The following is a 144,179-nucleotide window of genomic DNA, read 5'->3' as shown; positions in this document are numbered from 1 at the left end:
CTCCACATATTTTTAAATGTTTCAAAAGTTAGTTAACTATTATTAGTTAATTATTTTTAAAACATTGATAAATAGGATTATATCCATACTCTCTAAGCGTCATGTTTTTCTCAAGAAAAATAAGTTAAGTAAAGTAAAGTAAATAAACGGAAAAAAGTTTCTTGGTTACAAATTTTATACGTTATGGAAACAGAAATCCAAAAATATCTTCAGTTTTAGAGACATTTTGAAAAGAACAGTTTTTTAAGTAAATTTGGATTTATCTGCTTAACCTCAAATTTGAAAATATTTTTTTTCAAAGCTAATAAATTTAAATATTAAATTGTTATTTTTGAATGAATAACTAAAAGAAACCTGGCCTTAATGATCTTTTGAGCAATAAAATTCAATTTGCTCACTTTCAGGCTGACATATGTAAGAAGCACAGTGACCGGCACATTGTTTTTTTAAATGACAATTTTAATCGAAACATTTTTTTTGTTTTTTTTTTTTTTAAGACGTACATGGACATCACGCCATCGCTAAAGGAGCTTATTATTGCAAATCAATGTATCTAAACAATTTCTTCGTGGAAAGGACGCTTAAGATTTCCTTTTCAAATATCTGTGACAAGGAAAATATTTTACCCTGGATATTTTTAATTTATTTTAATTTTAAAATTTTTTATACTTCAAAAAGGAGGTTTACGATACTTTGTGAAACCTCAAACGAAGCTTTATGAATGATCTCGCGCCTCCATCAAAATATATGAAAAAACTTAAAATATAATAAAAAACAAATATACACAAGTAAAATATTTTCTAGGTCACAAATATTTCATTTTTTTAAGGTACAATGATATGTAATGATTATCACTTTCCGTCATATTGGCGTGGGACATACAGTATGAGAAAATTCATACCAGTTAATTATATATAGATTTAGTTTTTTTGTAATATTTGAAAAATAAATTAAAATCCTATATTTTGTTCTATACATTTTTTATTAGTTTATTTTTGTACTGAATTCTTGAGATTTGTTCAACGATAATTTGCAACGATATCAAAATAGTTTACCTAAAATCAACACCAACAATCAATGATTATTTCAAAATTTGTTGCAACTTCTTTTGATATTTTTTGATAGTTTCAATTATTTGAAATGCAACACTTTGATTTTCTTCTACTCACACCCAAACGGCAGTCGCATGATTTTGATTCATGGCGGCATGAAAGTATATCAGAATCTGCATGAAAACTGTCCTCTTGTATTTTTTGCGATATAGGGGTATTACATTTTTGCCCGTTACCGACAATTATCGACATTACCGACGGCTTTTTGGTTGTATTTCACAAAAAAAAACCTTATCAAAACGAGGATTGAACCACCAACTTCTTGGTTATTGATCCGACACACTACCACAGCGCCATGGACGCTAGATGAAAAGTGAGTGGAAGAGCACCAACATATGTTTCTCTTTGGAGTGTTGCTCGGGGATGGGCCAGCATTATATGTGTTGGTGGGAACTGCAGATCGCTGAAATGTTTACACGCGGGCAAAAATAATCTACGGGCTTGCTGCAATTTTTTTTAATAAAATGTGACATTTTCTGCAGCAATCCACTGTTGCAGATTTTGAGATATATTTTTCCTTTGGGTGTGATTATAGTGTAATAACACTGTTCAATGGAAAGGTCGTCAAAGTGCGAAAGATCGGTGGCAGTCAAACACAATTTCCGTAGGCGATGGATAAAGAAAAGCGCGACACAATTTAGTTTCAGAGAACGAAAACGGAGAAAATGATAAAATGCGTGGTTTCGGTTCGAACGATATATTTGTACTGATTGGTGATCTTGACCTTGTCGTAGATCTTCATGGGCACGATAGGTAGTAAATCTTCGTTCTCTTGCCGAACACAGTGAAGTTGTGCAAGTGATCTGATAATACGATAGTGTGAGAAAAGTAGGTAGCCAAATTCAAATAGTATCTTAAATCTAACACTCGTGCTTCTTAAGGCACTAGGGTGGTGCCTTAACAAACACAATTAGAGCTTTTCAATCACAATAAAAGGCTTCAAAAACATAATGGCATCTGATAAATCAATTAACAATATAAGATATTTTTTAAATTAAGCTGTTCTATAGGAAATACAGAACATTTAAAAAATCATATTTTTTGTTGAATTTAAGATAACTCCGGCTCCGACTCCGACTCCGGGTTATCAGAAATCTTCGGCTCCGACTCCGACTCCGACTCCAGCTCCTAAAATTTAGCCGACTCCGACTCTAGCTGTTCGAGTTTTGACGACTCCGACTCCGACTCCGACTCCAGGTCCCCAAAAAGACCCGACTCCACCGACTCCGGCTCCGACTCCGACTCCGACTCCACAGCCCTGCTTGTGCTATCTTGTGACATGTCTGCTGTAAAAAGATAGGACATGTCACAAGATAGCACACAAGCGACGATTTATGTTTACTTTCACAACTACTGACATACCTTTGGAGTACAGCCACGCAACCAATTATGTTGGAATTTATGCACCATGTAACAGATAAGCAGTAGGGTGCCCAGAATATGGGACTTGTGATCAAAACTCCGCTCCACAATTTCCGGGTATCAATCTTTACCAAATTTGCTAAAAATTTGCACAGGAGCTTAAATAACCCAGAAACCATTCTTTGCTTGTGAAGTAAGGGGTTGGGCAAGCACCATGCGTTTCCAGGAAAGCAGTTCTCTACGGAATCGGTCTTTTTGCCTTCCTCACCTTACTGAGGAAAGGCTATAAAATCACTTGGAAAATGAACTTTTTAATTAGACCTCCTAGACCTATCTTCATTTGTACATATCGACTCAGAATCACCAGCTGAGCAAAGGTCTGTGTGTTTGGCTGTATGTAGACATGTGTACCAAATCAATGTCACTGGAATATCTCGTCACAGGCTCAACAGATTTTGGCCGGAATGGTTTTAATCGATCCGTCTTAACTTCCCTTAAGTTGCTATTTAAATTCATGCAGTTTTATCATGTATTTGAAAAGTTATGTTAAAAAACTGTTTCATATTAAATTAAAATTATGGTAAAAAGGGTGGTTTTTTCATGAAACCCTCAGATGTTATACATTTCTTGAAAGCATATGAGAAGACCTTTCAGGTGGAGTAACAATTTTCAAGATCTGACTTACCTATCTTAAATTACAAGCAGTTTAAAAAATAGTCTGAATTCACATAACCTCAACTGGTCGGGTCTGATCGCCACGAAAAAGCCGTGTAGAGGGATGCCATTTTCCTCAAAGGCCGTGTCTGTATAATCTTGACTAAAAGCCTGTAGGTAGTCTGTTTTTTTACTCATCGTTTATTTTTATTAGGACCTCTTAGGTGCTGCGAACGTTAGGGGAGATCCATAAACATGTGGACACTTTAGACGGGTTGCTCACTATAAATGAGAGGAAGGTACCAACCACCTAAAGGTGGATTAAGTAACGTTTTTTCTTTAATTTTAATTTTTGTTTTTTTTTTAATCCAGCTGAAACATTTTTGGTGCCTTCGGTATGCCCAAAGAAGACATTTTGCATCGTTTGTCCATATAATTTTCCATACAAATTTGGCAGCTGTCCATAAAAAAATGATATATGAAAATTCAAAAATCTGTATCTTTTGAAGGAATTTTCTGATCGATTTGGTGTCTTGAGCAACGTTGTAGGTTGTAGGATATGGACTAAAATGTAAAAAAAATGATACGGGGTAAAAAAATTGGTGATTTTTATTTTCACTTTTTGTCACTAAAACTTCATTTGCAAAAAAAACACTTTTTTTTCATGTGTTTTAGAGGAAATAAAAGGCCAACTTTTCAGAAATTTCCAGAATGGGCATCTTTGACCGAGTTATGGTTTTTTTGAATAAATACAATTTTTTTCAAAAAATCGAAATATTGGTCACAAACATTGTTCAATTTCATTTTTCGATGTAAAATTGAATTAGCAATCAAAAAGTATTTTAGTGATTTTTTATAAAGTTCACCGTTTTCAAGTTATAGCCATTTTTATGGAACTTTTTTCAAAAAAGTCACAGTTATTGATTTAAAAAAAAATAGTTCCCATGTTTGCCCACTTTTGAAAAAAATATTTTTGAAAAGCTGCGCTGAGTTCTCTATGTTTTGCTTTTACGGACTTTGTTGATACGACCCTTAGAAAATGGATGATTTCCAAGTCTCACCCAAACAACCCACCATTATCTTATGTCGATATCTCAGCAACAAATGGTCCGATTTACAATGTTAAAATATGAAACATTTGTGAAATTTTCCGTTCTTTTCAAAAAAAATACTTTCAGGAATTTTAAATCAAGACTAACATATCAAAAGGGCTTAATATTGAATGTTTGGTCCTTTTGAAATGTTAGTCTTGATTTAAATTTTTTGTGAATATTTTTTTCGAAGAGATCGGAAAATTTCACGAATGTTTCATATTTTAACATTGTAAATTGGACCATTAGTTGCCTAGATATCGACATTAGAAAATGGTGGGTTGTTTTGGTGAGATTCAGAAAACATCAATTTTCTTGTTTTTAAACCTTTGCATGGCAATATCTCATCAACTAACGGTCGTTTCAACAAAGTCCGAAAAAGCAAAATATAGAGAATTTTCTCAGCTTTTCAAAAATATTTTTTTTCAAAAGTGGGCAAACATGGGCACTATTTTTAAAAATCAATAACTGTGACTATTTTGAAAAAAAGTTCCATAAAAATGGCTATAACTTGAAAATGGTGCACTTTATTAAAATTTCGCTGAAGTACTTTTTGATTGCAAATTTAATTTTACATCGAAAAATGAAATTGAAAAATGTTTGCGACCAATATTTCGATTATTTGAAAAAAAAAATGCATTGATTCAAAAAATCATAACTTGGTCAAAGATTTTTTGCCCATTCTGGAAATTTCTGAAAAGTTGGCATTTAATGTCCTCTAAAACATATCAAAAAATAAAAAAAATAAAATAGTGTTTTTTTTGCAAATCAAGTTTTAGTGACAAAAAGTGAAATTAAAAATCACCATTTTTTTACCGTGTATAATTTTTTTCCAGTGTAGTCCGTATCCATACCTACAACTTTGCCGAAGACACCAAATCAATCAAAAAATTCCTTCAAAATATACAGACTTTTAAATTTTCATACATCTTTTTTGTATGGACAGCTGCCAAATTTATATGGAAAATTATATGGACAAACTAATGATGCAAAATGGCTTCTTTGGGCATACCGAAGGCACCAAAAAAGTTTCAGCCGGATTAAAATATACAAAAAAACGAATGACCGAAATCTCAGAGAATTGCTCAGTAATTTGTGAGAAAAATATATATTTAAATATATACAATATATTATATCGATATTTTTTATGATTTTAAGTACCATTCAGACTTATGGACTCTGTATTAAAGTCTCCCATGTGGTCACCGTTTAAATAAAGTAAAAAGTAAATCTTTCCCAGTTCCTGAGGGGAACGCCCTTGAAGAGTATCGGGGCCGGCATTTACAAAGCGGATTCAGTGGCAGTTTCATTCTCAACTTAATGTTAACATGTTAGGGTTAATGATAACATTCCATAGGTCGCCTCCCTAAGGTGTCGTGATAAGGTCCAGTTTGTGACGATACACTACCTTCCCTTTACTAAGCAATCGATTCCAGAAGGGAAAAGATCACCAGTTGTATTGGTGCGAGCCGGGATTTGAACCCCGATCTACCGCTTACGAGGCGGAAGCGTTACCACTGGGCTACGTGGCTCGGTCACCGTTTAAATAGCATTCAACATTTCTAGAGTACGTGTCTTGATAAGACTATTTGTAAAAGAAATCTAGATTTAAGAAGCAAAATCTTAAATAAGAACAATAAAAGAAAATCAACAAAACCCACATCTTCGGTAGGTGTTAAAATTTCTCCTCAGATGGATTCATTCTGAAGGTCCAAAGTACACAATAAGCCCCCGTCGTCACATCGCGAACCCAAACAAAACATCACCCGACCAAGGTCAATGACAGCGCGCGAGCGTTCCGTCGTTCCGAGAACCAGCACCACCCACGCCCATTGATTGTGGATCGTACCACGTATTGCATAACTAATAAACAAAACCCCGAACCGTATTGAACGGCTAATTGATTGCTGCTTCTTCTTCTTCATCTTTGAGGGAATTTCGATTTATGCAAATCGCTGTTGTTGGCGCACTGTCACTTGCTTTGCATTGATCCATGGGGAGAATCTAACATTTGCTTTGCGGACGCATGGCGCGGAATAACTGTAAAAAAGATGTTCAATCTTTCTCTCAGTTATTCACACACTCGGGGAGATGCGTGCTGCCCCATACCAATAAGTCGGTTTGGTTGATCGAGGAAGATCTTTTTGTTTGGCCAGAATGACACCCTCTCGTATAAAACGGCCTCCGGGAGACCTCGAGTGCGTTAGTTGTGGGAGGACAATACTAGGAGATGGATCTTTGGAAGGCGGTAATCTGGCTGGTGGTTCTATCCATCGACAGCAGATGTGTGTTCAGTGAAGAAGCTCGCTATGACAACTACCGGGTTTATCAGGTGACCGCGAAGACGAACCAACATCTGGCCACGCTGGATCAGCTAAAGTTCTCGAGTGATAGTTACATTTATTTGGAGAGTGGCCACAAGGTGGGCGATAAGTTCAACATCGTGGTGGCTCCGCACAAGTTGTCCGACTTTGTTGAGACGCTGGAAACGGAAGGAATGTGCGGTCGGCTGCTGTCCACGAACCTGCAGGAGTTGATTGACGAAGAGAAGAACCGAATCAAGTCGAAGCGAAACAATCAAGTGTTTGATTGGAATGAGTTCCACGACCTGGACGCGATCCATGGGTGGCTAGACAAACTGGCTACGGAGTACAAGCAAGTGGAAGTGATCGAAGCTGGACGATCTTACGAGAATCGTACGCTGAAGGGTGTCAAAGTGTCGTACAAGTCTGGCAATCCCGGCATCTTCATCGAGGGAGGCATTCACGCTCGCGAGTGGATCTCCCCGGCCACGGTGACCTACATCTTGAACCAACTCCTCGTCAGTGAAGACCCGAGTGTTCGCAAGATCGCCGAAAACTACGACTGGTACATCTTCCCGAGTGTCAACCCCGATGGATACGCTTACAGTCACCGGAGAGACCGTCTCTGGCGCAAGACACGAACCCCGTACTCTGGTGGTTGCTACGGAGCCGATCCCAACCGCAACTGGGACTTTTACTGGGCCGAAAAGGGAGCCAGCCATCGCTGCACGTCGGAATCCTTCGCCGGACCGTACCCATTCTCCGAAAGTGAAACCAAAGGTCTGTCCGAGTACCTAGATTCCCTAAAAGGCAAAATCCAAGCCTACATCGCGTTCCACTCGTACTCGCAGCTCTTGCTCTTCCCGTACGGACACACCACCGAGCACACGCCCAACCACAAAGACCTGAGTGAGATCGCAAAGGCAACGGTCACCTCGCTGGCCAAGCGTTACGGCACCAAGTACCGGTACGGAAATGTCTACGACGCAATCTATCCGGCCAGCGGAGGAAGTGGGGAGTGGGCGTACGGAGTGCAGAACATCAAGATCGTGTACACGTACGAGCTGCGACCGGCCGGAGGTTGGGTCGGATTTGTGCTGCCCCCGGAGCAGATTGTCCCGACCGGGGAGGAAACGCTGGACTCGTTGGTGACGCTGGTGGAGGAGACCGAACAGAGGGGTTACTTTAAGGTGTAATGAGGTGAGGAAGGGGAATGTGTGATGACAAAAAATGTTGATGGTACAATAAATAATTTTTTAACCTATTTTTTGAGCAATTTATTTTAAACCTTATTCGACATGATTACCACAATTTGCTGAGAGGGGAGCGTTGAATCTGAATTTCGGATAAAATGCTATTTGGTAGAATGTTTATGTTTAGCTAAATTACTCCGTTACTGCACGGAGAAAAAAGAGTTCCCAAAATCGTGAACAAGTGTTCATGAAAACGGGAACCACGAACAAAGTGTTCAAATTTCATGGCACGTTTTTCAAAATCGTACCATGGGATTTGAACACTTTGTTCGAGGTTCCCATTTTCATGCACGCTTGTTCACAATTTTGGGAACTCTTTTTTCTCCGTGTCAGTGTTTATGGGCTTTTTTAAATGCTTAGGCTGACTTGAAAATTTTGACAATATTTTTTTCGAAAGATAGGAAAGTTTAACGATACTATCATTTTTGAAAATAAACATTCGATTATCGCGTTTTATGAGTTCTGATAACGCTATTATGACTAATTTATAGAAACCATTATTTTACTGTTAGCTTTGTTTATAAGAAACAATTGATCCATTCTTAAATGGCATTGTAGAATATGTAAAGGAAATTTTCTGATCTTTTAGACAAAATATTTTCAGAGATTGTCAATCATAGTCATATTTAAAAGGCAAAACAAGTCACGTTCTCAACAAAAAATCAATTGAAGGTGGCTATAACTTGAAAACGCGGCACGATATCGAAATTTATGTAAAGTACATCTCGGCTGCAAATTTGTTTTTACACCAATAAAGTACATGTTCTTTACTTTTTTTTGAAAAAAATTAAAAAAATAATGTTTTTTTGACCAAATAGTGCCCTAGCCGAGGGGCGTGACATTGGCCTTAATGTATTAATTTTTCGCATTTAATACATTAAGGAATTAAATTCCTCTTGTCGTTTGACATTTGACAACGTACACCTGCTTTGTTGAAAACATTGGTTTTCTTTGAGTCACTCCGCGCGCTCGACTGTCAGTTTTGTTATGATTGTTTTTTTTTTGTAGCAAACAAAGTTTAATTACCTATCTCATTTCTATAAAGCTTTGGAAAAGGTGCGGACGACGGAGTTTTTAACACCTGTAAATTCCGGAACGATGACCTTTCTGTGGTACACAAATGGTTGGATTTGGAAGAGCGAGTAGTTTCCGTTGAGGCTGGACAATTATCGGGACCAGCTGCGGTTGCTAAACCAGATCGAGAACGGCGTTTGTCGGGAGTGCCGTTTCGAAGCGGCGGGTGTGGTGGCGAGAGGAAGTTCTGGAACAATAAAAAAGCGACCAAAGGGCATATCCAACAGGAAGCATCTGCCGTCTCGAATCCCCCTTGATTAGTATGCATCGTCTCGGCACCCTCTCCAGCGACACCCTATAAGTGCGCTGGTCACTTGGCGTTCCCTATCTGAGCCCATCCGACATCATCGTGTGGACCCACTTCTACCTGACGCACATACACCTCGGAGATTAACGTCCGGCCGCTCTCATCCGTTGACGCTGATGACATGCAGATCATCCTCAACAAAACCATCCTCGTGACTCACCGCAACAATCCCCAGCTCAAACACCGTGGCCAGCACTCAGTGTACCGCAATTTCGACGCCGTGCGCGGAATTAACTACCAGATGCTCCTGAGCTTCTGCGATCGTGGCCATCTCGAGCACGTCTTCAATAGCATCGAAGTGGTCAAACCGACGTCCTACCCGGTGCCGTACTTGCTGCTTGGACTACCCAGAATGGGCTAAACGACAACCCTGGTTGTGGGCATTGGGCAAATCTCCGTGTTCAAACCGAACTCAAAAATCTCTCGCCAAGCCCACTTAAAATGCGGCTGCGAACGAATTTATCGTTTGACTTTTGCGAAACCTAACGGAACAACAACTCCTGCACTTCCTCCCCCTTACGACAACGATGCCATCGACAATCTCCAACTCGCTCTTGGCAAGACAGCTGGCCGGCAAGTACAAGCAGGTTTTGGCCAAGAAACCGGTTAGTCCAGATATGTTAATGATATCCCCGCGTTCAACAAATCAGCCAACAAGAAAACCACCCTGTATTGGTGTACTCGGATGCAGACATCCGGCTAGGCGAGCGATCCGGATAGCTAGCGGACTCGAGTGTCCATACGGTTACCATTTCGATGCTGACGGCGGTCCATGCGGTTGGAACGCCAGAAAGAGACTGCGTTCCCAACGACTTCATTCGGTGCTAAATCGCGATTATGACACAGGAAGGACCGATGCCATAGGTACCGCTGCATTTTCAAATTGTTATCAAAAAGCTGAAAGTTTTAAACCACGGGGCGAGGTACAATTTACTGCACAAAGATAAATTCAGGCTGTGGCACATAATTTGATTGTAAATAACATAAATTGAGAAATTCAAGTTTTTGAAATCGTTTAATAAACATTTGTATGGTTATTTTATTGCATTCCAAGGTGTATTACTCTAGCGAAATTTATCGCAATAACCGGCAAGTTCACGGAATGCTTTTCTGGAGCTGATTATTTCCTTGAATCCGCACGACGTCACCGTCACTTTCCGGTCTTTCCAGTTCATTTCAGGTGCTTTCCGGTCCCGGAAGAGTTCTTTTTTTAATGGTTGCTGTCCCGTCGTACCGATGAAGCCGGTCGTTGCTGGAATGTAGTACGGGTGTAAACGCCTTCGAAGAAAACAACCAACAATGGGAACCACTTCTAGCAGGCCGCGTTGAACTTGTCCAGCTTCCGGGGGAAGATTGCCGTTGATTAGACAGACAGGAACGGTAACAGGAACGTTTTGATTGAAACCTGCGCATGGGAAAATACAAAACTAATATCTGCCTTTTCAACAGTTTATGAATCGTCTTACCTCGTTGTTACTGGCTCGGTTCTTTGCCAGGTAGCACCAGCCGCCGAGTTTTTGTTGACCGCTATCCAAACTTCCAGCTGATAGAAGAACCGGATGATGTTCTGGACTGGTCAGCTGCTACAGGTCCCCTGAACTCGATGGCCTTTGAACTTGTTTACGGGCCAGCGACTTTCTTTTCGATTTTTTTTTCACCAAACAACAACAACAATCACGCGAAATGTCGAACTGTCAAACGTCGTCGGTCAAACCAATGTGATGTAAAGAGAGGTGGCGATGTTATGATCGTAAACAAAAGTTAATTTGTTAATTCCTGCAGTTAATTAATTAATTTATTAAATTTTTTACTATTGTCACGCCCCTCGGCCCTAGCCCAAAGCTGTAATTATGTGCCATTTAAAAATATCCAAAAAAGAGAATTTTCAAAAATGATCAAAAGATGTAAATATGTGTCATTTAAAAAAATGTTCGAAAATGATTATTTAGCGCATTTTTTTTGGGAAAGTCCATAAAAATATTTAGGCCGTGGCAAATATTTTTCAAAATTTGTCTCTCCCCTCTCTTCGTTGGTTCGAAAAATAAGGGTTTTTTTCAAAAAAGCTTTGAAATGTTGATGGAGATAGAAGCCAAATCAACTGAAAAGAATTTGAAGCGAATTTTCCTGTGTTGGTAATTTTATTTTATATTTGCAAAAAGTTTTTTGTTTCGCGAAATTTTTGTTTCCATCATTAGAGAAAATGTTTGGAAACTGATGAGTGCAAAACAAAAGGAAATCTTACATTTCTTGTTTCCATTCAAATGTTCAGATCGATCATTTTTGGAATTTTTGAAAAAAAAAAACACTTTGCGATTTATATTATAACTCAAAATTTTGTGCGTTTAAAAAGAATTCAATCCAGAGGTTTAGTTTAAAAATAAACTCAAATGATTTTCTTCAATATAGAAAATCTAGCCAAGTTAACGTTCTTACAAGGCTTAGGGCAGTTTCTTTTATTAATTTTTTGATACGAACTGGGTATTTGGAGTGAAACTAGATTTATATCTCAAACTTAAACAATTCGGATAGTTTTCCGATAGATTCTATCCAATCACAAATCATGTCTAAAAGAACAATCGTGGTTTTTTTTTCGAAATTGTTGAAAATATTTTATTTCTACTTAGAGTTTGATTAGAAACTCAAATTTAAGCAAGTAGATGTTATTTAATTTGTTTATGGTTTAATCAGTGCTGTAAGTATTCGGATATCATGAATCTTAAAAAGTGCAAGGGACGCACAAAAAACCCGGATGGTTTAGAAGTCGAAAGTTGGAGTCGAATCGGTGTCGCTACATCTTTAGAAACTGAAGTGTGAGTCAGACCCACTAAAAAGATACCGGTCCGAAGCTCTGAAAAACATACAGTGGACACTCTGGCTGTCGATTTTTTCGATATCAATATTGCTCCAGCTGTCAATAAATTTGTCAGTCCCTTCAAATAGATTGCTTTGATTTTTCGTTCTATAATTTGATAACTCCCGCTCTCGACGGTCCCTTCAATATCGCCAACTAGTGTGTCCACTGTATTAACATTTTTACATATCTGTAGAACAGCGAAGTGGAGACGCATGGTTAAGCTTATAACGAATAACATTTTATAAGTTTCGGTTTGGCAGATTGATTCTAAAACTGCATGAAAGCCGACAGAAGATTCTACCCGCAACACGATCCTAGTCGTGACGGCAAAACATTCATTCATTGCATCAACGTTGTTGTTCGACTTTCAATGCTTTCCCGATTTGACCCCCGGTCCTCGTGTATGTGGTGTTGATGTTTTGATTGAGATTTCCGTCTGCGCTTTCACCCAGCCAAACTAATCCAGTTTTCCAGCTGCACTGAAGCGTCACAACCGAAACTACTAAACTACAATCTAATCACCGCCTACCGCGGACCGCTGACGATCCGGTTCGATCCGGATCGCGAGAGATCCGACACCGGCAGCGTGGTCTTATTATGCAAACAGAGCGTTACTCTGTGTCGAGTGGCACCAATTACGAAGGGCCTCTAATCACTTACACCAACTGAGTAGCGAGCTGCTGCTGCTTCCGAAACCGGTTCAAACTTGGATCGGAAATTTGCTTACCCGATTGATTGGTGTCGTCGGTCCAAGTCTCACGTCGAGTGGATGCTGAACGAAACAGCTGTTTGTGGCATGGTCACGAGCCCTCGAACTGATAGAGTGATAGTGGCTTCTTAGACAATGCATCTCGCTTAGTTTGGTTTGTTTACATGACGTCGTGTGCTGTGTAGTGGTTCGGATTAGCTGATAATAATCGTTGAATCCATCGGATGTAACCGGTTCGCAGGATGACCGACTGTTGTCCGATTGGATCGAGTTGTTGTTGTTTTTACTTTTGTCGCGAAACTGGTTTAGCTACAGGACTCAGCTCCTAGGGTCAGCAATTAAAAGGAAATTTCCAGTAGAGCTCGATCCAGATTTCATGACATTAAATGTTTTTTAGTAAATAGGATGACTTACAAAAGGCGGAGATCTGATAAATTGTGAAACGCATTCTTTTTAGTCTAATGAGATATCTTAATAGGTACCTAGTATGAATGCTTTAATTTGATGATGAAGCAATTTCTAGGATCGCAGTAAATTCAACAATTTTGTGCTTTTTCTATCATATTAGAACTTTTGAAAAAAAAACTGCTTCTCTTGTTTTGTGTTCTTTTTTAGTCTTCAGATATTTAAGATTATTCTGTAAAACTCAATGAAATCCTCGTCCTTGAAGGATTCAGGCTGAATCGACCCTCCTTAATCTGAATTCCGAATCTACCGGTTGTTTTTCCCGATTATCAAAGAAAACGGAGATATTCAAGATGGCCTCCAGTATGGTAGCAGAATGGTAAAAACCAACTGTAAAGGAATTATATATTCAATCAACTTGGGACTCAACGTTTACTTATTTGGGATTGATGAACTTAATATATGGCTTCTAGTATCAGGGTTGTCAGGTAGCCAAACAGAATAAAATTAAACCATGCAAAATAAATAAATAAACAATAACTCTATTCAGGAACTTGAAAGATTTTAAGATGAGTGCTTCCTATCGACCGGATCAAAAATTTTAGGTTAGGTTATCGGTTTTTCGGTCTCGTACGAGAAAATAAGCGTTGTTTCGAATTTTCCCGCCAAGACCGAAAAGCCGATAACCTGAGGTAAAGAGATAGAAACTTGGTGTCAAGTAGAGGGTGACGATTCTCGAGATTTTGAATTTCCCGGGAATCGAGAGTTGAATTTGGGAATTTTCCGGGAATTCCCGGGACCCGGGAGTTTTTTTTAACTATGCCAATAGTGCCAGTAATTTAAAAAGGAAAAGTCATACAAGATCGTTTCTGAGCTTTTTGGGACTCAAAATTGTAGTTTAAAGTGTTTACGAGTCTTAATTCGCACACAGTGATTTTTCAAAAGTTGTTGCATGCACTTGTTATTAGATTTTTGTGAAATAAAAAATAGCAAATATAAAATTTCACAGTATACACGTTTTGATACTGCGGATCACAGCAGCCATTTTTTCTAGTTCAAAGAAAAGCGCAGTTTCCACCAAATTGGAAGCGTCATTTACGATTGCGATTTTGAAGAAAATTGAAAAAATGGCTTCTTTTTGCGATGTAGATGCAACTGTAAGTTTTATTTTCCAATGGTAACATCTTATACTGACAAATATTTTCTAATTCCTAAAAAGACGAGTGTCCTTGAAGAAAATTTTGAAGACGGCGTGGAAGTTTGTCCAACAAACGACAACATCGATTATGATCCCTTTTCTCCTGAACCGGCTGTTGAGGAACAGGCAGCACCACGAGTTAAGCGTCGCAGAATCCAAAACAGTGCAGGCCATGTTGTGGACCAAAACCTGACACTCAACGCTGTTTTCTTCAAGCGTAGATTTGTTGGGGAGTCCTCCGGCAGCCAGGTCGCTAATCAGTTCATAACTGGCGACACAGTTAAGGACATCGTTCTGAAACTGTGGGATGTGGCTAAGCCATTCGTCCACCGAGAAGTGGTGATTAAAGAAGAAGATGGAGTCCAGAAAGCGGCTTGGGCTGAAAACGAGCCCAGGTTTGAGGACAACAGCAAGTTTCTTGTTCTGCAAGACTCTTCCCAGAAACGACGCGTGAAGGTGGACAAGCTGGACAGTAGGACATTGATCAACTGGCGGGACAGAGAAATCAGAGTACACATTCATGTGTATTCCAGCTCAGTATCGTGCAAGTCGCTGTGGGAGGTTGTTGAAAAACAATTGATTTCCCCTCAGCTACCAGATCGTGCGGGAGCCCAGAGTAACCAGTCATTGACAGCTCTCGCCGAAGAGCTTCGCGAGAAGCATGGCCATTCTTTCAACGCCCATACCAGTGCATGGAAGCTGTGGGCAAATCACATTCAAGCGTTGCCGGCTCATGAGAAGGAGAGGCAAATGGAATCGTTGCCACCCAACGATCTCTTGAAGTTTTTTCGTTCTGTGCCATTGAGAGAAGAAGTTCGAATGGCCAATATCCGACGTGGTCTTGGAGTGGCCAACGTTGTCAACGAAGGGTATGCTGTAGATCTAGAGCTGCTTGAAGAAGAGGTCGATCAGATGATCGCAATGGGACAACGGGTGAAGGCCAGGATTGCTGCAATGCGCGCCAAGTATGCCATCAATTCAAGTTTGGTGTCCACCATGGCAGAAGCTATGAGACCTGAGGAGAGTGAATTAAGCCAATCTCTTAGTTCACAGGTTACTGACCTTTTGGATCACGAGCACGCGCCTCGTTGATGGTCTTCATTTTTTTCTTGTTTTATCATAAATCTCGATTATTTTGTAAAATAAAAAAACTAAGACGTAGATGACAACTGATGTTTATTCAATTGATCCGACTCCAAAGTTATTTTTGTTTTTTTCCGAAAGTCCAACTGAAGGGTCAAATACTCCTCCTGGCAAATATCCACAGTGCTTGAAAAGCTTCTTACAGTTAAAGTTAGCAAAGCTTGAGAAAATTTCTGTGGCAAAGTACGAGAGGTTGACGTTTGCATTTTCTTGGTAGTTCTTCGTCATGCGTTTCTTTGCTAGCCCAAAAACGATCTCGATGGGATTAAAAAAAGGGCAGTACGGGGGGAGGAATACCGGGAGAATGCCTATAGATCGGAGGTACTTGATGATGTTGGCATCGCAGTGAATCCGCGCGCCGTCCATGATCCAGACAGAGTTGAAACCGGGGTACCTTTGCACTTGCGGATGTTTCAGCGCGAACGATCGACAGGCTTCGAAGAAGATTTTTCGTGTGAATGTACCCTCGGTTTCAAAACTGTCTAGCATTCCGTCGAGCCCCAAGAAACAGAGAAATGATGCTCTGGGACGACGCACGAATTCACCGTGAAATATGAGCCGCTCCCCCCGTACGCCATATCCACGTGTCCTCAAGATATCGCGACTGTCGACAGCCACCTCGTCGAGGAAAACGAGATGGTAAAGGTCCCATTCTATGGCCTTCAGTTCCGCGTAATATCGAAAAATCTCGTCTTCTCGAATCTGCAGCGCTCTTCGTTCGATCGCCTTCCAGCTTAGGCCCTCAGCGTGCAGGATCCGGCAGATGCTACTTTCGCTTATCTGCTTCCCAAATTGCCTGAAGAAAAGGTCCCGACATTCGCCCAAGAACAGAACCGGTTTTGCTTTGTATGTCTCGACAATCCAACGCCTGTGCTCAGCTTTGACTTCCGGAAGACCTGTTCCCGCTGCTTCCGAGATAGCAAACCGTTCTGCTCATAGCTAGTAATCCAACTGCTTATGGTAGACTTCGATTTCTTGAAAAGAATGGCCAAATCCGCTCGAGAGATTCCAAGGAAATAGTAGCCATACAAACAATGATATTTGGTGTTCAGCGACGCTTGGGTGTTCATAACGTTGTGGAGAATAACGTTAGACATGTCCTGAAATGTGTTCAATAAGTATGACAATGGGAGAGACGAAGGATAAACTGAATCGTTACACTTACGAAGAGTAGATAAACAGTAGAGGAGTAGATAAAATGAAGAAATAACTGGAACCGATCACACAGATAAATTGAATCGCCAAAAAACACCGTGATAGCATCGAGAAGCTCTCAGAAAAGTTTTTCAGTTAAACGAATTGACGTTAACGAAAAAAGTTAGTTTAAACATGCTACGATCAAAATTCATCTATGTTTCTTAAGCGTTTGACAAGTCGCAATAGTGCGATCGGTAGCAATAATTTAGTGCGAAGTCCAAGTTAGTGGGAATTGCGCAATATCGCAATATGATACATAACAGCCCAAAACAACATTTTGAAATTGATTTTTTTTCTTGTTTAAGGTCAACTGAAAATATTCATTGAAGAAATATTTACAATTATCAGGAAAACTCGAATTGCTACGCTTGAGAGACGATATGGAAATCGAACATTTTGAAAAGGTTTTTCCCTATTACAAATAATGAAACAAGAATAAAAAAAAAAACTTGGTTTGATTTCTAGGATGTAACTACTAAGTATACTTTAAGGTAAATTTTTTGGGCACATTTTTTCGGCTTGTCTCAATTATAGTTATTGGAACGTACGACAAGTTAACATCCAATGTTCTAAACCATTTCGATTTTTTCAAATGTTTCTGATTAGTTTATAACATTTTGCTTCAATTTTTATAAGTATAAAATTTCCCGGAACTCTCGACCAAATTTCCCGGGAATCGAGAGGTCTAAAAATGGTCGATTTCCCGGGAATTCCCGCACGTCACCTTCTAGTGTCGAGTGGACTTTTTGTAAAATTATCATTTACAATATTTTTCTATCGACATATTGAGGACATTTTAATTGTAATAAATCACATTTTGGCTTCAAATAAGAGATAAAATTTTAGATTTGTTCAACTTTCAAAAACTGTTAAATTAACCACACAAAAATAGCGACATCTCATACCCTTAAGGTAAGAACAAGATTGTCCGTCAGACCTGGACGCAAACGCAAAATTTTGCGCCTGTCATCATAGCCTGCCAGCCATCGACCATTGAACAAAGCAACCCCTGTATATTGTTCGACTGACAGTTGTTGGAAAAATCAAACTGGCACAGCGTTCTGCGTTCACCACTGCGTCAAACGGACAATCTTGTTCTTAGCTTTAATGTCGTGACGGTTGAACAAGGGCGTCTGTGTGATTGTGTGATTGTCCCTACACCCGTTCCAAACTTCCGTTGCTGAGGGGGGTTGGGAAATTTCTTTTGATATATGCACACGCACAGGTATTTGTAACAACAAAATTCGTACAAAAAACATATGTGCGAGGGTGTACAGATTACTGAATATAAGATGACGATTTGTTTGATCAAGCGAACGCCTGTGAACTGGACCAAGCCGCCGGCGGGTATGAGAATTATTCATTCATTTCATTCATTCATTCACACAAAAATAGCAATCATATAGCTTATATTTCTATAACAATGTAACGTAAAGAATAACAAAAAAATATGTCCATGCAAAAGAAAGTAAATTTTACAATAATTCTTTAGCAAACAGTTTTGTAATATTGAGAATATTGGAATTTAATCATCAATTAAGTAAAAAAGTACAACTTTCCCAGGTCCTGAGGGGAACATCCGTGAAGAGAATCGAGGCCGGCATTTACAAAGCGGATTCAGTGACAGTTTATTAATTAACTTAATGTTAGCATTCCCTAGGTTGTCTTCCTAAGGTGTCTTGATAAGAGTCCAGTTTGTACCATGATCTACCGCTTTCGAAACGAATTAAGAAGTTTAAAAAATGCAGAAAAAAACCTTTTCATCGTTAATTTTTGAACTTCTAACTGTTAACAAGCAATTTAAATTTGTAATTTTTTGTCGGTAAAAGAAGTGTTGATAGTGTGATCCTGCAAAAGTGATTTTAATACATTTTGATTGATACTAGAGTGTAACAAAAATGACTTTTTGGTGGGCATTCAAGGGTTTGTAACGGTGGGCATACTAAGCCCAAATCCAAAATATGAGCTTGATTGGACGTAACAGGAGCTGGCGCTTTGCATTTGAATTTTAAATAGAGTTTAACCCGCAAAAAAGATTTTTTTCTAAAAATTCACTTTTTGAGGCATTTTGGCCACTAACGTGTTTATTTTTAACATCATTGGTGTGTAGGCCAGATCCTTGCGCATCTTTTGGTATATATAACATTGAAATTTGGAGCACCCTGGAGCTCGGTACAGGCCTTCAAACTTTGGCATTTTTTCGAAAAATCGGTCCCGGCAAAAAAGATATGCGTCGCGCCTCGCGACGCCCTAGACGCCATTTGATTTTGCCGGGGCCGATTTTTCGAAAAAATGCCAAAGTTTGAAGGCCTGTACCGAGCTCCAGGGTGCTCCAAATTTCAATGTTATATATACCAAAAGATGCGCAAGGATCTGGCCAACACGCCAATGATGTTGAAAATAAACGCTTCAGTGGCCAAAATGCCTCAAAAAGTGACATTTTTGAAAAAATATTTTTTTACGGGTTAAATCCCATTTAAAATTGAAGGGCGGAGCGCCAGCTCCTGTTACGTCCAATCAAGCTCATATTTTGGATTTGGGCTTAGTATGCCCACCGGGACAAACCCTTGAATGCCCGCCAAAAAGTCATTTTTGTTACATCCTAGTATGTATACATTGAGAATTGATAGAAGTCAAATTCAATACTGTTTGAATGTTGATTTGAGGTTTTGGGACCAAATCAAGATTGGGCAATATTTTATTACATTATTTCGATTTAATTCTTAAGGGGAAGTCCATTAGGCATCATCCATAAAGTACGTCACGTTCTGAGGGAAGAGGGGGGTTTTGAGAAAAAGTGACGTTGCGTGTTAAAAGCATAGAGAAATCGTGACAAAGGGGGGTGGAATAAATTTTGGCTGATTTTAATGTGACGTACTTAATGGATGACACTTTATCCACATCCACGTAGACACTTTTTTGAAAATTCTGGACCCACCCACCTCCCTTGCTGACAATTTTTCATGCAAAAAATGTGTTTATGGAGCATAGACAATCGCTAAGGGAGCGTTATTTTATTACGTAACGCAAAAATTTGGATTTTTAGACCCCCCCTCGAAACAAAATTTCCATATTTTTTTTCCATAATTTTAAAAAAAAATTTATGGAGCTTAACACGGCGATCAGTAGTGCGGTGCCTGTGTGGACGCGCAGTCCTGTTTTTTCGTGTTATTTTCCGTCTCTTTTGTGTCGCTATTTGTGTACATGGGGTGATTGGATTTCTTCTTCTTCTTTTTTCATTTATTTTTTGTTCGCGCGTTCGTTGGCCGATGAATTTTATTTTTTTTCTCTTTATATAGTTTTCGATAGAAACGATCCGATTTTTGTTTTTTGAGACAAGCAAGTCGTATTGCTGGATTAAGTTCTTTCCATATCATCGAGGATCGGAAGGCACGTCGACGGATATGTTTTAAGGCTTATGATATAAAATAATTTTAATGAGTGAAGCCCTTCCTACATGACCGTTGATCGGAAGGCACGCCGACGGAGAATTTCTGGAGAATCGCGGTCGAATTAATACTATATTTAAATCCCTAGATAGGTATCTTTCCGCAGCCGGCTGCCTTAGATTTTTAAAATTTCAACCGATAAACAAATTGCTCATGGTCGCATCACCTACCACAGTGAATCCTGACCTCATACCCATCTTACTAACCCCTCAAAACTCATGTGATACTTTGTCGGAGACGCAGTCGATTTGGCGGTCCCATCACTCAAGTATCGGCCAACATTCCCATCCACTTCCCCGTGTCTTACCACTGGTCGTGGCCGGCGTCGGTATTGACCAGCACGATAGGGACCTTTGAAAATTGCGAAGGGGTGATGATTGGTTCCTACTTTTCATCTGTGGTCCACGGAGCAATGTTTGGGGGTCCTGGTCAATAACGAAGTAGCAGCTACGGGTAGACACCAATGCTATGCTATGCTAATTGTATGGAGCTTAACACGGCCTCCGACCCCCCTCCCCCCAACTGCGTTACGTAATAAAAGAACGCTCCCTAATACCCTCCCCCCCTTAAAGTTTCCACGTGGACAATGCATTACGGGATTCACTCAGCTATCAAAATAGCTGGCACAAAAAATAAAGCCAGCTTTGATCGAGCAATGTATACATACATCATTGGAAAGGAAAAGTAGTGATTTTTTATTGCTATTTTTACGGCCAAATGATGTTTGTGGTTTAAAATCGTAGAAAATAGGAAAAAACAAGAAATTTTGTAGGGGCCACATTTTTATTGTACTTTTTAACAGTTTCTACAGAGCAGACCTCAAATTAGTAATTTTAAATTGAAAAAATGAACAAAAACAGAAAATCGTGTCTACAGCAAAATCACCTCAATGGCGTATACATCATATCGCCGTAAAACGGCAGTATATTATATATATAAAAAAAATTCGTCGGTTTTGTTCGAACGCGAATCAGTTCAATACGGAGCGTCGGATCGAGGAGCTCTTTGTTGCGTTGGGTTCGTATAAGTCCAAGGAAGGTTCTTACGCTAACTAATTGATACTTTGGCCACTGTGGAACCGATTCCGGAGCATCGGTAAATTGTATGGGAAAAGCTGCGTAAAATCAAATTTTGATCACAGGAGGCTGAAAAAGCAAACAAGCTAAAAACGTCAGGAAACCTAAAAAGGGCAGGATGAAGTTTGCCGGGAAAAACTTGTTTTTTTAGAAAAATTGATCCCAGCAAAATCAAATGGCGTCGCAACGCATATGTTTTTTGCCGGGGCCGAGTTCGGTAGTTGGAAAAATCTGTAAAGTTTGGAACGGTAAACTATCTGTCAAAATGATCAAAATATAACTGAATATTGGTTGTACGATTAACTATAATGAACTTCATTACCGAATTTTGGTAAGTTTTTACCGAGTTCGGTAATTCACTTTACCGGACTGTACTGCCCATGATCGCATAAATGTCCCATATGCATTTTGATCGTTTTTGAGTTGATGATGCAGTTTGGTTCAAAATCGTGTGCTCTTTCAGAAAAGCCTATAATTTCCAGTACTTTGTTCTAGAAATCAGGAGGAAATCCAGTTTTTTCACGAAAACTTAACACGTAGCCTTATGTTTGGGACAAACTTCAAATGCGTTTTTCTCAGCATGTTGTTTTTGCATATGGGACATTTATGCGAACATGGTCAGTGTACAGCTGCTAAATAATTTTTAAACTATACCGAAAAATCTAAGGGTGTTTATTTGCCGCTAACTTTTAAACATTAAAAATGTATACTTAACAGAACATAAATAATAAAAACCGAGCAGAAAAAATCATAATTTGATATGAACATCCAAGAGAGTAAAATGTATTTCATATATTCTAAAATTTATAATTTAACGCATAACAAAAATGCTTTCTTCAGAACTTCAACCCAACTGATACGAGGCGTCGTCATTTCAAAATACGCCGTAAATATGATCCCCCAGACAGTGTTTATTCTTTCGCCGAAAAAAAAAGTCACCACCTCACACAAGTCCTTCCAGCAAACGACGACTACAACAACAAACCCCAAAACATTTGAACAAAAACTGACCGGCACCGATCGGAGGGGGATAGATGTTTGTAACGACTGAGACTCTGTATGGCTGCCACATAATACGTTTGCCGGTTGTTGATAAGGTGTCGTATATACGGGTGTGATCCCCATCGTACCGAAAGGAAGCTGTATAAATGACGGTCTACCGCTGGGTCAGTGGATCAGTCGTCGGACAGGTCTACAGTTGACCGGATCGTGCAAGTGCCCCCTCCCTGGGAAGAAAGCAAACTCTAATTGGACACTGGGAATGAAGTTTTTTGTGTGTTAATCAAGGAGGTTCTATTCGGGGGCAGTTTATGCTCTTCATTCAGTGATTAACGAGTGTACAAAGAGACAGTTCTAGAAGATGAGTGCGGCAAGTGTATCAGCAGTGGCAGCCGAAGCTAAAACCAATGGACATGTTAGTATATTGGATTTAGTGCGAAAAGCGTCATAATTATACCAAACATTAGTGAAATTGATTGCATTTTCCAAAAAGTTGAAGAACAAACGTCTGGAATTTGTTCCCAAAATTTAACCGTAAAAAAACGACATTATGAAGCCTCAAAAGAGACGTTACGCGTTGCATTCATCCAATGTCATGGAGATGTAACCTGATCCGGTATTCCGGCGGCAGCAGCAGAAGTGATCGTAAACATGGTGGCACGTTTCGTATAAAACAGTTTGTGAAAAAAAACTTCTTTTGATGATGGTTACGACTGTTAAAATAACATTTTAAGTGGGTGGTGATTAGCAAAGTTCAAATGTGTGATAATATTGGGAGTGTAAAGTGAAGCAGAGTGAAAAGAACAAAAAATAACAAGAATTTAGAACATTTATGTCTATTATATTCATTGAAGATTTACAAAATTTAGTTAAGTTAGAATTATTATAATTCGCATACACTATTTGATATTGACGCACTGAAAAAATGCTTATTGATCTTGAAATGAACGAAATGAGCATTGAAACATATTTTTCCTAATTTGACAAGAAATTGCTAGTTCCGATCTTTTTCGACTCAAGACTATTCTAACTTTTTAGATAATCGAACATTTCCGTGCCAGCCAAAAGTCAATTTCTGGAGTTTTTTTTTAAAAAAGGTCCAAAAAACCAAATTTTCAGTTTTTTGCTTTTTGGGTGTTTTAAGACCCCTGCCTCAAGGCGGTTTCAAAAACACCCAAAAAGCAAAAACTGAAAATTTGATTTATTGGACCTTTTTTTTTTTAAAAAAAACTCCAGATTTTAGTTTCGAGCGAATGTTAGAAATGCCCTGATTTGGGATAAATAAAATTGCATTTTTCTCTTCCTGGCTTGAACATTACACAATTAACGTCAAATCTCTGGCTTTCGATCTTCTCGATATCAATATTGCATCTGCTGTCAATATATTTTTTAGTCCCTCCAAGAAGCATGCTTTGATTTTTCGTTCTATAATTTGATACCTCCCGCTCTCGACGGTCCCTTCAATATCGACAACGAGGGAGTCCACATGAAATTAAACATGTGCTGTGAATATTCCGACTTTGATTTGTGTATTTTTAACATAACGTTTCCGAAAAACTATATTGAAATATAATGAACTCAGCATTGCCTTGCTGGATAAATGTACGACTTTTAAAGAGGATTTTTCAGTGTGGTTAATGGGTTACATACATGTAAATTGACAAAAAAAGTCAGAGTTTGGTGTGAACACAAATTAATTTTATTTAAAATCTGCATTCAGGGCCTTTACATATACATTTTCACCTATTATCAAAACAAATTTAAAAACATTTGGTTGTATCATTGCCGAGATATAGATATTTGAAGTTAACAGTTTCAAAAAAACGGGTGCCACGATATCACTACTTGATACAGCCTTGACCAAATCGGCTCAAAATTTTTGGTGAAGACTCGTTAAACCGGTCCTGTGTGCATGACAAAGGCCGATTTCCTAAAAAAAACTCATTTAAAAAAAAAAAAGATAAAAAAATATTTTTGTGTTTTTTCATATAAAAAATCGGCAGTTTTTAATATTTGTATTTTGTAAAAAAAAAGCAAAACTTCACATTCGAACTTCTTCATGCAAACGGAATATGTCTTGAGAGTCTTCATCCCGAATTTCAGCCAATTTTGTCCATCCTATCTCGAGATATCGTGGCACCCATAAATCAACTCGGTGTTTCGAGAAAAACGCTCAGATAGTTTGACAGTCCGCTTTGCGCCCGGGAAAATGTTGAGCTTAAAAATCGTATCTGCCTCAGTTAAATCATGTAATATCTTCATGAAACTTTCAGGAGTGATTGAAAATCATCTTTTTACTGGATTCAATAAATTTTCTGTAATATGAAATTTTGTGATTTTCTACATGTACACAGCTAAAAAAGTAGTAATCCAGCTGCGTGTAAAAGGCCTGAGTGTAAAATAAAGATTGCATTATTTTATGCAATTTTATGTGATTATACACCCTGAAATGTTCTACATATTTCAGTATGGGAAACCTACTTGACCAAAATGTCATGCTCATATATGCGTTTTTCATTGGTCTGGAGGCCGAGTGGGCTAAGGCGCCAGTTCTTACTATTGGTGCTGGGTTTGAACCCGTCGTTTGCAACTTTTTTTTGTGTCTGCAAAAATTGTACATGCAATGTGCAATATTAGGTGTTTGATGTGCATACTTTTGCATGCGATTTTACCATCGGATTTTTTGCTGTGTATGTAACCCTTTAATTCATGAACCAAATAGTGTTGATAAGAATTACTATTTCGTCGCCGTCGTGCTAACTTTTCGTACGTGCATTTTGGGCCAAATTGAGTTAAGAACGCCATTTTGTGCAGTTCACAGTGCCTCACCTTCACAGACCCCAAAATTCGATTTCAATCTTGAGATATTCAACGAAATCCGAAAAAAAACTCCCAGCATTTTTGTCACTTTTCATATGAAAGTAGTTTCAAACTTGGCGTACTATCTTGACACTCCCTGAAAATTGATGTCAGTGCGACAACTGGCCAAAGGGATTTCAGGCCAGAACGCGTTTGACACACGTACAAGTTAGACTACCGTAAACATTTGTAATTATAACTCTGGACTCCGGCAACCAAATTCAACCAAACTTCGGGACAATGCACAAAATGGTCAGCCACACAAAACGTGTTTGTTACTGTTTACATTGCGTGTTTTCGTTTTTGTTTATTCAAGGTCACACATTAAAACGCGTTTTTCTCGGAACGCCGCAATGGCGGGTGCGACAAGATAGCACGACGACGTCGATTTGTAACAAGTGCTGAATAGGTGATCTTTTCGGCACTCAAATGAGTGCTTTAATGATAATTCAGTTTGTTTCATTTTGGTGATGATTAGTATGTCATTTCGTCACTAACAAAATATATTTTCTCAATTTAGCAGATGACTATTTCGACGTGTATCTTGTCGTATGCCGTTTTTGACGTTTCTAGAAAATGCGTTTTAAGGTTTGGCATTTGATATAAATATCTTAAGCAGGCAATGTAAACAATAACGAACATGTTTTGTTTGGCTGACCGTTCTGCGCATTGTTTATATATTTTGTTGGAATTGATGGATGGAGTTACAATAAATGGCATCTGACTAAAATTTCCTTTAGCAAGTTGTCGCACTTGCAGGGTGTGTCAGGATAGCACGATCTGATCGAAACAACATTTCATATGAGAAGTGTCAACATTGCAAGGAGTTTTTGCGATTTTTGTTACAAAAAAAGATGTTTCATGGTCTTTCCCTTTTTGCACAATATTTCTATATAGAAACGTCTGAATACGTCTCTCAATAACAATAAAAAATGCAATCCAACTCGATTCAACCATTACGCAACATAATTCAACCTTGACCGAAAGGTCATTCCTCCACTTTGATTACCACCCAGACATGCTCTTATCGCTCCTCTCCACTCCAATTCCAGCACAATGGTAGCGATCGCGTAGAAGACCTCAAAATAGCCATCATCGGCCAGAGCAACTTCGCGGCCGAGGTGCTGGAAGTGCTGCTCGAGCGGCACCACATGGTGGTGGGTGTGTTCACGATCGCCGATAAAGGCTCCCGCGAGGACGTGCTGGCCACTACGGCCCGCCATTACGACATTCCTGTGTTCAAGGTCGCGGCATGGCGCCGAAAGGGCGTCCCAATTCCGGAGGTGTTGGAGAAGTACCAGTCGGTGGGGGCGAACTTGAACGTGCTGCCATTCTGCAGTCAGTTCATCCCGATGGAGGTCATTGACGGGGCCAAGTTTGGCAGCATCTGCTACCATCCGTCGATCCTGCCGAGGCATCGCGGGGCGAGCGCCATTTCGTGGACGTTGATCGAGGGTGATGACACGGCTGGGTTTTCGATTTTTTGGGCTGACGACGGATTGGACACGGGTCCGATTCTGCTGCAGAAGCAGTGTCCGGTGGTTGGGGATGACACGCTGGATACGCTGTACAAGCGATTTTTGTACCCGGAAGGAGTGACTTCGATGGCTGAGGCTGTGGACGCGATCGCCGAGGGAACTGCTCCAAAGATTCCGCAGACGGAGATTGGAGCGACGTACGATCCGGCGCTGTTCCGCGAGGAGAACCAATACATCAACTTGAACCAGCCGGCGCTGAAGATTTTCAACTTTATCCGGGGGTTGGACTCCGTCCCGGGAGCGCTAGCGATCATCGAAGAAGACGATGGATCGGAAAGTCCGGTGCGGCTGCACGGTGCTTCACTGTGTGGTCCGGCAGCGCTGGAGAATGCCAGGCCGGTTCGTTTCAAGGGAGCGGCGGGTCCAGCGTTCGTCGATCGAGAAGGTATCTTTATCACTGGAGTCGATGGACGGTTGGTTAAGGTGAAGCGACTCAAGAAGGGCAGCAAGATGATTCAGGCGAGTCAATGGTTTGCGCAGGTTGGGAAGAAGATCGTTCCGTTGGAGTTGAATGAGCGGGAGCAGGAGATGGAGGGGATATTGAAGGACATCTGGAAGTCGATCCTGAAAGTGGACATTGAGTCAGATACGGATTTCTTCGCGTGTGGAGCTGGATCAATGGATGTGGTTCGATTGGTCGAGGAAGTGAAAGATGCTTTGGAGGTACCGTTGGAAAACGAACACCTGTTCATGGCTCCTAGCTTTGTAGAGTTTCTAAATGAAGTAATCAGTAGGATTCGAAACGGTGCTGGAGAAGCGAGTGCTGGTCCAGCTTACGACGGAGTTGTTCTACGCGAAAACAAGAAGGTGATCTCCGTTCCAACGCAGATGTTTGTCAACGGACAGTTTATCGATGCAGAGAACAAGAAAACGTTGGACATTGTGAATCCGACGACTGAACAAGTAATCTGCAAGGTAGCAGCTGCATCCGCATCGGATGTAGATAACGCGATCAGGTGTGCTCACGAAGCGTTCAAAGGTAGCTGGAACCAAGTGTCCGCACGGGAGCGAGGTCTGTTGATGTACAAGCTGGCGGATCTAATGGAACAGCACAAGGAAGAACTTGCCACGATCGAGTCTATTGATTCTGGAGCAGTGTACACGCTGGCGCTGAAGACGCACGTCGGCATGTCGATCGATGCGTGGAGGTATTACGCCGGATGGGCTGACAAGATCGAAGGTTCAACGATTCCGGTGAATCCGGCGAAACCGAACAACGTACTAACGTTTACGAAGCGGGAACCGATCGGGGTTTGTGGACTGATCACCCCCTGGAACTACCCGCTGATGATGTTGTCCTGGAAGATGGCAGCCTGCATCGCGGCTGGCAATACCGTGGTCATTAAACCTGCCCAAGTATGTCCGCTGACGGCGTTGAAGTTCGCTGAACTAACGGTGAAGGCAGGATTCCCAGCGGGGGTAATTAACGTAGTCACGGGAAGCGGATCGATCACGGGGCAAGCGATATCCGAACATCCGCTGGTACGGAAGCTCGGCTTCACTGGATCTACCCCGATCGGGAAGAAGATCATGGCGGCATGCGCAGAGTCAAACATCAAAAAGTGCTCGATGGAGCTGGGTGGAAAGAGCCCGCTGGTTATCTTTGCCGATTGTGACCTGGACAAGGCGGTTCGGTTGGGAATGTCTTCGGTGTTCTTCAACAAGGGTGAAAATTGTATTGCCGCTGGTCGGCTGTTTGTGGAGGACGCCATTCACGACGAGTTTGTGCGGAAGGTGGTGAAGAACATCAAGACTATGGCAATTGGAGATCCGTTGAACCGAGGTACTGCACATGGTCCACAGAACCACAAGGCTCACATGGACAAGCTGATCGAGTACTGTGAGATCGGAGTCAAGGAAGGAGCCAAGCTGGTGTACGGAGGCAAGCGAGTTCCGAACAAGAAGGGATTCTTCTTCGAACCAACGGTGTTTACGGATGTTGAAGATCGCATGTTCATCGCCAAGGAGGAATCGTTCGGACCGATCATGGTGATCTCCAAGTTCCACAGCAGTGACTTTGACGCGTTGGTTCAGCGGGCGAATAGCACCGAGTACGGACTGGCCAGTGGAGTGTTTACCAAGGACATCCGGAAGGCGCTGCTGTTCGCGGAGAAGGTGGAAGCCGGAACGGTGTTTGTCAATACTTACAACAAAACAGACGTGGCTGCGCCGTTTGGCGGGTTCAAGCAGAGTGGGTTTGGGAAGGATCTTGGTGAGTTGCATAAGATTTTTTTTGTGCTACAGTTGTTTATTTTGTTCTCTTTTCATTGTAGGAAAGGAAGCTCTTAACGAATACCTCAAGACAAAGTGCGTTACTATTGAATACTAGAAAGAGGACTACTTTCCAATACCAAATAATGAGTTTCACCAAGTATTGCTTAGGAGACGTGCATTTATTACATTAAGTCGCTTTTCGTGTGAACAAATAAATTATAGAATATCACTGTTGTCCAAACATTTAGTAAAGAAAGCCTCTCCCTCGTTTTCAACTTGTTCGGTATCAGCCGGTAATTCTTCTTCAGCCGGTTTCGACTCGGCGTCTTCCAACTCCGCGTTCAAATCACCAGCTTGTTCCGGCTCAATCGCATCTTCGTCCAACTGGTTCGGCTCACCATCCCCACCGCCAGTCTCATCCCAAGCCGTCACCTTGTTCAGCGCCTCGACTAGCTCTTCCGTAACGCCCTCGTCGACCTCGATCAGCTCCAACTCGTTCGCGCTGGACTCTCCGTTAGTGGCGATACTGACCTTCCGACTCAGAATCAAGTACTCGTCAAACAAACTGTTCGACAGACGGCGCTCCAGCTTGCGGCAGGCCTTGTCCAGGTTTGAGGCCGTTTCCTGCTGATCCTGCTCGCAGTGACAGCGGATAAACTGACGGAACTTCTGGATGATGGGATGCGAGTCCAGGTTGATGTTCTTGCGGAAATCGTCAATGTTGTCGTACTGCTTCCAGTATTGGTCCACTTCGGTGTTCAGGCACTGGGTAATCGCTGAGTCACCGGACAACTCGCCGGCGGCTTCGGTTACAATGTTGTACAGCTCATCCTCGGTGATTTGGTCGATTTCCTCTTGGATCTCGATGAACTTTTGGTAGACTGGATCCTGGGCTAGCCCTTCAATCTCGGGTTCTTGAATTGGAATCGGTTTTGGGGAGGATAAAATGTCTAGAACGGTGCGTTTCGGGAGTAACAAGGCGGCCATATCATCGTCAGTTAAATCTTCTGAAGAGTCTATTGAGCTGTCTAGTATCGGAGTTGGTGCACGGAGAATCTCATTCTCGCATCTATTTATGATGTGCTCTATCATTTGCTGGGCCACTTCTTTGGCTTCTTCTGCGGCGTCGCTCTCGTCAGAGGTCTCTTCTACCTCCAACTCTTCCGGAATCTCTTCAATCTCTTCAGCAAAATCAAGTTTCTTTCCCGTTTTGGGGAGGTCATCGTTTATGTTCTGAATCAAATCATCAACCTTCCGAAGCTTCTCGCTAATTTGCTCGTAATCATCCATAATATTTGCCATCTGGTCGTGAATCTGATCAATGTGGGCGTTGTAGCGATCCTTCTGGGCGGTCACCCGATCAATCAGCACTTGCAGCTTGTCCTGATCCTTGCGGAAGGCATCCAGACGGTACTTTTTGAAGTTGTGAACCTCTCCACCGATTGAGAAATCCTGCTCATCCAAATCTAGATCGACCTGCTCTTGTTGAGCGATCAACCGATCAATGATCTTCTCCTTTGACTCGTTCGCCTCAACACGCGCTTCGTTGATCTTCGCTTCGTTGGAGTTCTTCTCCATCGTCTTCAATACCCCTTCGTATATAATGGGCTCAGTTCGCTTATTCTTCGCCGTCTGTGGTCGATCCATACGGGTTTTGTTCGGCGGACTATCAAAGACATTCGCAGCACGGAAGAACTTCTTGTACTCGTCAATGTACTGAGCGATAGACTTGTCCCGCCGCACGTTATCCGGGTAATTTGGAGGCGCCTCTTCTTCCTCCGAGTCGGTAGAAGTCGTTGAATCCGGTTGGTAGCGAGTCGCCAACTTGCGGTTTTTAACCGGAACGATCTTATCGAACATGTCTTCGTCTTCAGATGAGTCTGTACCTGAGGTCACCGATAGGCTGCTGCTCTTGCCGTCCCGATCGTCGTTGGTTATTTCCGTGGGTTCAGAGTCGGAAGCGTTCACATCAACGACGGTGTACGTTTTGCCTTGGGACGACGATGGGCGCGATTCGACCTTGCTGATGAGTTCGCCTTCCTTGGTCTCCAGCGAGATCGAAATGTCTTCTTTGTTCTCGATCACCACGTTCAGCGTGTCGTCTTCCAGCTCCGTAGACTTGACCTTGTCCATGTTCTTCGGGATGGGAGCTACGGGTGGATCATGCTCAATCTCTTGCTGCGGCGAAGATTCCTCGCTTCCCTCGGTATGAATCTCTTCAACGAGCGTCTTTGGCTCATTCTGATATTCACTTTCGGTTGGAAAATCGGAACAATCTTGATCAAGATCGTCATTAGACTTGTCATCATCGTCAAACTGCTTTTCATCATCTGTAGGAATCTCCTCGATCAAATTCTTCTTTGGCAGGTCACCAATCCCGTTGATCGAAGTAAATGTCTCCTGAACAACGTTTTCTTCCTCTTGATCACAATCTCGATCTTCCTCCCCACCCTTCTCATCATCAATGCCACAGACGCCTCCAGGGCGGTTCGGCTTGAAGCGTTGGAAGATGTTCATCGAGCCTTCGCTGCTCGGGGTCTTGCAAAACAGCTTCTCCACGTCATCCCAGGCTTGCTCGTTGCTCACCTCGTTGATTTCCAGCACTGGTTCGGCAGCCGGTTTGCTCTTTTTTGCCGGGTTCTCATCCTCTTCGTCGCTGCTTGTTTTGAGCTAAAATGGATTTTCTTTACTTTATAGATATTTTCGAGAAAATTGTGAAAGTAAATCCTTACCAACTCCGGTTCTCCATCGCCCTTGTGTCGCATTCTTAGTGTTGCTGAAATCAATTCGATCAAAACTATACTCGAAAAACCACTTCCAACTAGAAACTCACCGTTAATGCTGCGTCGAATCTTCCGTTGCTCTTCCTTCTGCCAGCGTTTCAGCTCCTTGCGCTCTTCTTCGAATCCGCCTCGTTTCCTGTGGAAATATCATCAAGAATCAACTTGATTTTTATTCCATAAAAAAAGATGATCTCACCAAGCTTCGGCACAAGCGCGATCGCGATCAAACACGGGACGTGAGTCCAGATAGGTTAGAGATTTCTGAAAAGAATTTAGATTTTTGGCTATTTTTATCGTAAAGCATGAAGTTCCAAATTACACATTCCAAAATCAGCGTCTTTCTGTACGAAGGTATTTCATTGACCACCGGATTTCCGGTTAGGGTAAGTACGCGGAGTGATTTCATGTCGCTCAAAATCTAGAACAAAAATTGACGGTAAATAAATAAAAACAATTCAAGTACATAAATCAAGAACCGCACCTTGACGATGGCGATGTCTTCGATTCGGTTATGGGAAATGTCCAGCACCGAAACAAAGTGGCAATCTCTAAGCTGGTCCAGGCTGTCGGCCGTTTTAAGATAATTATGTGATATGTTCAGAGTGTTGAGAACGGGAAGGATCTCTGGAAATTTCAAAATAACGAAAATATTGTTGATTTTTTCATAATAATAATAATTTACCAAAAATTGAACAAATTTCAGCAAAAAATTTAAAAAAGGGTAAATTAGCCTAGCCTAGTAAACAACCCTGATTTTCAAAATCTTCAGTCGAAAAGTATTACAAAATCATCAAAGTTATACTTCTGTATCAATATTAGCAAAGTATCAAAGGATTTATGATAATATTATTTTTATATTTTTAGCGTTTTCAACTCGAAATTTAAAATCATAAAATAGATTAAGGGGTTACATACATATAGAAAATCACTAAATTTTATATTACAGATTATTTGATAAATCCACTCAAAACATGATTTTTAATCACTCCTGAAAGATTCATGAAGATATTTAATGATTAAACTGAGTAAGAGACGATTTAAGTTCAAAATTTTGCCATGCGCAAAGCGGGCTGTCAAACTTTGTTGGCGTTTTTTTCTAAACCCCGAGTTGATTTACGGGTGCCACGATATCTCGATATGGGATGGACCAAATTGGCTGAAATTTTAGGTGAAGACTCTTAAGATGTATCCCGTATGCATGATGAAGCCCAATTTTTAAAATTAGCTTTTTTAAAAAATACAAAAATCAGAAAAAAACGGTTTTTTAATATGAAAAACACAAAAATATTTTTATCTTTTTTTATAATAAACTTTTTAAAAATCGGGCTTCGTCATGCACACGGAATCGGTTTAACGAGTATTCACCAAAATTTTGAGCCGATTTGGTTAAGATATCGTGGCACCCGTTTTTTGAAACTGCTAACTTAAAATTGCTATACCTCGGCAACGATGCAACCAAATATCTTCAAATTTGTTTTGAAAGTAGGTGAAAATGTATATTTTAATGCCATGAAAAAAGAATTTGAATAAAGTTGAAGTGTGTGCTCATACTAACCTCTGACTTTTTTGCCAATATACATGTATGTAACCTCTTAACAAAGACTTGTTTGAATAAAATACTTAAATAGGCATCACAGTAAAATAGTGTGTTAATTTGCAAACTGTAATTTTGGAAGGTTTAATATTTCCTATTTCATGATGTAATTTAGAATGAAAAAGTGGCAGTACACCAAAAGAGTGTTAAAAATACATATTTTCAGAGGAAAAATTACACATTTTTTTCTGATGCAGAACTAGACTGTCAATCGAGAAATAAAATAAATGCAAGACGTTTAAATGGAATTAACCTTCCAGCTGTTTAAATAAATTTCAGAAAACCTTGTTTAGTGTAACTCCAAGTTGCCGATTTATCACCACGATGATTTTTAAGATTACATAAAATGCTTACCATTTCCGCAATTTTCAATCTTGTTGATGTAGTTGTGAGACAAGTTCAGTGTATCGAGCTGCTTGCAGCTATCCAAGTTTTCAATTTTCTAAAAAAAATAATTTTAAATTTGATTTCCATATCCAAAACTCCATTTCTATTAATCTCTCACCGTAATCAAATTATTCTGTAGATACAGACACTTGAGCTGACTTTGGTTGTCCAGCCCGCTGATGGCCGAAATGGCGTTACACTCCAGCCAGAGGCACTTTAGTCCGACGTACTCTTCGAGCGATTCTATTGCGTTGTAGCCTGGAAAGGGAAAAAAACTTAAAATATCACCTCCATCGGCACCCGGCAACAAACTGATTGAACCAAAATAATGCAAAAAAAAAGACGGTGCAAATTAATTGATTTTTTCCTTCCGTTACCCGAATAGTGCAGATAGAGGATGTCGTTGAGGTGGGGGGTGATGTAGAGTTTGTTCTTCTTGCACGAATCCACGATGGACTTTTTGGTCATTCTGGAAAGAATAAGTTATTGAGTAGAATTCTAAACCGTTCAAGGATCTACTTACTTTTTAGGTCCAAAGGACGACTCTTCGGCACTTTCTCGGACCATTTTTGAGGTAAAATTTTCCCTCTAATAGAAGAGCACTGGCCGTCACCTTCCAAGTGCAACGAATTCACGGTGAAAATAAATAGAACGGTGAAAAATAACAACATGCTTGGTTGCCCTAGCAATGCCATTGTGGCGGTGACTCCGCAACGTGGCACGTGTGCGCTTGTGATTATGGCACGAGGCTGCGATGCGCTGGGGTGGTAGGTTTGGCGCCAAAACAGAAACCGGCCCGTGCGGTAGAGCTTTCTCAGCTTCGACGACGTTGTTGCAGAACGGTTATAGCAAGTTTTGTAGAGGAGAGCTTGCTATCGATGAATGGGAAAAAGCTTCATGGTATAATATGGCAAAGCTCGAGTGTTTCGTCGAGTTTAACATTTGATTTTAATTACACATGGCATTGGTAAGAGCGATATTTTTAAGTACCACCTAGTCATGAAATAGCAAGCAGATCTGGGTCTGTCTGAATCCTGTAAGAATGGTGGAACTAGAGGGTGACGATTCTCGAGATTTTCAATTTCCCGGGAATCGAGAGTTGAATTTGGCCATTTCCCGGGAATTCCCGGGACCCAGGATTTTTTTGACTTTACCAAGAGTGCCAATAATTTTATAAGGAATGGTCATACATTTGTATCTTTTCAAATAATTCAGTTACAATAAATTCACATTTATTCAAAGAAATGTTAATTTAAGAAGCCTCATTATTTTAAGGAACTAGTTCAACCTTTAGATTTTTCTTAGAATCTGTAAATACAAGTTCGTTTTTTGAGCTTTTGGGGACTCAAAACTGCAGTTTAAAATTTTACGAATCTTAATTCGCACAGAGTGATTTTTCAAAAGTTGCACAAGCTTGTTGCATGAACTTGTTATTAGTTTTCCGTGAAGTTAAAAAATAGCAAAAATATGATTTCCCAGTATCGAGATTTTTTCAATGTGATACATAACGACTCAAAACAACTATTTGAACTTGTTTTTTTTTCTTTTTAAGGTAAACTGGAAATATTCATTGAAGAAATATTTACATTTATCAGGAAATGCGAATGTTCACAAATATCGGACCTTAACAAAGATTAAGACAATCTTTACAGAATGCTAGAGTTTTTTCTTCTAATATATAATCTAATATTGAGGTTGAAGAGAAACACAAAATGACTTAATGAGGATACGGAAATTGAACTTATTGAAAAGGGTGTTCCCTCTTAGAAATTACAAATAAAAAAAAATAACAAAAAAACTTTATGCAACAAAATTTCACTTCGAATAAATAAAACTTCAGATAATCGAATCTCGACAAAAAAAAAATTCATTGTCTTATTTTTGATTTTTGAGCTTTAAACTACTCCAAACTACTCTAAGATTATTAGGAAATTTTTAAATTCAAGATTCAAATTTGACTAAAGTGTTGTTGCAGAACACGAATTTGATGTTGAAATACGAAAAAAAAAATTTTTTGTTCCTGATTCGATTATCCGAAGACCCATACAAACCTTCACATAATCGAACTTCGGATAATCGAGTCTGGACTGTATTTCATTTCTGAGATTTAACTGCTACTTTAAGGTAAATTTTGGGCTCCACATTTTTTTGGGCTTCTCTGAATTATAGTTATTGGAATTTTCGACAAGTTAAAATTTACACTTTCTGAATAACAAGATTAGAGAAGCAAAGGTTTATTCGAACTTGAACATTGAACATCCAATGTTCTAAACCATTTCGAATTTTTAAATGTTTTTTTTTTCTGATTAGTTTATAACATTTTGCTTCGATATTTATAAGTAGAAAATTTCCCGGGACTCTCGACCAAATTTCCCGGGAATCGAGAGGTCCAAAAATTGTTGATTTCCCGGGAAATTTTTCTCGGGAATTCCCGCTCGTCACCCTCTAGGTGGAACATTTATGCTAGAATACTGTTAGAATATATCCTCCTCTGTTAGAACTCTGCTAGAATCTTGCTAAAATCCTTTAGCTTTGCATTAGTAACATGGAATCAATCCACAGTACTGGTCAATACAATAAAGCAATAAATGTATGTTTTTGTTTCTGAAAATATGACCAAAAATGTTAGCTCAGATTTCGGTTATACACGCTATGGAATCAGACAAAGAAACAAAGCGCTTCCAGGGATTTTTGGCATTTACAGAGAGATTCAATGGAGACGCTTAGTTTTTCAGAATGTTGTTATTTATTTCACTATTCATAGAATATTGTAATGGCTTTTTGTCTGAAATTTGATCGATTGGATTTCATTTCATTCTGTTTCAACATCCGAAACATTTCAATATTTTCGGGGAGGCCAATTCTTTTTCTAACCGATTTTAAGATTTTAGTTTATTTCATTCCATTTATGTTGAACTTTCACAAGACTTTATTGTAACCCAAGCAAACGTTAGCTAATTGATTTAATGTGAGGTATGCAAAATCAACCTATATATGAAACACATTTGACAGGAACTGAGCAAAGTTGTCTTTTAACATCAATCCTTTTCCCAACTAACCCCGAGTAGGGCGCGGGTAAACGGCTCCCTTCCCACTACACACATTTACACACAAGATCCTCTGTAATTACTCTTAGCTTTAAGAGAAATGTAATTAGAAAAGGCGACTTGGTCCTAACTAGCTCACAGTACCGAAAAAGACCTAATAAAAATAATTTTATGAAAAAAAACTGAGCAAAGTTTGTGTGAATTTAACTATATCTGTCCTGTAGGTATATTAGGATGTGTGTGTGTGTGTGTGTGTGTGTGTGTGTGTGCAACCAACCAAACGGGACCACGCGGTCGCTTCTTACAAATTGAGTTGTTTCCATGTATTTTTAGATCTACATTCTATACATGCAAATAACTCGCATAGGCATTTGGAAGGTGTTAGCTCTGCCGAGCTTCGGTGACCCATTTCTACGCTGGCTAGCCGAGCGCGAGGTACTTCAGCTTTATCGACAAGCCCCGCCCTGAAGAACGTTTGGACCAATCGGATTCAAACGTTATTTAGAACTTCCGAACCCTTGTCAAATGGACAAGGACCCAGCGCGTATATAGTTGATAGTAACAGTATTCCTAATTCCATTCATAGCTCACCAAGTCGCGACGGCCTAGTGGTTAGCATTTTTGCTTACCAATCCAAAGGACGGGGGATCGAACCCCAACTCGTGCGACTTTGATTTTTTCGTTCATGTTCAGAGTTTCAAGATTCATATTTCCTATACTTTCTCGTTGGGAGCAGATGGGAATCGAACCCAGGACCATTCGCTTACAAAGCGAACACCGTAACCAGTCAGCCACGGCCGCTCCTTGTCCTGTAGGTATATTAGGATGTAACAAAAATGACTTTTTGGCGGGCATTCAGGGGTTTGTTCCGGTGGGCATACTGAGCCTAAATACCAAATATGAGCTTGATTGGACGTAACAGGAGCTGGCGCTCCGCCCTTCAATTTTAAATGGGATTTAACCCGTAAAAAAAGATTTTTTCAAAAATGTCACTTTTTGAGGCATTTTGGCCACCAATGCGTTTACCAAAAACATCACTGGCGTATAGGCCAGATCCTTGCGCATCTTTTGGTATATATAACATTGAAGTTTGGAGCATCCTGGTGCTCGGTACAGACCTTCAAAGTTTGGCATATTTTCGAAAAATCGGTCTCAGCAAAATCAAATGGCGTCTCGGGCGTCGCGAGGTGCGACGCATATCTTTTTTTTATGGTGTCGTTTTTTTCGATAAGTCACTATTTTTCAAGAATTTTCGGTAACTTTTTACCCATTCTTTTGAGTTTAGTTTTTGTGGAGTAAGGCTTCTACAAATTTCATTTAAACTTCTTGACCCCCGGCTCAAAATTTTATTGAAATAAAAATTCAAGCCTAATTTCCATTCTTATTATTATTATAGTTTATTTTTGGCACTTTACCATTCGCATTCGTGTCAAGATGCCTTTCTAAATGTATTTGAATGTTGGTTGATATTTAATGATAACGATTATGGATTTGGGGACAGCTCTCTTAGTCATAAAAAGAATTAAATCAAGCGATTTTTTTCTTCAAAGCTTCCCGACATTTCGACTGGTTTAGTCGGACTTCTTCAAAAGAATCTGCAATTTATTTAAAAACAGGTTTGAGAGACAATTGGATTTTTCTTCATTAAACTATTCAAAATCCATGGCAATATTCCAAAAAGTGCATTGGAGGCAATGTTTGGCGCATTTATCGAGTTTTGAATTCACAGAAAATTTACTGAATCCACTAACAAGATGATTTTCAATCACTCCTGAAAGTTTCATGAAGATAGAACATGATTAAACTGAGTTAGAGATGATTTAAAGCTCAACATTTTGCCGTGCGCAAAGCGAACTGTCAAACTTTCTTAGCGTTTTTCTCGAAACACAGAGTTGATTTACGGGTGCCACGATATCTAGAGATGGGATAGACCAAATCGGCGAAAACAATAATATTAAGATTGATTTCCATGACCTTATGCTGAACTCTTAACTAAATATTAAACAAGAAAATTTTAATTAAATGGTTTTAACTTTCAATCATGAAATAATTGATTATTTTTCACGAAAAAACTAACTTAATCCACCTATGTGGTTGATGCCTTCCTCACTTTTACCAACAATCGGTAATATTAGAGAGCCTGGACCTTTTTATTAAAGGTCCAGGCTCTCTAGGTAATATGAGTGGTTTGGACACATATTTCAGCTATTTTTTTAGATCCAGAAAAATAGGTACACATATAAAACTTAAATGGTCATAACTCGAGACAGGGTTGCCAGATTATCAATGTTGTGGACTCGTTGGAAAAGGTTTTCGATTACCTAACCAACGATGGGTCGGATGATGGATCCGGCCTTCGTTTGCATACATGTAATTGAGATCCGGCTTCAAAAAAGTACATAAATATTACTTAAGTGGTCATAACTCGAGACAGGGTTGCCAGATCTTCAATGTTGTGGACTCGTTGGAAAGGTCTCTCAATTACCTAACTGCCGTTTTACGGCGATATGATGTATACGCCATTGAGGTGATTTTGCTGTAGACACGATTTTCTGTTTTTGTTCATATTTTCAATTTTAAATGACTAATTTAAGGTCTGCTCTGTAGAAACTGTTAATAAGTACAATAAAAATGTGACCCCTACAAAATTTCTTGTTTTTTCCTTTTCTCTACGATTTTAAACCACAAACATCATTTTGCCGTAAAAATAGCAATAAAAAATCACTACTTTTCCTTCCCAGTGATGTAGTTATGTATACATTGCTCGATTAAAGCTGGCTATATTTTTTGTGCCAGCTATTTTGACAGCTGAGCGGATCCCTCAATGAATTGTCCACGTGGATACTATAAGGGGGCGGGGGTATTAGGGAGCGTTCTTTTATTACGTAACTCAGCTGGAGGGAGGTGGGGGTGTTGGAGGCCGTGTTACGCTCCATACAATTTTTTAAAAAATTGAATGGAAATTAGGGAAGGGGTCTCAAAATCCGATTTTTTGTGTTACGTAATAAAAGAACGCTCCCTTAGTGATTATCTACGCTACATAAACATATTTTTTGCATGAACAGTTGTCCGCAAGGGTGGGTCTAGAATTTTCAAAAAAGTGTCTACGTGGATGTGGATAAGAGTTCATCCATTAAGTACGTCACATTTAATACGTCAGCCGAAATTTAATCAACCCCCTTTGCCACGATCTCCCTATGCTTTTAACACGCAATGTCACGCTTGCTCAAAACCCCCCTCTTCCCTCAGAACGTGACGTACTTTATGGATGACGCCAAATGGACGTCCCCTTAATAATTAAGTCGAAATAATGTAATAAAATATTGCCCAGTCTTGATTTGGTCCATAATTTCAACATTCAAACAGTATTGAATTTAACTTCTATCAATTCTCAATGTACACATACATCATGGTGAGTAAAATTGGCGTATACATCATTGTTTATTTGCTTAATAAAATGGGCCCCAGAGCAGTTATTTGAAAAATTCTTTCGTCAGGAGGTTGCTTTTAAGATTATTTATCAGGCTGTACAATAAAATTGAAAATGTCCAAAATGGCGTATACATCATATCGCCGTAAAACGGCAGCTAACCAACGATGGGTTGGGTGTTGGATCCGGACATCGTTTGCATGCATTTAATTGAGATCCGGCTTCAAAAAAGTACATAAATATTACTTAAGTGGTCATAACTCGAGACAGTTCGTAATTGAAAGACGCAACTTTTGGTACCCAGACATGTATAGGTCATCGCTGATTTTTTTAAGTTATCGCAGTTTTAGTGAAAAAAGTTGATTTTTTGCCGATTTCGTCATTTTCCTGTTTTTGCGCGTGGCGCGTCGAAAAACGCAGTTTTTATTTTCAAAAAATCATATCTTGGAAACGTACGGTTCGACATCGCCAATTTTTTGATATGTTATGTGAAATTTTCCGAGAAATCCGATAAAAATATTTTCAGACATAAGCTCTTTGGTCCAGACACGGTCAAAACGCCATTTTAAGTTTTCATACGACTTTTTCATTAGTTAAGCTAGATTTTTGGTACTTCTTACTATTTTTCTCAAATAGCCAAACTCATCACCTTTCTTTTGCGTCTAAGACAGCTAAAATCGGATGAAATGGCGCGGAGATATGATTTTTCGAAAAAAGTGGTTTTTGCGAAAAATGACGAAAATTGCCATTTTTCGAACCACCCTAGCACGATGTAGGTCACCCTAATGGCCAAACAAAAAAATACGGGTCTAATTGTTTTGGCCAAGGAACCCCCAGAAAAAATTTGAGCCCGATTGGAGAACTTTTTTTTCGGTTTAGGCTCTTTTCAAATGGAATTGCTGTATATAAAACTTATGATTTATAAATTTTTTAACCTCATTTTATGGCACAAATATGTTATAAATTTTTCTAATTGAAATAATTTCACACGTTTTATGTAAGTGTCAAATTATTCAACGAACATTTTTTGAAATGTTTATTTTGAGCAATTCTATGTTAACATATTGACATTTAAAAATATATTATGTTTACTAGAATATAAACATATTATGTTTACTTCCACTCCAACTCAAAGATCAATTCTCCCGACACGCGACTTTGTTGCGAAACCAAACCTCCGTAACGAGGGGCGTAAATATTTTGCCCGACTTCAAACTTTTGAAAACCAGTGAGCAACAAGCAGAATTTCCAAGATCGCCCGGTTTTGCAGTGCATTTCACAACTGGATATACTGGGCCGGTGATGACAGAACTGTTCAATTAGCATCGCAAACCCCTCGATTGGACGCTAATTAAAGGTGCGCCCGCCTTACGGAGTCGGTGGCAACAAAATCATTTGCATAGAGCTTAGAAGTGCTTGGATAAGGTGCTTTTTTCGCGAACAACGGTGATAATTGGTGCCGTGCTCGAGATCGCTCCAATTAGCGGGGAATTAATTTGAAATTTCTTGTTTTTTATTGTTGCATTCTTTGCATTATGTGTTATTGATTGTGAAATTTTGCACCTTCCACAAGAAAATTCTCACTGCTCGTTGGAGCAGAACATACCTGCTATCATTCCATCAATTGCCCTTAAGTCACATTCCATCATTCGTTCGTCGATTTATTTCCAATTTATTTTTCTTCCACATTGGCACTCTTTTCTTAACCCTCTACAACCAATTATTGGAATTCGAAAAAAAAAAATCATTAGAGATAAGAAAATCTAAAACAAAATCCTTTTTTACAGATTGAGAAAAAATACAAAAAGTGACAAATTTCCCAAACAACAATTTTTGACCAAAATGGGGTTAAGCTCCCTCCCCTCCCCTGACCTCGATGGTGGAATAATCCTGGCTAATTTCCTGTTCCAATTTCATCTCTTTCGATTCCCCTTTTTTTTGCTTCCTCTTCCTGCAAACAGACACGAACCGAGGCCAGACCAACCCGCGCCACTGTGACTGGCTGTGAGGAGCAGTGTGAAGTGGGTGCTTATCGATTCCCGGGTGGGTAGGCAACCATGTTGCTGGTTTTTTCTACCATTGTCGGACCTGCTGCACTTTTAATTGAATTGCACAGATTTATCCAGTCAGGCGGAAAATGAGAGGAAGGACTGGTGAGGGGTTTTTTTTGGAAAATTTCTCATTCTAACGGGATTTTGAGTGGTGGGATAGTTCTTTTGTTATTTTCATATATGCAAGTTTGATGTTGATATCGAGTTGAAGTTCATGGAATGCCATAACTTAAAACCAAAAGGCTAATGGGTCAACGTGTACGACTTTTGGCACATTTTCGAAAAACCTTATCAATTTTGGTTACTTATCTACCATCATACTTGCAATTTTATGGTAAATTTTATGGGCAAATGCAGCTCCCAAATTAGTATAGAGAAACCAAAATGGCTTATTTGAATTATGCGAATCAATAGAAAAAGTTTCACCCAAATAACAAAATTGGTAAATATTTGGCGAATAATTTAAAAAAAAATGGTCAAACACTCTTTTTACTAAGCAATACGGAATTGTTTCAATAAAAATTTAAAACATGTCGACACTTTAAAGTATTTTATTATGTGCTTTTGCTAAACGTTGCATTATATGATATTTTTTGTGTAAACAAAGTTATTTTAGAAAATTTCACAAATCGAAAATTAATTATCATTTTTATGTGTCATACGATTCTTTATATCAGAGCAATTCTCTACGAAATCGTTTTTTTTCTTAAAATTTATTTTTTTGTATTTTTAATCCGACTGAAACATTTTTGGTGCCTTCGGTATGCCCAAAGGAGCCACTTTGCATCATTAGTTCGTCCATATAATTTTCCATACAAATTTGGCAGCTGGCCATATAAAAATGATGTATGAAAATTTAAAAATCTGTATCTTTTGAAAGAATTCGGCAAAGTTGTAGGTATGGATATGGACTACACTGAAAAAAAAATGATACACGGTAAAAATTTTTTTGGTGATTTTTATTTATCTTTTTGTCACTAAAAGTTGACTTGCAAAAAAACTCAATTTTTATTATTTTTTTATTTTTTTATATGTTTTAGAGGACATTGGTCGCAAAAATTTTTTTACTTCATTTTTCGATGTAAAATCAAATTTGCAATCAAAAAGTACTTCAGTGAAATTTTGATAAAGTGCACCGTTTTCAAGTTAAATCCATTTTTAGGTGACTTTTTTGAAAATAGTCGCAGTTTTTAATTTTTTTAAATTAGTGCACATGTTTGCCCACTTTTGAAAAAATATTTTTGAAAAGCTGAGAAAATTCTCTATATTTAGCTTTTTCAAACTTTGTTTATACGACCTTTAGTTGCTGAGATATTGCCATGCAAAGGTTAAAAAAACAGGAAAATTGATGTTTTCTAAGTCTCACCCAAACAACACACCATTTTCTATTGTCGATATCTCAGCAACTAATGGTCCGATTTACAATGTTGAAATATGAAATATTCGTGAAATTTTCCGATCTTATCGAAAAAAAATTTTTTCAAAATTTTTAAACCAAGACTTACATTTCAAAAATGCGAAACATTCAATATTACGGTGATACTCGAAGGTGAAGTTTGTTTTAGGCTCGAGTAACGTTATGACTCGAAATCCGGACATATGTCTTTTTTAACAATTTTTCATCAGAATTTTAAAATTAAAATGACTTGTTGTGCTTCGAATTCCGGACACTGATAAAAGGTGATTCGAAATCCGGACACTTTTGCTTCGAATTCCGGACACTTGATTTTGCTTATAAATCGCACAAATTTGGACTGAAAGGTTAGTGATTATCAATCTTTAGGTCTCAAACAAAGCTGTTTACATCACAATAATCGATATTTTATATACAAATTTGCCATAAATTCCTGCTTTGTCATCCCGGTGCTTCGGACGCCTATGGAATATTTTAGTGAAATGTTTCACATTTTTAGTAATCTTATCATTTAATTTAATTTAATTGTTTTGGCTTTAACTACAGCGTTCAAACAAACAATAAATGTAAGTTGATGTTAGAATTCATCTAATAACACAGTTTTGACATTTATAATGTGAACCTTGATGTGAACTTATATTCAAATAATTGATAAAACAAGATGAGGTGTCCGAGTTTCAAAGCGTCCGTTGATTCGAATCAATGGGTTAATCTCAATCAATTTCGCTCAAAATTTGCACAGATGCTTAAAATAACCCCATAAATCGTCAAAAATCAAAATGGGTCATTCCTTCCCAAGTGACCACGCGTCCAACATCGACCTTCACCAAATCTGCTCATATTTGACATGGGGGTTGTTTTTGCCCCAAAAACAAAGAATCCCAAGTTTGGTGACATTTGGTCCACCCCCGCGTCCGTGGCACCCCCCTCTTTTTCTGAGATTTTTGAAAAACCTCATTTTTAAAATGCATTTTGCTAAGAGAAAAGTTTACATAAAGTGAACTTTTGGGTATGCATATTTGAAGATTTTTTGATGTAGAATCGAATGGCGTGCTCAAAATTTACGTACAGTGTTGCCAGATATGAAAATTTTGCGCTTTAAGTTTTAAAATGCATTTTAAACCCTTTGGACGAGCACTTACGTGAAAACTGACAATTGCATTCGATTGCTGAGAGTTTTTTACATTAAATTCAATCAAAACCCCAGGGTAAAATGAATATTTCTTGAGATATCACATTTTTAAGTTGGAAAGCTCTGTATTGCACAGCAAATGTTTCATATCTGGCAACACTGTACGTAAATTTTGAGCACGCCATTCGATTCTACATCAAAAAATCTTCAAATATGCATACCCAAAAGTTCACTTTATGTAAACTTTTCTCTTAGCAAAATGCATTTTAAAAATGAGGTTTTTCAAAAATCTCAGAAAAAGAGGGGGGTGCCACGGGCGTGGGGGTGGACCAAATGTCACCAAACTTGGGATTCTTTGTTTTTGGGGCAAAAACAACCCCCATGCCAAATATGAGCAGATTTGGTGAAGGTCGATGTTGGACGCGTGGTCACTTGGGAAGGAATGACCCAAATATTGGTCGCAAACATTTTTCATTTTCATTTTTCGATGTCAAATCGAATTTGCAATCAAAAAATACCATTTTCCCACCATTTTCTAATATGATATCTAAGCAACTAATGGTCCGATTTGCAATATTAAAATATGAAACATTCGTGAAATTTCCCGCTCTTTGTTTTAATTTTTTTTAAATCAAGACTAACATTTCAAAAGGGTCCAATATTGAAAGTTCGGCCTTTTTGAAATGTTAGTCTTTATTTTAAAAAAACCTTCAAAAGATACAAATTTTTGAATTATTATTTATCATTTTTGTATGGAATATTATATGGACAAGCTAATGATGCAAAATAGCTTCCTTGGGGATACCGAAGGCATCAAAAAAGTTTCAGACGGATTAAAAAAATAAAAAAAAGATTTCGTAGAGTATTGCTCAGCTTACAAAATTCTTTGGAGACCTCTATTGATGAGTGACTGAGGCATAATGGCATGACATTGATATTAACACTCAAATGCTCGGGTAGTAATTTGACCCTTTTTTCTTAAAAATCTCATAGCTTTTGGTAGAATTTATCAATTTGGATGCTTCCTGGGGGAAAAATATGGTCAACTTCTACCGGAGATATTCCACATTCCATTGGGGTACCTCGGTTCTCCTATATGGGTTTTTGGTCAATATAACAAATATTTTTCCACATAACAATTCCAGAAATGATGCAAAACTTTAAGGCATCATCCCAATACATCATCCTGCATAGATACATTACATGGTCAAGATCTCCGGGCACCGGAACAGGTTCCAACGGTTCACTGAGCTGATGTCGATTGGTGCCCAACTGGAACAGGCTCCGGTGCCCCGTAGTACTTAACCATGTCAAAAAAATTGCAGGATGATGTATTAGAATGATGCCTTGAAGTTTTGCATCATTTCTGGTATTGTTCTGTGAAATAATTTTTGTTATATTAAAAAAAACCATATCGGAGGTTCGAGGTACCCCAACGGAATCCAGAATATCTCCGGTAAATTGGACGATATTTGTCCCCCCTTACGACAGTCAAAAATATAGACAAATCTGGATCTTTTGCAACCGGAAGCATCCAAAATGGTCAATTCTACCAAAAGTTATGAGATTTGTATGAAAAAGATAGGGGTAAAATGACTACCCGAGCGTTTGAGTGTTCAAACAATCCACGTTTCACGCTCTATCAAACCCGAACACAAATTCGGTTGCTCTGAAATATGCTCTACATTGTTCTCGAAGAGAGTGTGGTGCTCTAATGCTACCTAAAAAAGATACAGCGTCCTCAAAACTGGTACAAAACTTGTTGTTGCTAAAAATATAGCGTGAAACGTGGATTTTATAATTATTAAAACCCAAAAAAGGGTTCACGCATACAAATTCCCTTACTAAATTGAATCGCTTTGCGCAAAGTGGGGATTGAACCAATCGTTCCCAGTTTTTGGGAAGTTGTTTAGGACCCCAAAACAATCTGGAAAATAACTGTGCTCACTAAAAATTGACAATTTTATTTTTTTTCCTTACAACCTTAAAACCATTATGAACTTTTTTTTCAAAAATAACTGCAAATTAAAAACATTGAGCATGAGCATGGTTGGTTACTGCAAATCGAAAAATCTTTCACGATGGTATTTACCCACCGTTCCAACTCAAACTCCTCATTTTGCACTCCCTTTTAGTTTCCTGATTTCCTCAGAATGAAAAAAAACCTGAAGAAGGGCCGTTGCCAACCCATTGCAATTGCGATTATGTAATTTCCTTTGAGTGCAGTGCACTTCAGCATCAGAGCCCCCCAGAGCCAGAGAAATCCTGCTGATGCATAAAAGATGTCAAAGCTCAAAAACCCTTCAGCAGAATTAATCAGGAAATAATTATGAATCACCACGAGTTCAACATCGAACGGGACGGACACGGTGTGACCGGAAGCCGACAGGTGGCCCGGCCCCGGAAACACTACCGAGGAGGAGGTCAAAAGTGGGATGAGGCTCGTTCGTTCCGTTTCGGGTTGGACCTGTGTGTGTGTGTGTGTGCGCGCGAGTTTGTCCTCCAGCAGCTGGAGGAAGGACGTGAGCGAGTGTCCTGCCACCGTTGCCGTCGTCGTCGTCGTCCCCTGAACTAATGGCGTAACAGCTGAGGTATGACGTAATAGATTCCAGCTTGGAAGGAGGCTGGAACGACCCGCGGAATCGGTTACACAATCGTGAGGCTGGAAAATGAGAGTGCGGGTGGTGAGTTCCGTGAGCTGGGAAAGCGTGACTTTTGCAAAAGAGATTGGGAGAGAGTGAGAGTGAGATGCCAGAAGTCGTGATGGCCAGCGGAGTTGTCCCTCGGAGAAGATTCCACTTGCATAGAGAAGTCGGTTCTATGTGGTCATAGTGAACGCGTTGGTCCTTTCTTCGTCGTGTGCTCTTTTCAGTGTGGTGTGGTTCTCTGGCAGTGCTTTTCTGGTGGAAAATTTAGTGATCCAGCACCGTAAGCCGTAAGAATCCGTTCCGGGGACGATCTCGACCCCACTGGGGGGAATCTACCAGCAAGTCTCCAAACTCGCATCGCACGGAAAAGGATTTCCCTGGAAAAGAAATGCGTGTGGACCTGTGTGTGAGTGCGCGCTCGGAGGACACCATTTTCTACCCCATGCTCTAATGACCTCCAATGGTTTCAGGAAAACTCGGAAAATTGCTAGTCTTCCACCCAAAAAATCACCAAAAATCGATTCAGTTCAAAGTGTGCACTTGATGATCCTCAACGGCGCCAAAGTCCTCCTCGAAAAAAAAAAACCCCAATCGAAGATTTCCCAAACCTCCCCCCTTTCAATCTTCCTGCAATCCGGAACGAGGACATTTCCACCCTCCCGTTTTCCGGTTGTCCCCAATTTCTCCAACAGAGGACGGTTTCCGTCCGTTGTATCTGCAGCGTCGATCGAAGTGGGGGCGCATGCGGTCTGCGGTCCCTTTTTGCGCAACACACACCAAACGCCTTGGAAAAGTCAGTGCTGGAAAATGTGCTCCCGCGCGGATTCTAATGTGTGAGAGTGAGAGAGGAAGAAAGTGCTTGTTTGGTGAGAGCGAGAGCTGAAAATATCCAGTGAGAGAGTGAGTGATTTGAGTGAGTGTGGATTTTCCAGTGGTGCGCTCGCACAGTGGGATCAAACAGAAGTTGACAGCGGTCAAAAGAGACAATATTTATTAGTGGTTGGATGAGAACTGTGCGAAACAGAGAGAGGGAGCGTGAGTGTGTTTGATGAGATCGGAAAGAAGAGAAGAAAAAGGTTGGATGCAGTTTTATGCAATTTTTCCTGTTAAAATTGATTGGACGGATTGAATAGAGGGATTGTCACCGGAAGGTACGGCAATGTAATCGAGTTATGATACAAGGATACAATTTTTGATGACCTCATTGTGAACACTTGAGATAACAGTTGAAAACAACTAACGAAATGCTTCATAGCATCGAAACATGGGTAAATTGCATGACAATTAATGAATTAATACAAGGATGGGACGTGGTTCTATGAATAAGACGAAAGTTGTACTTTTTTATGAATCAACTGTAATTTTGCTGTACTTTGACTACAGCAGATAACCTACAAAATAAGGCTGATGATCAAATTTTAATAATTGATAATCACACTTGCCCGTTGGGACTCTCACGCAAAATCTCAGTTCATTTGAAATGGAATTTTTTGAAAAGCATTTTTCCCAAAGCAAGCATTGCGTTTTATTGGACCTGGTTCGAGCTCAACGACAAAAGGTCCAGCGTAGTTGAAATCAACGGGTTTTCCATGAACACAAAAAACTTTCAAATTTTCCTAAGCATGCTATGAAAGCTTGATGAACACCGGGACGGTCTATACAGAGGTCCAGAATGCTTCAATGATTTATATTCTAAAAAGTGAGTACGTATGGAAAATTATATTGAAGATTTATGGCCTATCTACAATCACTTAGCTTAGAACATCTAAGTAAAGTAGTTACTTAGGAAAGTCTGCAACTTACGTTCGTCATCCACAATCAACTTAGAAAACTTGCTGGGCTGATATACGTTGCTATGCAGTTGTTTGTTTACCTTTGATATGGAAACGTCAACTTACCGTAGATTTTGAAATTTTCCAAACCAAACGTCAGTTTCTAATTTGATTACTTTTCCATTGTAGAAACTCAGATTCATTTCCATTGATTCAAATTCCTAAGCTAAGTGAAATTTTCTAAGCTAAGTGATTGTAGATAGGCCATTAGTCCAGTACAGAAAAGTTAAATATAAATTACTCTTCTGTTTACAATTATTTTAATTAGATATCTGATCCATTACGGTTACGGTTATACCAAAATAATCATATTTTTTTCGTTTTTTTTCGTGACCATTCAGTTACAACACATTAGTGTCCAATAGGATGACAATAAAAAAACGACTTCAGGGATACCCCCTGTTTCAATTCCTCAAGCAAAAATAAGTAACTGTTAAATTTTTTTAGCGGAATCGGTTAAGGTTTAAAGATCATTTTTTATCGATAAAGTTGGTGAAACAAAAACTTTTAATACAAAAACGATTTTTTTAAATTGCTTATGACTCGTCAGGGTTAACTCGAATCATTTTGCCGTCTTCGACATAGTTGGTTGTTATAAAATTTTAATCAAGAATCTCGCACTTGACAATGATCCGACATAATTAACGCCATCTTTTGGTGGAGTTTTGGAATTTTTGCTTTTCCCCATATTTTTTTGCGGTTTATCGCATACAAATTTCAACGATAAAAAAGCGACCCTTATAGTTTTACCGATTTTGCTCAAAATTTGCAGTTACTTATTTTTATCTAAAGAATCGACCCAAGGTGTATCTCTAAAGATTTACAAAATTTTTATTTTTTCTTGTCACCCTAGTGCCCAATCACAATAGGTGACTTTTCACCTCAATTTTAAATACTAGCATTTTCAATTTATTAATACAATATTGTAGCTTTTGCTATTCAGTAATTTCCAATGTAGGCGCACCTACATTTACAAAGGGATTATATACCTTATAACTAACTTATAAACTATATAAAGAGCGGATCAATGCAGCTGAAGACTGCAATGATTTTTTGTCGAAATGCAACAATTATCATACTAGCATAGCACCAATTATCAACTAGCATAGAGCATGAAAATATGTTTATAAATTAACAGTTTATTCTTGAGACAAAGTTAAGAATACCTGTTTATAAGTGGATACGATTATCAAAGAGCAAACCCAAGATATTTCACTTGATCCTCAAACTTTAAAATCACCTCATTCATCATTATAATGTGATGACTTTATGGTTCATGAAATTCAGCCCTTGGTAAATGAGGGAAAACAATACGTTGAGTTTTTGAATCATTTGTCCATTATTTCAAATAAGAATTGAAAATATCCAAGCTTTTTGTAAAATACTTTTGATGACACGAAAGCCTTAGGCGGAGATGCTTGTGCGACAGCAAAACATGATTTCTGACATCCTGAGGGCAAATCAGGCAAGTCAGGAGTAAAAATATTGTATAAAATTGGAACCAAAATGTTACCTTGAGCTTGAGGGACGCCAGGCGTCGCCAGCACGCATTGGTAGTTGATCAGATTTGCTGTTCTGATAACATACCTGTCGAGTGCTATCAGTCAAGTAATTTTGAATAGTTTTCACGATATAAATCGTGAAATTAAACTTTTTCATTTCAAATCTTTATGCCAAACACTGTCATTTGCTTTTTTAAGTCCAAAAGTGTAGCGCCAGTAGAATAGCCCACAGATTTATTGCCACGAATTAAATTTAAAACTCTCAACTACTGATGAGTAATTAAAGGCCCAACGTGAAATCCAAACTGCCCATCAGCGAAAATTGAATTTTAATCAATGTACGATATCATTTTATTAAAAAATGTTCTTTCAAATAATTTACAAATAGATGAAAGCAAACTAATGGGTCGATAGCAAAAAGCTTCAGTTGGATTTTTGTCCGGTTTCAGAATCGGTATTACTTTGGGCAAATCAAAACATTTGTTGAACATTTCGGCCATCTACTTGAAGTCTGGTATTTATTTAATTAAAATGTTAAAAATATCATGCTCACCAGTGACTTACATATTTTTATTTCTTTGATTATAGATTTAATTTCATTCAGATTCTTAAATATTCATATTTCAAAATATATCAAAATATATTTTGGGGTTTGCCCTATTTCCTTCCCTTATAGGCTCACTTCCACTTTTCAGATTTGATCTTCTATAATTGGCTATTGCAATTATCATGGACAGCAAGCATTCATACCTCTACAAGGAGTAGATAATTTGAAATAAATTGATTAAAGGTGTAAATGTTTTAGTTTAGTAATCATCGAATATCAGATTGAGTTTAGTTGGGCAAGTGTAAAAGCCAAGGAAATAAACAATCTCATAAAAACTTAAAAAATCAATCAGATTTTTTTTTATATACTGTTTATTTAAGTTTTGACTGTCGCCTTGTATTCAATAAGGCTGATACACATATTTTTAAAAGTTTTAGTCACTCCCCCCCCCCTCAAAATTGGCCCGAAAAATCAGGGGGCAAAAAAATATTTTTACAATAAAGTTCGAAATTTCAATGAAAATTCAAGTGCAACCCGCTGAATTCAAATTAAAATACATTCTCCTGCGTTTAAAATCATTTTTAGCATGTTTGAGTTTATTAAAAAATCTTAAGATTTTTTGAAAATTTTCGATGCAAAATCTTTTTTTTCGATACAATTTTTGTTTTTGACAGATCTTAGATTTTTTGAAAACTAATGATTGCAAAACAACTGAACTAGTGTAAAATGCATTTTAAAACACTGCTTTCATTTAAATGTGAAGACTATGGCTTGTTATTTAAATTTTTATTTTTTTTTATTTTTTGCCCCCCCCCCCCCCTTGACCTCGGCCAGGGCCGAGGGACAAAAACTTTTTTAAATATTTGCATCGGCCTAACAACGCAAAAACCCGATTTAGTATCACCAGAGGTGAAATAGAGCCATTCTTACAAAATGATGAAAGTCCGAAAAATATATTAGTGCAATCAATTTTTCAGAAACATAATGATACCACCCAGTGAGAATTTGACCTAAAGCTTCGAATCTTTTTAGACTAAACCTCGAATGCATTTTTTTTAAATTTCAGAAGTACATTATGGGTCGCAAGATAATTATATTTAATTTAGAAAAACTTATTGGATTGACATTATTAGATAAACAAATAAATAGGAACTCAGTCTTTAATGTTAGTCTATGATTAGCATGAGCATGAGCATGAGAGATCACCCATGGTTGCCCCTCCGTTGCTGAACAGAACCGTAATATCCTTTCAGCACTACTGATTATATGCTTCGACGATCTAGTGGTTTTTCCCTTATCAACAGCATGTATGAATGCGCTGAAAAGATAAAACACCATGATTGCTAAAGCTAGATCAGTTGCGAATAGGTAACAGTCATTGGCCACCAACGGCGCCCGCCATGTCAGTTTGTAGATCTCGATTTTAAGGGACGGGAATGTTAGTTAGCGCAGGTTGCTACTAGGGCAGCTGATTTACTCTGTGCTTACACCCCACAAGCGCCAGGAACCTGAAAATTTGTTAGTAGGATAAGGTGTTTGGTCAGGATTCACCATAGAAGATGATGATGCGACCCAAAATCATAGTGTTTGTTGAAAGGTATTATGTTTTAATCTCAAGGCAAGCAATCGGATGCTGCGGATGAGTCATTTCCCGTTTATCGGCTGTTAACTTTTAATTGAAATGGATTTATCTTAGACAGCCGGCTGTGGAAAGATAGAACCAAAATTATTTGTAATTAAATGATGAAGAATTTAACAGTCTGACTTTTTAATTGAGATGTTTTTACGAGTTTTACATGATTCATGTTTAGTGGGGTACTGATTAACGAAGCGAACGACGAGTTACGATGTTTATCGAGCTGAAATGGTATGATAAGGTTTTGTTGTTATTGCACACCGACGACGAACGCGAAAAACCCTGCGACCCGACCGAAAGGCATCGCAAATAAGACTGGCTCAATTGTCATCGATGACAACCAGAACCAGCCGCACTTTTACACACATACACGCACGCGAAAAAAACAAAAACACACCGACGACGAACGCGAAAAAACACGACCCGACGGAAAGGCATCGCAAATCAAACTGAGGAAATGGAGAGAAAGAAAATAACATAAAAAATAAAACCTAATCACATAAAACCTACTCACATAAAACCAATCACCCCATGCACACAAATAGCAACACAAAAGAGACGAAAATTATCACGAAAAAACAGAACTGCGCGTCCCAAGAAGCACTGCACTTTTGATGGCATTATTCAATTATTATGCCCAATCACCCCATGCACACAAAGAGCGACACAAAAGAGACGAAAATTATCACAAAAAACTAACTTAATCCACCTATGTGGTTGGAGCCTTCCTCACTCATTACCAACAATGACTGATTTGATGGGGTAATACACAAATTTCATCTATTTTTTAGATTCGGATTAAGAAAGTACATAAATATCACTTAAATGGCCATATCTCGAGACAGGGTTGCCAGATCTTCAATGTTTTGAACTTGTTGGAAAGGTCTTTTGATAACCTATCCAACGATGGGTCGGATGATGGATCCGGACATAGTTTACATACATTTAAGTGAGATCCGGCTACAAAAAAGTACATAAATATCACTTAAATGGGCATATCTCGAGACAGGGTTGCCAGATCTTCAATGTTTTGAACTCGTTGGAAAGGTCTTTTGATAACCTATCCAACGATGGGTCGGATGGTGGATCCAGACATAGTTTACATACATTTAAGTGAGATCCGGCTTCCAAAAAGTACATAAATATCACTTAAATGGCCATATCTCGAGACAGGGTTGCCAGATCTTCAATGTTTTGGACTCGTTGGAAAGGTCTTTTGATAACCTAACCAACGATGGGTCGGATGGTGGATCCGGACATAGTTTACATACATTTAAGTGAGATCCGGCTTCCAAAAGTGCATAAATATCACTTAAGTGGACATATCTCGAAACAGGGTTGCCAGATCTTCAATGTTTTAGACTCGTTGGAAAGGTCTTTTGATAACCTAACCAACGATGGGTCGGATGGTGGATCCGAACATAGTTTACATACATTTAAATGAGACCCGGCTACAAAAAGTACATAAATATCACTTAAGTGGACATATCTCGAGACAGGGTTGCCAGATCTTTAATGTTGTGGACTCGTTGGAAAGGTCTTTTGATAACCTATCCAACGATGGGTTGGATGGTGGATCCGGACATAGTTTACATACATTTAAGTGAGATCCAGATATATGTGAAAACACATTTTTATACATTACTTTTGAACTACTTATCGAAACTTCAATCTTTATAAAACTCGATCTATGGGACCCTTAACCAAGTCGAATGCAACAGGTGCGGGTCAAATCGGTTCAGCCAGTGCCGAGAAACATGAGCTAGTTTGTTGGTCACATACATACATACACACACACATACACACACACATACACACACACATACACACACACATACACACAGACATTTGTTCAGTTTTCGATTCTGAGTCGATATGTATACATGAAGGTGGGTCTACGACGTTTTTATACAAAGTTCATTTTTTGAGCAGGATTATAGCCTTACCTCAGTGAGGAAGGCAAAAACAGGACTGCGCGTCCACCGAAGCACCGCACTTCTGATGGCATTATTCAATTATTATGCCCAATCACCCCATGCACACAAAGAGCGACACAAAAGAGACAAAAATTATCACGAAAAAACAGGACTGCGCGTCCACCGAAGCACCGCACTTCTGATGGCATTATTCAATTATTATGCCCAATCACCCCATGCACACAAAGAGCGACACAAAAGAGACAAAAATTATCACAAAAAAACAGGACTGCGCGTCCACCGAAGCACCGCACTTCTGATGGCATTATTCAATTCAACTTTAATGTTAGTCTATGATTAACTTAAAAACATATGTATCGATATTGCACTTTGACGATCTATTATGAGAAGCCAGAAAGAACACTTTCACGCGCAGCGTAAAACGCGCAAGCGTAAATGTGCTGGCGTTTATGCTTCGACTTGACGACTTGTCGATCTTTCGTGCGAGAACGAGTTGGGACTTCGAATTTGATGTTCAGTATATGATTCTGAATAAAACCATAAAAATACTGGGAAAAATAGGGTGAAAATAAGACGAAAAACACTAATATGGCTATATCGCTGGAAATACATTTTAGAAAAAAATTAAAATTTGGGCCCAAGAAGTTTATGGCGCATGTTTTCGAATGGCTTTTTGTTTGAAACTGAATTTTTTTAGTTTGATAGTGTTATTCTTAAAATAGTCCAAAAAATACCCATAAAAATGGCTTTCACCACATTTACTGGTCGAAAATTGTGAATCGAAAAATAAAATGTTCGTCTCCGACCCCACGGCTACAAATCTGAATTATAAAAAATGTGGGTTTCACGAGCGGTTTTCCAATGATGGAAGACTGACATTTTTAAGAGCGGATACAGACATTGCACTAGTATTTCAGAAAAAAGAGCTCTCAAAAATCAGGCTTCAAGTTCCGGGTTTAGGGCTAAAATTCAATCGAAAGAGCGCATCATAACCTTCAAATTAGTAATAGCAAACCTTAAACCTTTCTTTTGTAAGAAAGGCAAAAAAGAAATTGAAAATTAATGATTTTGAGCACGATCAACAGCTAGGTGGAGCAAGACAATAAAAACCGTTGAGTTAAAGCAAATGGGTCATTCTCCGCCAACTCACACGGCAGTTGCATCAACCCCTCTTCGATTTCCTTGAAATTGTGCTCTAAGGGTAATTTTGGTTCTTGATCACGAATCCGAGTTTCATTTTTTGAAATCTCATGGCGGTGGGGCGGTACGACCCCTTCTATTTGTACTAAAACACGTTTTTCCGGTGACTTGTCGCTCGAAACTGTGAGGAGATAGACATTTCGTCGCCATCGTGCTAACTTGTCGTACGTGCATTTTGGGCCAAATTGAGTTAAGAACGCCATTTTGTGCAGCTCGCAATGCCTCACCTTTTGACCTTCACAGATCCCCAAAATTCGATTTCAATCCTGAGATATTCAACAAAAACCGAAAAAACTCCGTGCATTTTTGTCACTTTACATATGAAAGTAGTTTCAATCTTGTCGTGCTATCTTGTCACTCCATGAAAATTGATGTAAGTGCGACAAAAGGCCAAAGGGATTTCAGGTCAGGATGCGTTTGTCGCACGTACAAGCTAGACTATCGTAAACATTTGTAATTATAACTCGGAACTCCAGCAACCAACTTCAACCAAACTTCGGGACAATGCACAGAATGGTCAGCCAAACAAAACGTGTTTGTTATTGTTTACATTGCGTGCTTTCGTTTTTGTTTATTCAAGGTCAAACATTAAAACGCGTTTTTCTCGGAACGTCAAAATGGCGGGTGCGACAAGATAGCACGACGACGTCGATTTGGTCTCAAAGAGACTTTTGTGTAAAATTGGCGCATTCAAAATAAAAAAAAACGTCTTTTACATATTTTTTTAACAAATAGTGTTTAATTTCCAGTTACTCAACTCTAATCTATCGCAGAGACATGGTTCCTTGAAGTGGAATGATTTGGGTTTTTCGAGCACCATGCTAAGAAGGTTAGGTACTACAGGACCCTTCTTGGATGGGACGCCACAACTCGCTCTCTGTAACAGTATTCCTGATTCCAGTCCAAGCACGCCAATTCGTCATGGCCTAGTGGTTAGCCTTTTTGCTTACCAATCCAAAGGACTGGGGATTGTGTTCCGTCTCGAGTGACTTCGATTTTTCGTTCATATATTCATTATTTAAAATTTCTGTGTTTGAACTCAGAACCATTCGCTTACAAAGTGAACACCGTAACCAGTCAGCCAAGGCCGCTCCTCGTTTAATTTCCCGTTACTCAACTGTAAAAAAAGAACGTAATTCTACTAAGTTTTAGAGTAGACAAGGGGTTGAGGGGTTTGTCATGTATTCTTCGCAAATTATCTGAATTTTACGATTTTTTAAGCTTGATGATATTAATCGTTTTTGGCCAGTTTTTCGAAGTTTTAACCCCTAAAACTCAATCGTATGCTTTTGAAATTATTTTTTTCGGAAGGTTCAGCAATTTTGCAAAAGACTGATTTTTGTCGTTTGTTGTGGCTAAAATGTCCTAAAATGTACGGAATGTACGCAGTTTTTCGCACGGTGTGTCTGTAAGCTCTTCTTAAAGAAAAAAAAAACAACAAAATTTTATGTTAAAAAACGTTGATTTAATTTGTTAAATAAGGTTGTGAATCTTATTAAGTCATTTGCACTTGATTGTAGCATAAAAAGTGGCTAGCATGCTTGCAGCTCGTCATAAAGCGTCTCTAAAATCAATATTTGCACAAACATACCCACTTACACAATACTCACACAATGTCCTACCCCGCCTCGGGCATCAACTAATGAATCACTCCGCGCTCAGGTACAGACATTCGGACGACTTAATCACTCGCTGGCCCTGTCAGGCCATTTCACCAATCCCCCTTTTTCCGTCCCAAAATCGTCCAATTCAGACGAAGTACCGTCCTTCTCCATGCCTTCCACCGATTTCCTCTCACCACAATTCACCATTGGAAAAACTCTCTCACATTCTTTCCGCTCATGAGACTTCTCGCGTGAGAACCTCGCTAGAGCACGCGTTCAGGATCTCTGGAAGAGAGGGTTCTCCCTCTTCTTCTTGAGAGAGAGAGAGAGAGAGCGTGAGAGGGCGAGCGCGTGTGTTATAACTGGCAGACCGTTGAAGGCAACGCGGTTAGTCAGCGCCGATCGCCCACCGGAGTATACGCCGTGAAGTGCTGGAGAGCGGACATCGCGCACGAGTCGAGTTCGCCCCCCAAGTCTGAAGTTGTTGGAGCACTTTTTTTTGGAGGGTGATTGAAAGGAGTTGTAAGGAGGTACGGCGTTGAGGATTTTCTTCGATATTTTTTACTGCTTTTTGGTGAAAATTGTGAAGAGTACAAGGTTTTGTGTGAAAAACTGGAGAAAATCTAAGGATTATAAGACTGTGAAAGATGATTGAAGTTGTGGCAAGGCAGACTTTTTGAGGACTCTGGAAAAGTGAGCAGGAAAATTTGCTGGAAAATGTGTGAGTGAGTGAGTGTGTGTGAGTGTGAAAACAAATTTCCTGGAGAGAGCACGAACGGTTCGAATGTGTGAGTGTGAGGACTTTTCATTACTGGCAGATTGTTACATAAAATTTCGTGGAAATTCTGCGTGAAAATTGCGTGCAGTTGCGAGTTTGGACGACGTGCAAGGACTTTTCACTGGCCAAAGTGTTCCAACCTGGTTTTTTTCTACTTTCAGTCTCGGATGCTGGCTCCGGAAGTGTGAACATAGCTTAAACAAAGAAGAAAAAACGGAAGGTCTCAAAATTTCGAGAGTTCGGTAATACACAGTCAAAAACAAGCAACAACAAAAAAACACATCAAGGGGAAAATTCGGAAAATTTTCTTCTCGCCTAGCTCTTAGTGGTTCATTTTCGGAAAACGCGCCACCGCCAGTGTGTGTGAAAGGGCACAGCCATGGCCGACAAAAAAGTAGCGGAACAATATTACACCCCGCCCGAAAAACTGGGAAAATGGGAAGGATTCAGCAAGTTCCTCTGGAACGGCGAAACGAGCCAATGCATGGGCCGAACTGGCTCCAGTTGGGGTAAGTACCGAAAATTCCCACGTCCAGATGACTCACGACAAAACCCTCGAAGAAAATCGTCCCCCAAAAAATCGTCCTTTCCACCAGGGAAATATCGACGATTTTCCGGAGAGCGGCAGCCATCTTGTTTTTTGCCCACCAACCTCCCTTAGTTGGGGGTGCGCGCCATCTTCTCTCCCACTCTGAACCCGCTTTTCCAGAGAGTTACTCGCGCTCTCTCCCGCTCTTGTTTTGAAGGGGGCGAATCAGGTTAAGGAAAACCACTTTGACTAGCTTTCCTCCTCATCGTCGTCGTCGTCGTCGTCGATGCCATCCTTCAGCATATCCTTGAAAGTTTTCTCTCAAATTTTTAGTTCGCTCTCTTTCTCTGAGAAGCACCACTACCTTTCATACGCGAGGAGAAAACTGATTACATAAATTTTTCGATGAAGTAACATTCGATCTTTTTTCCTAACTTTGGCCTAATGAAATTTGCCCGAATTGGTTGAATTTATCAAATTCCTGTTGCGAATTTCCCCTCCCTTCCAAGAATCTTTCCAAAGGGAAGCAAATTTCTAACCATTTTTGCTCATTTAAAAATCGATACTTAAAGGTGGAACCCGCAATCGTAAATTTCCCCCCTCACCACCCCTATTTCCCCCCTTGTTTCAAATTGAATGACTTTGAATATTAGACATTCAAATTTTAGGACCTACAATCAAACCATTAATTACCCACAAACAAAAATGAATAACAATATTAACCCTTTCGATCAAGAGTAGACCAATCGCAACAACAACAACAACAAGCAGCGAAAAGCAATTTTCCAGTTACATAACCCTTTTTCTGCGGCATTTTTCGCGACGTTCGGACGCAATGGAGAGTGGGGAGTACGGGGGAAAAAATATCGAGAGAAGCTAGGATGGGGATATGTTCTGGCGGGGGCAAAGCTGGGGAACCGGGGAGACAGAACGTAATACACCTTCAAAAACTAGATTGACAACGTTGTCGAACTGTTACTATGCTGCGGAAAAGGGATGGGATTACGTATGAGTAGACGATAGTTGAAGTTTGACATCATTTTGTTTAATTTGTACTGTGAACTCGTTTTAAGCTTAACGACTGTTCAATGACAATCTATTTTAACACAAAAGTAAAAAAGCTACAACAGTAAACTTTTATAGAATGATTGAGAAGTATGCATAAGCTTCATCACAAATAATGTTTCTTCAAATTATGGAACAATACATTAAATCGTTGCGTCAGTATTTTAAACATGATCCTGCTTTGAATGTGCAATAGGGCGTCCCAAAAAAATTAAAAGTTGTCAAATCTTTGGTGCTCACCCCTAGAACGATAGGATGTCGGGAACAATGGTTTCATACAACACAAAATTCGAGCATTTTCGAGTATTTTTCAGAAATGCGCGTAACAATCATACTAACGTTATTCAAATGTGGTCGCCTAGAGCTTCAAGTTATAGCTTAATGTCCCCTGAACAAATTCCTGTACAGACATAGTCCATAAAAACTTGTGTTTGAGCATAGCAGAACGTTTTAGGGAGAAAAAAATTGTATTTTTTTGCTTAAAAAAAATCCAGAATCACTCCCCAAAACGAGTCAAAAAAAATTGTAGCCAAAACTAATGCATTCAGCTTATTGGAAATTTTACAGAGATCATTTTGCCTTTTTTAACGTTAAAGTTATGTCCACGCAAAGCCGAGATATTTGCATTTTAGTGAACAAAAAGTGACGAATTTTCAAAATTCTTAGTGTATATGCGTTTTTAGCATTGAACATGGGCAACCATGATTACAAACGAGAAGGCATATATTTTGGATCTTATTATTTCGCTAAAAAACGATATTTGTTGATAAAATTTCATGAAAAAATTAGATTTTCTCACAATGTGACGTAATATATAATATAATAAATATTATGTGTTTTTGAAACGTAGTTAAAAAAAATCTCCAAATTTACCGGCATTTTCAGTAAAACATATTTCATGTAAAATGTGAAAGCTTTTGATTCGAAGCACGAAAGATAAAGTTTAAAATGCAATATAAATCGTTATTTTATAAACAACACTTTTATCAAATTTCATGCAAACATTTTTTAAATTTTACCTAAAAATTATACGGATTTTATACGGAGCTTATAAAATTAGTTAACTTAATATTAACATTGATTTTTTTTTCTAAAAACTATATCAACGACCTTAGTGATAAAAATAAAGTTTGAACGTTATTGAAAAAAACTTTTTTTTTTAAATTCCCTGCCAGACGGTAATAACAAAATTCATGCCATTTGAATAACAAATACTGTTAAAATAACAGTTGACAGTTGATTAACAGTTTATGTTATCATAACAAAATTTGTTACTGGTCTGATATTGGTTGAAAGCCAAAACAACATGGGAATAACATTTTTTGCTATGGAAGAATACCGCCAACTGTTATTGGGATAATCGGATTAGCTGTTAAAATAACAAAAATTAATAACAAAGATTTGTTCGAAGAATAACTAAAAATGTTATGAGTCTGTTATTACAATAACAATCCAATAACAAAAAATTCATAACGACGAATAACAAATCCTGTTACAAATAACATAAAATGTTATTGGCCTAGTATTTTCAAATATACAAAAATGTTATTCCCAAGTTATTTCTGTCTGCTCGGGATGTGCATGGACTTTGTACGGCCATGTTTTAAAAATGAAAATCTTGATACAAACCATACCAGTTAGAAAATATTCCAAAAATAAATTGAAATACTATCAATGTCACCCTGATTTACGGTATTAAATATCAACATAATCAAATCATTGCCGAGAAACAGCTTGCCAAAAATAAAAGCTTAGAATTCGTTCAGGACAGGACAGGACAGGAAAACAGGATTTTTTAAAAACTCGTTCTATCAAAGGTTTTAGTCAAGACCTGGAACAAGATGATTATTAAAAAATCCGACAGATTTTTAACGTTTTTTATGGGTTATAACAAGCATTTCCTTAGCTTGTTATACTTGCCCCACTTTCCCCTATATTTTGCTTGGGTCTGATAAGTTTTGATAAGTGGTTTCAGAGAATTGTATTTTCTTGTAACAAATATCAGAAAATAACAGAAGTTACAGAATCATTTTTTAAGTTAAGCCATTAATGTAACTAATTTTAGATATTTAAAACGTGAAATTACATTACACAATTTTCTGTATTAATTCCTTTTAGTACATACAAGTAAGCCAATTACTTTTATGATAAAAAATAGAAATGTGTTCGTTACATATAATAAGACGCTCTAGTTCAAGAAAAATATTACAGTCGGCTCTCTGGTTGTCAATATCCAAGGGACCGTCGAGAAAAAGAAGCCCCAGTTTGCAGAACGATGCAAAATGAAGACTCGATTGAAATTTGTTTTTTCTTGCCAACCAGCTATGGGAGAGAATCATGGCAACGTCCAGCAAACAAAAACAAAGAAATGTCAATCACCCTGCATAGTTTCGTAAATCAAAAAAATGTCTATGCAAACCATGAGAAAGTGAAATTATTGACAACCGGAATAAATGTTTAAAGCAAATAGAATCCAAGTGACCGTCGAGGAAGAGATCCTTCAAGCAAGAGAAAATATCGAGGAATAAAGGCAATTGAAGTATGCAATTTGAAGGGACTGAAGAATTCATCGGTAAATGGACCAATATTGATATCGAGAAGATCGACAGCCAGAGAGTCGAATGTATACAATTGGATTTTTTTGTCCTTTTGTTCAACTCAAATTTGTGCAACAACTAACGCAAAAGTTCAATTGTAGGCTTTTAGGATACTTAAAAAATCCCTTCAACCAGCACGTGTCGCACGACCTCCCATTCGTCATAATCTCAGTTCAAAGTTCTAAGTTGCACGCTTGAAAAAAAGTACCGATCCTCACCCTTGCTGATCGGTAACGACTATCGTTGAACTTGACCAGCCTTTGCTGCTGCCAGGGGACCAGTTCAACTGGTTTTTCAACAACTTGGGAGCTTTCTCGTTTTGCTGCATGCAAATCTATTTACCCTGTGCTGTCACTATTTATTCTAGCACTGCAAAGCTGTACCAACCAATTGGCGCTGTCTGTCTGGTATGCTGAACAAACTGGGATCGACTCCTAGGTGAATTCTATTGAGTTGAGTAAAATAATCTTGGAAAGCATAACTTGCAAGTTCAGATAATACTTCGGGTTACTTTTCAATAACATTTCATTAATTAAATTTAGCTTTAACATTTTATTGAAACAATTAAACTGACAATTATTTGCATAATAATTCTCTTGAGAACACACATGCTTAATAGCCATCACACACGGTCAACGAGTCGTGTCGAGTCTTAACCACGAAATAAATTTGTCGCTTTTAATTGAGGCGAATTGAAATTCAATGCTGGACGGCTGGTGGTGGTGCGCCGCCGTCTTCTAGTAGAGTCTACCCGGCAACAACACGCGCCAAGTGGGACAAAGTCATAAATTTCTCGGAACGCCACCAGAAGTTTGCCACGGAAAGGATGACTTCATAACGACGGTGGTGGTTTTTGGAGGAGAGTTGTGCGGAACTTTAAGATTATGTAATTATTAAGAACAAGACATTTGTTACAAATGTTTTTTTTGCAGAAATATTTGATAAAATAAGGAAAAATGCTCCTGGCACTATTTACATATTTTAAGGTGTGTCTGCCAGTAGTCGCCACCTTTAGTTTTACGATCGATTCAACCAAAGTGCTTTTGCAATATAGTTGTTTACCGTTCATCAAGTCGTAAAAACATCACCATAAGGCTCCCGTTTTGGATCTATGCCCACGTGGAAAACTTTTTCCCCGACCCCCCTCCCCCACCGCTCAGTTATGTAACGAAAATCGACGACGAACGCTTTCCCACCCGCAGCGAAAAATTGTGGAACTTCTTTTCCACGAACCCGAGAAGGCATCAGGCTTAGGCAGGGAGCAGGGAAAGGAAAATCGATATCAGGAAAAAAAGAAGCACAAAGTCTTGGGTGTTGGTGGACTTAACATGAGTTTTTTTTCTCTGAACAACCTGGTGTATTGCCGAATGCGTGTTCTAATGCCATTAGTGTGCATCAAAGGGCAACCGGAAAACTGGGCTTAGGGGTGGAGGTACTTAGTGGAGTAAAGTGTGTCCCCGCAACATGTTCAGTCTGCAATGCGTGCTTTCTAAGCAGGGAGAGAAAATTGAGCCAGGTGGTAACTGAACCGTCTGGATCGATAAAAGGATAATTTGAGCATGATAATTTATAATCACATTAATTTTGATTGTCATTAATAGTATGATAAGTTTTACAGATTTATCAATAACATAATGAGTTTGAGATAGTTTTGGACACAAATAGAGGAATTTCAGTTAGAATTTAGCAACTAATAATCGAGATTATAATTTGTAAAATATTCGATTTTCATACATCTTTTAGCTAACAGTTCATGACCATGCCCAAGCGCATTCAATCATTTATAGATAGAATATGCATAAAAAAGTAAAACTTAAGTGCATTTACTTTTTACCAAATTTATCAAAATTGGACAAAAAATATGCGTAAAAAAACAAGCATCTCAAAAGTTTAGTAACCAGATATTTTAAGACTAAATCGTGAAATGATAGATTTTTTTTTAAAGATTCAGCACATCATGCAAATTTAAGTTTGCAATCATCACTTTAGCTGAAATTAGGCAACGAAACAAAATCATTGCTGAAAAATCAGTAAACAGCAAGGTAAGCTGTAAATCTGTAAAACTGATATGTCACTTATGACTAGGGTTAGTGAAATTTCACGATTTCGCGGACAGCGTGAAATCCGTGAAAATTGGCTTTTTCCGCGAAATTCCGTGAAATTTTATGCTTGTGTGAAACTGTAACGATTTTTCTCAAAATGATTTATCAAGTTCAAATAGGAATAAACAAAATCTTATGAACTACTGTAGAATCAAACGAATGAATACCCTTGTTTAATTACTAATATAGTGTTAGCGTTTTTTGACGTATTCGTGGACGACGTGACATTCTTGAAATTTATCAATTTTCTCGAAACATTTTTTTTTTGAAAATAACAACATAATGAATATTTTACCCATACAGACAATTCAAGTAAATTTTATTAGTTTTCAATTGGAAAGGTTAATATGAACCATTTGATGAATTCATCATATTTTTCATTTTTTTACTAACTAAGTTTAGTAATATTTTCATTTCCTGTTATAAAAACATTACAGATTTTTTTCTGTTTCCTGGTTAATTTTAACGATATTTAATTATTTGGGTGGACGATTCCCGTGAAAGATAAAATACTACTTTTTGTTTTTATTTAAAATTAAAATGTCGGTTTCGTATCAAATTATATTATTTTTGCCTTTTGATTTAAAATTTGAATTTTGAAAAAGGAGATAAAAATGTTAATGTGCCAAATTTTGCAAAAAAAATCAAATTAATTTACTCATTTTTTACTGGACAAGTTCTTGCTTTGATATGAAATTCAATTAAGTAAAGCAAATCAGCGAAAACTTTTTGATTTTATTAGTCGAATATTCAAAAAAGCAGTACAATAAATGAGACTACGAATGTCCTAGATTTTATTTCAAAATGTATGTAGAGTAGAGCCCACCCATATACTAGATGGAATCTTTATTGAAAATTTGGAGATTTTTTGTGTCACCTTCCAATTTATTAAAGATTTTTTAGTTTATTGAAGAATAATATATATTGAAGCATAAAAAGTAGTTTCTGTGATTTAAACATAAGATTTTCAGAGTTATTTTAACATTTTTATCGTTCCGTGAAATTTGCGTGATTTGCGTTTTGAAATTGAGGTCCCCATGAAATTTGCAATTTTCGAGCGTGAAAAATCACTAAGCCTACTTATGACTTACTGTTTGGATGCTGCGGAGCGAAAATCAACTTTTAATATGTTGTGATATCAAAAACAAATAACTCGATGCTAATCAGAGGTTTTTCATAGAATTTGGTATAAAATGGCATAAAAATCATGATAATTGAAAAATCAGCTACGTCCTGTTAAACTGACAAAAAATGTTACTGAAGTTTCAGCTAAATAAACTGACTGCTGAAATTTCAAATGTTTTGACAACCGTTTATTGAAATTTTAATTAATCAAAATAACAAATATCTATGAGCTGAGAATTCAGTAAAATATAAATTGTCGTTTACTGAAATTTCAGTTTATAAAAATCTAGTAAAACTATACTGAATTACGGCGAAAGAAAATTTCGCGTGTTATTAAACATTTATCAGATTGCAACAGAACCTAATAAACATCTGTAAAGAAAGTCATTTTCGATCTGACCAAGATCAACTCACAAATGATTAATTTCAAAAAAAAAATTGTTCATTTACTCGTCCTTCGGATGCTCACAACTCCAGAAAGTTGGTTTGACCCAGGGAAAAGCAATTTACGTCATCTTTTTTTTCATTTTTGTGCAAAGTGCAAAGTGATTCTAAACCTCTACAACCCAACCCCGCCTTAAGGTGGCCTTCGATCTGAAAATTCGGCAAAAAATCAATTTTCAACAAATTTTTGATCTTTAAAAACCCTAGGAAAGAACTCTTCAAATTTAAGAAAAATTTTGGGTTGGAAGTTTGGCTCGTTTTATGTAATTTTGTCAATGTTTTGAAAAATTTGTATTTTTTTGTGAATCTTTCCTTTTTTTCATTTCCTATATTTTATGTGAAAATAGGTAGGCAGTAATTTGTGTTACGTCACAGACTGTGTCTCTACGCATTTTTGTTGCAATTCAAATGATAATTGTATCTTTCTTCACAAAAAAATGAGGGGCGAGTAAAAAGTTGAAAAAGGTGCTGTTAAACCTCAAAATACCAAAAAGGTAACAAGTGGTGATAGGAGGTGGTAATGTAAGCCTAATACTAACAGAAACAAACATAATCTAAACAAGATTAATGCAAATAAAAGTATTAAAAATTTTACACTTAAAACATAAAACATGAGAAGTAAAGCTTTTCTTAGAACAAATTTGCTACAAATGATCTTCAGAACACGAAAAAAAAAGACTTAGAATAAACTTTTGGGCATTAGAGGTTCAACAAAACCATTTTTTTTTGCAATTCCGTCGTGTAAATATTTACTTTTCTTTCTTTTCTGTACAAACAATAACATAATCAAATAGTAACCCTTTTTCAAAACAAATGCTGAAAAGTTCTACTTTTCAGTACTAAAATGGATGCCGACATGTTTTATTACTCAGCACTTGTTTGGAAAAGTTATACTTTTCAACATATTTTTTTTATTTTAGCGATTTATTGACTCAATGCATGGACATTTGTTTCATAATTCTGTTCAAATGGTGCTTTTCGGAATGCAAAAAACGTTGTATGGAACTCATTGCGAAATTGATTTTTTTGCAATTCCGTCGTGAAACTACTTACTTTTCCTGTCATTCTTGAACGACGAAATAGCCTACTTTTCTGTACCAAAAATAACAGAATCGAATAGCAACACTTTTCAAAATAAATGCTGAAAAGTTCTACTTTTCAGCACTCAAATGGGTGCTGAAAAGTTGAACTTTTCAGCACTTGTTTCAAAAAGTAACACTTTTCACCATTTTTTTGATTTAAACGATTTATTGACAAAATACTTGAAAATTTGACATAAAATTTCACTCAGTGTGTGTTTTTTGGAATTTCAAAAAATGTTGTATGGAACTCTTTGCAAAACTTGATTTTTTCAGCACTTTTCGTATTTATCCAACTCGGTGAACCTCGTTGAATAAATGTACTACTCGTGCTGAAAAAAAATTTCTTTTGCAACTTGGTGCATAAACGAATATTTCCAAACAAGCTCTGCATACAAAAAAGTTTAATCGGGTTAGTATTGAAAAGTATGGTTGAATTATTTCTTTTTTTTTGTTGCTACCATTTTTTCAGACACTTGAATTGTCCACATTCCTTGATGTGTTGCAAACATTTTTTATTTACTGAGAAAATGGTACGGCGTAAATGTATTCTTAATTTTTTTTATTGACTTTTAGCGTTCATTCAAATATTTCTCAGCTTGATTATTAACATTTACATTTTGAATTCACATGAATAATATTTCTGATTTTGATTTCTGATATCACATATAATGTCATAGTAAATCTACATCAGAGATGTTGACAAGTTTGCGTCAGAAAAAATGTGTAAGTTTAACATAACATCAAAATAGAAGAACCATCAATTTTTGAACAACAGTCTGAATAGGGACAGCAGTTTTTAGAGCATCCAGAAGCTTCTTATATAGAAACCGATTTACCGATGCTTTTATATGTCTATTTTGATCACAGCCAATACAAATGTCAAAATATTGTGTTAAAACATATTTTTATAAAAAACGGACGTAACAATTCACCCCATGTGTCCCGATTCTCTCTAAATGATGGTATTTTTTATTCAAGCAAATTTAAACTTTTTTTTTAACTGTGTCCAACACATGAGATTTCCCCTTACATAGCTTCCGTATAACTGAACAATTCTAGCCTGCAATTGTCGCAAAAAATGTAAAAGTGATGGCTTACATCATATTGGATAGGCGTTTTGCATGTTGGAACTTCGTTTTGACAAATAAAAAGTAAAAAACCAAAACATGGGAATTAAATATAAAATAGATTTATCATTTTTGACTTGTATCTTCAAAGTATTGGTCCTCCACTGAGGGTTCAATTTCGTTTCATTCAGCTTGTCAATTTCGATTGCGTTCGCGTTCGTGATACAATCCAAAATTCGCCAGCTTGACCAGCGTTTTTATCGCCACGAAGGTATTAATATTAAACAGCTGTTTTATTTAGCGATTCAATGCTCCTCGATCGGATACTGAAGTTGCCGTTGAATGAATACACACACGTACACAGCACACTCATGTTTTATGTGTTTTATTTTATTTTGCCAATGTTCGTTTTCGTTCCGAAGGTTAGTAGACATATTCCAAACTACTCCATCATACTTCACCAGGGGGCGAGGAAACGGAAATGGAAGCTATTTTTAGTGCGTGAAGGCGCAGGCGCTTCCAAGTGCTTTTTTTTGTTGGTGAATGTCTGTGCTCGACCAACACCTTTTGCCAAAAACGGTACATCTGCAGCGAAATTCGATGCCTCCACAAGAATGTCACCAAGATATTTCGAAACGACCAAACGGACTTTTTCAGCGAACGTCGTGTGTCTTCAAGAAAAGCGAATTTGGAAGTGGTGGTAAAGTGTTAGTGTGAAAATTGTTGTCAGAGTATTGACGATGGAGGAGGAAAATTGGAAAAACTCATTAAAATTTAAATTTTTCGATCGTTATAACCGTTTGCGCTGGTTCCAAGCGTCGTCGTTCCAAAAGAGATGTGATCTAATTTTCGGCTGAGAACCTGCTTGATGGGGCAAGAAACCGGTCCCCTCAAAAATATGTGGGGGCGGTAGCGATATCCATTACGAGCTCAGAACATTTATTCCGAATATATTGGCAATGTGGTGGTGGTGCTATCAGAACGCACACACTCGCTTGTGCTTGCGGTGTGAATGTTTAGATAAATGATATTTTAATTGGATATGCGGACCAACTGGGGCGCGAAAAAGTGCTCGTACTACGACAATGAACTTGAAAGAGCACGCTTTATTAATCGCGGTACTTGCTATGCTAGGCACGTGAATCTTGAGGTTATGACACATGGGATACGATAAAATATATGAAATTGATGAAAGCCATTGACTTCATCTAGTTTATTTATAAAATACGAAGTGTTTCAAATTTGATGGAAAAAACTACAAAGTTTCCCATAATAGAATACCACCTTCAGTTGTCATTAATAATTTTATTATGACTATTTCAGTCAATGACTTCGAGATCATTCTCCAAACACATGGTCATTCATTGGAAATTTATTGTTTAGGTTAGATTTAAATGACAATTATTTAAGTTGCCCATTGTTTTTCATCCTTCCAAACTCAAGCACTTCAAGTTGAAGCTAACCAAAATCTGGGAGTTCTTTTTATCCTCATGAAAAGTCAAACACATAAGCATTTTTTCACAAATAGAATGAGACGATAAATAATATCACTAAAATCTCCCTGTAAACTTTCAAAACCACAACTGCACGTGTCACAATTATTCCATTTATGACACAATGCGATAATTATTACCAGGTCGTTCAATATCATAGAGTTCTCCTCTCCCAAACGGCCCTGCGATAATATCCCAATGAGTTGCTAAACACATTGCGCATTACGTCGCAAAGCCGACAGATCAGCCTCGATGTCGGTGTCGCTAATGACTTTGTTTATGACTTTTTTTTTCTCTCTGCGCAAACAGGGAAAAATCCGCCCTCGAAGCGCCAATTTTAACGGCTCGCAGAAACAAAAAGTAAAACAACAAAAGGAGGGTGGAGAAAAGTTGCACCCCATCCCCAAGAGTTGACTGATTAGGATCATTAACGGGGGAAAATTCCTCGCAGCTGAGGCGGTTTTGCGACTGTTTATTGCGAAATATTGTTAGCACTTGCTAGGTGACACCTGGGACACGACTTGAGGGTTTTTTTTTAAAAAGAATTCCAGACAGGGGATAAATATAGTGATCACGATGTTGATTCTACTGAAATAAACTAGAAAAATTAAAACGACTTTAAGCTATAGAAAGATTTGTACACCAAAAGCAGTGCAGCATCCATTTGAGAGGAAACGTCTACCGTTTGGGAGTACAAAGGTTCAATGAAAGAACAGAGTGCATAAAACAAACAATTTTAGTTTTAATCCATGCAAAGGAATCTGATCTTCTACAACGGAGCAGTAACCAAATTAGAGACTTGCCGCATGGTTTGGAAAATTTCCAAATTCTATGATAGGTTGACGTTTCCATATCTAAGCAACAAGGTTGTTGATCGATAAAATTATCGTCTAACGATAACGATAATCTATCGTTACCGTTTTTGTTATTACGATAATTGTATCGGCCATAATATTATCGCCGATAATTGACGATAACTCATTTTTAAAATCATTTTGAAATCGACTTAACTCAACCATATCATGTTAAATTTTCAATATTTCACTAAAATATATTTTTGGAAATTTGAGATAGTTTAAAATTTAAAATACTCCAAATTGTTCACAAAATAGCGTTTTTTTATTCGAAAGTACTAACATTTTCATAATTTGCAATATGAGTATTAAACGCAACGAAATTTTAGGTACTTTTTCACTTTTTATGGTCCTTCTTAAATACTAACTTTTTCACAAAATACCAGCTTTTTCCGAAAATATCCAAAATTTGAAAATTTGCAACATAGATATCAAACGAAGCGAGTTTTTTGCTTTCCTCGCATTACTGAGGAAAGGCTATAAAATCACTCGAAAAATGAACTTCTCAATTAAACCTTAAACCGATTTTGATGAAACTTTCAGCGTTTGTTGGTCTACAAAAAATATGAACTCATGCCAAATATGAGCCCTCTACGATACGAGGAAGTGAGGTAGAATATCAATTCAAAATTTTGCAAAAATGTTCAAAAATAATAGGCCAAATTTTTAAAACTCTCATAACTCAAGTTTGGCAATACGTAAACCTGCTCGCTTGTTTTCATTTGAAAGGTCTTTACATGCACTACAACTTCGACTTTGAATAACATCTGTCGGATACTTACCTCCAGAGATATTTACTAATTACTGAAAAGTCATGATTTTTTAAAAAATTGTCGTATCTTTCTTTAAAACGGAGATACCACCATACCCTATGTGGCAAAATTGAGGCATGGCTAGTACTCTAAGTCTACAATAATAACTTTTTGGTATCTCAGATTTTGGTAAAAAAAATCGATAATTCTTTGAAAATCCTTTTTTTTTAATTAAATTTTACAATTCCATCAAACCCAAAACAATGTTTCGATATGAAATCGTTCTTGTTGAGTCTCAATTTTATCACCGAATATGTTTATACGCTGGAGATGTTAAATATGGCATAATTTGACATATCTTTAAGCTTTTTATGCCAAGCTTATTCCAATAACTGAATTGAAAAAATCAAGAAAAAATAAAAAAAAAAATGCTTGTGAATACAAGCTTAAACTATTTAAAAAAACTATTATCTTTATTGCTGTTGTAACAAGCAATGCATTCGAAAAGAGATGCTGTAACTGGAGAAAAAGAGTTTTCCACACAAAAATATATTACTACAGAGCAAATTAAATCACTATTTGCTAGATTTGCAATGCTCTACAAACAAAACATACTGAAATTGTCTGATGTACGTGATGAACACATCCAAATGATTGAAAATTCTGATGATTTATACACGGTGAATTGAAATATTTCTTTATATGGTAATATTAATAACATCTATTCAAAACTATTGAATTATATATATATATATATATATATATATATATATATATATATATATATATATATATATATATATATATATATATATATATATATATATATATATATCAAACATTTCATTAGGGCACAAAACCAAAAAGTAAACATTCGGGATTATTCCACTATTCCATTCATTAGTACACTCCCTAAATGCCCTCCAAGAATCAGATTGATAACAAACAATTTCCTAATTTTTCAAAAACACAAAAGGGCACATAACCATGTTCACTGCAAACCAAAAAAAAAGTTCAAATGTGCCCTTTTATTTTCCGTTAGGTTCTCGTACTTGAGGAACTTTTTGTGTCATAATGTGAACTTTTCATACATTCTTAACACTAATTCACTTCAAAAAAAAAGTTTGGTTTACTTTTCCCCAAGGATTTCTGCAGAGAAAAACTTCGTCAAAAAACAATATTTTAAATAGTCCCGCGGCTGCTGTTCAGTACACTTTTGAAGAATTTTTATGTTTCACATACATTATCTACACCATTCAATCACAAAACTTCACCAATAATCAAAATTTCTACTGAATTACTCATTATTTCTAACTATCAGCGCTTCAGTGCCCTTTCAGCTCTCTTCGAAATTACATTTAGAAAGGGCCCATTATAAACAACAGTTGGAAAGTTAAAAGGGCCCAATAACGGAAAAAAATTAAATTATGAGTTTAATTGCGAAAAACAACAAAAATTAAAGAGCATTTAAGCAGAGTTGAGGATAATGATGTGTTTTATCGTATCATCAGTAAAAGTACCATCATTTAAGCTTATTTTTTAAATAGGAATTGAAACAAGTTGTCCACTTTTTGCAAGCGATTTTCTCGAATCGCGGTTTTTGGTTTTGTGCCCTAATGAAATGTTTGGCTCGATATATCATATTTTTTTCAGGAAACGGCAGAAAAACAAAGTGGGCTCTGGAATTACACTTTATCTTATTATATAATGGAACAATATTGAATTTATCATAATTATTTTCTATGTAGATATGTTTAATGATATGTCCTAATGAAATGTTTGGCTCGATATATCATACAGTCGACTCTCTGGCTGTCGATCTTCTCGATATCAATATTGCTCCATCTATCGAAGAATTCTTCAGTCCCTTCAAACTGCATACTTCGATTGGCTTTATTCCTCGATATTTTCTCTTGCTTGAAGGATCTCTTCCTCGACGGTCCCTTGGATTCTGTTTGCTTTAAAAATTTCTTCCGGATATCAATATTATCACTATCTCATGGCTTGCATAGACATTTTTCTTTGCGAAACGAAGCTTTGAAGGGTGTTTGACATTAGTTTGTTTTTGTTTGCTGGACGTTGCCATGATTCTCTCCCATAGCTGGGTATCAAGAAAAAAAAATTCAATCGCGTCTTCATTTTGCATCGTTCTGTACACTGATGATTCTCTTCCTCGACGGTCCCTTGGATATTGACAACCAGAGAGTCGACTGTATTTTTTTAGGAAACGGCAGAAAAACAAAGTGGGCTCTGGAATTACACTTTATCTTATTATATAATGGAACAATATTGAATTTATCATAATTATTTTCTGTGTAGATATGTTTCCTAGAACAGAATAATTGCTTAGAAAAAGTACGTAACTTACTGCTGTCATCTACAATCAACTTAAGGAGCCATTACACTGCCGCAAACACACAAACAAACTCGCAAACTTGTTTACGGAAAACTCTCAAACAAGGCAAAATGTATGCAGGCTGGCGTTTGTAAAAACAAATACAGTCAAACTGGCAAATTGTCAAAAAGTGCGAGATTGTTTGTTTGTTTGCCCTAGTGTAATAGCTCGTTTAGAAAACTTGCTGGGCTGGTTGCTATGCGTCAACTAACCGTAGATTTTGATAATTTCCAAACCATACGTCAAGTTCCTAATTTGCTAACTTTTCCATTTTAGATGATCAGATTCAGTTGCATGGATACAATTTTCTACGCTTTGTCTCCGAAGGGGTAATTATAGTCAATGATCATGAATCCGAGGTAGGGGGCGGTACGACTACTTTCATTTTGGAACTATCGCAAAAATACGTGTTTTTTCAATGATTTGCAGCCTGAAATGGTGATGATTCGGAAATTTGGTGTCAAAGTAACATTAAAGTAAATTATGACGCCCGATTTGATGGGTTTTTCAAAATTCCGAAAAAAACTTTCAATCATCAAGAAGGATAATTTTCTAATCTGGAACAAAATTTTCCATTTTTAAATTTTGTGTGTTGTGTACCTTTGCAGGGATATTGTTAAGAGTAAGAGTATAATTATGTTCAACAAAGTTGGACAGGGTTGCCCGAACTTCAAAATCCTAAAGTTGATTATTTGTAAATAGTTCTCTGGAGTTTACAAAATAACCTTTCAGGATTCATGTGACATTCGACAGTAGCTCACTTATCAATTTTTAAATCATATCTTTACCAGACTGTCTGCAAATGAATTATTTCGTTGAATAATTCTCAGAACAGGGTAATTTCCCGCAAAACACTTGATCGGTTCTTCCCAACAAAGTGGTGTACCAGAACAGTATACAGTAGCAACCATACAAACCACATTTCAACCAGCTTCGTCAAGCGCCCCGGGTTGCGGTCGTGGCTCAATTACCCGCGACAAACTTGACTGCCGAGAAGGGGGAGTTTTGTTTGTTTTTGAATAATTGATTAGCTCTGCCTGCGTTGCGATAATTTTCCTCCACAGAAAACGGCGGCGATCCGATCTGACTTTCGTCATCGATACCCGTTCCGGGCCGCCAATTTCGCGACGTCGTCGGTCGGTTGGAATTCATATTCTGACGTGAATTGACAGCATGACGAACGTTGCCGCGGGACGTGCGGTTCTGTTCCAACCAATTTGCTGCGACGGCCGCGGCTCAATTAATTCAATGGAGAAACAATCAATATGTATTACTATCAATTGAACTTGATACGCCGGCATGGGACGCATAAATGTTTGTCTCATCAGCTGGGCGGAGCTGGTGTGCTCGAGAGAAAGGGAGCTCATCTGGAAGCGCCAGCATAAACCGACTTTAACTGAATGTCTTGGATGCTAAAATTGGAACGAGGTCGAAAGGTTGATAGATTAACAAGCTATAGAGAAATATTACAGCTTATAAGCTTATAAGATTCACATTCATGTTTAGAATACTATGTCATGACACTGAAATTTTAAGTTTAATTTCATAAACGCACCCTCAAATTCTAAGTGTAAATATAAGTATTGCGCGCCTTTGCCCCGTGCCATACTTTCATACACATAGGAGACCAAGGCGGCGAAGTCCTTGTAGATAAAAGTAAAAAAAAAAAAAAAACTAAGAGACTAGTGGTTGGTACTAGCAATGGGTGACGACAGCTATAAAGTCAACATCGTTTTTTCATCAAAGTTTAATAGCCGTCGGCGTGCCTACCGATCAGGGATCATGTGAGAGGAGATTGTTTTTACTTATAAAACACGTTCGATCTTGTAAGCTGTACCCCAGCTTACCAAACCAAAAGTATTACTAAACTAGCGCAGCGCAATCAAAAATTACACATTTGCAATTGTTATCAGTCAAGCACATCTCGTCTGTGCAACGACCCCACTCAGAACGATTCGAAAAAAAGCATAACAATGTGACCCCGGCCCCACTTTTCCCAAGAGCCCATATGCACAGCACGTACGTGTTATCCTGATGAATGGCACCGTAGAGGTATGAAGTGTCATTCATTAGATACTGCACCTCTTGCGAGTAGGGTTAAGTCTATTGAAAAATGGGACATTTGTAAGGTATTTGAGTTTTTAGCCTTTTGCAAATATTTTTCATAGTTCATGTCGAACCCTCTTAAAGGTGGTCTAAAACCGATAGCTGGAATCGATTCTCTGGACAATTTCACATCACTTCCTCCACATTGATCATTGTTCTAAGTTTAATCCTTGTGACGATACAGTTGTTTTAAATTAAAAAGAGTTGAGAAAAAACAGGGATTTTGGTCATTTCTTATGTCGTTTTTGGTCGTTTCTAAAACAAAGACTTGATTTTTCAGTCTCAAAAATATTTTTTTAACCGGATATTTCGTTAAATTTCCTATGGGTAATTCTCCGCCAACTCACGCAGCAGTTGCCCCGACCCCTCTTCGATTTGCGTGAAACTTTGTCCTAAGGGGTAACTTTTGTCCCTGATCACGAATCCGAGGTCCTTTTTTTGATATCTCGTGACGGAGGGGCGGTACGACCCCTTCCACTTTTGAACATGCGAAAAATGAGAAGTTTTTCAAAAAAATGTAGCCTTAAACGGTGAAGAGATAGAAATTTGGTGTCAAAGGGACTATTATGTAAAATTAGACGCCCGATTGATGGCGTACTCAGAATTCCGAAAAAACGTATATTTTCATCGAAAAAACACTAAAAATGTTCAAAAAATTCTCCCATTTTTCGTTACTCGACTGTAACAAATTTTGGAACATTCATTTTTTCATTCAATTTATGGTAAATTTAATGTTCTTTTCGATTCTACATTGACCCAGAAGGGTCATTTTTTCATTTAGAACAAAAATTTTCATTTTAAAATTTCGTGTTTTTTCTAACTTTGCAGGATTATTTTTTATCGCGATTTTACGAAAAAAAGTTTTGAAAAAGTTACTTTTTGCGTTTCTCTTGGTTTCGTCGTCCGTTTCTGTTGCGGGTGACGATGAACGGCCATGATCAACGACGACCAACATTTTCAAAACTTTTTTTTGTAAAATCGCTATAACTCGTGATGTTTTTTAACAAACCCCTTATGTCTATTAGGGTGGGTACGTTTTTCAAAAAGTTCTCGGATCAAGTTTAAGTATGGTTCCCCTTGTAGGGCATGCCCATAGGGACTTTCATCACATGGTTTGAACTCCATACATCCTGTTAGCCCAAAAAGTGGGACGATTGTTGAGCTCTGTACCTGGTATAGGGTAAACTTGTCCAAGCTAGTCACAGCCTACTCAGCAAAAAATTTGAATCTCTTATACCACTCGCAGATTGACAGATAGACGTCGTCGGATAGACCTTGTTTTTGTTTTATCTACCAATTCTGCGTAATTCAAGTAATGTTTCCAAACATGATCGACTTGTGGAGATTATGTTGCTTTAGTGGCGCGAAATCTTTGCCAACCCTTCATTTTGTATGCTCACCCTCGTTATTTCACTGATGGGTGATAAAATCGTGGTTTTAAAAAGGAAAGGAGAAGATTTTGATGTTGCGAATGTGGGATTGGAGGAAGACGCCTCCCTTTTTTTTGTTCGATGTCATAGAATTCAAGCCATTTTAACAGCACTAGCTAAATACCTGTTCCCAAAGGAATAGAATGATTATTGAACATGCAATTTTTAACTGCACAGATTTTTCGGCATTTTGGAGCATGAAAAGTAGATAAACTGCAAAAACAAGCGGCTGACACGAAAGGCACGCGAGAAGAAAAATGAAAATTCAAATCATGGCATGCTGCGATTTTGTTTACTTGAGGCATCTTCTCAGTATACTAGTTTTGATCGGACGAGGGGTCAATGCATATTTCATGTAACCGGTATCAGTTTACGATTAAATGACATTATACAAATCAACCAAAATTTTGTAAAAAAATATTAATTTAAAAATTGAACGAAACATAGGATGTTGTCATTTGAGTAACTTTTGAAAATGTTGAATATAGGGAAACTTACTAGAAATTATGTTAAATTTTGGTTTTAAGTAAGTAAGTAGTAAAATAAAAACACATAGGTTACATATTGTTACAGTATCATTATCTAAAACATCTCAAGTTAGAAAAAAATATGTTTTGCACTATTTGAGTGTTATTATGAGATTTTATTACAGCAAAAAATTATAATTGAAGCAAAATTATGATCATCAAGTGAGAACGGTTCAAATTAAAATAAGGTTTACTAATTAGTTACATCTACTAGCAATTATTAGAATCTACTTGACAATGATACCTTGTAACAGATTGTCGAAGGCATAAAAGGCACATTAAAATCAACCATTATAATCGTCTATCAGTATAAGAAAAACATAACCAGGTTTTTTTTTTGGCCAATTTTAGCGTAATTTTGGCGGTCGGAGCGACCGTGGCTGACTGGTTACGGTGTTCGCTTGGTAAGCGAATGGTCCTGGGTTCGATTCCCATCTGCTCCCAACGAGAAAGTATAGGAAATATAAATCTTGAAACTCTGAACATGAACGAAAAATCACAGACGCTCGAGTCGGGGTTCGATCCCCCGTCCTTTGGATTGGTAGGCAAAATTGCTAACCACTAGGCCATCACGGCTTGTTTGAGCTACGACTGGAATTAGGAATAATGTTACTATATACGCGCTGGGTCCTTGTCCATTTGTCAAGGGTTCGGAAGTTCTAAATAACGTTTGAATCCGATTGGTGCAAACGTTCTTCAGGGCGGGGCTTGTCGACAAAGCTGAAGTACCTCGCGCTCGGCTAGCCAGCGTAGAAATGGGTCACCGAAGCTCGGCAGAGCTAACACCTTCCAAATGCCTATGCGAGTTATTTGCATGTATAGAATGTAGATCTAAAAATACATGGAAACAAATCAATTTGTAAGAAGCGACCGCGTGGTCCCGTTTGGTTGGTTGCACACACACACACACACACACACATTTTAGCGTAATTTTGGCGGTCATTTCTGTCCCTTCAAAAGTTTCCGAGTTTTATTACAAGAGTTCAGTCAAAAATGATGAAGTTAAATTGCACGCCGAAGTGCCGTTAAGTCAACATCATGTGCTGGATGGAAATACATGCTGTTATCCAAAACTAACGATACATAATTTGCTACTTTAAATAATTTTATAAAATTCAAAATATATTTACTACACGCACTATGGACGACCCATCGGTGCAAAACTGCCATAAAAACTGGTAGAAAAGTTGCAGCTCTCCACCGCGAGAGGCAGCACCTGTACTGTCCCCGTTTTTGAACCTAAAGTTCCACATATGTGCTTTCATGCCAAATATCAGCTCATTTGGTTGTAAACTGGCTGCGCGCATAAGGGTTAAAGTTTACATGGGAATTACTATGGGAAATTGGAACTTTTTGTTCAAACGCTCCTACAGGTCTGGGAAAAACGCGCCAACTTCTGGTATGGTCAGGCCTAAGGAGAATGGTCTGGAGAACACTTTTCTCGAAGAGAGTATATGGATTCGTTGTCCCTAGACCTGGCGCATCGGCAAACAATCCGATGTCTCCGGAATCAACAGTTTTCCCTGAAAAAGCATCAAATTTTCCTTAGCAGTTCCTCAGTTTCCTTAGTTTTCAAACGATCCAATTTTTAGTAAAAATATATTATTTCATTTAAAAACGAATGAATCGTTTCAAATACATTCTAAGTTGATGTGTCTAACTGATAACAGTTCAATTGTTAGCAAATTAACTTGTTGTTTCATGCATTGTTTCTCTTGCCCCACTAGTTGAGTAGAACATATGGAAAATATAAAACTTTAAAATCAATTTTCTACATTGACTGTTTTTCAATTTTTAGAGCAGGCCTACCCAACGTCCGGCTCGCTGGCCGGATCCGGCCCGTGAAGCCATTTCATCTGGCCCACGACGGCTGTTCAAAATAAGTCTGTGACTTTCCCTTAAGGCTTTTAATGGAATATTCGATGAATAACTTGAGTGTCTAAATTAAAACAAAGTAGTTTATTTGTTGTTTTTTTCAGCTTCAGCTATGTTTTTGTTTCAAATTCAAATATTCTTTATGTTTGAGAGCGAGTTGTGGCGCTATAACCACGGCAAAAAGTGTCCAGGGCATTCGTGGAAATACAATGTCCCATCCCAGAGGGTCCCGGAGTACCAAACCTTCTTAGCATGGTGCTCCCAACGAATACAACCAAAATCTCGGAGCATATGGTGGTGTGTCCCCACGCTTCTTCCTCCCCTGTCGATTCAGAATTGTGTTGTTGTTCGAACACTCAGTGCTCAAACTCAACCCAATTATGAGTCATCTCTGCGATACGGCTTTACGCAGTAGGCCTGGCCGCTTTAACGCTTGTGATGTTTCAATGCATTTCAATGCAATGGCCCACTACAAATGTTAATAAATGACAAGAAGAGTGCTAGGCGTCATCTAACCTAAGGCACTCTCCAGGATCCCTTCGAAAGATTGGCTGCGCTAGGGTCTGATTAGATTAGATTAGATTAGAATTCAAATATTCTTTATTTTTGAATTTAATTTTTCAAATTTTTATATTGATTTTTAATGTTTTACTTCAAATTCAAGTTTTTTTTTTAGAATTTAAGTAAAATTGTTTGTCTAATAAATGAGCAAACTAAAAATGTTTTATTTAACATTCCAACTCCCAAGGCTCCAAAAAAGTTGGAACGGTAACTTCAACTCAATGGTTCTCGGGCATTACTCAACCAATCCAGATGATTCTTCTTCACAGTGATTTGTTAGGATGTCTAGATGATTCTAGAATTTTGCAGAACTTAATTTGATCAAATCTGTATTTTTGCGATCAAAAACATCGTTCCAACTATTTTTTTAAGTATAAAAAAAATCGCCAAAAAATCCGCGGAGGCAGTCATTTTAAAAAAGGTGGAACGATGTTTTCGGTCGCAGAAATTACAGATTTGTTCATACAAGTTCTTCAAAATTTTAGAATCATCTAGATATTCTTACAAATCACTGGAAACAAGAATCGTTCCGATTGGTTGAGTAACGACCGAGAACCAGCGGGTTGAAGATACCGTTCCACCTTTTTTGGGAGGCTTGGGCGTCCGTGTAAGTTGGACATGCGTTGGGCATTCCAGTGTTAAAATAAAATTTTCAGTTATAAATTTTGTTAGGAAAATAGCATAAAAAAGCAAACTATTTATACTTTTAACAAAGTTTGCTGCAAATAGTTTCAAAATATAAAAAGAAGTCTGAAAATGAGTCAAGAAATCAGCAATCAACATTTCTTTCAAGAATAAACTTTAATAAATAAAAAAAACTCGAAGAGTAACTTTTTAAATTTTATGTGTTAATAAAGTTGCACAATTACGCAAAAAGTGGAAAAAAGTGAAAAAAGAAGATTTGAATAAAAATTTACTTTTATAAGTTTCATGATGTCTCATAAATTTTTGAATTGAGGAAATTAAACTTTAAAAAAAATTCTGCGACCATTTGTTCAATACAATTTTAATCTAAACGAACAAAAAAAAGCAAATTTACACACATTTGAATGTAACCTTTGTTTTATTTCTTAAAATCCAGGTAAATAGTTTTAAACTTACAACATTAGAATAATATGATTATCAAAAAATCCGACAGATTTTCTAACGTTTTAGTGGGTTTCAACGTGCATTTCTTTAGCTTGTTATAAAGTGCCTAATAAAAAGTGGGGACACGAGAAACTGAGAACCCAGCGATTTTCTGTCAAAAAATTGAGCACCCCCAAGATCTTACACTTAAGGTGAACACCTTCACTCAGAAAAATAAGGCATATTTGAATCAACAAAACGTTTCGTTGGTTTGAAAATCAAGTTTTTTGTTGAATCAACGCTGAACTTCAAAACAACTTTTTCAAAACAACAAAATATTTTTTGTGGAATTGAGAAAATCAAGGTTTGTTTCAACGCAAAATCGGCGTTGATTATATTCAACAAAAATTTTGTTGAATCAAACCTTGTACAGGCTGATTCTACAAAATATTTTTCTGCGTGTTCCATTTATACGCTTGGTAAAATTTGAGTGACCAACTGTGAGTGGCATTGCATTTTGAGTGCCTTGTCCCCACATTCTATTAGGCACTTTAGCTTGTTACACATGCCCCACTTTCCCCTACATTTGTACTCCCATTCTGAGAGCCGTTTCCTCTCGGATGGCGCAGCCTTACTGTGGGTGAAGTTTTTCCACAATAACAGGGGAGGATCGAACGCTTATCGCAAATCACCTGCAACCATATCGATAGGCATGCATAAGTCCCGATAATATCGATCGATTGGCTCGCCCTTAATCCGCTCCAAATCGTTCCGAGGCTCACAGCTGTAATTGTATAGCTCAATCCAGAGCCCTGATAGGGCAGTAGTTATGAAACATGTCTTCCGAGCGTGGCTAGTCCTGATAACGGCAGTCAACTCTCCTTCCGGCATTCCCACTGCTGACGTTTCCAAGAGCAACACGAGGAAACACACGGAGGGAAGGAACTTTGAGATTTTGTTATCAACTTTTACAAAGATGACCGACTGGTGCGCGTGGCCCGCTTCAATTAATTGTTGACGAATCATTGACTGATTAAGAGGTGTTTTCTCTCGCAGTTTCAGCATGTTCAGATTACACAACATTATTAATCTAGTACCAGCCTTTACAATTTTGAGACGAGGGGAGGAGGGATTTTACAGCTGTTTGTTTCGCAACCGATAAACCATCGTCATTCATTACGTTTGCTCAACTGGCAAGAAGAGTAAGAAGCTGTTTCACGATTTGTTGCTGTGCCGGACTTGTTCACATATTTGCTGACAGTGTGCATAACACAGACACCCGTTCACTGGAATGTTTCTCTGAGTGTGTGCCTGTATATACATATCAGTGATTCTTAGTAGAACCACATGGTGGCAGAATTGTTGAATGTTCAGCGGTTTTTGCACTGCCAGAAGGAAAAATCCCGCTGATGCAGGGAGTTCTCTGAAGTGCCGCTTGAGTTGTAACCTAATTAGAAATATAATGATAAACGGAAACTTTAAGTCAAATTGATGTTTAAAAGAAATTATAACTGTTAAAATTTCAAACGCCTCATTTGAATGTTATTTTTTTCTAGGCTTAAACAATTATACCTTCAATTATTGCTCGATTTAGACGAACCTTGCATAGTTTATGAATGATTACGCATTTAGTTAAATCAGCATGCAAATGAATCGTCGATGTCATTGTAGAAAAGAGTATGACACACAGCAGTTCAGTTGCTGTGGTGATGGTTGAGGTTCAAGAACAGATAAGCCACGTAAAATAAGAACGACCGCTCTCGCAAATGAGCTGATGTGTGTTCTGTTCTACATTCGAACGCATGAGTGATGTGTGCCAAATTCACGTGGTCGAAGGGTTTTCAGCAAGTTTTAAAAATTGTAGGAATGCCTTTTTCAGTTATTAGTTTTGAAATGAACCCTGCACTCACCTGGACTGAACTCGTAAGGATTTTTTTTATATGTTTTAGATGACCAATCATTCTATCTTTTGAGCTAAGGCACACATTTATCTGAATTCTTTTCACAAAATTAGGCCATTGCAAATATTTTTCAAAGTGGGGGAGGGGGGGGGGGGGGAGCCTTAAAAATTTGTAAATCCAGATCTAGAACATTAACTTGAATCAAACAAAAATCATAACAATAAAAGGAAACATGTGAGCAATTCTCTACGAAATCAGTCATTTTTTTAGAATTTAAATGTTTGTATTTTTTAATCCGACTGAAACTTTTTTGGTGTCTTCGATATGCCCAAAGAAGCCATGTTGCATCATTTGTTTGTCCATATAATTATCCATACAAATTTGGCAGCTGTCCATACAACAAGAATGCATGATAATTCAAAATTCTTTATCTTTTGAAGAAGTTTATTGATCGATTTGGTGTCTCCGACAATGTTGTAGGTATAGATACGAGCAATTCTCTACGAAATCGGTCTTTTTTCTTCAATTTTAATTTTTGTATTTTTTAATCCGGCTGAAACTTTTTTGGTGCCTTCGGTATGCCCAAAGAAGCCATTTTGCATCATTAGTTTGTCCATATAATTTTCCATACAAATTCGGCAGCTGTCCATACAAAAATGATGTATGAAAATTCAAAAATCTGTATCTTTTGAAGGAATTTTTTGATCGATTTGGTGTCTTCGGCAAAGTTGTAGGTATGGATACGGACTACACTGGAAAAAATAATACACGGTAAAAAAAAATTTGGTGATTTTTTTATTTAACTTTTTATCACTAAAACTTGATTTACAAAAAAACACTATTTTTAATTTTTTTTATTTTTTGATATGTTTTAGAAGACATAAAATGCCAACTTTTCAGAAATTTCCAGGTTGTGCAAAAAATCACTGACCGAGTTATGAATTTTTTAATCAATACTGATTTTTTCAAAAAATCGAAATTTTGGTCGTAAAAATTTTTCAACTTCATTTTTCGATGTAAAATCAAATTTGCAATCAAAAGTACTTTACTAAAATTTTGATAAAGTGCACCGTTTTCAAGTTATAGCCATATTTAAGTGACTTTTTGAAAATAGTCGCAGTTTTCATTTTTAAATTAGTGCACATGTTTGCCCAGTTTTGAAAAAATATTTTTGAAAAGCTGAGAAAATTCTCTATATTTTGCTTATTCGGACTATGTTGATACGACCTTTAGTTGCTGAGATATTGCAATGCAAAGGTTTAAAAACAGGAAAATTGATGTTTTCTAAGTTTCACCCAAACAACCCACCATTTTCTATCGTCAATATCTCAGCAACTAATGGTCCGATTTTCAATGTTAATATATGAAACAATTGTGAAATTTTCCGATCTTTTCGAAAAAATATTTTGGAATTTTCAAATCAAGACAAACATTTTAAAAGGGCGTAATATTGAATGTTTGGCCTTTGTGAAATGTTAGTCTTGATTTGAAAATTCCAAAATATTTTTCGAAGAGATCGGAAAATTTCACAAATGTTTCATATATTAACATTGAAAATCGGACCATTAGTTGCTGAGATATTGACGATAGAAAATGGTGGGTTGTTTGGGTGAAACAGAAAACATCAATTTTTGTTTTTAAACCTTTGCAATATCTCAGCAACTAAAGGTCGTATCAACAAAGTCCAAATAAGCAAAATATAGAGAATTTTCTCAGCTTTTCAAAAATATTTTTCAAAACTGGGCAAACATGTGCACTAATTTAAAAATGAAAACTGCGACTATTTTCAAAAAGTCACTTAAATATGGCTATAACTTGAAAACGGTGCACTTTATCAAAATTTTAGTAAAGTACGATTGCAAATTTGATTTTACATCGAAAATGAAGTTGAAATTTTACGACAAAATTTCGATTTTTGAAAAATCAGTATTGATTAAAAATTCATAACTCGGTCAGTGATTTTTGCAACCTGAAATTTCTGAAAAGTTGGCATTTTATGCCTTCTAAAACATATCAAAAAAATTAAAAATAGTGTTTTTGTAAATCAAGTTTTAGTGATAAAAGTTAAATAAAAAATCACCAAATTTTACCGTGTATTATTTTCCAGTGTAGTCCGTATCCATACAACTTTGCCGAAGACACCAAATCGATCAAAAATTCCTTCAAAAGATACAGATTTTGAATTTTCATACATCATTTTTGTATGGACAGCTGCCGAATTTGTATGGAAAATTATATGGACAAACTAATGATGCAAAATGGCTTCTTTGGGCATACCGAAGGCACCAAAAAAGTTTCAGTCGGATTAAAAAATACAAAAAAAATCGAATGACCGAAATCCTAGAGAACTGCTCATACGGACTACACTGAAAAAAATGATGCGCGGTAAAACATTTTTTGGTAATTTTGCCTTCCTCACTGAGGTAAGGCTATAATCCTGCTCTAAAAATGAACTTTGCATAAAAACGTCGTAGACCCACCTTCATGTATACATATCGACTCAGAATCGAAAACTGAACAAATGTCTGTGTGTATGTGTGTGTGTATGTGTGTGCGTATGTGTGTGTGTGTATGTGTGTGTGTATGTATGTATGTGACCAACAAACTAGCTCATGTTTCTCGGCACTGGCTGAACCGATTTGACCCGAACCTGTTGCATTCGACTTGGTTTAGGGTCCCATAGATCGAGTTTTATACAGATTGAAGTTTCGATAAGTAGTTCAAAAGTTATATATAAAAATGTGTTTTCACATATATCCGGATCTCACTTAAATGTATGTAAACTATGTCCGGATCCACCATCCGACCCATCGTTAGTTAGGTTATCAAAAAACCTTTCCAACGAGTTCAAAACATTTAAGATCTGGCAACCCCGTCTGGAGATATCCCGACTTAAGTGATATTGATGTACTTTTTGGAAGCCAGATCTCTCTTAAATGTATGTAAACTATGTCCGGATCCACCATCCAACCCATCGTTGATTAGGTTATCAAAGGACCTTTCCCATGAGTCCAAAACATTTAAGATCTGGCAACCCTGTCTCGAGATATATCCACTTTAGTGATATTTATGTACTTTTTGGATGCCGAATCTCACTTAAATGTATGTAAACTATGTGTGGATCCACCATCCAATCCATCGTTGGTTGGGTTATCAAAAGACCTTTCCAACGAGTCCAAAACATTAAAGATCTGGCAACCCTGTGTAGAGATATGGCCACTTAAGTGATATTTATGTACTTTTTTATTCCGGATCTCAAAAATATATGAAATTTTTGTTCAATTCCATCATATCAGCCATTGTTGATAATAAGTGAGGAAGGCTCCAACCACATAGGTGGATTAAGTTAGTTTTTTATTTAACTTTTTGTCCTAAAACTTGATTTGAAAAAAAACTCTATTATTATTATTTTTATTTTTTGATATTTTTTAGAAGACATCAAATGCCATCTTTTCAGAAATTTCCAGGTGGTGCAAAAAATCTTTGACCGAGTTATAATTTTTTCAACCAATACTGATTTAAAAAAAACGAAATATTATTTGCAAAAATTTTTCAACTTCATTTTTCGATGTAAAATCAAATTTGCTTTCAAAAAGTACTTTAGTGAAATTTTGATAATGTGCATCGTTTTCAAGTTGAAGCCATTTTTAGAATACTTTTTTGAAAATAGTCGCAGTTTGTTTTTTTTTTATATTAGTGTACATGTTTGCCCACTTTTGAAAAAATATATTTTTATTGTGTTGAGAAAATTCTCTATATTTTGCTTTTTGAACTTTGTTGATACGACCCTTAGGGTACGTTATCCATTAGTGGACCCCTTTCCTATAGTGGACCCTCTGAAGGGTTTTTGATGAAAAATTCAATAAAATCACAATTTCAAGCGTGTTGTTGTCTACAAATCTTTTATTTGGCATGTTCAGCATCATTTAAAACAATGTTGACTACCATTGAATTGTCCTTTTTACCAAAATAAGTGTTTTGAGTTCGACATCTGAAATCAGCCATGGCCACTAGCATTTTCACAACAAAACTGCATTTATATTTAATGATTGAATTAACCATCCAATCATTTTTTGACTGATTATTTAACTTCAGCAAGTCGGAGTAATGTAAATTAAAGGATCTTTACTAAAATATAGCGAAGAACTGCCATTTTCGAGCAAAAATTAGGAGGGTCCAATATAGGACAACTAAAATTCAAACTTTTCCAAAAGTGGACCCCTGTTAATTTAACTTTCAAAAATGAAGAAAACTGTGTATCCAAGCAAAAGTTTCTCTGAAACATACAATAAATGCTTGTTTTTATCAACCTAAACGCATATTTGTTTTCATGTTAATAGTACCAAAAAAGCTGAAGCCGTAAGAATTTATAATTAATCAAAACTATAGTTAATTGTACTTAACTGAAGCATCATAATTGCAGTTTGAAATGACATTTTATAATAATAAATCAATAAAAAAAACATTTTTTTACATAAACATGCGTGGTTTTATCAGCAACTGTAAACAAATCTAATGTTTAGTTTCGGTCAACCATTTATGTAATTAATATGGAAAAATTTGCATCAAGATGACTTTTTTTTTATTATTTTTATGATTGCAGTGGTTTTTGAATCGTTATCTCTGATCTTTTTCGGAAATAAATGTGTTTAAATATCTGTAAGGTTTTTTTGTTGTTTAAAGCCAAATTTGTTAACAAAACATATTTGTTTATGATGAAAAGTGAGCAAAATCCATCTTTTATTCAGTATAACTATCATTAGACCTACACCATGCATCAAAACATCAAATATCGGTTAAATTTGATATAAAAATAACAGTTTGCCTATAGTGGACCCGGGTCCACAATCGGATTATGGACCCGGGTCCACTATAGGAAAAGGGGGTCCATAACAGGCAAAAAATTTTTTTTTTCAAATGACTATTTTTCTGCTCAAAAACAAGTAACTGATGAAACAAATAGTCAAAATTGTTCAAAAGACTTCAGATTTAATTGTTTTGTACAAAAGGTTATGAAAAAGTGCTTAAAATATTGAAAATTTGTAAAAAATGTGCTTCGGCTCTACTAGGGGGTCCACTAATGGTTAAAATACCCTAGTTGCTGAGATATTGCCATGCAAAGGTTTAAAAATATGAAAATTGATGTTTTCCAAGTCTCACCCAAACAATTCAATTTTCTAATGTCGATATCTCAGCAACTAATGGTCCGATTCACAATATTAAAACATGAAACATGCGTCAAATTTTCCGATTTTTTCAAAAACAATATTTTCAAAAATTTTAAATCAAGGCAATTGTTTTCAAAATTAATTTATTTAAGTTAAGTGAAATTGAATAACTCCATCACTAAGTGAATTACCGCCACAATGTAATGAATTAAAAGGCACGTGCCTTATATTACATGAATAAATAAACAAATAATAATAATAATAAAAAAAAAAACGTATGACCGATATCTAAGAGAACTGCTCATGTTTCGTTTTTTCAATCTCTTTTCTGTAGTATTTATATATTTGTAGGTTTTATCGCAATTCATGCTTTAACATGATTCATGCTGCCACAAACTGCACCGAGCCTTCCGTTTGGACGGGTTTGCAGAGATACTGGATATAACCATGTAAAACAAACAGACCTGGCACCGAAGTTGGCTGTTTTCCCTTCGCTTCCGTTTGTGGAAAACGGAAACCGGTGGCATGGCTTCACCACACCCCCCGCAACGCACAGTGGGTTGTGTGTTTTGGCACTGTGTGTTTTGAGTTGAGTTTTTGATTTTGATTTTTGTCAAATATATTTATAATTATAAATAACAAAATGTGATAAAATTTTTATCGAAATAAACCCACCGTGCAACGAGAAAAACGAGTAGTTTTCCCACACTACGAAAAATTTACGAAGCACTGCACTATGGCGTCGTGAACGAGCTCTCCTGTTTCGAGTAAGGACACAGACAAATTGGGGCAGGGTAAGAGAGGGTGGCACGAAATGGATGGCACTCGTGTCCTTTCTGTCAAGGTTTCTGATTTCACGTCAGCCGGAAGGGGGGAGGCTCATATACGTGGAATCACGAAAAATGATGACAACGTCAACGAATTATTCATTGTCGTCGCTTGGCTCGGCTCAATGTCGGTTGGTTACGGTGTATGAAGGAAATCTTAGGAAATTTTGTACACGAAATTTGGGAAAATTTCAACTCGACTGACACATAACATTTGTTTGTTGTTTAAACTCTTCGATATTTTTTTTATAGTCACGTTAAAAATACTTCTTGCAAAGTGTGAGTTTCTTTTCCAGAGAATTTTTCTTTCAGAAAAATGAGTGGTCATTCAAGTGACAGGACTATTCCCTCGAATGAACAAAAACCAGTTTTAGGATTTCCGGAAATGTGATACAGGATATCACTTCCATCGAGGGAAATGGATAAGGGAAAGTAATGGACTTATTTTCTTGTGTTCTCTCCATATCGACATGAACCAAAACTCGAGGTTAACTTCGAACAATGTCCAGAGTCAACGGGGGGGGAGCTGAATATTTGTGAGCGTTTCTTTGTCTGCGGGTGAAATCGTTACCAAATATTTGCCCACAATCAAGTCTCAATGCCGGCAGCACTTAAACCGATCAAACCGTGCAATGACAAAACCGAGATGACCGACGTGATGGTCAACTGTGGACAGAGAGTTGAATGAACAGTAGAGTAGTAAAAGTGCTGTCAGTGAATTTGAACTGAATTGGAATATCAAAGAGATATAATTTATCTGCATTGGATTTGTCAACGCATTGACTGACTTCAAAAGTCATGAAAAGTCCAGTACTATTTTTACTGATATAGACAGAATTAGATTTTCACGTAAAACTCATCAATGGTAAAACCCAACTATGTGGGACATTCTCCGACACCTTCTGTGTCGGTTAATGGAAGACCCCTAAAAAGCTAGTTCAACCAAATATTACACTTAGAATGAATGGCCCTTAGCTTCTTCACCTCCTTTCCCCTTATAACTGCCAGCGCCCTGTCTGGATCTATCCACCATGTGACAAAAGGTTTGAAAAAACTGTTGCCGCGATCTTTAATTCTGTCTCTCCTCTTTCTGTCCTAGGTTAGCTTAATATTTCTCGCCGCAAATTGCCAATATAAGCAAATAATTATAAATGAAGATATCTAATTCAAGCCTTTGGCGCAGTACCGACGACGATACGGCGTTGACGTCAAGTACATGTCCTATTAAATTACCAACAAATTTCACCGTCACCACCTCGTGGAAACTTATCATATTTTCTCACGTGAAGTGAAAATCATCAACATGAAAAAAAAAGCAAAAACAAAAACTAAACTCATCAACGACGACACCGGCTTCGTTTTCCTCCATGACGTCGGTGATCCACAGAGCGGTTGCAAATGGATTGGAAGGTTGCTAAAAATAGATTTTGCCACTCCGGCGGCCTGGCTCACATGTGCGTTCCGAAATGTTCCGAAAGCAAGAGCGCATTAATATGTATTACACAGTTAACCAGACGTATACGTTCAAGGGTGCTTCTCTGCTCCTCACTCAGGGGAGGTACTTTTCGAATGAGGCCTGTCATGAGTGTACGTCAAAGATTTCGCTTTTTTTCTACCACCGTATGAAGTTATTCTCGGGAAGTGACAGCTATAGCGAAATGTTGTTCAACACATTAAATATAGAAGAAAAGCATTACACTCGGCTCGTAACAGGGCAGTACTAGCAGATAAGGTTCAGCCTTGGCTTGCCACCCTCCTGACGACCATTAATCATCCGAAACATCGATACCTCGAACGCTACTGGTTTTGCTTTGGTCATTAATTTTAATTGACGGCACTTGAAGTGTTCCCCTGAAGCAGAAAAGTCCTTTGAAAATCATCAGCAGGTTCTCAAGGTCGCACATTAACCAGGTTATCCCACCTAAAGTGGAGGAAAATCTCACTCTCCAGCATCCGTGGATTCACACACAAACACACACTGGAGCAAAAGTACACGTGAGCATCACGTGTGCTGTCTTCTGAGAAAATGCCCCACATGCGCAATGCGAACCCTGGTCAGCTAGATAAACTCTTCATGTTTGCAAAACAATACTTCAATGAAAACTCAAGTGGCTATTCAAAAATGTATGAGACACATGATAAAAATAATCTAAAGTCCAACAAATTCAAAAAGAATGTAATTCAAATTGCATACGCCAGAAAACTTTAAACTTGTCAATTAATTACTTGTGGATTTTGTAAAAAAATAAAAGTGATTGTTAATGAACAACATTTTGAACTTAATTCACGGAAAAATGACTTTGTTTAGCTACTTTATACAATAAAAGTTAAACTGAATAGGGGATTTCAACAACCAAACGCTGCATTATAACACGAGCAAACGGACAATCACAACTGTTGTTAAACCGGTTTCAAGCAGAATCGATGGTCTGTGTTTTCCCTAATTATTAGTCAAATGTATAATTGCTGTTATAAACAAAGCTTGTACCGTCAGCTAGGTTAACAATAAACATTTGAAAAATCTAAAAAAAGTCCAAAGAAAATATGTTCTCGTGTTTCTTATTTCCGATTATTTATTAAATCCACTACATAGATGATTTCCAATCACTCCTGAAAATGTCATGATTAATGTGAGTAAAAGACGATTCAAGCTTGAAATTTTGCCATGCGCAATGCGACCTGTTAAATTTTCGAAACACCGAGTTAATTTACGGGTGCCACGATATCTCGAGATTGGATGGAACATATTGGCTGAAACTTTGGGTATAGACTCTGAATGCATGGCGTGTTTGCAAGGCAAAGCCTGATTTTAAAATTTCTTTTAACCCTCTACAACCCAACCCCGCCTTTAGACGGGCTTCGATTAAAAAAAAATCGCCAAAAATCCAGTATTAAACCAATTCTTTTAAAAAGCATTGGAATTTCATATTTTTTTATTTTGGTGGTCCATTCTTCCACCACCCGGACGCCTCATCTTGAATTTTCAATTATTTGAGTATTAGTTCGCATAATAAATGTCAAACCTGTATTATTTGATAAATTCTAACACAAACTTTCATTTAAAGTTTGTTTGAACGCTACAGTTTATAATGCCAAAACAATTAAATAAAATAAAATTATAAGTTAATAAAAAATGTGAAACATTTCGCGTGAAATATTTCATAGGCGTCCGAAGCACCGGAAAGGCAAAGCAGAAATTTATGGTTTTGATTCCCTTGAATTCTAGCAAATTTTTACATAAAATATCGATTGTTTTGATGTCAACACGTTATTTGAGACCTTAAGAATGCCATTCACTAACATTTCAGTCCAAATTTGTGCGATTCATAAGCAAAATTGAGTGTCCGGAATTCAAAGCAAAAGTGTCCGGATTTTGAATCAGCTTTTATCAGTGTCCGGGATTCGAAGTACAAAAAATAATTTTAATTTCAAATTCTGATGAAATATTGTTAGAAAAGATATATTTTTCATTCATTCTCCTAAAACTGACTGTTTATACTACATCCTGATGATATTTCTACATTTCTAACTTGTTACATGATTTTTGCTACTAAGTGTCCGGATTTCATGACGTTTTCTAGTTACGTTATAAGCATTAACAAACTTTTTCGAACAATCTAAATTTTCAGATTTTTTTTAAGAACCTCAAAATAAACAACTTTTGCGTAGTTTTGCCAATTAAATTACATTTTTGGTCATAATTCGAAAAATACACTGCATTCAAACGCCGCACGGGTCCCCCACAGACCGTTATTATGAAAAAAAAAGTTCCAAGCAAACCAATGATTGGACATGGTTCCTGGGACCATTCTGCACCTCTGGGCCGAGTTTCAAAATATTTGCCGGCAGAAATTTCGAATACGGTCAGTTTTAGTGCTTCGAGTAGAAATTAAGGTGAAATCATATGTAAAATGCGTAGAAAAAGATCAAAGTTTCAATGTTTTAACTCCAAAACATTACTGGTCATGGTTTTAAATTGTATTAACATGTAGCAGAATGATATAAAAACGATTTACAGCTCTGACTTAGCCGGATTAAGCCTAAGTGAAGTGACTTAAGTATATTATTTACAAGTTTATGCCTTAATATCTAAAAAAAACTCCTACATCAAGTGATTTTAAGTCAAGGAAAACTAGATTGCCCAAAAATAACTTAAAATGGGGTGACTTTGAGCCAAGGGGTGACATTGTACCAAATTTTACGATTTTATAATAGCCAGATAGCTTAACAACAAGCGTGATAATCTTGAATTGCAAAGTATAATCGTTGCAAATATTGTTCTTAGATTATGTTGTCCTCTGCCATAAAAAGTTCAATAAGTACGAAACACTAAAAAAATAGATAAAGCTTTAGTTTCATAAGCCTTACCGTTTGACCCCGACAAGAGTTTTAGGACACAAGTCACATTGAAAACTTACTTCGCCTGTACATACTTGACTATACCGGGTTCGGTGGTAGAATGTTAAACGTGGTTGCCTCTCACCCCGGTTTGGCTGGTAATGTTGTAGAGCGAACAATTTGATTTGATTTGATATTTAACTGTACTTTTTTCATGTTTTCATAAAATATGCCAAGCTTGTTAACAAATTTATTGTGTTTTCACATTGGGCAGAAGTAGGATTTGTTTTGTTGTATACATTATTAGTGAACGTTCTTGATGATCAACAATATGTTCTATTGAATTCTAACTATGAGTGTATCAACATAAATTAAATCAATTATAAAATGTTAGTTTATGACGATAACTGAAATGTTGAAAAATAATTGGTTGGTTTGAAATATTAATCCTGTGGGAAGTTGTGTTATTCAACTGTTGCTAAGTATAATCATTACACAGGGCAACAAAAATATAAGAGCTAAATGATAGCTGGAGTACTCTTCGGATTTCATTCGTAAGGTTGAAATTTGTAAACGATTTAAAACAAAAAAAAACACATTTTTATTATTATTGCAATGTCAAAAACTTGCCACGTCACAAAATGTATTTCCTTAATTTTTGATTGTTTTAATTGATTTTAGTAGGAATTGATTTAAAACTGAAAAACTGTGAGCATCATTTTCAAATTTGGAGGATTCCAGAAGATTTTAAATTTATTTTAATTAATTTAATTTTAAATCAACAAGCTTTATTCAAACAGAATAAGCAGATTAACGTAGCAATTTCATCAAATTGCTCTATGGGAACATAAATAGACCAAATTAATCCGTCTACAAATAAATAAATTAACATAAAATTCAAGCTTACCAATGCATTCTATATGCGTTTATTGGTACAATGTCATCCCCTGGCTCAAAGTCACCCCATTTTAAGTTATTTTTGTGCAACCTAGTTTTCCTTGACTTAAAATCACTTGATGTAGGAGTTTTGTTTAGATATTAAGGCATAAACTTGTAAATAATATACTTAAGTCACTTCACTTAGGCTTAATCTGGCTAAGTCAGCGCTGTAAATCGTTTTTATATCATTCTGCTACATGTTAATACAATTTAAAACCATGACCAGTAATGTTTTGGAGTTAAAACATTGACACTTTGATCTTTTTCTACGCATTTTACATGTGATTTCACCTTAATTTCTACTCGAAACACTAAAACTGACCGTATTCGAAATTTCTGCCGGCAAATATTTTGAAACTCGGCCCAGAGGTGCAGAATGGTCCCAGGAACCATGTCCAATCATTGGTTTGCGTGGAACTTTTTTTTTCATAATAACGGTCTGTGGGGGACCCGTGGCCGTTTTCGGTATGGTGATGCTATTTGACTACCTTTATAAGACCTTTGCCTTATATTTGGTCTAAATCCATTCTAAACCCCATAACCAAGGGTGGCCCATTCTGCCCCTCCCCCTTGCCCCTACAACCAAATGTCTTCAAATGAATTTTAATAATAGTTTCATTTTACCCAATTTAATCCACTCTAACGGGTTAGATTGGGGCAATTTTCAAACAATTGTTATTTAAGGTACCGTCATCTAGAGCGAATCGGGACACATGGGGCAAATTAGGGCAGCTGTTTTAGCCTCGTTACTGTACAACATTTGGATATTTTTGATTGGTTTCGGATAGAACAAGAACAGGTTAACAAAAATAGTGCATCGATTTCCTGGCTTCAAGCTAACTAAAGCTGTTTTTATTCAGACTGTAGTGCTGATTTGGCCCAGAAGGCGGTAGAGTTAATCAATTTTTACAATGTTTTGGGAAAAGGATGGTAAACTGTCTAAGAACAACAAACTTTTACATGCATGTAGAAAATTTAAAAAAAAAAACAAAATTTTGAGACATGAATTTTTGACAGGACAATATTGTTTAGTGCGTGACTTAAACTGCTTAAATTGTTATACCCCTATATCGCAAAAAATGTATGAGGATAGATTTCATGCATATTCTGATATACTTCCATGATTTGTAGCAAAATGATGCGACCACCGTTTGAGGGTAGTAAAAATAAAATGAAGAAAAAATAAACTGTTGCATTGAAAATGTATCCAAATGTACAATTTAAAGCTTAACCAATGAAAAAATAATGGCTATTAAATGATTCTAGTTCTATTCTGATGCTGACAAAAAAAAAAAAAAAAACGTTAAAATCGTAAATAGAAGTCAAAGATACGAGCCGATATAAATTTAGAATCCCTAAAGTACTTCAAATTAAATTACTTCTCATGATACAAGTTTCTTCTCTAACAACTCGATTCCCCACGTGGTCCATTCTCCTTCATTTTCAAATCAAGTTAAACAGCCCGCAACTAAAATTATGAATTCATGCCGACGTGCACAAAATGTCACCAATGAAAGCTCCTGGACCCATCCTTCCAAGAGTCCCAGCTAAAACGCAAGCAAGCCCCACTCTTGTGCAGCGATCCTCACCCGAATTGCTCCAAGCATAAAACATGAAACATAACGCGCTTTCCTCCCTCCACCTCATCAGCAAAAGGAAAAGCTCATTCATGGGTGAATCCTCAACGGGATGAGCCTCGAGCGGAGAAGTAGAGAAAAGCAGCAAAAAAAAAGGAGCAAAAAGCGTTATGTTTACCAAAGTGAATCTAATGATTCATCGTCGTCGTCGTCGCCGTGTGCCCCGAGGGGACCGACCATGGACCAAGTCAAATGAGCCACTTTGGACACGTGGGCAATCTAATCTGCTTCCGTTTTCCCCCTTCCATTTTTCCCTCTTCTATGTGTCACTTGTGATCCTTTTTTTGGCTTCACCAAACGAGAAAATACGACGTTTCTTCTATGTTTTCTTGCTTACTCGTTTTTTTGCTTGTTTGAGGTGGTGGTGAATTGGTGTTGGGGTGGGAAAAAGGATTTTCACCGATTCTTCTTTTTTTTTGTTGGGCTTCCGGTGTGCTCACCTTTACCACCCCCACCAGCTACCCGTTTCCTGTACAGGGAAGTTGAAATTGGATTGTGTTACTACAGCTGTAGGAATCGAGTAGCTGAGGCTAACTTTGGGGGGAGGCAAGCATGGATTAAAATGTCAAAGTTCGGTGCGATTTGTGTGTGTGTGTGTTTTGGGGAGGTATTTATGAGTGTGGTTGGAATGGGTTTTCGTTTCTGTAGCATAGAGCACTGAAAACTGTGGTTTGCTGTCCTTAATTGAATTATTTATCATGCATAGACAAATCCAAGTTATTAAATGTTGTCCACCTGTAATTGTTGCGATCGATGTTTTTTCGATTATTAAATCATATTTAATCGAGTTCTGTAAAGTTCTATGCTTATCAAGACATCCTTACAAATAACTTAAATAAAAAATTAGTGAGTTGATGTTACCGTTCCAAACATTCTGGGGGATATTTACACGGAGAAAAACGAATTCCCAAAATCGTGAACAAACATGAAAATAGGAACCACGAACAAAGTGTTCAAATCCCATGGTACGTTTTTGGAAATCGTACCATGGGATTTGAACACATTGTTCGTGGTTTCCATTTTCATGAACGCTTGTTCTCGATTATGGGAACTCTTTTTTCTCCGTGTAGTTGAACGTTAAATCTTAAAACCCGTGTTGCATCATGGCTTCGCCCATACAAATCTCATTACCAAATTTAGTGGTTGTCCATGCAAAAGTGCTTTGAATTATTTGCAGAATTTTAAATTCACTAGACATTAGTTTATAAAATCGTATAGTTTGATAACAAAGATTTTTTTGTATTTTTATGTAAAGGATCAGACAAATTCATGAAGGATCAGATATCCCAGAATCAAATCTTAACAAATCTTCAAATCTTCAAATCTTCAAATCTTCAAATTTTCAAATCTTCAAATCTTCAAATCTTCAAATCTTCAAATCTTCAAATCTTCAAATCTTCAAATCTTCAAATCTTCAAATCTTCAAATCTTCAAATTATCAAATTTTAAAATCTTCAAATCTTCAAATCTCCAATCTTAAAATCTTCAATTTTTCAAAAATCCAAATCATCAAATATTTTAATTCTCAAACTCTCTTAAGATGAAACGGGAAGGAAGCGCCATATTGTATTGACACAACGACTCGAGTTTGAAGCACCTTACAAAAAACCTAACTTTCCTAATGAAGTTCTGTTTTTTAAACAGACGCTAAATAGGTCGATAGCAAGTAGAGCTGGGACTTCGGATACCCGGATAATTTACATCTTTTCAATCAAACCAAATCAAAAGAGGTGTACGAAAATTGTATCAGCACCATCAGCACTGAATATTATTTGGATAAACATTAGGGTGGGTACGTTTTTCAAAAAGTTCTCGGATCAAGTTTTAGTACAGTCATCCCACATATTCGGAACACCCACAAATTCGGAACACTTTTATGATAATTTTTCAATAGCATCAAAAATAGCTTTTCTGTCGACCCTACTATTTTTAGAACCTTCATTTGGACATTATCTTGCTATTTCACTAGTAAAAGTAATACTTTTTGAACAAAAAACTTCATTTCAAGACTATTTTGTCCAGAGCAGCAACACACTGCCTCCAAATGGCCTGTTCCATGATTGTGGGATGTTATTGTGCCTCCCACAATTGTGGAACACCTGAATTTAACTGATATTTTCACAAAAAAAGTTATCAAACCATGTATAAAACATCACTAAGCTTGAGTTTCATTGGTTTCAGTGTTTGAAGTCATTATTTGGTAATAAATATGTACTCCTGGAGAGATCCAAAGTTTGTTTACATTCGTAAGAAAAAAGTGTTCCGAATTTGTGGATTTCAAGGGTCAAAGTAATTCTTCAAAAACTTCATATAATAGTTAAAATTTTCAGATGTTCGATACAGCATTCAAAAGATCGCAAGAAAAGCTTTCAAATGAAGGTAAAAGCGAATCATTAAGTTCAATTATCGATTTGCTATGATTTTTTGAACATTGGCCGATCTGGAAACCGTTCCGAATATGTGGGATGACTGTATGGTTCCCCTTATAGGGCATGCCCATAGGGACTTTCATGCCAAATATCAGCTCATTTGGTTGTAAACTGGCTGCGCGCATCAGGGTTAAAGTTTACATGGGAATTACTATGGGAAATTGGAACTTTTTGTTCAAACGCTCCTACAGGTCTGGGAAAATCATGCGCGCAACTTCTGGTATGGTCAGGCCTAAGGGGAATGGTCTGGATAACACTTTTCCCGAAGAGAGCATATGGATTCGTTGTCCCTAGACCTGGCGCATCGACAATAAATCCGATGTCTCCGGAATCAACGGTTTTCCCTCAAAAAGCATCACATTTTCCTTAGCATGCTATGAAAGATTGATGAACAACGCGACGCCGTACGTCAGGCAGCTACCACGTGGTTGAAATATTTGCAAAAAAATTGCTAAGCAAAGATTCTGAATTCGTCTAAATAATATCAGGATTACTCGAAATGATTATTTTCTAGATAAAAGAAGGTTTGCAATTGAATATTCCAGCCGTTTCTCACCCACGTGGTAGCTGCCTGACGTACGGCGTCGCGGTGTTCATCAATCTTTCATAGCAACATTCCCCTTAGGCCTGACCATACCAGAAGTTGCGCGCATGATTTTCCCAGACCTGTAGGAGCGTTTGAACAAAAAGTTACAATTTCCCATAGTAATTCCCATGTAAACTTTAACCCTGATGCGCGCAGCCAGTTTACAACCAGATGAGCTGATATTTGGCATGAGAGCAATTCTCTACCAAAACCGGAATTGGATTTTATTTGTATTTTTTGATTTGGCTCAAACTTTGTGGGGGCCTTCCCTATGACCAAAGAAGCCATTTTGCATCATTAGTTTGTCCATATAAATTTCCATACAAATTTGGCAGCTGTTCATACAAAAATGGTACGTATATATTCGAAAATCTGTAACTTTTGAAGGAATTTTTGATCAATTTGGTGTCTTCGGCAAAGTTGTAGGTATTGTTAAGGACTATTTAGAAAAAATAGGTACACGGAAAAAACATTTCCCGATTTTTTTATTAACTTTTTTTTCACAAAAACTCAAATTCCCAAAAAACGTATTTTTTGATTTTCGAGATTTTTTGATATGTTTTAGGGGACAAAAATCCGCAACTTTTGAGCTATAGAGAAACATGGTCAAAAAATCTGCCGCCGAGTTATGATTTTTTGAAAAACTGGTGTTTCTTGGATAAAACCGAAATTTCATACATAAAATTTTTTTGACCTCATTTTTTAATGCAAAATTGAATTTGCAATCGAAAAGTACTTTACAGATTTTTTGATAAAGGGCTCCGTTTTCAAGATATAGCCACCGAAAGTTTGATTTCAGCGAAATATTTGCAATTTTTCGATTTTTAAAAATAGTGACCATGAGTGACCATTTCTAAAAATATTTTTTTTGAAAAGTTCAGAAAATTTGCTATAAAATTGTCTAAGAGACATTGAAGATTGGACCTCTGGTTGTTGAGATACAGCGGCTTAAAGAAAAAGAAACACGAAAATTGAAGTTTTCTAAGTCTCACCCAAACAGCCCGCCATTTTCTAATGACGATATCTCAGCAATTAATGGTCCGATTTTCAATGTTAATACATGAAACATTCGTGAAATTTTTCGATCTCTTTAAAAAAAATATTTTGAAAAAAAATAAATCAATACTAGCATTTTTAATGGGCATAATATTCAAAATTTGGCCCTTTTAAAATGTTAGTCTTGATTTAATTTTTTTCAAAATATTTTTTTTGAAAAGATCGAAAAATTTCACGAATGTTTCATGTATTAACATTGAAAATCGGACCATTAATTGCTGAGATATCGTCATTAGAAAATGGTGGGCTGTTTGGGTGAGACTTAGAAAACTTCAATTTTCGTGTTTCTTTTTCTTTAAGCCGCTGTATCTCAGCAACCCGATGTCCAATCTTCAATGTCTCTTAGACAATTTTATAGCAAATTTTCTGAACTTTTCAAAAAAAAAAATTTTGAAATGGTCACTCATGGTCGCTATTTTTAAAAATTGAAAAGCTGCAAATATTTCGCTGAAATCAAACTTTCGGTGGCTATATCTTGAAAACGGAGTCCTTTATCAAAAAATCTGTAAAGTACTTTTCGATTGCAAATTCAATTTTGCATTAAAAAATGAGGTCAAAAAAATTTTATGTATGAAATTTCGATTTTTTCCAAAATCACCAGTTTTTCAAAAATCATAACTCGGCGGCAGATTTTTGACCATGTTTCTCTATAGCTCAAAAGTTGCGGATTTTTGTCCCTAAAACATATCAAAAATCTCGATAATCAAAAATACGTATTTTGGGAATTTGAGTTTTGTGAAAAAGTTAATAAAAAATCGGGAAATTTTTTTCCGTGTACCTATTTTTTCTAAATAGTCCTTAACAATACCTACAACTTTGCCGAAGACACCAAATTGATCAAAAAATTCCTTCAAAAGTTACAGATTTTCGAATATTTACGTACCATTTTTGTATGAACAGCTGCCAAATTTGTATGGAAATTTATATGGACAAACTAATGATGCAAAATGGCTTCTTTGGTCATAAGGAAGGCCCCCACAAAGTTTGAGCCGAATCAAAAAATACAAAAAATAAAAATGGTCGAAATCAGCCGGTTTTGTAGAGAATTGCTCATGAAAGTCCTTATGGGCATGCCCTATAAGGGGAACCATACTAAAACTTGATCCGAGAACTTTTTGAAAAACGTACTCACCCTAATAAACATATTTGAGGAACTCAAATTAGATTTATGAATAAAAATGTAACAGATCGAATAGATTAGTGCGCTGACCACGGGGACGCGCTGTCTTGTTTTTGCATGCTCATTTTCATTTCTCTTGTGTCGCTGTTTGTGTGCTTGGGTGCGTGGTTATTATATATAGGTGAAGGGATTTTATTAAATGATCATTATATTGCATTATTATATTTAATTGATTATATAACCACACTATATTTTACACTTAACACATTATACAAAACACATATGAAACTGTAAACAGGAGCGTTTGGTACGGTATGTCCACGCATCCTTCCTCCCCTGTAGATTCTGTGAAATGTGCTCCGTTCACAGAATCTGTCTCTGCGGTTAATGCAACGCAGTAGGCCTGGCCGCTTTAATTTATGCAATACATCTTCGGGGTTACTCAAGTGCAATAATTAATATTGACAAGAAAGAACTTGGGGCGTAATCTAACCCCAAGTTCTTCCAGGATGCTTTCTTCGGACTGGCTGCGCTTGTGTTCGATTAGATTAGATTAGATTAGAAAAATGTAACAGATCGGATAGTTATCGGATAATAGTTTTCAACCATAAATTATGTGATACAAAGTTAACACTTTATTTACAACGGTGTCAAAACTTACGCGAAGCCTTAAGCCTTAAGGGGGTAAAAAAAAGTTGGAAATAAAACTTCAACCGGCTGTATCTCAGCGATAACTCAACCGATTTCAATGATTCTTATTGCATTCGATCCGGAAGGATGTCGGTGAAATTGCATTTACAACTTTTTCGACCCCGTTGGGCTATAAATGTAAGAGGTCTTTTGAATACTTGTAAAATTATTTTGTTTGGTCTTAATGCCTCCCCACATTCGTGAAAAAAAAGCTGGCGAGCTAGTTCATTTTCTAATAGAATTATCAATGCTGCAAGTTATCCGGATATCCTAAGTCCCAGCTCATATTGCAAGAAACCTGATATTAATTAAAGTTGAACAGAAGATGTCCAAGAACTGGTTTCCCGTTTCACCTTAAATCTTTAAATGTTCAAATATTTTTAAATTATCAAATCTTGTAATCTTCAGATATTCAAATATCTTATAAATAGGGAGAAAAAATTAAACCATCTTTTAAAAATACAAACAAAATTTACACCAGCATACCTTCTTAAGATTCTTAGGATTCTTGGGAATGGTCAATTTTGGCGAATGAATTTCTGGGGATTGGGATATAATCTCGTAACATTGAAAATTAGAGAATCAAGGGACACATGAAAAAGTGGAGAAGGAACCTTTTAAACCAATTTTAAGGCTTCAAAAAGCATTACAAATCAGAATCCTTAAGACTCTGAAAGGCATCATTCCCGATCGTCCATTTGACGACCATGTTTGCTTTAGAAAAACATCCAAATCTTGATTCAGAATGTTTCAATCAAAAAATGGTTTTCTTTGTGTTGTTTGTAGAAGCATTTTACATATAGTGGTTTTTCATTTCAATTTACTATTTCTGGACCCTGAATTAAAAACCATCATTGACAGTCATTGCCCCAAAAGTGCAAAACACCATGTACCACCTTAAGGGAAAGCTAGTAAAGTAAAAGAAAAAATCTTAAAAATTAAGTTTTGCTAAATGACTTCCTGAACGCGAGAAATAATTTCCGTTAACAAACGGAGAGGATAATTATTGAAAAATGTGATATTTGGAGTTTATTTGAAAGTGTTGCATTTCCAACAACTCATTTTTTTTTGTAAAAACTTCAACTAGGCCTTGAATAGATTTTGTTTATTTATGTCACAGAATAACAAGTTACATGCTTTGTACAACTTTTTGATTTCAGTTATCAGATACTGGGCTTATGATTTAATTCTTGTTTTTTTTAAAAATAATTTTAAAAAGTTTTTTTTTAATTCGTGTCACATTTCTTAACGCTGCAGTTTCATAATAGTTTGTGTGAATACTTTCAATCCACCATATGGAGCTATCATACAGCTGAATCACCCTCTTTTGTAGTCAAAAAGGTCAATTCATTTGTGGGTGATGCAACCGCAACCCAATAATTCAGGGCGCCGAGCAGACTGCTGCAAAATTACTTGTCTGCTTGGTCAATTTTCCTTCCTGTGGGGGAAAATCCACACTCTCTTTTTTCCATCAAATAGAATGAGATGTTGGTTGTGGGGGAATCGATTTTCCATTTCCTCCTAACCACACCTTACCACGAATGTGCTTCAAATTCATTGTAAATATTTCGAAGTTTTGATGATATTTGTGAATTTTCAACTTAAAAAAAATTAATGCTTTACAATTATTTTAAATAAATTTTAAAATGAGTCCATTGATGTCACTTTTCCAATTTCTGCAACATCAGCCGCGCGTGGGCGTCAGCGTCCAAACACACTCAACGATATTTTTAGCTTCGCCGGCGAAATGAGGTTGTAAAGTATATATAATCTATATTTGCTGTTCCAATGGCGACGCCGTTGAATGGCGTAACATTTTTTAAACATTCTTTTATCTCATCTCATGAAAACTGTTTTTAAACTTTCCAGTAATGACAACAAACAAGATGGCTGCTCCAAAAATCATGATCATATTGCTATTGTTTCTAATTTATATTTTTTCCTTCCTTCCACCAACAGCAAAGATTCTATTCTTCTATCTGGTGTTCTACGCCCTGCTGATAGGATACTTCTCAGCAATGCTGGCAGTATTCTGGCAAACGTTAGACCCCAAGATGCCCAAATTCCAGCTATCTGAGTCGTTGATAGGAGCAAATCCAGGTGAGTTTTTGCGTTTTTGTTGTATTTAGGGTTTTTACCATGTAAATATTAGCGTACCAAACTAAATCAATAATTAGCTTTAAGATGGAAAAAATGTTTGTTTGTTATTTTATTGAATTCGGTATAATTGAACCAAATATAGTCCGTTTTAAACGATCTACCAATCAAAACTATCCTCTCTTTAACTATTGATTACAGTACAAACAATTTATTTGTGAAACTTGACCGGTCTGTGCAAAGTTTGCCTGTGAGAAAAAATAACGCCTTAATTTATGCACATTTAACAAATTCCAGCAAATCTGCTCTCTGAATGCATGATTCACTGATGACTGTTTAGTTTGAACAAAATTCAAATAAATAAAAAATCATGAGAAAATAACAATAACATTGTTTGCAAAATATTGTCTAGATCTTTCTATCGTTTAGTGTTTTTTTAAGTTCCATCTCCAATATATTCAAAATATTTCGTTGAATAGAACAGATAATGTAAAACCTATCTCCCACAGGTCTCGGCTTCCGACCGATGCCCGTCGAGGACACCGTCGAGAGTACGCTGGTCTGGTACAAGGCCTCGGACAACGGCAACATCGAAGCCTGGACCCGGCAGATTGACATTTTCTTGAAGGGTGAGTTTCCTTCCTTCAAACTCCAAGTTAGCCGTAGACTAAACGACCTCCCCCATTTTCAGCATACCACGAGGAAGAGGACAACCGCGTCGACTGCTCGTTCGACACTCCACCGCCAGAGGGCAAGGTTTGCCGAGTACCGATGAACGAATGGGGACCCTGCACCAAGGCGAACCGCTACAACTTCAAGAAGAAGAGCCCGTGCATATTCCTCAAGCTCAACAAGGTTAATTCTTAGACTTAGACAACTTGAACGATCCCTACAAAACAAATATACATTTTCAGATCTTCAACTGGGTCCCGGATCTGTACAACACTACCGAGAACCTGCCCGAGGTCATGCCCGAGGATCTCCGAGAGCACATCGGCTCCGAGCTTGGCCGAGGTGACAAGAACGTAAGTTTCATCATTTGCATCTTATTTCTAGAACTGAGATTAAATTTCACCTCCAAACAAACAGGCCAACATCGTTTGGGTGTCGTGCGCCGGTGAGAATCCCGCCGACAACGAGCACATCGGACCGATCAACTACATCCCGCGTCGAGGATTCCCGGGCTACTTCTTCCCGTTCAAGAACACCGAAGGATACCTGCCCCCGATCGTCGCCGTGCACTTCGAGAGCCCCAAGAGTGAGTAGAGCAAGTGTGCTACGTCCTGGTTGCGCCTATTTTGCCATTCGTCCATAGAAGTTTGTGGCAAATTAAAACACAATCACGATGATTTTAATATTTTTTTTTTTTCAAAAATAACAGTGTCGTGCCCCTCGAGCGTCACCTATTTTGACAACAAGTGACCAAGTTCCGTACATTCTTACCACACGTCATACAAAATGTGAATCCTGTCACCTTGCACAGAAAATTTGTTGTCACATTACATAGGTTTGTTCCAGTCAGATGCGGATGGTCGAAAATACAATTCTAGAGTATGTTTTAATTTATGTTGAACTAAAAAGTTATAACTTGGTTCATTAATTTTGAATCTGTTATATATTTAATTTAAAACACACGTTTGCTACTTTTAAAATGTATATAGTAACTAGATTCTCCTTCATTATTTATTTTGAGGAATGCTTGCAAAAAGTTGTTCACAATTTACCATTTTTTTTTGATTTTCAAGTGCGTCCATTCTGGGATTTCCCGAGATTTTTTCCAAACTGGGAAAATCGAAAAAAAATAATTGTGTCCCCGTTTTCCCGAAATTGAAAAAGAGCATATTTTTGTTTAGAAATTCAGACTTGGTTGTAAAACTTGTGGAATAGTTAAATACTTAGTAATCGATATTATTTCAAATGATTACTTGGACATACACAGCAAAAATATTAGTAATCTAGCTGCGTGTGAATGGCCTGGATATAAAATAGATGTTGCATTATTTTATGAAATTATATGTAATGTTACACCCTGAAATATGTAGCTCACCAGTATGTGAAACCTACTTGACCGAAATGTCAAGCTCATATATGCTTTGCTTAGCCGAGCGGGCTAAGGCGCCAGTCCTTTCTGATGGTGTTGGGTTTGAATCCCGTCGGATGCAATTTTTTTTTGTGTTTACAAAAATTGTACATGCAGTGTGTAATATTAAGTGTCTTTTTGACGAAGGTAATGTGCATGTTGGTAGTTGGTGGTAGTGTTTAAAATAGAGCTGCAAGGTAATATGTATAATATTGGCTTTACAAAACACCACATTTTGAACTTATTTTATAATTCATTTTAACGTGAAGACTTCCATCATTGTCATGATTTTTCGTTCAAAGATATATTTTTTTGCGTCGCTTTCAATATTTTGACAAAATTCCTTCAACAAGTTGTTTAGAATAGTGCCTTATGCTGATTCCTTTTGGTAACGATTATCCCATTTCTTGTAAAGATATGGAAATCGTCGTTAATCAATGATTGCCAACTAGGACGTCAATAACTGTGCCACAAAATTTTATAAATTTTGAAGCACATTTGATTTAGATCCAAAATTCTTTCAGTGGCTTCAAGAAGGCAACAACCGGCACATGCTGAAATTCGGTTGTTTTTGGTGCTGAAATTCGTTAAATTGAATTTAATACAGAATATTGTATAGTGATGATCAATTTTCTTCGAAAATGATCAACGACTTCACCTTAAAGACATATTTTCTTTTTCACTTTTCTGGTTTATGCATAAATAAATAAACAAAATAAATTTATTCGAAAGAAACTTATTCAATCATAAAGATGCACGTCAATCAATTTTTGTTACAGACATTTTAATATCTTCAAAACCACGAGTCCTATTAATATATTTTTGGATTCATTCCTTAAAGTACTGTCTACAAAATAATTTTCAGCAAAATTCGATTAATGATACATTCACATTGTTGCAGGATTGGTTTCGTAAGTTTGACAATTTTGGAATAAGAAGACTGCCAAGTTTTGCTGGGTGTTAAGGCAAATGCTCGTTTGGATACGTCAAACTCTTGTCTGTTTGGGTACGTCAAATCATCTCGGTCGTGCTAACTTGTCGTACGTGCATTTTGGGCCAAATTGAGTTAAGAGCGCCATTTTGTGCAGCTCACAATGCCTCACCTTTTGACCTTCACAGATCGCAAAAATTCGAATTCAATCCTGAGATATTCCATTAAAACCGACAAAACTCCGTGCATTTTTGTCACATTACATATGAAAGTATTTTCAATCTTGTCGTGCTATCTTGTCACTCCCTGGAAATTGATGTAAGTGCGACAAAAGGGATGTCAGGCCAGAACGCGTTTGACACACGTACAGGTTAGACTATCGTAAACATTTGTACAGGCTTGCCACACGTACAGATATTTTTGGCACAGACCAAACACTCAATCAAGTATAACTTTAAAGAAAAACATTTTTATCATAAACTAAACAAGTAAAAAGATGCAAAAAATGTTTATCTTTTTAGTGCAGTTTACAAAAACTACTTAAGTGTATTTTAACTGTACAAATAATTAGTTTGAGTGTTTGGTCTGTGCCAAAAATATCTGTACATGTGGCAACGCTGCATTTGTAATTATAACTCGGTACTCCAGCAACTAACTTCAACCAAGCTTCGGGACAATGCAAATAATGGTCAGCCAAACAAAATGTGTTTGATATTGTTTACCTTGCGTGTTTTCATTTTTGTTTATTCAATGTCAAACATAATAAACGTGTTTTTCTCGGAACATCGAAATGGCGGGTGTGACAAGATAGCACGACGACGTCGAAATTCACTTCGGCCAGTGATTTTCGACTATTTAGGGTCCCTGATCGGAAACATGGGTCTCGTGGCGCAGGGGTAGCGGCTTCGGCTGCCGATCCCGATGATGCTATGAGACGCGGGTTCGATTCCCGCCTTATCCACTGAGCTTCTATCGGATGGTGAAGTAAAACGTCGGTCCCGGTTTCTCCTGTCTCGTCAGAGGCGCTGGAGCAGAAATCCCACGTTAGAGGAAGGCCATGCCCCGGGGGGCGTAGTGCCAATAGTTTCGTTTCGATCGGAAATACAGTCTGAAAAGCACAGAAAAAATGATGGTAATATTTGGAAATGGTTCAAAAATTCAACGTTTTTGTTGATGTGAAAGGTTTGACAGGTCCTTTATACTGTGGAATTCACTATGTTTATAGGACCTTTTAAAAAAACTCTAGATTTGAAAGAGCGTGCAGTCAGCATTCATCATCGCCAACGATCGTCATTTCAAAACGACGGTCTGGGAACGCACACGAAGTTGAACCGAATGAAACCGAGCTCAGCACTCAAGCGGCTGCCTGACATGAATGCACAAGCTCTTTCTTTCTTGCTTGTGCGGTGAATATTATCATGGGAAAGGTGATCGAAATTGCGGTAATACGTCAAACTTTCCCTGCGCTTAAACAATCCGAGGGGAGCGACACTGTGATTTTTCCCCGGTAAAAACTTACAAAACTAACTTGCCCTTTCCATCCCCTCCCAGATGGCGTCCTGATCAACATTGAGTGCAAAGCCTGGGCGAAAAACATCCACCACGACCGCGCGGACCGAAGAGGGTCCGTCCACTTCGAGCTGATGGTCGACTAAGAGACGCGGCCATCGTCCCTAGTAGCAGCTGGCAAGAGCAAGGCAGGCCGAAGAAGATGAGTCTAGGAGCAGGCGAGCGAGAAAACGTTAAAAACCGGCAGTAGAAGAAGAACAACATCAACCAAAAGAAACCTTGAGCAAACAAATGTGTGAAAAATTAAGACCGAACCGTGAAAAAGAAGAGCAACTAACACTGTAACACTGAGAAGAAAAATGACACTTATTAAGAGAAAACAAAAGAAAAAAAAAATGAAACAATTAGTAACTGATAAGCATTGAAAAAGGAGCGAGCGGTAGCCATCGAGATGAAGAAGAAAAAGAAGCGACGTTTCGAAAGTGATGCAACATCGGACAGTAAGTAATTCAAACTAAAACAACAAATCTAGGTGCGATCATTAATTAATTTAAAAAAATAATTAAAAATACTACAAAATAGTGGTTAAAGGTAAACACAACAAAAAAAATTAAAAAAAAAAAACAATGCGCGAAAACATCATCTCGTTTAGGTCGATAACAAAGGAAACATGTACAGCTCTTAAATGTATACTCATACTGAAATCGCGACGACATCCGTAAACAAACCAAACAAACTAACAAATTGCAGAAATAAGCGAATAAACTAAGCGAAAGAGCGAAAGAGGTTAGCCCTGCCGGACGAGCGAAATCAACAGTCAGAGTCAGAACAGAACAAGAGCATACAGTGAGAGAGTAAGGAGGTGATGATGTGCGTGAACCAATAGGACTGAAGAAGTGTGCAACAAGATCGCAACGCAGAAAGAGAGAGAGATAGAAACCATTCACATGCTAAAAAAAGAAACTCACACATAGAGAATGAGAAAGTTAAGAGAAAGTGACAAATTCTTCAAAAAAGGCTTGATGAGAGAACGAGGAGAAGCATGTTTCGGAAGAAATTATTTACGAAGTAATTTGAAAACGCTGAATCAGTTTGTTTTCGAATTTCCGAACTGTGTACAAACTCGAACACGGAGGAGTAAACAAAAAAAATTAAGCAAAAATATTTATTGAAAAGACCGAAAAGCACAGAAGAAAGGATATTTTTTGTATGAGTCAAAATACTTAAACAATGTGAAGCTTTTTATAGAGAATTAATGAAACAAATCGCAAGGACAAGCATTGCACAGAGTCTCGATATATTTGTGGTTCGATTAAAAGGTGGATCTGTTTCGTTTACTCAGTTTACAAAGTTTAATGCGTTATGATGAGTGGAATATTTAACTAAAAGAGAAAATCACAAATATATCTGCGCGGAATATCAGCAAAACAACATGAGCAGCAAAACGCAAAACAAAAAAAGCAAAAACATAAAACAACTAGAAGTAATTGATCTAAGAGAAAAGAATAGTTGCTAATAAAAACAGAAAAGCAAATCTAGTGCAACACAAGCAAATCATCTGAATGAGAAACACGTTCAAGGGCCTCTTTCTATTCTTACACTCACTGCCCAACAAAAGAAAAACAAATAATAACAAACAAACAACAAAAAACATGAAATTGCCCAAGTAAACAACTTACTGTAAAAAGTAAAACGGTACACAAAGAAAACAACACAAACACAACACACCGCAGCATACAAGAGCAACCTAAGAGAAAACAAAAAATCAAGCAAAAAGCCATAATTTGATGTAATTAAAGCCCCGAAGAAAAACCAGAAAGTAAAACAATACAAAAAGCGATGCAAAAGCAAGTAAAAATTTGATAATGTAATTAGGAACTTCGACATTTAACAGAAACAAACAAAGTAAAAAAAAAAACAAAAGTAAATAAATTTGATAACTTCACAGTCTTGAAGTCCGGTGGCTCGTGCTCGTGCTTCCGCTTGACAGCTCAGATTGAGCTGTCTTCGGGGGGTGGGCGCGGCGCTGTTGGCATCCCAGTTAGGAGCGATTATTTTTGCTTCCAAAGCGTGGACGGATCCAAGCAAAACAACAACAACAAATATGGCGGAAACGTCACATGACTGCCGTTGACATTCGTCCTTGGAAGCAAAGGTAGTCCATTTGCAAATAATAGAAAAAAAAGTTGTTGAAAGTATTATTATTATTATTACTAATATAATTGGGAAGACATTGATAGAAAAAAGAATAAAATCAAACACAAAAAATTGAGCCTCGTATAAATAACAGAAGAGTAAACAAAGAAACCATAGCGAAAAAGAAAAACAATGTGGACAAAATAGAAGAAAAACGATAAAAACACACACACACAGCTATAAATGAATGTTATTGATAGTGCGCAACTGCATTTTTAATGTGCTAACTTCGTTTTCTTACCAAAACACAAACACACAACCACACACACATACAAACACGCGGCGAGCGCTGCCAGAATGTGTTGGCGGTGGTTCGCGATCTGTCAGAAAATTTTTAATGTTGCGTTTGCGTAGGCGGTAGAACGGCGTCATCGTACACAGATTTCACGGCGAAGTATAAAAACACTAAACTAGGATTAGCTTAAAGAAAAAATGGTAAACAGTTTCGATTCACACCACGCCTAGAATAAGTTTGGTTTCGGTTTTAAGAATTTTTTTGTTCGACTTTTTCAAGACTGATGTCGGTGGAAAGCATTGCATTGTCGTGCCCCTCGAGCGCGCGTGCGAGCTGTCAGGGTGACAGCATTGGCTGTCAAGTTTGATGGTGTTTTTGGTGAACGAGGGGAGCTTCGATGTTGTTTTCCATGACGACATAAGTTTGGGATGGTTTGGATTGCTTTTAGTTTCGATTTTCGTTTGTGTCTGTTGTTATTTATTTGTAGTGTAAAACTTATTTATTTACCTTCGACCGGTTCATCAGAGTATTGCATTAGTTGGTAGTATTAGTTTATATTTTTCGTTTTACTTTCGGTTTAAATCAAATACTTGCGCACTGTGTTCATATATCGAATGCCATGAAAGAAAGGAAAAATAAAAACATGTTTAAGTCGTTGATGAATACTATTTAAGTGCAGCATAGATTAACTATAATGAACGATTAACTAAACAATAGCAGAAAAACACACACACATAGTAATGGAGAAAAAACGATAAAAGCGTCATGCCGTACAGCTACCGTACATTTTGAGCTTAGGCGTCTGTAGTTTTATATAAATTTAGTCAATTTTTTCAAAAGAGAAAAACAAACGAAGTGAGCTACTAGCGAACATGATGAATCATTTCAGTTGTATTTAGTTATAATTAAGATAGTATATCAGTGACAAAAGCGCCTTTTCCGCGAAGGCTTTGCAAAATATACAAACATAAAAAAAGATTGTCAATGAATTGTCAGATTTCTTTTCCTGTTATTTCAATAATTACACGACGAGTTGAGTTTGCCGAAAGATTTGTTACAGCCAGCTGGAAAGTATACATAAAAATAGCAAAATCATCTCGAGTACAGTAAAACTGATTGTTAGATTTAAATTACCGCAGATATGAACTAAGATGCAGAATTACCAGAGTAAACAAGAAGAAAAAAAAAACAGCAAAAACTCCAAGTTATCGAAATAGAGCAAAACAAAACCAGTTACGGCGAAGGGAATCAACTAAATAGCGCCAATCACATTCTAGTTTTACTTACCAAGCCGCCAGGTAGCGTCGCTTTCAGGCAAACTACACTACATAAGGCATTTAAAGGGGTTCTTAACGCAAAAAAAGAATAGTTTCATTCACTTACAACAGCAGAACAAGCAAAAACTATAAAATAACACCCACCACATACACACGATTACGGCTAAACGTAAAAAAAATAATGGAAAATATAAACAAAAAAAAGTTATAAAAAATAAACAAAACACAATGTAAAGCTATTATATCTTTTTAATGAATAATTATTGAAATAAAAACTGAGAAATCTGTAGAGACGAAATGTTAGTTTGATTGACATACTTTTGATACAGTCTTACAGTCATCCTTCGTTTGGTACGCACAAACCACACTTTTTTCCTGTCACAGCTGCGTGTTTCGTCCACATTTCATTTTCGCTGTCACCTCTACTCACCCTTTCATGTGACGCTCCCCTCGGTCAGCATGAAGTGCGCGCTGTCAAATTGACAGCACTCGCTGCTGTCCGAGGGGCGCCACAATGTTGTTTTGTTTCCATTCTCAACCATCATCACAAGGTATTGCATTTTCGATCCTGAAAAAAAGCTATTATCGTTTCGCCACCTCTTGGTTTTGCTCTCGCCCCACAACACAACAACTCTTTCTTAACTGTCAAGCGAAGCGCGTGACGTTTCGCTTGCAATGGACCACTATCAAACTGACACTTCCTCTGCTGCAAATGCGAGAGGGAGGAAAGTAAGTTGACATTGAACAATATTTTTACTATGAAAAATAACAGATGAAAATGGCAAAACCAAAACAAACGTGATTTGTTTCTTCAGAAATGTTTACATTTAGCAAAAAAAAAGTAACTCGAAAGGTAAGAACAATCGAAACTAAGTCAACCCCTTTATCTGCGCTGAAAACACTCCAGAAAAATTTATACGAAACTCAATTTTTAAAAGTGTGTGTGTGTCAGATTGGCCCGGCTAGGCAAAGTGCGCCCCCTCCTCCACGGAGCCGGCGTGATGCAAACAAGGCACAAAGCACTTATCTGTCAAGCAAATGAGATGCCTTCACTGTGATCTGTTCAAAAACATATACACGTAAACAAACGACGATGCTCGCAGGCACGCCTTGTTTAGCATCGGGCGAGGTGGGCCAACCTGTCAAGTGTGAGAATTCTTCTGTCAACTGTTGACCCAAACCAAAAAAAAAAAATAAGAAAGAATTGTCAAACGCAAAACTGTCGCAAAAGTGACACGCATTGGTGTAAAATAATTAGAACACGCCACAGTTGTAAATATTTTTTTTTCGCAAATTAAAACTTGGGTTTTCAACCAATGCTGTCAAAGCAACTTCTGTCGAAAGTGACATTTAGTTTTTTTTCGAGCGATTGATTAAATTTTCTTACTAGGCAGTGTCGTTCCCCTTGCAATGTTTGACAGTTTGTCCGAGCGCTGCTCGACTAAAATCTGCCAAATCAGCGAGGTTAGACTCCTTTTTTTATTACTTATGATTAATATTTGTTTAATTTGAATATGTTACTAATTTCTTACTTTGTCAAGCATTTTTATTTCAATATTTTGAACAGTTCAAATCAGAAAGGGTTCTATTCCCTAGCCATGAAATTTAAACTTCAGATCTTTGGGAGAAATTTGAAGCAAACCCTATTTTGATGATAAAATCAATTGAATATTTTCAGCGAATGCAGTCGGCACATAACTAGAAATGAAAAAAACCTAAGCTTAAGAGCAGAAATATTAGTAAATAATCATTGAACCATAAATGTTGAATCAATAATAAAGACGCTGTAGTACTCATAATGAAAATAATTAAATAATAATTAAAAGCAAAATAAGCGCAAATGAAAGAACGAAATCAAGCAAAGAATAAATAAGAATTAAAACTCGTTTAGACTTTTCTTTTCTAATATTTAAGTTATTTGCTACGACTAATAGATTCAACTATTATATAAAAAAAAATACAATTAATCTAGTTGTAAGGTTTAATCACTTAAGGTAGACAAGCAAAAAAAAAGAGCATATAAAACTTGTTAAACATAGTTAGTATGTACGTACTACTTAAGTGTTACACGTGCTCCAGATAGTCTAGCAATCTAGGTACAATTTATCAAAATACACTGCAAATCATCCAAACTGTAACTCCTTGATAATTTGAAAAACAGAAAATAAAAAAACTTCTATTGAAATCTATCCTACACAATACGTTGGTGCTAAAAAACATAGCAATTTAAAAAAAAGACCATTACTAATCCCGCCGCTCTAGTTCAAGGCTTGAGGAATTTCCAAGTTATTTGCTAAACGATAATCTTTCAAACTCTCCAAAGGCTAATCCTGCTTCAGTAACTTCTACCTTCGACAGCAGAAATTCCATCAGTAAAGGTCAAAACAAGCTTTTCAAGTTTCTTTGCCAGCCAAATGGGATGAAACTAATGAAAAAATTAAAAAACGACATGCCGAATAAATAGCAAACTTAACGAGCGCAACTGTGGTGAAATGAAAATAAGATGAAAATCGTTTAGAATTATTTTACAAGTGGAAGAAGAAAACCAGAACGAAAATTGTAATTTGAACGCATTTCGATGATGGAAACATTGATTATTGCATCTACTGGAAGTTAAGAGCAAACCTACGTATAGCAGAGTTTTATTGACATAATTGATAAAAGTAAAGAAAGTAAAAATAATAAAACGAATGATAATCGTCTGTTTTAGTTGAACGATGCATGCAAAGCTAATTTTAAGGTAAGATACACACAACTAATTAAAGAAACACTGAACATAATGAAGCGAACTAATAAAATTCAAAAAGAGAATAAAAATTGCTATATTTAAACTGAAGAGAAGAAAGCAACCACGAAAGTTAGCAAAAGAAAGGAAGAAGAGAAAAAATGGCGGAGGGAGAGAATCAGTGAAAAGAACCGGAGTGAAGAAGAACAATGCTGAAAGCATGGTAATGTGTTGGAACACAAAACTAATAGTTTGACCCGATTAATTATGCTTAAATGTAAACATTTTTAAGAAAGAAATCAATAAAACATCCATAGTGGTTCTAAAATGAGATTGAGTTTTGATTTTTCCCAAATTTCAGTTTTTGTCAAAATAAAAAAAAAACAAAGTAGTTTAATTTAGTCACTCATATTTTATTTAAAACTTTTTATTCATCACGCTTACTTCCTATCACCCTTAAATCTAAATCACTCGCCAGGCGCCATTTTGTGGCCTCCATTTTGTCAGCGGCCTGGTCTCCGCCATTACGGAAAGACTCAACCACTGTAATTTCTATTAAATTTGTCGCCAGATGCAGAGCACGACGCTCAGTGCGGTCTGCCCGGGCAACGAATCTGGTCGGAGTGGAGCAGCCGGAAGTGGCCACCACCTGGCAGCTGCATGGTCGATCCGAGCTGGTTTAGTGACTGAAATTGAAAACAAAAGATAAAAGAAATTAGAACTGGAGAATAACACAAAAGTTTCAATTCTGGAGCAACATTTGAAAAGGGCGCATAAGCATTTGGAGAGCTAGCACTATTCAGCGAATTCCAAGAAAACTGTTTTACAAAACCCGAGGTGTTTGGAGGTAGCTGTGAAAAAAAAATCCTGAAGCTTAAGATGTAGTAAAATAGATCAAGCTGTCCGTCCTTTTCTCGTGTTGCTCCAGAATTATTTTTAAAAGGGTACTTCAAACACAATTCAAAAACACTATTTCTGCAAATCAGGAGTTCTAACATAAACTAACCATTTCACTCAAATCGCCATTTTGTTAGAACGTCTGATCTTTTGTATAATTTTCTAAAATTCTTAAAAAATCAACATCAACTTTCTGAATAAAAGAAGATTGTTTAACAATAGCTACAAACTCGATTTTCAAAAGATCTAATAACGATCTTATCAAAAAAAAATCTTTTAAAAACAATTGTTTGTTACCTTCTAGCTGATTTCAATAGAAATTTCCTGCACAATCACGACACAAAAGATATTTTTTTCTTCATCATCTCACACTTTTCAAACGCACTGTTACATTTGAAACTTACCAGAAAGGGGAATAAACGTGGATGCTGCTGACACAAAGACGGCTTCAAAACGTACACACTTGATGTCGAGTCCGGTGGTCTTCGGGGTCCTGACGGGAATGAGAAAGAATCACCCTTGAAGAGTGGCCTTTTATAGTTTTTGCCAGGGGGAACTCACGGCGTAACGGTAACCGGTTCAACAAGGATGGGATAGAAGGATGTGTTCGAAAATCGGAATATTTAGCTACCGTAAACCGGGGTGACAATTTAGTCTCATGATTTTTATCTTCGTCTATGTAGTATTTTTTGGAAAGCAATTTTGATTTCCTGGTTGACTTTAGTAGTCACAATGTTAATTGCATATTACAACATTAAAGTAAGAAAATTGCAAATCTAATTTTCATTTTTATTATTCTCAGTCTATCATTTTAAACCTCTTGGTAAAAAAATAAATAAATTTAAGGCAAGGTAAATTAAAAATAAAAATAAATTTAGCAAATTTTTTATAGTTGTTTTGTAATAAAAATGAGAAAACATTTGAAGATAGTTTTAATCGTGTTTCGATACCCCATACAATTTATATTTTTGAATCTCGTTAGACTTTGTATTAGTGGAGCAGTTCTCTCAGATTTCGGTCATTTGATCCGACTGAAACTTTATTGGTGCCTTCGTTATACCCAAAGAAGCCATTTTGCATCATTAGTTTGTCCATATAATTTTCCATACAAATTTGGCAGCTGTTCATACAAAAATGGTGTATGAAAATTCAAAAATCTGTATCTTTTTAAGGAATTTTTTGATCGATTTGGTGTCTTCCCGGGCAGACAGTAATAACAAAACTCATGCCATTTCAATAACAAATACTGTTAAAATAACTAAAAACGTTATGGAATCTTCTTGAAAAATCTATTTTTGCATAAGAGTTTAATAACAGTTTATGCTATCATAACAAAATTTGTTATTGGTCTGATATTGGTTGAAAGCCAAAACTACTTTGGAATAACATTTTTTGTTATGGAAGAATACCTCCAACTGTTATTGGGATGATCGGATTAGTTGTTAAAAAAACAAAAAAATAATAACAAAGATTTGTTCGAAGAATAACTTTAAATATTATTAGTATGTTATTAGAATAACAATCCAATAACAAAAAAATCATAACGACGAATAACAAATCTTGTTATAAATAACAGAATATGTTATTGGCCTAGTATTTTCAAATATCAAAAAATGTTATTCCCAAGTTATTTCCGTCTGCTCGGGTTGGGCAAAGTTGTAGGCAGGGTTGGTATTTTCTCATTTCCTCGCCGATGGCCGAGGGCTTTTAGATATCGTCCCTCGCTCAAATCATCAAATTTTCGGCGTTCTCCCAAAACTGCATCAAGAGAGCGAAGCGAAAACGACTCCGATGAAATAGCGAGCAACGAACAAACGGATCGTAAGACGGAAAAAAAATCTCTCACACAGCCAGTCCCCTCGCTCAAAAAGCAAGAGAAAGAGCAATCGTGAAATTCTCTCGTCCGTAAGCCCTGTAGAAATGAGTTCATTTGTGTGCGTGAGCTCCAGTGTATGTATACAGCAATTTCGTGTGCGTGTCTCTCCGGTTGGAACGATAGTTCCATCCGAGCCAGCGATAGGGTATTTCTCGTCGATGTGATGGGCTTTCGATATTCGCGATAGCAAGCCGACCATCACTCGGCTGCGAAAGAGAAGAGAAGTTTTAAGAGACGAGGAACGCACCGAAATATGCATCAATGATAGTGCGATGGTGATGGTTTACCTACCCTGGTTGTAGGTATGGATATGGACTACACTGAAAAAAATCATACACGAGGAAAATTTTTTTGGTGATTTTTTATTTGATTTTTTGTCAGAAACTTCCCGGGCAGACGGTAATAACAAAATTAATAATATTTCAATAACAAATCCTGTTATAATAACAAAAAAGTGTTATTATTTTATCCTAAAGTTCCACTTCAAGCAGAAAAAATAATAACAGTTTCTGATAAAATAACAAAATTTGGTATTGAAGTGTTATTATATTAAAAATGTTTAATAACACGCTAATAAGAGAAAATGTTATACATTTCAAAAAATCTCCTAATAACAAAATTTGTTATTCGATCGGTATACTGACATAGAAATTAAATTACCATAAATCGCACAAATGGAAAAGTTTCTAAGTGTCCATAACACAATCTGTTATTATTTTTTCTTTTGTTAAATATGTTTAGATCTTTGGGATAATTTTGTCTAATTTCGTCAGGGTCATTATTTTGGCCATGAAATGGGTCCTTTAGCTAAAATTATTCTGAAAAGTTGAAATTTTGAAAGTTGATTTTTTTTTAATATTTGATATACCCCCTAAGGGGCTTTGCTTAAATTGGCCAGAACTATGGGATAATTTTGACCAATTTCATCGGGGTCATTATTTTGGCCATGCAATGGGGTCCTTAAGCTAAAATTATGCTAAAAAGTTGAAATTTTGAAAGTTGATTTTTTTTATTATTTGATGTACCCCCTAAGGGACTTTGCTAAAATTGGCTAGACCTATGGGATAATTTTGACCAATTTCGTCGGGGTTATTATTTTGGCCATGAAATGGGGTCCTTAAGCTAAAATTATGCTAAAAAGTTGAAATTTTGAAAGTTGATTTTTTTAATTATTTGATATACCCCCTAAAGGACTTTGTTTAAAATGGTTAGAACTACGGGATAATTTTGACCAATTTCGTCAGGGTCATTATTTTGGCCATGAAAAGGGGTCCTTAAGCTAAAATTATTCTGAAAAGTTGAAATTTTGAAAGTTGATTTTTTTTAAATATTTGATATACCCCCTAAGGGACTTTGCTTAAATTGGCTAGAACTATGGGATAATTTTGACCAATTTCGTCGGGGTCATTATTTTGGTCATGAAATGGGGTCCTTAAGCTAAAATTATGCTAAAAAGTTGAAATTTTGAGAGTTGATTTTTTTTTAATTATTTGATATACCCACTATTTGATATACCCACTAAAATTGGCTAGAACTATGAAATAATTTTGACCAATTTCATCGGGGTCATTTATTTCACCATGAAATGGGTTTTCGAGCTGAAATTTTTGAGAGTTCAATTTTTTTTAAATTTTGTTATATTCTCTAACGGAATTGATTTATTTATTGAGAATTTTTGAAGTGTGAATAACAAAAACTGTTATTATTTTCACAGAGCCAGGAAGTCGGAGCTGACGTTGAAGTTCGAGCTGGAGTGAGACCTCGGAGACGGCATCGGATTCAGCAAAAATTTCAGCAACTTTTCTTTGGAGTCGGAATCTGTGATGTCGTTGACGTCATATCCTGCATACAGAGTCGGAGTTCTCTTCAAAGTATGGATTCAAAGTCGCTTGGAGGTACCCGACTCTGCAGCCCTAACTAGTATAGAGGAGTTATGGCAACTGCAGGTTTATTTGCAAATTACAAATAAACCAAAACAATAACTTTTTTTGTTATGGAGACATACCAGTTCAATAACATTTTTTGTTATTATGCTGCTCCACCTCTCCACACATAATAACAAATCTTGTTATTCCTTCATGATTCCTTATGTGTTATTGGTTTTTTATTGCAATAACAACATAATAACAGTTTAAGTTATTCTTCGAACAAATCTTTGTTATTGTTTACAACTAATCCGATCATCCCAATAACATGTTTCGATCTTCTCACAATATCAAAAACTGACCTTCCCAAGTTATTTCCGTCTGCTCGGGTTCCAGAATGGGCAAAAAAGCTTTCACCGAGTTATGAATTTTTGAATCAATACTGATTATTTCAAAAAATCTAAATATTGGTCGCAAAAATTTTTCAACTTCATTTTTCGATGTAAAATCAAATTTGCAATCAAAAAGTACAGTCATGAAATTTTGATAAAGAACATAGTTTTCAAGTTAAGGCCATTTTTAGGTAACTTTTTTGAAAATAGTCGCACTTTTTCATTTTTTAAAATAAGTGCACATGTTTGCCCACTTTTGAAAACAATATTTTTGAATAGCTGAGAAAATTCTCTATATTTTGTTTTTTTTTTTTAACTTTGTTGATACGACCCTTAGTTACTGAGATATTGCCATGCAAAGGTTAAAAACAGGAAAATTGATGTTTTCTAAGTCTCACTCAAACAACCCACCATTTTCTCATAATCCGATTTACAATGATAAAACATGAAACATTCGTGAAATTTTCCGATCTTTTCGAAAAAAATATTTTCAAAATTTTTAAACCAAGACTAACATTTTAAAAGGGCGTTATATTGAATATTTGGCCCATTTGAAAAGTTAGTCTTGATTCAAAAATTTTGAAAATATTTTTTTCGAAAAGATCGGAAAATTTTACGAGTGTTTCATAATTTAACATTGTAAATCGGACCATTAGTTGCTGAGATATCGACGTTAGAAAACGGTGGGTTGTTTGGGTGAGACTTGGAAAACAGCAATTTTCATGTTTTTAAACATTTGCGTGGCAATATCTCAAGCAACTAAGGGTCGTATAAATAAAGTTCAAAAAAGCAAAATATAGAGAATTTTCTCAGCTATTCAAAAATATTGTTTTCAAAAGTGGGCATACATGTGCACTAATTTTAAAAAATGAAAAAGTGCGACTATTTTCAAAAAAAGTTACAAAAAACTGGCCTTAACTTGAAAACCGTGCGCTTTATCAAAATTTCACTAAAGTACTATTTGATTGCAAATTTGATTTTACATCGAAAAATGAAGTTGAAAAATTTTTGCGAGCAATATTTCGATTTTTTGAAATAATCAGTATTGATTCAATCATTCATAACTCGGTCAAGGATTTTTTGCACAACCTGGAAATTTCTGAAAAATTGTCATTTGATGTCTTCTAAAACATATCAAAAAATAAAAAAATAAAATAAAAATAGTGTTTTGTTTGCAAATCAAGTTTTAGTGACAAAAAATTAGATAAAAAATCGCCAAATTTTTTAAATCGTGTATCATTTTTTTTCAGTGTAGTCTGAAATTTCAGTCCCTTTTCTTGATCAAAACGTATTTTAAACGAGGGAATCATGCCACTTTAAGAGTATTAATGTAATGATAACTTGCAAAACATTGTTTTTACAGTAAACATACTTGTGAATGAATTTCGAGGTACTTTGAACACCTCTCTATCAAGCCCAGTGTAATGGAACGCCAAGTTTGAAATCAAATCATTTTTTTTTTTTATTTAAATATTCAGCATGTCAAAGTTACACCCCGTGGCGCGGTGGTTAGCTGCTTCGGCTGCCGATCCCCCATGTGTGCTAAGGGGCCCGGGTTCGATTCCCGCCCATCTCCTCTGGGTGTTCTGTGTTTGTCCCGTTTAGTTAGTAAATTCAGTCTGAAAAGACGGTGTGATGTCTATTATTAACATTTGAGAAGTCGTATGAAAACTTAAAATAGCGTTTTGACCGTGTCTAGACCAAAGAATCTATGCCAGAAAATATTGTTATCGGATTCCTCGGAAAATTTCACACATTGTATCAAAAAATTGGCGATGTCAAACCGTACGTTTCCAAGATATGATTTTTTGGAAATAAAAACTAAGTTTTTGACGCGCCACGCGCAAAAACAGGAAAATGCCGAAATCGGTCAGGGTACTTTTTATCTAGACAGCTAAAATCGGATGAAATGACGCGGAGAATTGTTTTTTTAAAGTGGTTTTTGCAGAAAATTACAAAAATTGTCGATGTAGGTAATCCTAATGGGCAAAAAAATACGGGTCTAATTATTTTGAGTCCGATCGGAGAACTTTTTTTTGGTTTAGGCTCTTTTCAAATGGAATTTCTGCATAAAGATAATCTCAAAAATGTCATGATACAGAAAATTTTTAGAACCCACTAAAAATATATTTCCCAATCACCCTTAAAAGTTTCATTAAGATATTTCATGATCAAAGTGATAACCAGACGATTTAACCCTCTAAAATCCAATTCCGCCTCTAGACGGGCTTTAATTTAAAAAAAATCGTCAAAAAAACAAATTTTCAACCCAATTTTGATCTTGAACTCTTAAAATTTTAGAAAATGTTTGGGATGGAAGTTTACTTGTTTTATGTGTCTTTATCAATGTTTTTTTTTTAAATTTATTTTACCAGGAGTCAACTTTGGCTGTGTTTTTTACTACATTTCTAATATTTTAAATGAAAAGAAGTATGCAGTAATTTTTGTTGTGTCCCAGACTATGCCTCTACGTATTTTTTTTTTACAATTTAAATGATTATGGTGCCATTCTATAGCAGAAAAAGTTTTACAGTCACATGAAATAACTAAATAGGAAAAAAATAATGATAGGAGGTGGTAGAATGGGCCAAATCCTACCAAAAAACATAAACTAAACAACATGAATGCAAATTCAAATACTGAAGATACAACAAAAAAATCTCAAACAAGAGAAGTAAATTATTTCGTAGAATAAAAGTTGCTTAAAATGACTTAATAAACACGGAAAAACTAAAAAAAAAAATCGAAAAAAATGGGCTGTAGAGGGTTAAGCTTGAACTTTTGCCAAGCGCAAAGCGAACAGCCAAACTCTCTGAGCGTTTTTCACTAATCACCGAGTTGATTTACGGGCTCCATCTCTATCTCAAGATTCAAGATTATATGATACGGGCTCCATGATACTCGCAAGACATCATTCACGTGCATGACGAAGCCAATTTTAAAAGTTTGGTTCAAAATTAAACGTCAAAAATTAGAAGCTGTAATTTTGCATATAAAATGCATTAAAACATGCTGATATTTTCCTAAAATAAACTTTTTGAAAATTGGACTTCGTCATGCAACTGGAACTGGTTTAGAAATCTCCATCAAAATTTTGAATCATAGTTTGTATTTAGAAACTGTTATTATATTGTTAACCATAAAATATTTAATATAGCAGACAATAAAATTTTTTGGCACGAGTATAAATATTGCTGTTTTCTTGTTAAATGTACCAAAGTTGCTGAAACTGTAAGAATTTAAAATTGATCAAAACATAGTTAATTGTACTTAACTGAAGCATCATAATTGAAGTTTGAAATGATTTCTTATAATCATAAATCAATAACAAGACATTTTTTTTTTGAAATTAAACATGCGTGATTTTATCAGCAACTGTAACAAATCTATTGTTTTATTTTGGTAATGTGAAAAAATTGCATCACAATTACTTATTTAATAGTTTTTGTGTTTACAGTGGTTTTTGACACGTTTTCTTTGATATTTGTTCGGAAATAAATGAATTTAAAAGTCTGTTAAGTTTATATGTTGGTTTATGCCATATCTGACAACAAAATTTATTTGTTAGCTGTGAAAAGTTATCAAATGCCCACTTTTATTCTTTTTAGCTATTATTAGACCCATACCATGCATCAAAACATCAAATATCGGTTAAATTTGATGTAAAAACAACAGTTTACCTATAGTGGACCCGGGTCCACCATCGGATTATGGACTCGGGTCCACCATAGGAAATGGGGGTCCATAACTGTCAAAAATAACTTTTTTCAAATGGCTATTTTTCAGCACAAAAGCAAATAATTGATGAAACAAATAGTGAGAATTGTTCAAAAGACTTTAGATTTCATTGTGTTGTACAGGCTCGAGCCAGATCGACTGGTGGCTCGAGCCAAAATTCTCAGTGCGTTTTTATTAGATTTGAAACATGAAGCGAGGGGCCAGACACTAACAATTTATAATAATTATTGATTTAAAAAAATAACCACAGATCATGGTTTCATACCTATCTTGTTGTATAAATATATTGCAAGCTTATGAAGAAAAATATAATTTTTTTTTCATTCCATGCAGTTCGTTCAAACCCAATCAGCTGGCAACCATTTTAGCTGCACCAACTACCTGACACTGACAGCTGATACTTTGCTGCTTGTATTAGTGCCATGTTAGCATGACATGCATAGCTAAACGAAATTGCAACTAATTATTCCTTTGTATTCGTTCTGTACGGCATCACTGTACTAGTGAGATCCTCGTCAGAACGTTCGTTCGTTCGGCTCGTCGTATTATTTATCAGCCCGTGCGTCGCAGTTGCTAAACGGTGTTGAAACCTGACTGACTTCACACACTCGTTCGTCTCTGTCCCGTTGGTGCTCTCCGGACGGAAAGATTTCCTTCAGTGCTTCGTTCGTTTTGTGCTTTTTTTGTTGTTTCTTTTTTTGCCCATAGTGCTGTGATTCCCGTCAAAGTTCCCGTCATCTGACTCTGAGTCGTGCTCTTCCTTCTTTTTTTTTGCGTTGAGCAACAATTCCGTGTGATAGACCTCCAAATCCAACCATGAAGACGCTCCGAAATTGTATGCTGGTAATGGCCGGACTAGTGGTCCTGTGCAGTGGTAAGTGTCACACAATTGTGTAATCTATGCTTCGTCATTTGAACATTTTTTTGTTCTGCTCTCAATACCTCATCTCCCTTGCGTCTTATCGCCTGAAAAGCAGGAAATTTGATACCCACAGAGCGATCTGTTCAGCCGAGAAATTCTTCCCTAATCGAAGCAATCCGAGCTCGCTCGGTAGTTCTGAGCTTTGCTATTGCGATGTATATCGAGCAGCGCAGCATGTCATGATGCATTTCTGTATTGTAATATGGCTTCCACTCCGGCCGTGAAGGGAAGGCCGCGATATCTCAGCAGAACAAAGAAGGCTGTGCGAGACTCTCGATAGCAGCGATGTCGTTTACGTCAGAAAGTGCGTTTTGCTTTTTTCCCTACATTGGTCATCACACTTGGGCGGAGGAACCTGCCCAAAGTGATATGCAAACAGCTGTTTTGACAGGAAAAAACGGGTCGAAACGCAGAAAAATGCAAATTTCTACCCTGACCGGTCCTGAAAACATCGCAAAAGATCTTCCACAAAACTTAACGGCAAATGTGAAGTTTAAGGGAAGAGTGGTTATTCTAGGTAATTACCTAACAAAGACGAACTTTTTTCTACTCTTCAATTTTGCTTGCTTGCTCTTTGCTTTGAAGTGTAGCCATTTTCCAGGCAGGCAAAGGCAGAACGAAAACTATGAATCATTCAATTTGCCTCTGCACGGTTGCCAGCGAGGTGGCTATTTTATGGCCTGTTGCTAATTTGTTTGTTGAATTGGAAAGATTTCAACAATCTCTTCAAATACAACATCTAAAACCACATTTCTTAAACAAAACTGGTTGCTATCAAATCCAAGTTTATGAATATCTTTGTCAAACTATTGCTGATACAGCAAAGTAATGAGAGAAAATGTGATTATACAGCATTTCAAGTAATAAAGCGAGCTGTTTGAGTTTGTAATCTCTGTTGTTCCCGGTCAGTAACGTAAAAAAGCTTCTCGCTTAGGAAGTCATCCGTATCTCTAACCTAGATTGTATTTTATTCGCCTAATTTGTTCTTTTTTTCGACACGAAAGTTCAGGGATTCTTCGAACCGGAACCAAATTAGTAAGAGTCGGTTTCATTTTTTTTTTGAAGGTAATGTCACCATCCTTTTAGGAATTTAGTCATATTCTAACAAATGATTTCATTGAACATGTCTGAAGTTTTGTTTGAATAGGTTCAATAAACCAAATGTCCAGTTTTTGTTTTTTGAGTGTTTTTCAAATAGCCTTGAGTCAGAGGTATTAAAAAACACCCAAAAAGCAAAAACGGAAAATTTGTTATATTGGACCTTTAAAAAATAAAACTCCAGATGTGATTTGCCGTTTTTTTCTCAGCCTGTTCTTATTTATTCCGAGTTTTTTCGCAACTTATTGATCTGATCCTACATACACTGAAACCTCGTTGGTTTGACACCAATTGTTGTCAAACGAACGGAGTCACTTTTTAGTTTGACACATTGCTTACACTTATTACCAAACGTTTGGTTTGATAGTATGTGTGAGTCACGGGTAAAACGTGACAGTTCGTCACTTTTTAGTTTGACTTTGGCCAACCAACGGGGTACAAACTAAAAAAGTGTCAAACGAAAAAGTGACCATTATTTATTATTATGATATTATTTTTCACAACGATAAAGCTTATTTTTCTGAGTACAATGACACGTTGTACGACCGCAAAGGTGTTTTAAAATAGATTTTGAAATCAATTTAAAAAAAATACTTCGTGGCCCTTCTTGACAGAAAAGGTCCTACTTGACAGCTCGTTCCAAGGGGACCATAGTTTGTCCGTCAAAAATTGTTGTCTTTTCAATTTATTTATTTTTTTGCATTAAACTTAAGTGATCAAAAGTGTGTTTTTTACCGTTGTCCATAAAAATTACATAGAGCTTTAGGACCCAACAAAGCCGATTTGACTATAGATCAAATTTAAGCAAAATAATGGTAATGAATCTACGTCAGTTTGTAAACATAGAGTGTATCCTGCTTACGCCAGTGGATGTTTACATTAGACGTGAGCAGGAAACACTCTTTGTTTACAAACGGACATTGGCCCATTTATATTGTTTTGCTCAAAATGACTTTTTTTAAAGAAACATGCTAACTTACTGACAATGAATCCTCTAAGATCTAAAAAATTTAAAAAAATGCCAAAAATCTATTTCAGAAAATCTACAGTTTTACGATTTTTTTGTTACATGAGATTTCAAATTTTGGCCGTGTTTTTAACAAACATCCCCTATTTTTTATGTCAAAATATCAAAACAGTCGCTACACTTTTGTCAGTTATATTTTTTAAACTTTTGCTCTTCTACCTCTTCTACACATTAACACAAATTGAAATACGAATCTTGCGCTGCTTGAACTGATCGAATTGGTTTAAACTTGAGTTTTTGCCAGCCATTTCTTTCCGTGACGGGACAACGAAAGGAGCAGAAATAACCTAATTTGACCAATATTTTTGGCGTTTGGGGTAAGAAAACATTGCAATTATTAAATCTTAGTAGAAACGAAATCTTTCATTTAATAAATCACATTGAAAATTGAAAAAAAGTTAAATTTTGGTGTAGCTTCGCTAAGAATTGGTCATATGATTCTGAAGATGTTTTTGATTTGTTTCAATAACGCTTAAAACTAGACATTAATTTTAACTGTTTTTTTTTCGAACCCATTTTATTGAGAACAACATCACAACATAACAATTTGAGAGTATTTAAATAATTCTATTCTTCAATGTTTTCATAATTCTAGTCAACTATTTTTTGAAGCTGTTCATAACTTGTTGAAAACTACTTCACATCTCTACCAAGCTTAGTGTGATTTCATACCATTCTGCACTTGTTTAATTTGTTTTTCTCATTTTGTATAAACCTATCAATGTCACCCCGTTTTACGGTTCCTTTCTAATGATCAATAAAGAAAGTCTGTATCTTGGAAACGGATTGTCTGATCAATTTGGTGTGTTAGGCAAAGTTGTAGTTTTTGTTTAGGACTTCTCAGAAATAAATAGTTACACTATAACTTTTCTTTTTATTCGACTTTTCACACACAAAAAATAATCACGCAAGATTTAAAAAATATCTAATTTTGGATAGGGACCATCCATAAACCACGTAGACACTATTTTGAAATAGATTTTTTTATGGTCCAGGTGTAGGAGTCGTCTTCCTGGGTCCTGCCTCGGTGGGGTCGCTGGTAGGCAGTTGGACTAACAATCCAAAGGTCTTCAGTTCTAAAACTGACGAACTGACGTACATATTTTTGAGAAAATTCTGACCGCAAATTCTCCAGCTAACACCAACTCCATCTACCTTTAGGTTTGCTGAACTAATTCTCTCCCCCACACGTGTTTTCGATATTGCGACTGTGTTTCAATTTGTAATCTGCGTTGTTTCAGTTCGTCAGTGGTTCTAATCCCCGGGGTGGATGGAAGCTTAGGTGAAAAAGAGTTTTGCGATTGCCTTAACAATCAAGCCTTCGAACACCTAGTTTCGAGTAGGAATCTCGCAATCGAAAACGCCTAGGCAATGCTGTAGAGCGAATAATTTGAATTTTTGGCAATCGCTGAATCCTTGGTAGCATCATTCTCCATTGGTAGAGTAAACAAAAACATTTTATGGAGTTTTTTTCGAATCATGAATTGGGTTTGGAGAATCAATTATTATGTTTTGTTTAGGTGAGTGGAAATTAATAAAACGTAGAAACATACAGAAATCTGATTTAAAATTGACCATTTAAAAATAATTCTGACCACATTGCCACTATAGCTCGCCTCGCCACAACATTGCACAGTGGGGCGAGGCGGCAATCTAGCGGGACAAAATTAATAGCGCTCTGGGGTTACGTCCTAGAGCTTCGGTGTCTTCAGCAAAGTTGCTCAGAAAAATCAGGGCTACATTTTGGTACTAAAATGTAGTTCCAATTTTGGCCGCATAGGTGGCGCTGAAATCTAACTTTTTCCAGTGACCTCCTAGCGAGTTGATGTCTTCGACAAAGTTGTAGATCTCGCCAAATTACGTAAAGTTACCGAACATGTCAAAATTCTCAAAAATAACTGCGTAAAGTTACAGTTAGTTTAAAAAATAGTTATAATTAAGCTATGAATATTCAGTCAATCTAGCAGGACAAAATTAATGGCGCTCTGGGGTTACGTCCTAGAGCTTCGGTGTCTTCAGCAAAGTTGCTCAGAAAAATCAGGGCTACATTTTGGTACTAAAATGTAGTTCCAATTATTATTCCAGACTCGATAATATTTCGGATAATCGAAACTTCGGATAATCGAGTCTGGACTGTACACAATTTTTACTGTAAAACATTTGGTGGAATTTCAAAAATCTGTTTTTAGTAGTATTTTATAAGATGATTTTTGGCTTTGTCAGTCTAACAAATTATTAAGGACAAATTGCTATGAAACTTTGTCTTTGTGTTATTAAAACAGATTTGAGTACTTTTGTATAATTTTAAAATGTCGGAAATATTTGGTATTTAAGATATTTTTATATAGTTATTTGGGAATCTTTTAACAGATAAATGCCTATCAAATTGTGTTCAAATTCAAAACACTTGAAATATCTTTCTTGCAAAATTTGTTTTAAAACTGTAATTTAAATTTTAAATAAAATTTTCAGATATTTTAAAATTACAATATTTTCAGAGTTCTACTGCAAAATAGTCATTTCAATACAAACAGTCACTTTTATGTGGATAGGTACTACATCAACATAAAAGTTGAGTTTTTGTTGGGTTTTATTTAATTCTCATCTGAAAATTTATTAAAAAAATATTAACTCAATTTTGACTGTTTCGGTTGTGTAGTTCAGAAAATCGCAGCACAGTCAATTGATTTCTTACCATTTTGTGTTGCACAAACTTTTTAAAACATCAAAACATGTTTATTTTTTTCTTTTTTCTATGTCCGTGCATAACTTATTTGCAATAAATGTGGCAAATTTTTTTTACCTATTTGATACATTGTAAATCCTATTTCCTGCTTTCCAGTAATAATTTATGTAATTCTCAAAACGAAAGGTATACGTTGTGTATACGTTCAAAAAGTATTTTGATACTAACGTCAGTCTATAAAAAACATAGTAATTTGATTTAAAACTATATGGAAAAATTCCTTCTGGCCTCGGGAGAAAACCGGGAAAAAACCGGGAAATTGAAAATCCAAATCTGGTGGCCACCCTGGTAGTGGCGTAATTTTATCTTTCAATCAATTGTAACGTTTTGGACGTTATTTTGCAACAATTAGACTTTGGCCATGGTCGAGTGGAGGCAAAGAAAATTAAAAGAAATATAAAAAGTGAGATTACAAGCCAGAATTTATACATTTCAATAAAAAAATGGTTATAAAATGTATTACACAAAAGTACTCTTGATTTGCAATCATTATTTTCAAAAAATATAAGATTCGGGAATAAAAAAAGCATTTTAGCGATACTGTTCATCTAAAATTTAATTAAATTAAAATTGTTTTTGAATAAACCCGAACATGCACAAAATTATTCTTAACGCAGAGCAATTCATTTTAAATGGATTTCAGCTGACTACACATAAGTTTCCATTGAAAGTATGATTTTTTTTTTTTGAAAAAATATGCTCTACCTCTGATTTGGGGGTGGTGACAAAAGCATTGAAACATACAGTATGTAAAAAAGTATGTTTACACACCTTGGGCACTATGCACAAATTGTGATGAAACATGTAAACAATTTAAAGTTTGACAGAAACCTAGTACTGAATTTTCATAGCCTAATTATAACTATTTTTTAAACTAACTGTAACTTTACGCAGTTATTTTTGAGAATTTTGACATGTTCGGTAACTTTACGTAATTTGGCAAGATCTACAACTTTGTCGAAGACACCAACTCGCTAGGAGGTCACTGGAAAAAGTTAGATTTCAGCGCCACCTATGCGGCCAAAATTGGAACTACATTTTAGTACCAAAATGTAGCCCTGATTTTTCTGAGCAACATTGCTGAAGACACCGAATCTTTATGACGTAACCCCAGAGCGCTATTAATTTTGTCCTGCTAGATTGACTGAATATTCATAGCTTAATTATAACTAATTTTTAAACTAACTGTAACTTTACGCAGTTATTTTTGAGAATTTTGACATGTTCCGTGACTATACGTAATTTGGCGAGATCTACAACTTTGTCGAAGACACCAACTCGCTAGGAGGTAACTGGAAAAAGTTAGATTTCAGCGCCACCTATGCGGCCAAAATTGGAACTACATTTTAGTACCAAAATGTAGCCCTGATTTTTCTGAGCAACTTTGCTGAAGACACCGAAGTTCTAGGACGTAACCCCAGAGCGCCATTAATTTTGTCCTGCTAGATTGCCACCTCGCCCCACTGTGCATTGGAGAATGTGAAGGATCACACTAGCACTCGCTCCAACACCATAAATGAATGTGCCTCATTATTGCCTCACGGACCGAGAATCGAGCTGATTTTGCGTGATGGTCACATGGGCTGAGGAGCTAAGCTAAGCAAGCTCCTTAACAACACCGATTGCTACACTTTAGCCACTAGTCAGTACTTATATCCAAACACGAAGAACTGCCTTCAACCCTGACAAACATTGTATGAAAGCGTTGTTGCGGCCTGTTATCAGCGAGCTTGATTTGCGTTGCTTGTATTCTCGGGATTAATATCACTGTAATTTCTGGTTGACATGCAACAACTGCGTCGAAGTTTTTTTTTACTTTGCTGGGAGAAAGGCTCGATTTTGCGGCGTTATTTTAAATTATTATCGATTTTCTGTTGAACAGATTGACACCTTGCTGCTGTTGTTTCACCAGCGGAATTAGCTGTGACTCAGCGATTGCATAAGCCGCCTGTTTTGGCAGGCAAATTTCGGTTCTACTTCCTGCTTTTCGCATGGCGTTTCTCTGCCCAAGGTCGGCCGGCCGTATAATTGCGATCAAATCCAATTCCACGTGATGCACGTTGCATGTCGTTGATGGCGGCGGAGTACAATGTTTGGCTCATCCTTGAATCCTTCCGGAATTTTTCTGTTGGTTGGCAGAGCCAGCTGACGTTCTGGGCAGGTAGGAAGTGTTGTTTCCAGGTCTTGTGTGAGCTTACAAAGAAATCGTTCGATCTGGAAAATTCCACTTTCATCAGCAAGTCTCGTCCAGTTATCGCTAAACGGTTTCAATTTGTTTGCTTAGTGCTTTGTATTGAGATGGAATGTCAACTCTGGCGAAACAAAAATAAATCTCCGAAGAAAGGCGATAAGACTCTCGCGCTCGCGTTTCAAATCCAAACATCGCTTCAAACCGCTGACTCAAACTCCTTTCTTCCCGCTTCTCTCCCGTTACAGCTCAAAAGGATGGTCCCGTCATCATACCAACTACCGAGGAACCTCCAGCAACAACAACAGCTGCGCCAACAACAACGACGGCTGCTAGCACTACAACTGCTAGCACTACAGCAGAGCCTCCACACACAACTACTCCAACGCCGGCACCAACGACTACTGCAGCACCTACAACAACTAGCACTGCTGTGCCCCCGACGACTACTCCGGTGCCGGAACCGGACATAGGCAGCTGGACGTACACGAACGCCACCACCAACCAGACCTGCGTGCTGGCCCAGATGGCGCTGCAGCTCAACGTCACCTACCTGGACAACGGTGAGTTTGAATACAAACACTAAATCCTCGGAAGCTTGCTTTTTATCATCACTGGGAAAAAGACTTTCCAGACGTTGCATCGATGCTCTCTTGTACTAGCCTGCATCCACATCCACAGCTGTGTAACTCCCTCCCGAGAGCAAAACGCTCTCAGACTGGGAACAACAAGGTTCCGTAAACTGAAAGAGCGAGAAAAAAAAAACAAATTCGAGGGCATTTTACTCTCTTGTATTACAAAAAAAAAATAGTGTCGATAACGGTATTTAATTGCCATGACTCGGCACGGAAATGATTCTTTTATGAATTTATTTTATTTGGCTCAAACTTTTTAGAAGCCTTCCCTTTGACAATAGAAGCTATTTTGCATGCCATTCCTGTACCATTTGATTTTTGGGAGCGTTCGTGTATTACACAGAAAAAAAATCATGGTAATATTACATCTTTTGTGTCAGAAAAAAATGGGGAATTTTACCTCTAAAAATGTGTAATTTTACCACTTTTCTGTTTTAATGCCACATTTTCAATCTAAATTTAGGTAAAATTACTTCATAAAAGACATAATATTTAACCTTAAAAATTACACCTTCCAAATTAACACAATTTTTTACTGTGTATACACCACTTTTCGCTGAATTTATGCTCTTTTGTTCTAATTTTGCTAGGATTCCAATCTAGTTAGCACAAGAGAGCACAGCGGGATCGTTATGTATAAATTAAACGCAAAAAATGATTTATGAGCTCATGTTTGGGCTCATTTTGGTCTCTGATATTTGGCCAAAAAATACCAATATAAGGTATTTCAATGCCGTTATTCTCAGCCCAGATTCGCAAAGGATATAACAGTGTGATGTATGAAACAGGAGAATAAACTCACCAGATGATTTGAAATTGTTCTCAATGATTTTTTTCGTCACATTGATTACACAGAAAAAAATGGTAATAATCATCAGGAAATGGTGACAGATTTTGTGTCAAAAAAAAAAAAATGAATAATTTTACCTCAGAAAATGATGAATTTTCATCAGTTTACTCAAAAATAGAGGGTGACGTGCGGGAATTCCCGGGGATAATTTCCCGGGAAATCGATCATTTTTGGACCTCTCGATTCCCTGGAAATTTTATTCTTATAAATATGAAGGCGTAATTATATAAATTAATCAGAACAACATTTGAAAAAATCGAAATTGTTCAGAACATTGAGTATTCAATGATCGATGTTCAAGTTCGAATAAACCAATGCTTTTATTTTTTTTTGTACTTAGCAGGTACACCCCAGAAATGAAAAACTCAAGTTAAAAAAAAAATGGATGATTTTTTAATGTTATTTCTATTTATTGTTTCTGAGAGGGAAAAGCCTTTCATATATGATAAGTTCAATTTTCATATCATATCTCGAGCATATCAAATCATAAAATTTGGTTTTTTTTTATTCTAATTTGATTTTGCTGTATCAAGGTAATTTCCTTTTTGATGTCAATCATAGTTTTCGGTTTTGCATCAACCTCAAAATTAAGTTACATTTTGGAAAAAAATTCTGCAGCTCTTTGTAAAGTGAAGGTCTGACAATTGTTAAAATTCTGGTTTTTGGATAACTGTTAAAATATCTTCATTTAATATTTTCCAGGTAAATATCTCTTAATTTTAATATTTACAGTTGACCCTAGAAGGAAAAACAGTTTTAAATTGTTGTTTTGAGTCGTTATTTATCATTTTGCAAAAAAAAAGATACTGGGAAATTATAAATTTGCTTATTTTATTTTTTTAATCTAATCACGAGTTCATGCAAAAAGCTTCAGAATTCATAAAAAAAAGTATCAGAATGTAGAACTGTGAACTATAAAACGAGGCTACTTAAATTAACGTTTCATTGAATAAGTTTGAATTAATTGTAACTGAATTGGTTGAAAAATAACAAATTTGTTACATTTCTGATGAATTATTGACACTATTGCATACTTAAAAAATTCCCGGGTCCTGGGAATTCCCGGGAAATAGCAAAATACAACTCTCGATTCCCGGAAAATTGAAAATCTCGAGAATCGTCACCCTCTACTCAAAAATGAGGTAATATTCAACCTACCAAATTTTCAACATTCCAAAATTAAACTTGTTTTTTTCTGTGTACACCTGATATTAATAAATGGCACGGTTTGAAGTTTTAAGAAATGAGGTAGCAAAATTAAATGCCATATTAAAATTAGGTATCCTGAATAATTTCAATAATTTTAACACATTTCCATAATTTTTTGTTAAGTTATAACAGGAATAATGTTATATAAGATAGATAATTTTTTTGATAATAAAACTGTAAAAATCATTAGAAAAAATAAGTTAATCATCCCATATGAATGATGCCACACGTATATCTAGCAATAATTTTGATAAAAATCATTGCACCCCAATCGTGCTCAAAAAAACGTATAATTTATATGAACATTTTCTGATCAAGCTCAAATTTGGTGGGTTTATTGATACCATCTAAACAAGCAAGAATCTCGATTTTTCTCCTTGCACCCCAAAGTTTGGCATTTTATGTGAAACTTGTGAAACCCGTTCAATATCAAACTGCAATATCCCTAGAACTACACCCAAAGGAAAAATATACATCAAAATCTGCAACAGTGGATTTGCTGCAGAAAATGTTACATTTTCTGACAGTTTTTGCAGCAAGCTCATAGTCAGTGATGTCAGGAGGATGAGCCTCTACTGTTGGCGTGGTAGGTTGGCCTAAACGGTTCGCGAATTCAAAATGCGTTTTTTATTGTGAAATGTAAATGTTAATATGGCAAAAAGTGTTTAAATCGTCGCGTGTGTTCTTTTTCCTTGTGAAAAAGTTGGAGTTTAGTGGATTTCCCAAGAATACTGGGAGAAATTCGTGAAATAAATTTGTTTTCCAAGCGTCTCCAAGATGACAGCTTGATTTTGAAGTGGCAGCAGAAACAGAAGACGTGTGCCAGTATTGGTGATGGTTCATCGTGCTGGGAAGCACACGATAGTATTAGTGCGACCGCTTGGTTGTGGGAGAGGGAGGGGAATTCGAGAGAAAATTTATGCTGTTCTCTTTTGGTGTGTGTTGCAAGCTTGCCGGTGACGCTATGTTTATGGGTTGCTGCGATGAGAACAGCCTGGCAGCACAAAAAATGGGTGCGGAAGAGAGCATTGTAGAGACCTGAAAGCTAGAGCTAGAGCGAGATATTTGTCCAGTCTGATCAGTCTGATGAGCATCGGTGTGTTGGCAAGAAAAAGAAAGCAGTTTTAGCGTTTGCTTTGATGCGAAGATGACTGAAGTGAGGAAGAATATTTTGTTTTATTTGTTTTGATCGGTTTAAAAAAATTTGAAGGCAAACAGCAAAATCTAAAAAATGGCTGCTGTTTTTGTAGCTTGGCTGTTGTGTGTATTCTTTATTTTGAGTTTTTGTACCTCAATGAAAAGAAAGTTGTGCTAAGCCATTTTAGTTCAAAATAGTGAAATTATGGTGAAACTCAACTCGTTCCTGGAAATGAAGAATTCGAGGAAAAATTAGAAAAATTGTGTTGTGTAAAAGTTACATGAAGAAAACTTTTTGTAATAGAGTGTGCGACATGCTCCACTCACTGCTCAGCTTTATTTTTGTTAATAATCGTAGTGATTTTTGTATTACTGAAATTTGGTTGTTGAAGATGACACACCGCAAGATCGTGTCCGCAGCTGCCAAGGCAAACTTTCCAGAATACACTCGCCAGGATATGTGTCGGATCGGCAAGAGGAAGATCAAGCTGTCCGTGATTTGCGACACGCAGCTGGCCGTCCGGATCCGTACGACTAAAAGTAGCTGGCAACGTCCGGATATTTAGAAGCAGCCGATAAAGAAGGCTACCGGGATTCCAGAAACTTGGTGAGATCTATCCAAACTGAAACTGTAAAATTCTGCCTGCTTATCAACAACCACTAAATACGCGCTGATCTCATTTTTGCCTTATGGGATTGGAAGTCTAAAGATAGGTCGAGGACTCTTCTGGTTCTTGGTCTATGTTTGGGCGGGGCCAGACAATGCCCAATGACCTCGGAATTGGACCGCAAGGAGCTCTGTCATTCTGAAACGGGTCATTGGAAGCAGCGCGAGGGCTGTCACCACCTAATACCCGGGACTGAGATAACATGTATCAACATAACCCAAGACTGATACAAATTATACTTTCTCATAATTTCGCTGCCGGCCAGCGGGTATTGGATTGGACCACACACACACAAGCTCATAGTCAGTGATGTCAACCATCGCGACGCTCATTTTTGGTTCGCGGCACATTTTTTGTTTGTAGTGCTTTTCAGTTACGGAATTTGACAAAGTTGTGTATGAAGGACTTCTAGAACACACCAAATCGTACAACGTTGCTGAACATAGGGTATTTTAACCATTAGTGGACCCCCTAGTAGAGCCGAAGCACATTTTTCACAAATTTTCAATATTTTAAGCACTTTTTCATAACCCTTTGTACATAATAATGGAATCTGGAGTGTTTTGAACAACATTGAGTATTTGTTTCATCAGTTTTTTGTTTTTGAGCAGAAAAATAACCATTTGAAAAAAAAGTTTTGTTTGCCTGTTATGGACCCCCTTTTCCTATAGTGGACCCGGGTCCATAATCCGATTGTGGACCCGGGTCCACTATAGGCAAACTGTTATTTTTATACCAAATTTAACCGATATTTGATGTTTTGATGCATGGTGTAGGTCTAATCATAGATATAATGAATAAAAGTTGGATTTTGCTCACTTTTCATCATGAACAAATATGTTTTGTTGACAAATTTGGCTTTAAACAACAAAAAACCTAACAGACATTTAAACACATTTATTTCCGAAAAAGATCCGAGAAAACGTTTCAAAACCACTGTAATCATACAAATAATTTAAAAAAGTAATTTTGATGCAATTTTTTTCATATTAATTACATAATTGAATGATCGAAACTAAACAATAGTTTTGTTTACAGTTGCTGATAAAACCAGGCATGTTTATTTAAAAATAATGTTTTGTTATTGATTTATTACTATAAAATATCATTTCAAACTGCAACTATGATGCTTTAGTTAAGTACCATTAACTAAAGTTTTGATTAATTATAAATTCTTTCGGCTTCAGCATATTGGTACTTTTAACATAAAAACAGCTATATTTATACTCATAATTGAAAAAATATGCGTTTAAGTTGATTACAACAAGCATTCATTGTATGTTTAAGAGAAACTTTTGCTTAAATACACAGTTTTCTTTATTTTTGTAAGTTAAATTAACAGGGGTCCACTTTTGGAAAAGTTTGGAATTTCGTTGTCCTATATTGGACCCCTAATTTTGCTCGAAAATGAGCAGTTCTTCGCTTTATTTTAGTAAAATTCCTTAAACTTACATTAATTCGACCTGCTGAAGTTGAATAATCAGTCAAAAAATGATTGGATAGTTAATTCAATCATAAAATATAAATGCAGTTTTGTTGTGAAAATGCTAGTGTCCATGGCTGATTTCAGATGTCGAACTCAAAACACTTATTTTGGCTGAAAGGACACGTCAATGTCAGCCAACATTGTTTTAAATGATGCTGAACATGCCAAATAAAAGATTCGTAGACAAAAACACGCTTGAAATTGTGATTTTATTGAATTTTTCATCAAAAACCCCTCAGAGGGTCCACTATAGGAAAGGGGTCCACTAATGGATAACGTACCCTAGTATTGATTTTTGATAAATACAAAAAAGTTACAACCAAAAATGCGTTAGGCAAACGAAAGCATCACGAACCATTGGTCCTGAGGTCTGGAATCTTCTTGTAACTTTTTGCGTATGAATTTTACCGCTATACAATGTTCTGAAGAAATTTTGCTGTTGGTGAGTTCTACAAGTGCTTCGATCACCATTTTGTTGAATTCCGTAACTGAAAAGCACCACAAACAAAAAATGTGCCGCGAACCAAAAATGAGCGCCGCGATGGTTGACATCACTGCTCATAGCTCATTTTTGTCCGCGTGTAAACATGTCAGCGATCTGCAGTTCTCACCAGAGTTCGGAAACTCACTCACGAGTTACTCTACCATGAGGAAAAACTAAGTTACCTGTGAGTAAATTACTCAACACTCTCGGTGAGTGTGAGGGCCTTCCTCATTTACTCACAAAGAGGGCTTTGAGCGCTCATGAGGGCTATTTAAGAAAACAAATTTCGAGATGTCAAACTCTACATTGGTGAATTTCATACTCACTCAACAGCGGAAAAGTAGTCCTGATGGTAGAGGCGCAGTGCTATCAAATAGAAGTTTTTTTTTATCACAGTGGTTCAAATCCTGATTTTCATCTGTTTTTTTCCAGCGAGTTTTGTCCTACCAACGGATAGGTCGGAGGTTGTTTAGACTAGGAATGCATCTGCGGGTGGATTTTAACAGCTTTACCAGAAGTGGATGGCCGTGTTGCTGAGGTCAGTGGCCATTCCTGGTCGTCGACAGTTGTATAAATGTGTTTTGCTTCAGAATCGGGACATCCCGAAGAAGTTGCAGTAGCCGCCGGTTTGCTTGGAGGTTCACTGAAAATTAAAAAAAAGCCGACCCAGTGCTTTGGACAGCTTTAGGCTAGGGCCACCGGCGACCGCTGAGGCTCCACTAGCGTGTCCTGGTTCTTAGGCAAGACATATTGGTAGAACTGACAGCGACCGGGAATGGCCACAGTCGCACAGCTGTCGAAGGGAGTGACCATTACCCACAACAACACAGCCATCTTCTTTTGTTATGGCTGCCAACATCCACCCGTAGAAGCCCCCGTCTGCGGCCTCCGATTTATCCCGCGGTAGGTCAATTCACAACGGATTTCGACCCATCTTAAAATTATGAAAATAATTGTCGATCCGCCAGCCGCTGGACTTCGACAATCCAAGGTTTCTTTTGCAGCAATGAAGAAAAAAATACCAGACAGAAAACAAAAAAAAATATTTATGCCTAATTAATACCAAAACAGAACCTCCGGATTAATAGACATTGACGCTACCTCGAATGTACAACCGATTGTTGGAAACAATTGATTTTGGATTCATATGTTCATTGATTCTATAAATAACAAACTGTTGGAAACGGCCTACTCACGCCCTCATTTTACTCAAATATGAGTAAATTTACTCAGCCCTCACACTCACGGTGAGTATCGAGAGTGTTTTCTGTGAGAAAGCCTACTCGATTTGTGAGTGTGAGTGGTTTTCCGAACTCTGGTTCTCACCAATACATATATAGCGTCCCCGAGCAACACTCCAGACAGAAGATTATGTTGGTGCTCTGTCCCTCTCAATCCATCAAGCGTCCATGGCGCGCTGGTAGCATGTCGGACCAATAACTAAGAAGTTGATGGTTCAATCCTCGTTCTGTTTAGGTTTTTTTCTCTTCAATACAATCAATCAGCCGTCGGTAATTGTTGGTAACGGGCTAAAATGTCATACTCCTATGTCGCAAAAAAATGCATGAGGACAGATTTCATGCAGATTCTGATATACTTTCATGCCGCCATGCATCACAATCATGCGACTGCCAGTTCGGTGTATGCGAATTTAAACAAGATTATTTATAATTATTTTCAATTATTCATAAGAATTCCAAACTACTCTTATCATTAGACTTAACACATAACTCGAAATGTGACCAACTAGGATGACTCACCCTTTTGGCGCGCTGCAGTTGTCCGGTTTTTGATGCTTTCCAGTAGTGGAGGTTATAAAACATGTCTGCCCCTTTCTTGCTCGAGTAACGGGTGCACGATGATGATACACTCTTTGAGAACCGCGTCTGTGCGAACATTGCTCTGAACTGGCTGCTCTCTTATCAGGATTAACGTGACTGTATTTGAGTTGCTACAGTTGACTTTTTTTTTTTTCAACCGCAAACTTTTCCGTTTTTGCTGTTATCTGTATTAATTGGAATTTGATTGGCATTGTTTGCTTTGCATTGAGATAATAAATTTGAATTATTGAAAAATTATTTAGAATTCATCAAAAGTACATCGATTTCATGATGTTTTACGTAACAACTGACGTCATCGTTGAGGAGTGCCATCGGAACCATTTTTCCGTTGCAAGCTTCGCAAGCTGTCAATGACTAAAAAATAAACATTTATAATCGTATTGATTTTCCTACCGCACATGGTAAATGCACCACCCTTCACTCCGAGCCCGCAACTTCGCTTATCTTATGTATACCCGGTACAATTTTACAAATATTTCATTCTTCTTTCCGTTTTCTCTTCCCATATTCCTCATTCAGCCGACAAGCCGGTCCACGTGCTGTACGACGTCCCCAAGGATGCCCGCGTCGTCAACGGATCCTGCGCCGCGGACTCGCAGTTCCTGCTGCTGACCTGGAACGCCATCTCGCTCGCCCAGAACACACTGAAGGTGTCCTTTGCGTACAACAAAACCGAACACGAGTTTGCGCTGGCCGGGCTGAGCTTCTTCCTGAACGTGTACGGCGAGCAGTTCCCGAATGCTAAGGGTGAGTGTTGGCCGAATTATGAATTATAGTATTTTTTGTCGATTTGTGTTACATAATGCCTAGAATGTGTGATATCTTTTGAAAATTAATTTTGCACTCTAATTTTCATCAAAATAAAATTTGGATGATATTTCATAACAAAGTAAGCACTTTAAAGTTTTATTTTGACTCTTTTGCATAACTCAGAAGGTTCTCAATTTAACAGAAAACTGATTCAACTATCTTCGATTACCAAACACTAGTAATTTTTCACGCTCAAAGATGACAAATTTCACGGGGCCACAATTTCACACCAAATACCTCGGAAATTTGACGTAACTTTAAATTATCACTGTTAGTACTGCAAAGCATTTTGGCACTATATATTAGTTTAATCTTTAATTAACTATTTTTGCCTTCCTCACCTCACTGAAGAAAGGCTATAAAATCACTTGAAAAACAAAATTGTTTATTTGACCTCCTAGACCCACCTTCGCGTATAAATATCAACTCAGAATCAAAAAAAGGCGCCATAACTCGTGATGGTCAGAAGCCCAGAAAGTTCCTTTGACAAAAAAAAATCAAACCATCACCTTCTCAGGCTGCAAAATATTGAAAAAAATGTATTTTTTCGCATGTTCAAAAAAAGAAGGGGTTGTACCGCCCCCAAGTCACGAGTAATCATAAAACAGGTCTCGGATTCGTGATCAGGGGCAAAAGTTACCCCTAAGGACAAAGTTTCATGCAAATCAAAGAGGGGTCGGGGCAACTTTTTCCACTTTCGAGTCAGTTGCAGCGATGGAATAGGGGAAAGTGTAATAAGCTAAGGAAATGCTCGTTATAATCCATTAAAATTATTAAACACAATTAAACTGTTATCACTTAGATACATCAGTTTTGAATGTATTTGAAACGTTTCATTAATTTTTAGATTAAATAAGGGGTCGTGCATAAACCACGTGGCCTTTTTTTGGAGAATTTTTGACCCCCCCTCCCCCCTCATGGTTTTTCGTGGTTTCACGCCAACCCCCTATATGACCACGTGGCTTTTTCCTCCCAGGTGAAAAATCTTAAAAAAACAAAATAAGTATAGATTTCAAAAATGTTTATCCACAAATGATGTACCGTCAGTGGTGGTGACTTTTGGTCAAAAACGATATTACTGTTGTTATTTTAACACAATAAAACATTTCAAATTATATCGAAATAAATATTGTTGGGGAATGCTCCTGAATTTACCAACATTTTCCCAGAATATGGCTAGTATAATCACACCGTTCATAAATGCCAATCGTTTTAAAATTAACTCAAACTCACCCTTTAGAGGGGTGACATTGGGTCAAACAGAAAACATTTTAATTTGTGTAGGTGCTGTAACACCATTAAAACCAATTTAATAATATAAAAACAGAAATTCACTTAAAAGTGTGAAAAAGTATGATATCACAAAGTTTAAGGTAAATAATAACAGTATAACTATTTATTGAAATGGTACAGAAAGTAAAAAATACTCTCAACAAAACAAGCAACTTAGTAAAACATATGTATTCAAAATTATGGAATTGCAGTGCAATTAATTGCATCCAGAATAAATATGCTTTAAGAATTAAAGCTATTTTGATTTATAAAAAGCATTCATGATTTAATTTAAATGCGCTTTAAAATATTTTCTTAAAATTGAAATTAATTAAATAGAAAAGTTTTGTTTCAGGAAAAAAATATTTTCATTTTATTTTAAGGAAAATATCTAGTTATGAAAGCTCCTAGTTAATATTTATTTAATTCCAAATATTCATTAAAATCCAAACTAAAGCAACTTTTATTTTTTATTAAGATTCCAATCATTCAGTGTGTCAAAAAAAGTCGAGCTGTTTAATTTTTTTCTCCATACAAGAATCAGCGACAGGGACAAACATTCAATATTACGACCTTTTGAAATGTTAATCTTAATTTTTTTTTGAAAATATTGATTTCGAAAAGATCGGAAAATTTCACGAAAGTTTTATTTATAAACATTGAAAATCGCACCATTAGTTGCTGAGATATCGAAAAATTATGGGTTGTTTGGGTAGTAAACATCCATTTTTCTGTTTTAAAATCTTTGCATGGCAATATCTTAGAAACAAAGCAACAAAGAATTTTGTCAGCATTTCAAAAAAAATTTTTTTTTTCAAAATTAGGCAAACTAGGGCACTATTTTTTTTAAATTAAAAACTGCAACTAATTTTTAAAAAAAGTTCCCTAAAAATAGCTATAACTTGAAAACGGTGCACTTTATGAAAATTTCACTAAGGTACTTTTAGATTGCAAATTTGATTTTACATCGAAAAATAAAATTGAAATAAAGTTGCGGTCAATATTTCGATTTTTTTTTAATCAGTTTTGATTAAAAAATTCTTAACTCAAGCAATAATTTTTTGCCCGTTCTGAAAATTTCTGAAAAATTGGCAAAATTGAAAAAAAATAAAAATAGCGTTTTTTTGCAAATCATGTTTTAGTGACAAAATGTGAAATTAAAAATCAGCAAAGTAAATTACCATTTATCATTTTTTTCAGTGTAGTCCTTATCCATAACTATAACTTTGCCGAAGACACCAAATCGACCAAAAATTTCTTCAAAAGATACAGATTTTTTAATTTTCATTGCTGCCAAATTTGTATGGAAAACTATATAAGGACAAACTAATGATGCAAAATGGCTTGGGCACCAAAAAAGGTTTCAGACGGATTAAAAAAATCAAAAAATTATAATTTAAGAATAAAGACCGATTTTGTATAGAATTGCTCGAAAATCGATTTCGTGTCTTTGGAAAAGTTGTAGACAACGCGCTAAAAATCATTATTTTAGTCATGGACATCCAAATTGTTTAAGTCTTACTCTTACTTTAAATTGCTTAGCTATAGACTACGTGTTTTGATAAATTTAAAAAAGATTGAACTAAAATTTGGAATTTATTTTACATTTTTTTCAGTTGTTTAAATAGGCAATTATCTACGATTTAAGATTTTTGATCCAACTTTTGGTTGGAGATATTACCTCAAAATAAATACAAAAAATTATTCAATAAGATAATTTTTCAAGCGAGTTGAAAGTACCGTTCCATCTTTTTTAATGAATTTTATTTATGTTGATCTTGACGGCATTGAATTGAAATTTATTTCACAAATTGATATCGGCATTTGAAAATTAAGTGACTCTTTAAAACTTTTTAGTTATTATTTTAATGTGTCTATATATTTGAGTGGTTTTATCTCAAATATG

General features: G+C 36.8%; 6 protein-coding genes and 1 long non-coding RNA gene across 8 annotated transcripts; 4 read left to right on the top strand and 3 right to left on the bottom strand.

The window, feature by feature from the left end:
* Window positions 1-6,426: 6,426 nt before the first annotated feature.
* Window positions 6,427-7,776, top strand: LOC6044455 (zinc carboxypeptidase A 1). Its single transcript, XM_038254418.1, has one exon. It carries the CDS (start codon window positions 6,450-6,452, stop codon window positions 7,716-7,718), a length of 1,269 nt encoding a protein of 422 aa, XP_038110346.1. The 5' UTR covers window positions 6,427-6,449; the 3' UTR covers window positions 7,719-7,776.
* Window positions 7,777-15,498: 7,722 nt separating this feature from the next.
* On the bottom strand, window positions 15,499-16,562 carry LOC119766312. The gene is given in 2 exon segments (XM_038250782.1): window positions 15,499-16,349; window positions 16,352-16,562. Coding segments are annotated over 2 exon segments (1,062 nt in total).
* Window positions 16,563-22,348: 5,786 nt separating this feature from the next.
* Window positions 22,349-29,026, top strand: LOC6044454 (cytosolic 10-formyltetrahydrofolate dehydrogenase). The gene is made up of 3 exons (XM_001861933.2): window positions 22,349-22,601; window positions 26,098-28,795; window positions 28,857-29,026. The coding sequence occupies exons 1-3, from the start codon at window positions 22,548-22,550 to the stop codon at window positions 28,910-28,912; spliced, it is 2,808 nt and encodes a 935-aa protein (XP_001861968.2). The 5' UTR covers window positions 22,349-22,547; the 3' UTR covers window positions 28,913-29,026.
* LOC6044453 (dynein assembly factor 1, axonemal homolog) lies at window positions 28,811-34,231 on the bottom strand. Its single transcript, XM_038253145.1, has 10 exons — window positions 34,085-34,231; window positions 33,939-34,030; window positions 33,680-33,819; window positions 33,529-33,616; window positions 32,062-32,204; window positions 31,900-31,998; window positions 31,777-31,841; window positions 31,631-31,716; window positions 31,530-31,573; window positions 28,811-31,467 (listed from the first exon to the last, which is right to left on the bottom strand). Exons 1-10 carry the CDS (start codon window positions 34,126-34,128, stop codon window positions 29,014-29,016), a joined length of 3,255 nt encoding a protein of 1,084 aa, XP_038109073.1. The 5' UTR covers window positions 34,129-34,231; the 3' UTR covers window positions 28,811-29,013.
* Window positions 34,232-47,412: 13,181 nt separating this feature from the next.
* On the top strand, window positions 47,413-112,705 carry LOC6044449 (sodium/potassium-transporting ATPase subunit beta-2). 2 transcript variants are annotated; one of them, XM_038255814.1, is made up of 8 exons: window positions 47,413-47,570; window positions 58,481-58,828; window positions 104,042-104,182; window positions 104,689-104,808; window positions 104,871-105,034; window positions 105,094-105,204; window positions 105,269-105,437; window positions 108,742-112,705. In XM_038255814.1, the coding sequence occupies exons 2-8, from the start codon at window positions 58,699-58,701 to the stop codon at window positions 108,843-108,845; spliced, it is 939 nt and encodes a 312-aa protein (XP_038111742.1). In that variant the 5' UTR covers window positions 47,413-47,570; window positions 58,481-58,698; the 3' UTR covers window positions 108,846-112,705. The 2 variants fall into 2 exon arrangements, with proteins under 2 accessions (XP_038111742.1, XP_038111743.1); XM_038255815.1 differs by lacking the exon at window positions 47,413-47,570 and adding an exon at window positions 57,915-58,071.
* Window positions 112,706-115,524: 2,819 nt separating this feature from the next.
* LOC6044447 lies at window positions 115,525-124,393 on the bottom strand. The gene is made up of 3 exons (XR_005276959.1): window positions 124,389-124,393; window positions 116,434-116,560; window positions 115,525-115,818 (listed from the first exon to the last, which is right to left on the bottom strand). It is a non-coding gene; the product is annotated as an uncharacterized LOC6044447 (long non-coding RNA).
* A 58-nt stretch (window positions 124,394-124,451) lies between these two features.
* On the top strand, window positions 124,452-140,982 carry LOC6044446 (lysosome-associated membrane glycoprotein 1). The gene is made up of 3 exons (XM_038256249.1): window positions 124,452-124,774; window positions 132,130-132,444; window positions 140,711-140,982. The coding sequence occupies exons 1-3, from the start codon at window positions 124,717-124,719 to the stop codon at window positions 140,965-140,967; spliced, it is 630 nt and encodes a 209-aa protein (XP_038112177.1). The 5' UTR covers window positions 124,452-124,716; the 3' UTR covers window positions 140,968-140,982.
* Window positions 140,983-144,179: the final 3,197 nt, after the last annotated feature.

The sequence above is a fragment of the Culex quinquefasciatus genome, chromosome 2 (assembly GCF_015732765.1).
Source record: "Culex quinquefasciatus strain JHB chromosome 2, VPISU_Cqui_1.0_pri_paternal, whole genome shotgun sequence".
Taxonomy (NCBI): Eukaryota; Metazoa; Arthropoda; class Insecta; order Diptera; family Culicidae; genus Culex; species Culex quinquefasciatus.
The sequence above is the reverse complement of the archived record's forward strand: the minus strand, read 5'-3'. Positions and strand labels throughout refer to the sequence as shown.

Bases quoted from the DNA above. Each gene is read 5' to 3' on its own strand.
- LOC6044455 (XM_038254418.1), top strand. From the start codon at position 6,450: ATGGATCTTTGGAAGGCGGTAATCTGGCTGGTGGTTCTATCCATCGAC.
- LOC6044454 (XM_001861933.2), top strand. From the start codon at position 22,548: ATGAGTGCGGCAAGTGTATCAGCAGTGGCAGCCGAAGCTAAAACCAAT. The intron at 22,602-26,097 runs GTTAGTATATTG...CTCCAATTCCAG, and splicing joins AAGCTAAAACCAATGGACAT to CACAATGGTAGCGATCGCGT. The intron at 28,796-28,856 runs GTGAGTTGCATA...TTTTCATTGTAG, and splicing joins TGGGTTTGGGAAGGATCTTG to GAAAGGAAGCTCTTAACGAA.
- LOC6044453 (XM_038253145.1), bottom strand. From the start codon at position 34,128: ATGGTCCGAGAAAGTGCCGAAGAGTCGTCCTTTGGACCTAAAAA. The intron at 33,820-33,938 runs GTAACGGAAGGA...TTCCCTTTCCAG, and splicing joins CCTCTATCTGCACTATTCGG to GCTACAACGCAATAGAATCG. The intron at 31,574-31,630 runs GTGAGTTTCTAG...AATTGATTTCAG, and splicing joins GATTCGACGCAGCATTAACG to CAACACTAAGAATGCGACAC.
- LOC6044449 (XM_038255814.1), top strand. From the start codon at position 58,699: ATGGCCGACAAAAAAGTAGCGGAACAATATTACACCCCGCCCGAAAAA. The intron at 104,183-104,688 runs GTGAGTTTTTGC...TATCTCCCACAG, and splicing joins GTTGATAGGAGCAAATCCAG to GTCTCGGCTTCCGACCGATG. The intron at 105,438-108,741 runs GTGAGTAGAGCA...ATCCCCTCCCAG, and splicing joins GCACTTCGAGAGCCCCAAGA to ATGGCGTCCTGATCAACATT.
- LOC6044446 (XM_038256249.1), top strand. From the start codon at position 124,717: ATGAAGACGCTCCGAAATTGTATGCTGGTAATGGCCGGACTAGTGGTC. The intron at 124,775-132,129 runs GTAAGTGTCACA...CTCCCGTTACAG, and splicing joins ACTAGTGGTCCTGTGCAGTG to CTCAAAAGGATGGTCCCGTC. The intron at 132,445-140,710 runs GTGAGTTTGAAT...TTCCTCATTCAG, and splicing joins CGTCACCTACCTGGACAACG to CCGACAAGCCGGTCCACGTG.